Here is a 138,585-nt window from a genome sequence, read left to right as displayed (position 1 = left end):
GGGTCTACCGCGTCCTGAGCTAGGTCCCGCAACGAAACAGTGTCCTCCCGCCCGTCTGGGAACTCCACGTATGCATAATGTGGGTTCGCGTGGAGTAGAGTCACTCGGTCGACCAAGGGGTCGTTCTTTGAGTGCCGGACGTGGCGTCGCAAAAGGACGGGGCCAGGGACGGTGAGCCATGCCGGTACAGTGGTTCCCGATTCGGATTTCCTCGGGAAAAGGGACATCCTTTCGTGGGGGGTGGCATTTGTTGCAGTACATAGGAGGGAGCGGATGGAGTGTAAAGCACTAGTGAGAACCTCCTGCCAGTGAGAGGTGGGGAGACCTTTAGACCGGAGAGCCAGTGTAACCGCTCTCCATATGGTGGCATTCTCCCTCTCGACCTGGCCATTACCGCGTGGGTTATAGCTCGTGGTCCTGCTGCTTGAAGCAATACCACACTCCAGAAGGTACTGTTGCAGCTCTGCACTCATGAATGAGGACCCCCTATCACTGTGGATGGAATTGGGGTACCCGAAGATGGTGAAAATACTGTGAAGGGCCTGTATCACTGAGGTGGCAGTGGTGTCTGGGCAGGCTACATTGAATGGGAAGCGGGAGTACTCGTCGATGGCCGTAAGGATGTAGGTATTACGGTTGGTCGACGGTAGGGGCCCCTTAAAGTCTACGCTAAGACGCTCGAAGGGGCGGGTGGCTTTGATAACGTGGGAGTTATCCGGACGTAAGAAGTGGGGCTTGCATTCAGCGCACACCGAACAGGCTCGGGTCATGGAGCGGATCTCCTCGACTGTAGGGTAAGTTGCGCGCCTTGACAAAGTGAGCAAACCTAGTGACCCCTGGATGACAGAGCGCCTCATGGAGTTTCCGTAGTCTGTCCACGTCCCCCTGGAGAGCGCGTCAGGCGGGTCGTTGAGCTTACCAGGCCGGTACAGGATGTCATAGTTAAAGGTGGAGAGTTCGATTCTCCATCTGGCGATTTTGTCGTTTTTTATCTTACCACGCTGGGTGTTGCTGAACATGAAGGAGACCGCGCGTTGATCAGTCAACAGTGTAAAGCGCCTCCCAGCGAGGTAATGTCTCCAACGACGCACCGCTTCAACTATGGCCTGGGCCTCCTTCTCGATCGAGGAGTGTCTACTCTCCGGACCCTGGAGGGTTCTGGAGAAGAAGGCTACAGGCCGACCGGCCTGGTTCAAGGTGGCTGCCAGGGCAAAGTCGGATGTATCGCTCTCGACTTGAAACGGGACAGACTCATCGATCGCGTGCAGCGTCGCAGCAGCAATGTCAGATTTGATTCGATCGAAAGCCGCTGTGGCTTCGGTCGAGAGGGGAAACGAGGTGGTCTTGATAAGAGGACGCGCCTTGTCGGCGTAGTTTGGAACCCATTGGGTGTAATACGAGAAAAGGCCCAGGCAACGTTTGAGAGCTTTCTGGGTATGTGGGGGGGGGGGGGGGGGGGTAAGTCCATTAGGGGACGCATGCGGTCAGGATCTGGCATGACTATCCCGTTCTCCACCACACAACCTAGAATAGCGAGTCGTGTGGTCCGGAAGACACACTTGTCCAAATTGTAAGTCAGGTTTAGCTGACGGGCAGTTTGAAGAAATTTGTCTAGGTTGGCGTCGTGGTCCTGCACGTCGTGGCCGCAGATGGTGATATTGTCCAGATACGGGAAGGTCGCGGTTAGCCCGTTCTGGTCCACCATCCTGTCCATTTCCCGCTGGAAGACCGCGACACCATTCGTGACCCCGAATGGTACCCTGAGAAATTGATATAGCCGCCCATTCGCTTCAAAGGCCGTGAATGGTCGGTCCTCGCAGCGGATTGGGAGCTGGTGGTAGGCCGAACGTAGGTCAATAGTGGAGAAAATGCGGTACTGGGCGATCTGGTTCACCACATCCGTGATGCGTGGCAGGGGGTACGCATCCAGGAGCGTGAAGCGGTTAATGGTCTGGCTATAGTCGACCACCATCCGTAGTTTTTCCCCATTCTTGACAACCACCACCTGGGCTCTCCAGGGGCTTGAACTGGGTTCGATGATGCCCTCATCCAGCAATCTACGCACCTCACTCCTAATGAATTGCCTGTTTTCGTAACTATATTGCCGACTTTTGGTGGCCACAGGCTTCCAGCCAGGGGTGAGGTTTGCGAAGAGTGCTGGCGGGGCAATCCGGAGTGTGGAAAGGCCGCAGGATTGGCCCCGGGGCATGGGGGCGGGTTGCTCGGGTGCTTCGGGAGTGGGGCGATGGCAGACCGAGAGGGGGGGCGTGGGGTCCCCCAAAGTGTAGGGACACCGTTTGGAACTGACACTGGAAGTCTAATCCCAGCAACACTGGGGCGCACAATTGGGGAAGGACGAATAATTTGAAGTGGGTGACCGTCACGCCCTGTACTTCCAGTGTGGCGATGCAATACCCCTTTATCCCAGTCGAGTGCGACCTCGTCGCTAATGAGATCCTCTGGGTAGTGGGAATAATGTCAAGTCCCCAACGGAGGGCCAGATCTGGCTGGATAAAACTGTTGGTTGACCCAGAGTCAAATAAGCAATTGGTGTAGTGTCCATGCACTTTAATCAGTTCCATTGCTTTAGTGAGGGGATGAGAGCATTGCTGGTTTAATGTTATTGAAGCAGTTGACAGGGGAGTTTTGCGCGACGACGTCACGCAACGGGATGACGTCACGCAACGGGATGATGTCAACGCTCGAGGAGCAGGTTGGAGGACCTCCCGGAAGTGCTGTTGTGGCGGCGTTGGCGGGTGAATAGTAAGTAGTGGGGTTTGTAGTTGCTCGCGATTGGCGGTGGGTAGGTCGTTGGTCGCGGCGGTCGGGCCCTGGTGGTCGTCAGCGATGGACGCTAGGGTGAGCACCTGGTTGGCCGCGGGGGTGGCTGTGGCGGCGGTAGCAGCGGCGGTAGCGTCGGGGGTGTCTGTGGCGGCGGCAGCGGCGGTAGCATCGGCCCCGGGGGTGGCTGTGGCGGAGGCAGCAGCGGCGGTAGCGTCGGCCCTGGGGGTGGCAGTGGCGGCGGCAGCAGCGGCGGTAGCGTCGGCCCCGGGGGTGGCTGTGGCGGCGGCAGCAGCGGCGGTAGTGTCGAGTGTTCCGCATGGGGGCGAGAGGCGGGCCATCACCATGGTTGCGACGGTGGGTTGCCCCTTCCGGGTTCGGCGTCTCCGTGACGTCAGGCGTTGCCGTGCAGGGGAGCCCTCGCTCTCATTGGACGAGAGCTCTGGGGAAGAAGAGTTTGAATGGGATAGCGGCGATTGGGCTTCACACGAGGCACTGTGTTTGCTGGCGGCCATTTTAGACCTACAGACTGCAGCAAAGTGGCCGTTTTTAAGGCACTTCTGGCACCTGGCTTTTCTTGCTGGGCACTGGGACCTGCTGTGCTTGTCCCTCCCACAGAAATAACATTTTGGGTTCGCATGGGGCAGTGTAGCAGCAGCCGACAGGCCGTCAGGGGTAGGGTAGAAGGGCACTCTACTCACATCAGAACGTGGGGTCCAGTCCCTAGAGAGCTCGGTGGACTTTAAGGCTGCATCCTCCATTGTGATCGCAATCCGGGCCACGTCCTCTAGTTTTTCTACCCCTTGTTCGAGCAAGCGTAGCCTCACTTCATTCGATCGGAGCCCGGCCACATAGGCATCCCGGACGAGATCATTTGTGATCTCGGCAGCAGTTTTGTCCACACAGTTACAGTCCTTGCCCAATGCCTTTAATACTTGTAAATATGCCCTGCTGGACTCAACGGGCTGTTGCTTCCTCGACGCAAGCACGAGCCGGGCATAAACTCTGTTCACCGGTTGATCATACAGTCCTTTCAGTACCTTTATGGCTGCGGTGTAGGTGGTCTCATCCTGGATGTTCTCGTAGACTCTCAAGGACACCATAGACAGCAATGCTGTTAGACCCTCCTCTACCTGAATGAATCTCAGGAAGTTTTCAAAGTTCAGCAGCCAGAAGTTAAAGGCTTTGAAGGCTGTAGCTGAGTTAAACGCTCCATCCCTTTCAAAAAAAATTATTTTGCTAATAAAATTGTAGAGCTCGTCGAAAGAACCAAAGACTTGTTGATCCAAACCAAGGCTTTTATTAGCAAAAGACCGGAGCTCTTCACAGGTGGCCGACCAGTCCGGAATGATCCGACCTGGCTAGGGACACAACCCTTTAAGGCCCAGACAATAGGTGTGGCTTAGCTCTCAGCCAATCGCTGTAAGCACAGTCTAGATACAGTAACTATATACACTATGTACATTGGTGATAGACCTGTACTATCACACAAACAACCCAACAAGAAAACCAGAAGAGACAGAGGTAAAGGACACTGATCCTGTAGTGGACTCAGAAGAAGAGGAGGAAGAACACAGAGAAATGGAAGATGAAGGGAAGGGCAAGTACATGGATATTTTTTTAAAGAATATATGGAATCAGTAAAAGAATGGCAGTCACAAGAATTCAGTGAAATAAAAAGAAGAATAAAAAGTGCAGAAGAAAAAGTGAATAGATGAGAGATGATCATGACAGATAAAGGAAAAAGAGTGGACAAGGTGGAAGAACGAGAAACAGCCATAGAAATGGAAGTAGATGACTTAAAAAAGAAATTAGAAGAATCTGATAAAAAAAGTTAAAGAGTCACAGGAGCTGTTAGCTCAGAAGATAGATATAATGGAAAATTATAATAGAAGAAACTATATAAAGATAGTGGGCCTTAAGGAAGATGAAGAAGGCAAAAATAAGAAAGAATTTATAAAAGAATGGATCCCCAGGGTCCTAGGAAGACCAGAATTATAGGAAGAAATGGAAATAGAAAGGGCACACAGAACATTAGCACCTAAACCACAACAAAAACCAAGATCCATTCTAGTAAAATTCCTAAGATATACAACAAGAGAAAATATATTGGAGAAGGCAATGAAAAAAATAAGAAGACAAAAAAACCACTGGAATACCAGGGTCAAAAAAATTTTTTCTATCCAGATATAAGTTTTGAACTCCTGAAGAAGAGAAAGGAGTTCAATGCAGCAAAAATGACCCTATGGAAAAAAGGTTATCTTTGGCTTGGCTTCGCGGACGAAGATTTATGGAGGGGGTAAAAGTCCACGTCAGCTGCAGGCTCGTTTGTGGCTGACAAGTCCGATGCGGGACAGGCAGACATGGATGCAGCGGCTGCAGGGGAAAAATGGTTGGTTGGGGTTGGGTGTTGGGTTTTTCCTCCTTTGCCTTTTGTCAGTGAGGTGGGCTCTGTGGTCTTTTTCAAAGGAGGTTGCTGCCCGCCAAACTGTGAGGTGCCAAGATGCACGGTTTGAGGTGATATCAGTCCACTGGCGGTGGTCAATGTGGCAGGCACCAAGAGATTTCTTTAGGCAGTCCTTGTACCTTTTCTTTGGTGCACCTCTGTCACGGTGGCCAGTGGAGAGCTCGCCATATAACATGATCTTGGGAAGGCGATGGTCCTCCATTCTGGAGATACGACCCACCCAGCGCAGCTGGATCTTCAGCAGCGTGGACTCGATGCTGTCGACCTCTGCCATCTCTAGTACTTCGATGTTAGGGATGAAAGCGCTCCAATGGATGTTGAGGATGGAGCGGAGACAACGCTGGTGGAAGCGTTCTAGGAGCCGTAGGTGATGCCGGTAGAGGACCCATGATTCGGAGCCGAACAGGAGTGTGGGTATGACAACGGCTCTGTATACGCTTATCTTTGTGAGGTTTTTCAGTTGGTTGTTTTTCCAGACTCTGTGTAGTCTTCCAAAGGCGCTATTTGCCTTGGCGAGTCTGTTGTCTATCTCATTGTCGATCCTTGCATCTGATGAAATGGTGCAGCCGAGATAGGTAAACTGGTTGACCGTTTTGAGTTTTGTGTGCCCGATGGAGATGTGGGGGGGCTGGTAGTCATGGTGGGGAGCTGGCTGATGGAGGACCTCAGTTTTCTTCAGGCTGACTTCCAGGCCAAACACTTTGGCAGTTTCCGCAAAGCAGGACGTCAAGCGCTGAAGAGCTGGCTCTGAATGGGCAACTAAAGCGGCATCGTCTGCAAAGAGTAGTTCACGGACAAGTTTCTCTTGTGTCTTGGTGTGAGCTTGCAGGCGCCTCAGATTGAAGAGACTGCCATCCGTGCGGTACCGGATGTAAACAGCGTCTTCATTGTTGGGGTCTTTCATGGCTTGGTTCAGCATCATGCTGAAGAAGATTGAAAAGAGGGTTGGTGCGAGAACACAGCCTTGTTAAAATACCCAGCGGTACTTAAAATAGTTATCCTGGGGCAGCAAGGCAAACTATTCTCAGATCCGGAAAAAGCGCGAAAATTTGCTGACCTACAAAACAGACAGATAGATGAAAAGATGTAACAAGAACAAAAATGACAACAAACTATATATATATATATATATATATTTATAAAAATAGAGTATAAATAAGAATTAAGAAGGGAAAGAAAGGAAGTAAGGAGGGAATTAAGAGAGTGACCTTTGTTATATATGAAGATTCAAACCTTTTCTGGGGGGGGCTGGGTGGGGAAGAATAACAGTCACTGCGAAATCAGTTGACGCTTGCTAGCGGATTCGCAAATCCAAATGGAGATGGGAGATGTGGTTGCCCGACAAAGGACAAAGGGCAACTCAGAAAGGGGAGGGACTATTGGGTTTAAAGGAATTTTAGATATGAGAATAGTGGAAATATTTTATGTTTTAGAAATGTTGTCTTATAATGTGTTCAAAAAAAGAAAGCAGAAATGTATAAGAAGGGAAGGTGGTGATGAGGAAATGGAAAGGAAAGATAAACAAAGTATGAAATGACTATGTTGAACTATATGACTTTAAATATTAATGGAATACATAACCAAATCAAAAGGAAGAAACTGTTAAATTTACTGAAAAAAGAAAAAATTGATAAAGCATTCGTACGTGGAACACAAATTAAAGAGAGATTGGATAGGACATGTAACAGCAGCATCATATAATTCAAAAGCCAGAGGAGTATCTATATTAATCAATAAAAATGTACCAATCAAAATAGAAGAAGAAATAATAGATCCAGCAGGGAGATATGTAATGATAAAATGTCAGATATATTCAGAAGTTTGGAATTTACTCAATGAATACTCGCCTAATGAAGAAGATCAAAAATTTATGCAAGGTATCTTTTTGAAGATAGCAGATACGCAAGGGAACATACTAATAGGAGGGGATTTTAACCTTAATTTGGACTCAAACATGGATAAAACTGGAAAAAAAACTAACAGAAAGAACAAAGTAACCAAATTTATAATTAAATCGATGCAAGAAATGCAACTTTTGGATATATGGAGGAAACAACACCCAAAGTAAAAGGAATATTCATATTATTCGGGTAGACAGAAAACATACTCAAGGATAGACCTATTCCTGTTATCAGCCCACATTCAAGGGAGAGTTAGGAAAACGGAATATAAAGCTAGACTATTATCGGACCACTCACCCCTGTTATTGGCAATAGAGCTAGAGGACATCCCACCAAGAATGCATAGATGGAGATTAAACTCCATGCTACTTAAAAGACAGGATTTTAGAGAATTCATTGAACGACAAATTAAAATGTACTTTGAAATAAATACGGAATCAGTGAAAGATAAGTTTATACTATGGGACGCAATGAAAGCGTTCATCAGAGGGCAAATAAGTTATGTAACTAAGATGAAGAAGGACTACAATCGGGAAACAGAACAAATGGAAAGGGAAATAACAAATATAGAAAAAGAATTAATAATAAAGGAAGATACAACTAAAAGAAGAGAATTGGCAGATAAAAAAATAAAATATGAAACACTACAAACATATAAGGTGGAGAAGAAGATAATGAAGACAAAACAGAAATATTATGAACTGGGGGAAAAAACGCACAAAATTCTAGCATGGCAGTTTAAGACAGAACGAACTAAAAGAATGGTATTGGCATTAAGGAAAAAGGACAAACAAATTACATATAATCCAACGGAGATCAATGAAAACTTAAGGGAATTCTACGAGCAATTATATCAAACTGAAAACGAAGGGAAAGAAGACTAAATAGATGAATTTCTAACTAAAATTGAACTACCGAAATTACAAACAGAGGAGCAAAATAAATTAATAAAACCATTTGAAATAGAAGAATTACAGGAGATATTAAAAAAACTACTGAACAATAAAACACCAGGAGAGGATGGATTCCCAATAGAATTCTATAAAACATTTAAAGACTTATTAATTCCTCCCCTTCTGGAAGTAATCAACCAGATTGATAAAACACAAAGCATGCCAGATTCATGCAAAACAGCAATAATTACAGTAATAACAAAGACAGGGAAAGATCCACTTGCACCAGCGTCGTATAGACCAATATCTTTACTTAATACAGATTATAAGATAATAGCTAAACTATTAGCAAACAGATTGGCCGACTATGTACCAAAAATAGTAAATCTAGACCAAATTGGATTTATTAAAAAAAGACGAACAACGGACAATATCTGTAAATTTATTAACTTAATTCATGCAGTAGAAGGAAATAAAACTCCCAATAGTAGCAGTTGCTTTAGACGCAGAGAAGGCCTTTGACAGAGTAGAATGGAATTATTTATTCAAAGTACTACAAAAATTCAGCCTACCAGAGCAATCTATTAATTGGATTAAAGCATTATATAAGGGGCCATTGGTGAAAGTGACAGTAAATGGATAACTATCAAAACAATTTAACTTAAGCAGATCAACAAGGCAGGGATGTCCACTATCTCCCTCACTGTTCGCGTTAGCTATAGAACCACTAGCAGAACTGATAAGAACAGAAAATAAAATAAAAGGGATAAAAATAAAAGAAAAGGAATATAAAATCAGTCTATTTGCAGATGACATTATAATATACTTAACAGAACCAGAAATATCAATAAAAGAATTACATAAGAAATTGAAGGAATATGGAGCAGTATCGGGGTACAAGATCAACTCAAATAAAAGTGAAGCAATGCCAATGAATAATGTGGATTTCACAAAGTTTAAGAAAGAATCGCCATTTAGATGGCAAACACAAGCAATGCGATATCTAAGTATACAACTAAATAAAAACCTCGGCCATCTATATAAACTCAATTACCATCCATTAATGAAAAAAATTACAAGACGACTTAGAGCATTGGAAAGACTTACCACTAACACTGATAGGAAGGATAAACAGTATTAAAATGAATATTTTTTCAAGGATACAATACCTATTTCAGTCATTACCAATACACCTAACAGAGAAATTCTTCAAGGAGTTAAAGAAAATAATAAGGAAATTCTTATGGAAAGGGGGAAAACTGAGGATAGCACTAGATAAATTAACAGAATGGTACAAACAAGGAGTCTTACAACTACCAAACTTTAAGAATTATTATAGAGCCGCACAATTAAGATACCTATCAGATTTTTATCAAACAAGGGAAAAACCAGATTGGACCAGATTAGAACTAGATAAAATTGGGGAGAAGATACCTGAACATATACTATATAAATGGGATGAAAAATTGGCGCAACATAGGAATTCACCGGTGTTGCATCATCTGCTCAACATTTGGAAGAACATTCATGTAGAAAGGAATAAAACAAATGACCAACTACCAAAACTAATATTGACGCAAAATCAGCAAATCCCTTTCACAATAGATAACCTTTCCTTTAGAGAATGGGAGAGAAAAGGGATCAAAAGAATAGAAAATTGTTTTTCGGGAAATAAATTATTATCCTTTGAACAAATGAAGGATAAATATAATATAACTCACGATACAATGTTTGCATACTACCAACTGAAAACCTACTTGAAGGACAAATTGGGAAACAGTCTGAGGTTACCAGAGGAAGCAATTTTGAATCTGTGATTACAGACACAATGATAAGTAAAAAATTTGTAACAAACATATACATCAAACTGCAAGAAAAGGACAATGAGGAAACAAACGGTAAACCTAAACAAAAATGGGAACAAGATCTAAACATAAAGATAAAGAATGAAACATGGGAGAAGCTATGCTCCGGAACTATGAGAAATACAATAAACACAAGGTTACGCATGATACAATATAACTGGATACACAGGTTATACGTTACACCTCAAAAGTTAAATAAATGGGACCCAACAGTATCAGACAGATGTTTTCGCTGTAAAAAGGAAATGGGAACAACAATTCATGCAATTTGGACATGTGAGAAAGTGGAAAAATTTTGGGAAGATCTCAACCAGATATTAAATAAAATCACAAAAAGCAATATACCAAAAAGCCCAGAGATCTTCCTCCTAATTAATATAAGAAACAAAGAATTTGGACTCGATTTGGATGGAGCACAAAAAAGATTTGTTATGATAGCCCTAGCTGTAGCAAAAAAATGTATTATGTCAACCTGGAAATTAGAAGCCAACTTGAGAATATAACAATGGTACATAGAAATGAATAAATGTATTCCATTAGAAAAAATAACATATAATTTAAGAAATAACATTACAATATTCGAACAAATATGGGAGCCATACATGAAATACATTAGAGAAATCCTACCATGGACTTCCACCACCTAAAATGACAGAAGGAGAAGACAACGAAAAGAACTGACTCAGTATATAAAAGTAAAAGACAAAAATTACTTATTTATTTTTATTAAGTGACAACATTGTTTAACGGGTTTAATGTATCTTATAGATTGAACTTTAAATAAATGGGGAAGGGAGTGAGGGAGGGGGGAAAAGGGGGAGAAAACGACACTATATATTTAAGAGGAAAAATGTCTATGTATCTTGGTCAACATGGTTTATAGTGTGAAAAATAAAAAAAATTAAAAAAAAGAAAATGGATTCAAAGGGAGGAAAGAAATTGGGAATTAGACCAAAGTAAGTGGGTGTTGGGTGGGAATGAGAATGAGTTCAAATTTATTATCATCAAGTTGGGTAAGCAAAACGCAATGAATCAGCGTTCTCCAGTCCTCAGTGCTAAACATACAGTCAGACAACCAGACATTAACACATAAAGACAGACAAGCAATACATATGCAGTACATATATTTTTATTATTTAGACATACTGCATGGCAAGAGGCCATTTTGGCCCAATGACACCAAATTAACCTACAACCCCCCGGTCGGTACATTTCATACAGTGTGAGGAAACCGGAGCCCTGAAAAAAAAACCCATGCAGACATGGGGAGAACGTACAAACTCCTTACAGACAGCTCGGGTATAGAACCCCGTGTAATGTGCGTCGAAGGAACCAAAAGCTTTCCCTACTAGGGTTTTAACCCCTTGCTCAAAAGGATTTTTTAAAGCTGCAAATTACTGGAACTTCAAGGTGATAACAAGCTAGCCAGGAGTAAAATGAAGTAACAGTTATCACTCGATCAAGTATATTTAGGGGAAAAGAAACAGAAACTTGACTGAAATAAGCTGAGTTGGGTGCAGAAGGAAAGCCAAAAACAAAAGAATTATCTGAAGAAGAACAACTCCAGGGTTTCCAATATTTTTTTCTGACACAGAGGTGGAGTCATGTCATCAGTGAGGTTTTTGCATTGTTAAACACCAACCTCGATGTTGGTGATTAAGTAATTCCAATGAATGTTGAGGATGGAGTGGAGACAGCGCTGATGGAAGTGTTCTAGGAGCCGTAGATGGTGCTAGTAGAGGACCCATGATTCGGAGCCGGACTGGAGCGTGGGTATGACAACGGCTCTGTACACACTGATCTTTGTGTGTTTCTTTAGGTGGTTGTTTTTCCAGATTCTTTTGTGTAGTCTTCCAAAGGCGCTATTTGCCTTGGCGAGTCTATGTCTATCTCTTTGTTGATCCTTGCATCAGATGAAATGGTGCAGCCGAGGTAGGTAAACTGGTCGATCGTTTTGAGTTCTGTGTGCCCGATGGAGATGTGGGGGGTGCTGGTGGTCATGGTGGGGAGCTGGCTGATGTAGGACCTCAGTTTTCTTCAGGCTGACTTCCAGGCCAAACATTTTGGCAGTTTTCGCAAAACAGGACGTCATGCACTGGAGAGCTGGTTCTGAATGGGCAACTAAAGCGGCATCGTCTGCAAAGAGTAGTTCACGGACAAGTTGCTCTGTGTCTTGGTGTGAGCTTGCAGACACCTCAGATTGAAGAGACTGCCATCCATGCGGTACTGGATATAAACACCGTCTTCTGTTCGGCTCCGAATCATGGGTCCTCTACCGGCATCACCTACGGCTCCTAGAACGCTTCCATCAGTGCTGTCTCCGCTCCATCCTCAACGTTCATTGGAATTACTTCACCAACTTCAAAGTACTTGAGCTGGCAGAGTCCGAAAGCATCGAATCCACGCTGCTGAAGACCCAACTGCACTGGATGGGTCACGTCTCCAGAATGGAGGACCATCGCCTTCCCAAGATTGTGTTCTATGGCGAGCTCTCCACTGGCCACCGAGACAGAGGTGCACCAAAGAAGAGGTACAAGGACTTAAAGAAATCTCTTGGTGCCTGCCACATTGACCCCCGCCAGTAGGCTGATCTTGCCTCCAACCGTGCATCTCGGCGCCTCACAGTTCGGCGGGCAGCAACCTCCTTTGAAGAAGACCGCAGAGCCCACCTCACTGTCAAAAGACAAAGGAGGAAAAACCCAACACCCAACCAACCAATTTTCCCTTGCAACCGCTGCATCTGTGCCTGCCTGTCCCGCATCGGACTTGTCAGTCACCAACGAGCCTGCAGCAGACGTGGACATACCCCTCCATAAATCTTCACCTGCGAAGCCAAGCCAAAGAAAACACCAACCATAACTCCCTGCAGTGAAAGTGCAGTATTTCCTTAAAATGCATGCTATTTTTCTTCTCCTGTTCAAACTATCAAGCAATATCCAGTGATTTGCAATTCATGGCCTATGATTTCTCCCAAATTTATTTGAAAAAAAAAGTATTCAATGCAAGTATATTTAACTTAGCTAAAGCTAATTCACAGTAAATTGTGGGCCCTTGGATGCAGGGCAGATTATACAAGAAATAGTTATCTGGTTCTAATAATTACCTTTGGTCAGTAGGGAACAATAAACAATTAACAAAATATAATATGCATTTGATGGAATGAACTCTTACCAGCCTAAGTATAGTAGTTCAACAGCATCACTTGGATTGATAATAATGTGCATGATAGTCTGCAGATGCTGTGATTGTAGTGAAAACACAGTAAATGCTGGAGGATGCAGGTCTCACAGCATTCATAGGAGGTAAAGATACATAACTGACATTTTGGGCCTGAGCCCGTGCTCAAGGTCTGAGTAAATGCCTGTCCTAAAAGGCAGGGAGAAGGGGAGAATGGGAGGAAGAGTCGTTCAGACCAACAGACAAATTGAATAAGAGGACAGGAGAGAGGAATTGATTGGGGAAAGGGAAATAAGAGACGGAATGAAAAAGAGAGCAAGCAAGAGCTCGAGAAAAGGAGGCAGAGAGAAAGATGAGGGGCTCATGGAAACCGGAGAAGTCAATGCTCATGCCATTTTGTTGGAAGGTGTCCAGATGAAATACAAGGTGTTGTTCCTCCAATTTATAGTGTAGTTAAATTAGAATTTCCATTTATAACATTCTAAAAACAGAACCACTCTTTAATCATCTGTATTGTTGATCTTTCAATATCAAGAAGAAATTTGACTCATTTAGTATTGTCACTTAAATACATTTCATGGTTTGCCTTTTTTTTAAAAAAAAAACAAATTTTCAAACTGTGTTGTTCCAATTTCTGGCACTAGATTTCTGAAACCAGATCTTGGACAAATGAACATTCATCTCTGCCCCTAGGATGATACACATGACAATAAACTTGAACTAATATTCCCTAAATCTTTTTCTCTTTTTCAAACAAATTGCTTAACTTCTCCAAACTAGTGCAAACCTGTAGTCTTTATATACTTGTGCTATCAGGAGATAAGTTGATTGGAAGATGTGGTCTCCCTGCTCTAGAGATACCAAGGCCATACTTTGTCCCTATTGATTGCTCCAGGTGAAGCCTGGGAGTCTGCTTCAGCCGGAACACTATTTATTGAAACTTAAATGATGTTATGTTCTGAAACATAACTTTAGAAAAGCAAATGAGCAAAGATGACTTTATTTTAACTGAACAATTCAGTTCCCAGTGTCGTTTAGGAGTGACAAAGTTCTCAGAAGGGAGTGAGGAAATACAGGAGGGGAAAGCCCTGCTAGTTTTTTTTAAAATTAATTTTGACATTGTAATCTGCCAGATAGTTTTATTATTGATTGATTTTTTAAAATGTTAAAACCAAGTTTAGATCCTAATTCAGCATTTTTAAAGTCCATGATTTTTGATCACCTACCTCAAAGTGGTGTGGGGTGGGGTGGGGTGGGGAGAGAGGGGACTTTAACAATATGGATATTAGCAGTAAGAAATGTGAAGATGTTACTGTCCAGTTAATCCTGACCTAAAACATTTTAGAAACACAACCGTAACATGAGATCGAAGATCAAAGAAAAGGGGTCTGTGTGGCTACAGAGGCTGCAGGAGCGCTGGAGGGAAATCCACGGACACTCAGCGGGCCCGTTCATGCAGTGAAAAAGCCCGAGTGTAAAGGCAAAGATTCTCCACCCTTACCTCAGGAGACTTGCCTCCATGAATGAGCATGGCCAGCTTCAAGACACCGACTGTAATCCCTCTCCGCTACATGAATGTAATGCCGCTGCAAGCTGCTGGCTAGGGGCAGGCTGATGACACTGTCACCATTCGACTCATTTCCCCTCTCTCTCCCACCCACTCACCCCTCTCCCTCCATGACCCCCTCAGGGCACAGACGGCCGGCGGGAGCCTTCAGGTCAGGGGTGGCTAGTGGGGACTGTCAGGGCAGGGGCCATCTGGGCAGGAGGGGGTCATCTGGGCAGGGGTGGCCGGCAGAAGCCTTCAGGACGAGGAGCCATCAGGGTAGGGTGGCCAGTGGGCCTATCAGGGGGAAGCCGGAGTGGGCTGTTACAGCGCCGCCAGCCGCACTGGCACCTCACCATGCCGCTACGACCTTCGGGGCTACTTTACAGCGGCTCAAAATGGGGCAGAGCAATGGCCATCTTCCCTATACTTAATCCCCCATGCAGCTGGAACTGGGCCACGGCACCAGTTTCCCCGCCTCCACCAGATCCGGAGGGTGTTACAAGGCGCTGACCAACATGAATGCGACACAAGAGCAGCCTTTTAGGGTTGCTCCATGAAAGGTAAGTTTACATTTTTCCCTCCAAGCTTATAGCTGGCCTCCAGGTGGAGGCCTGGCATGAAAGGGCCTAGAGACTGAAGGGACTCTCTGCTTCTCTTTCTCTCATTCTCTCATTGCAACACTAATGCAATTCTTTGCCTTACAGCTGGCAGGGCAATTATGTTCTGTTCTATTACACTGCAATAAAGGAATCCAGGATAGACCAGCACTTCAGAGGTGCAAAAGGAGTGAGTTTTTCAGTTTTAGGGCAATAAAGAGATTTGCTAGACATTGGGGAATATTGATATTAATGCCTAAAATGTACAAGGAAGACTAATGCCCTTGTGAGAGCTTCCAAGAAAATAGTAGACCAGAATACCCTTTAAGCCTAACCGCCATTTACTATCAATATGGCTGATAGCTTCTAATATCAATTCCTCTTTCATTCTGTGGGTCAAGAGCTTTTTGGGGGCACATTAAAGATGGCTTTATTGTCATGTCATAGTTCAGAAAATTTGACATCGCACAAAATTGCAAGTTGCTTGCCGAATGACAAAGAATTGCCATTAGAGTCGCCTGGCAGCCCTTACAGAAAGAGAGAGTCCCTTTGGAGTCACTGAGTTCCGTGGATTCACCTCTGGAGCCTCTGCAGTCGCATCCATCCATTAGCAACCTGAAATTGAGATCCAACCACTACATGATCTGGAAGATTTCAGCCCATGATGCCCTTCGAGAGTCCTCTTGCCCTCAGCACCCTCTTGAATCGCGGCATCAATACCTGGTTCCCTGAGCCAATTGCCAGGAACCTGCAGTGCGTACGGGTCTCCAACCACAAGCCCACAGCCTGCGTAGGCCCCTCAGCCGCTAAGCTTCTTGTTGGTCTACTGCTAAGGTCACCTTCCCTGCAGGCTTGTTTCCTCTGCTTCTCCTTCTCAACAGGTTTCTGGTGCCCTGCACCAGTCCGCTGCTCTTCAGAGTCTGCATCTCTTCGTGCCCTCTGCTAAACACAGGTGCTGCCATCTTGAGCACAGAACTCCACAGTTGCAGGTGTTACAGAGTCCTGTGTTGTGTATTGGCCTATGTGTTGTGTGGTTTTATGTTAAAAAGTGACAGTTTGCCTTAGAGAGCCAAGGTGAAGGTGGACTGCTGAGAGAGTGGGAGACGGACTGAGCATGTGCAGAAAATTTGGTATGATCAAAAAACAAAAATTAGGGACATTAAACCTGGTGACAAAGTATTGGTTTTGTTTCCAATGCAGTCAAATCCTTTGAGAGCTCAGTTTTCAGGACCATATAAGGTAAAATCAAAAATTAACCAGGTCACCTATGTCATTGAGATGCCTGATCGTCGAAGACAGATGCAGGTCTGTCACATGAACATGCTTAAACCTTACTTTGAAAAAATGACTGAGGAGGAGACTAGGATTCCAACCAAAGTCCTAGTTATAGAGGAAAGTAAGGAGGAGATAAGTTTCGTGGGAGGTCATGGAACACAGAAAGTGATAAGCCCCAGGCTGGAAAATTCTATAGTTTTGCAAAACTTAGATACCAAATTAATACATTTGATTATATCAGAAAGGGAAGAAATGAAGATATTACTTATGAAATTTAAGGATATATTCCCAGATATTCCAAGAAGAACTACTGTGGCTTGTCATGATGTGGAGGTCAGTGATGCTAAGCCTATTAAGCAGCATCCTTACCGAGTTAATCAGGAAAAGAGCAGATTGTTGGATCAAGAGGTGGATTATATGCTCAAAAATGACATCATCTGAAAATCAAGTTCAAACTGAAGTTCACCCTGTGTTCTGGTGGCCAAGCCAGATGGCTCAATTAGGTTTTGTACAGATTATCGAAAGGTAAAAATGGTGACAAAGACTGATGTGTTCCCTATTCCCAGAATAGATGATTGTATAGATAAGGTGGGGAAGGATAAGTTTCTTACAAAGATTGATCTCTTAAAAGGATACTGGTGTGTTCCTTTGAAGAGAAAGCCAGGGAGATTTCTGCATTTGTTATACCTTCAGGATTGTATCAGTATAATGTTATGCCTTTTGGGATGAAAAATGCACCTGGCACATTTCAGAGAATGATTAATGCAGTAATTCAGGATTTAGAGCAGACAGGAGCCTATATCGATGATTTAGTAATTAGTACAGATACATGGGAAGAACACATGCTTGAATTAGACCAGTTATTTCAGAGACTGGTGGAAGCAAACCTCACAGTGAATTTGCACAAGAATGAATTTGGAGACGCCCCTGTAATTTATCTGGGTTATGTGGTAGGACAGGGACAGGTGGCACTGGTTGGAGCAAAAGTATTGGCTATCCACAGTAATAAGAAAGCTCTTTGGAGATTTCTAGGTATGATTGGCTATTATTGTTGATTTTGTAAAAACTTTGCAGAAATTGCACTCCCATTAACAAAACTACTTGGAAAGAAAGAAAAATGTATCTGGTCAGATGCATGCCAGGAAACATTTCTGAAGTTAAAGGCTATTTTATGCCATCAGCCTGTACTTGTGTCCCCTAACTTTGAAGAGCCATTCTCTTTAGCCGTGGATGCCTGTGATGAAGCAGTTGGTGCTGTACTGTTACAGAAGAAGGATGGTGATGGAGTAGAACATCCTATTTCATACTTCTCAAAAGAAGTTTAACGATCATCAATGAAATTATTCAACTGTTGAGTTATTAGTGCTTGTTTTAGCGTTGCAACATTTTGATGTGTATATTTGTACTGCTCAAAAACTTTTAATAATATATACTGATCATAATGCATTAGTTTTTCTGTCTAAAATGAAAAATAAGAACAGACAGTTATTGAATTGGAGTTTACTATTACAAGAGTATGATTTAATTATTACACACAAAAAGGGGATTGTTTGTCAAGATGTTAATCTGTGTAGATATGAATCTAATCACATACTTATTGTTAAAAAAATGGAATGTTTATTTTATTTATGTAATACTTCCATTAATTGTTAAAAATTTGTTCTTGTAGTCCAAATATTTTTTAGCAGGGGAGGTGTTACAGAATTCTGTGTTGTGTATTGGCCTATGTGTTGTGTGGTTTTATGTTAAAAAGTTACAGTTTGCCTTAAAGAGCCAAGGTGAAAGTGGACTGCTGAGAGAGTGGGAGACGGACTGGGCATGTGCAGAAAATGATCTAAAAATTTCTGGAGTTGGACGATAAACCACCACTGGGGGTGCTGTGGAGTGGAAGGAGCCCCAGAGCATGAGTCATGGTCTGGAGGACAGTTTAGAATGTTGGGATTTCAAAAAGGATGAACATTCCCAAGGCAGCCAGAAGGATCCAGACCAAGTCAGTGGTTCCTCTCTCTGCAGCAACACAAGACAACTTCGAATTTTGTACTCTCTCTCTCTCTCAAAAGATCTTTTGGCTTCAGTTTACCAAACAAACTGAATTTTGTTTATGACCTTCGCTTTCTTTGGTTGAGATTGGTGTTTGTTTTGTGTCTAAGTTTTTCTGTGGGCTGGTTGGAAATATAATTTAGACTTTAATTCCATATGTTATATTTAGGCTGGGGAATTTATTAGTTTTACACTGTTATAGAGATTTGTATAGTAACTAGTGGGCATTGTTATAAAAGGGGGGGAAGTTTGAAGGTGAATTTTTGTTAAAGTAATTGTTCATCTTTACCCCTGTGTGATATGCCTTCTTTGTGGTTGCTGGTTTGATCTTGTAACACAGGATTTTACTTACAAACATGAAGTCAAAGCGTATATCATCAATCTAATTACAGATTCCCATTTTCATCCTGAATACTTTTCCTGTAAAGGTCAAGGCCAGAACCCATTGAAGTTAAAGAGGATGATCATCTCCCTGATTTTATTTACTATAACAAACATTTGTGTTCTCTTGAGACTGAAAATTGCAATTCCCATTATCTAGCAGTCCTTTACAATACTTAGCTCATTTTCATATTTAGTAATTGAAGTATATAAACACATCTTTTTGACACATTGTGTTGAAAATACAGTCCATTTCACTCTTCTGGCTTGTGTGCTTAAATTTCCAGAACGTTTTGTGGTTTCTTTGTCACTTTTTCATTGTAGTTCAGCATTCAGGTTCATTCTGTTTAAAAATAAGCCCAACATTAGGCCTTGAAGTTCACAAGTATGGCAACAACCGCCCTCTTCTTCCATCCCCCCCAGCCATGAGAGAAAACTACTCAAAATCACATTGATAACATAGTACATTACAGCAAAGTACAGGTCCTTTGGCCAATTATGTTAACCATGAAGTACCTACCCTGACTTGCAAAGGGAGCTGAGACGAGCTCAGCGCTGTCAATCTTTCCTTCTTCATACAAAAGGATCTGATCTAACAGTTTCTTTTTGTGTGGTCCAATCTCAATGCTTGAAGACAAAGCTGTAGCTGTAAGATGGAAACACAAAGAAACTTAGTGCTGCCACAGAATCACTTGTGCCATTAACATAAAAGAGACACTCAAGTTCTCAAGTGCTTTGTTTGATTCATTGGAAACCTCAAATAAATAGAGGACCAAGAGGACACTGCCTCATCAATCTGAGCATTTAATACACCTTGTGTAACAAAATCACAGCTCTAAAAATTTAGGCCAAGAAGTTTATTCCATGTCTTTTGGAGAAATTATCATTTCAAACTTTATCCAACAACTACAAGCTCCCTCCTCAAATTAAGATGGAACATGTTTAGGCTTTCAAACATTAAAGTTTAATACTCAGCCAGTAAATGTTTTAAAATTTATTAATGGTCATCGAAAAACCCATGTTCTTAATCCATGCAGTACAAGGAAATAAGACGCCAACAGTGGCTGTTGCTTTAGACGCAGAGAAAGCCTTTGACAGGGTAGAATGGAATTATTTATTCAAAGTATTACAGAGGTTCAACCTACCAGAGAAATATATTAATTGGATTAAAGCATTATATAAGGGTCCAACGGCGAAGGTGACAGTAAATGGATATATATCGAACCAATTTAAATTAAGCAGGTCAACTAGGCAGGGATGTCCACTATCTCCCTCACTGTTCGCTTTAGCAATAGAACCATTGGCAGAACTGATAAGAACAGAAAATAAAATAAAAGGGATAAAAATAAAAGAGAAGGAATATAAAATCAGTCTATTTGCAGATTACATCATAGTATACTTAACAGAACCAGAAATATCAATAAAAGAATTACATAAGAAATTGAAGGAATATGGAGAAATATCGGGGTACAAGATCAACGCGATGCCAATGAATAATGTGGAATTCACAAAGTTTAAAAAAGAATCACCATTTAAATGGCAAACACAAGCAATCTGATACCTAGGTATTAGACTAGATAATGATCTAGGCCATCTATACAAATTAAATTATCAGCCATTAATGAAGAAATTACAAGATGACTTAGAACATTGGAAAGATTTACCACTAACACTGATAGGAAGGGTAAATTGCATTAAAATGAATATCTTCCCAAGGATACAATACCTATTTCAATTGTTACCAATTCCCTTAACAGAGAAATTCTTCAATGAGCTAAAGAAAATAATAAGGAAATTCTTATGGAAAGGGGGGAAATCGAGGATAGTGTAAGATAAATTAACAGAATGGTACAAACAAGGTGATTTGCAGCTTCCAACCTTTAAGAATTATTATAGAGCAGCACAATTAAGATATCTATCAGATTTTTATCAAACAAGGGAAAAACCAGATTGGACCAAGATAGAACTAGGTAAAATAGGGGAGAAGGTACCAGAACATATACTTTATAAGTGGGATGAAAAACTGGTGCAATATAGTTCACCAGTACTGCACCATCTGCTCAACATTTGGAAGAAGATTCACGTAGAAAGGAAAAAAACATATTACCAAATACCAAAATTATTATTGACGCAAAATCAGCTAATCCCTTTTACAACAGATAACCTTTCCTTTAGAGAATGGGAGAGAAAAGGGATTAAAAGAATAGAAAATTGTTTTTTGGGAAATAATTTATTATCATCTGAACAAATGAAGTACAAATATGGAATAACTCATGGTACAATGTTTGCATACCACCAACTGAATACCTAATTAAAGGACAAATTTGGAAGCAGGCTGAGGTTACCAGAAGGAAGCAGCTTTGAATATGTGATTACAGAAACAACGACAATAAAAAGATTTATAACAAACATATACATCAAGCTGCAAGAGAAAGAAAATGATGAAAGAGCTTTAAACCCAAACAAAAGTGGGAACAAGATCGAAACATAAAGATAAAAAATGAAATATGGGAAAAGCTATGCTTCGTCCGGAACTATGAGAAATATAATAAACATGAGGTTACGCATGATACAATATAATTGGTAACACAGGCTATATATCGTGCCCCAAAAGTTAAATAAATGGGATCCAACATTATCAGATAGATGTTTTCGCTGTAAGAAGGAAACGGGAACAACAGTACATGCGATTTGGGCATGTAAGAAAGTGGAAAAGTTTTGGGAAGATATAAATCAGGTATTAGATAAAACAAAAAGCAACATATCAAAAAATCCAGAGATCTTTCTTCTAAGTAATACAAAAAGTAAAGAATTAGGCCTCAAACTGGATGAAGCGCAAAAACTATTTATTATGATAGCCTTAGCTTAAGCAAAAAAATGTATAATGTCAACTTGGAAATCAGAAGAGAGCCTGAGAATACAGCAATGGTACATAAAAATGAATAAATGTACTCCATTGGAAAAAATAACATATAATTTAAAAAATAAAGTCACATTATTTGAACAAATTTGGGAACCGTACATGGAACATAACAGAGAGGGCCTAACGCAGACCTCCAACCCCTAAAATGATAGAATGAGAAGAAGACGAAATGAACTGACCCAGTGTGTAAAAGTAGATGACACAATTTTCTTGTTTATTTTCATTGTGTGATGACATTGTTTAATGCATTTATTGTATTGTATATGTTGAATGTTTAATGGGTAGAGAGGGGGGTGGGAAGGAGGGAGGGAAGGGAGGGGGGGAAAAGGGGAGAAAATGACACTGTGTATATTCAAGAGGGAAATGTTTGTGTGTATTTTGGTTAATATGGTTCATTGTGAAAAATTTAAAAATTATAAAAAAACACGTTCAGTTACAGAATTAGAGGAATTATTCAAGCTCTTTGCCAGTTGTTGGGCTGTGTGAATGACATACATAACAATTGGCATTTAAATATGCAGGCTGATAATGGTTCTCTGTATCGTTGCAAAGTAGATCTACACTTAAAGACAAAACACTTGCATAAGCACAGTACTGTCTAAATGAAAATATTGGTAAAAAATGATTATAATCAATGGCCCCGGGAGCTGAGAGTCTCCTAAACAGTTTTATAGCTCATTTACAGATGGTATTAAGTGATGAATAGTCACATCACAAATGTGAAAGAGCAGTACTTGCCATTTTGCAACACAAGATTAAACTTCTTTATTTTCCATGGAGCGTTATTTTTTTTTTAATGGCAATTGTCTTGTATCAAACCTAAAGCACTTCAGTGGGCGGTGAAAACTGCACTGTGGATTATTGGTATTCAATTACCCACCCCTGAGAACATCTATCAGGAACACTGTCTGGGCAGGATGAAGCGTATCATCAAGGATGCACCTCATCCAAACTTGGGACTTTTTACTCTTCCCCCATCCGGTAGGTGCTACAGGAGCCTTCGCTTGCGAACCAGCAGCCTTAACAAGAGCTTCATTTCCCGAGGCTGTGACCCTGCTGAACTTTAAAACCCAGCGCTGAGTGGTACTGCACTTACATTGTACTGCCAGTACTTCTATAATTGTTACTTGCTTGTTTTTATTTGCACGTAGTTATTTGTATATAGCACTATTTTTTTAAACTCCTGGTTGGAAGCTAATTTGTTCGTATTTTGGCTTTGTATTTTACTTGGCTCGATAGGCCCTTTCAAGCAAGGAAAATGCCTGATTGTAAAGGCAGAGATTCCGCCCTTACGTCCAGAGACTTACCTTCTTGAAGGCGCCATAGCCGGCTCCAAGGTGCCGACTGCAATCCCTCTTGGGAAGGAGAATCAGTGGAGCGCTGCACTTCACCGCCTCACATGAATGTACAGCTGCTGTACTTAGGGCCGGGCTGATGACACCGTCAGCCCACGACCCATCTCCCCACTCACCTCTCTCCCTCCATGACCCCCTCAAGGCAGGGGCGGTCAGCAGGAGCCAACAGGTCAGGGGTGGCAGGCGGGGTTCATCAAGAGCAGCCAGTGCGGGCTGTGACAGCTCTGTGCGACTCGAAACATGGCAGAGCAATGGCTGTCTTCCCTACCCATAATCCCCATGCAGTTGGAACTGTTCTGAGAAAAACAGAGCGGGTCCAGCTGCGTGGGGAATTATGGGTAGGGAAGACGGCCATTGCTCTGCCGTGTATTTATGACGGTATGGCACCAGTCGCCCCGCCTCTGTCGATGCCGGAGGGAGTTACGAGGCGCCGCTCGACATGAATGCGATGCAGGAGCAGCCTTTACAGGCTGTTCCATGATAGGTAAATTTTATGTTTTCCTTCCGCGCATGTAAGCCGGTCTCCATGAAAGGATCTAATGACAATAAAGTTGAATCTAATCCAGTCTAAATGGAGAATTTTAATGTTTTTTTTTGCCTCAGACCTTCTTCTATTCAGTCACATTTGTGGTTTTAATTTGTTTTCCAATGATCTGTGCTGGTTGGGTAAACTGGGGCCACCAATCTTCAAGAGATCTCATCCAAACGTGAGACCTGCAGGAGGTGAAGGCAGATATTTTACTTTATGTGCATGTACATCTGATTTCAGAAAACGGAATTATACCTGGACTTGTCCCATTGGACACTCCTGGATAGCGATCCACTGAGTGCTCCAGCGCACAAAGTGCACTGATGTTAAAACTCTGGTAAGAAGGACCTCTTGTGGATGACTTTGAGTTTTCAGATCCTGAATTGATTGTTATTCTCTCTTCAGAATTGCAGCAGGAGCTCTGCGAACAGTCTCTGTAGTTGTTTCCAATGTGATTGAAAGAATTTGCTGTCCAGTCTTTTAGAGACAAAGGAAATTCACAAACACTATTTATTGTTGCACTGGAAGGATCCCGTGGATGAGAAACTCTACATGAGGCTCTGGGTCCTGAAGGAGACAATTTTTGAACAAAATGGCAATTGGTCTCGACAAGCTCCTGGTTGAACTTGCAACCATTAGGTTTTGAATGGTCTTCAGTTTTGTGAGAGCAAGGGCTGTAATCACTGCAAATGCCATTTGTCTTTACACAGCATACTTTGCAAGATAATTGGCCAGAGTTATCCAACACAGGATAGGAACATAATATGTCTGACTCATCTGATTCACATGGTATTTTAAGCAATTTTGCATCAGGTAGTTGTTCCGAGTTTCCGGGTAAACCTTTGAAAACAGTTGGAACCGGAGGTTGTAAAGACTTTAAGTCCTTGGGATCCAGGGATGGAGACTGAATCTCTGTATTTTCCTGTGGACTTAAGGCCTGTTGCTTTAGCTTGCACACAGCATCTTCTGTCTCCTCAGGAGTGTTGTGCACATTATGGCATTGAAGGTCAGACTCAAGACTCTCTAGCATTGAGTAAACCTGTAAAATACAGACAGAGCACAATGGTTAGCGCAATTGGTTTGAATCCAGCACTGTCCTTCGCATGGATTTCTCCTTCTTCCAAAAACATATGGGGGCTTGTAGAGTAATTCATGTATCTACCTCATGGGCTGGAAGGGCCTGTTACCGTGCTCTATGTCTCCAATTAAAACTTTAATTACAAAAAAATTAAAATAAAACTTAAAAATGAACTTTCCCTCAAAGCAATGGATATCAATTGAACAACTTCAGACTGCATTCTTGACTTCAGCAGGTAAAGACCAATCTACTTGGAATATTGTATCCAACTTTGGCAAAATCAAGTCAAAGTTCAACAGCACAGAAACAAGCTTTCACCCAACTTGTCCAAGCTAGTCCCACTTGTCTACATTTTCCCCCTATCCATAGAACCATAAAACATTACAGCAGAGAAAACAGGCCCTTCAGCCTTCCAGTCTGTGCCAAACCATTATTGCGCCTAGTCCTACTGACCTGCACCCAGTCCATAATCATCCATCCCTGTCCCATCCATGTATCTGTCCAAATTTTTTTAAGTGTTAAAATTGAAATCGTATTCACCACTTCAGCTTCCAGCTCGTTCCACACCCCCACCACTCTCTGTGTGAAGAAATTCCCCCCCCCCCCGCCCCCCCATGTTCCTCTTGTTATGCGCCTCAACCAGCAGCATAAACAGATGGGTTAAGTTTAACACAAAATTTATTATCAAATTAACAATAATAGAATTACCTAAATAAACTTAACTCCCCCCCCCCCAACATATGCCTTTATTGAAACTTTACATTAACAACAGATATTTATAAGGTGTATGTAGGGGAAAAAACCCCAGATCATTACGATCCAAGCTCAAAATGCCCCAAAAGAAAACTCCCAAAACAAAACCTTAAGTTCGTCAGTGAAAAAGGAGCAGCTCGTAGACAGAGTCTGGTCTCCAGGCTGGGGATTCTTAGTTTGGATGCACACTGGTCTTTTAGTTGCACATGGAGACAGATGGCCGTGATCCCTGTAGACATTCAACTTTCCTGAGTTTCAAATGTGCAACAACCAGCTTTGCTATCTTCACATGGGAATTTTCACCCAGTAACCTCCTAGTCACTACACAAGGTTCATGCCTCCAAAGCCCATTTTAGGGTTAACAAATGACCTTCTGTCACACAAGCCTTCCCCTCTAAACTCCCTGTCTTGGGTCATCAAGTGACTCCTGTCACACAAAGTCCTCCTTTTGGAGGGGGACTAGGGAAGCCACATACACACCCTTTATGGGTATCAGAGAGGTGCAAACTGATGTCAGGACAACAGCACTGGCCCCTACAGACAAAGTAGCTCAGTCTCCTTTCTCCCACTGAAGCTACTGGGTGAGCACACACACACCGACCTACTGTCTGACGGTCCTGACTAACCGACCAACCTGTTCAAAACTCAGCGCGCTGCGCTCTTCAACTGCCCCAGCACATGCCTTCAGCTCTCTCAATTGGTGGAGAGAGGTTGACTACAGCGGGCACGCTCTCTGCAAGCCCACTGACTTCCAGCACTTGGCTCTCACGTTTCTGACAGCTGTCAGTTTTCCCAGTGCTGCTTCAATGCTTCACAGCAGTGCATGATCCTCTCTGTCCCGCCATAGGTTCAGTCCTATCCCTGGTCCAAAAATAAAACTGTCCAGGGTCCACAGCACCTCCTAAACTTCTCCTCTTTCACTTGAATCCATGTCCTCAGGCTTGTATCATACCTAATCTCAGTGGAAAATGCCGAGATGCATTTACCCTCTCTAGACCCAGCATAATTTGGATACCTCCAAAACAGTCAACATTTTTATTTAAATCTTCCATGTCAGCCACCATTAAAGTTGAAAACCTTTTATCTCACAAGGACTCAGTAGGTTTATGAACAAGATCAATGAAATATTACAGAATAATGATCCCATTGCTTTGCTCCGCCCTCTACTGACAGTACTCTATCAGTCGGCACACTGATCCCATTGCCCCGCACTCTCCCGACAGCCCCGTGTTGATCCCCACACTGATCCGACTGTGTTTTGACAATTTATAATTTTTTTGACTTACACAAGGAGCACAACCCCATTGTAAGTTGAAGACTACCTGTATTGCAAAGATTAACATAAACTGTTAGTGTAGTGGTTACCACAACACTATTACGGTGCCAGTGTCCTTGATTTGAATCTGGCACTGTCTTGTAAGGAGTTTATCCGTTCTCCCCATGTCTGTTTCTCCCACTCCTTCAAAATTTTCTGGGCTTGCTGGGTAATTGGTGCATTTGAGTGGCATGAGTTTGAGGGCTAGAAGGGCCTGTTAATGTGCTGTATGTCTAAATTTAAATTTAAAACTTAAAAACATTCAGCCCAATAACATTCAGCTTGACTGTACTTGCTGTCATTTAGAAGAATGAGAGGGGATCTTATAAAAGCATAGATGAAAGGCATGGATAAGATAAAGGTATGCAAGTTGTTTCTATTGGTGGGGGAGACCAGAACTAGGGACATAGCCACAAGATTCAGGGTAGTAAATTTAGGGGAGTGATGAGGAGAAACTGCTTTTCCCACAGGGTGGTGGATCTGTGGAGTTCGCTGCCCATTGAAGGTGACCTCAGTAAATATATTTAAAACAAGGTTGGATAGATTTCTACATAGTCGGGGAATTAAAGGATATGGGGAAAAGGCAGGTAGGTGGAGATGAGCCTATCATCAGATCAGCCATGATCTCATTAACGGCGGAGCAGGTCTGACGGCCTGGATGGCTGACTCCTGCTTCCATTTCTTATGTTCTTATAAACACTTGTTGGTAATTACTTCCCACGCAAGTGGTAGTCATAATTTAATACGATTGTCTGGGCTCTATATTCTTATATTTGTCTTTTCATTCAACAGCTGACATAATGTATTAAATTTTAACATGGATAATGATCAACTCTGGTGCTTTAAACTTGGGACCTTCCATGAATCAAGAGACCAAAGAATGGGATTACAATTCTAACCTCATTTAAATTATTTCTCCCCAACTCCCCCCCCCGCCCCCCCCTGCCCACCCACCCCACCAGAAACGGTCTGTTTCTGCCACATTTGGAAACCTTTCCAAATCGTCAAAGGCTTTTTAAAATTTACCTCTTTCATCTTCGGTCTCTTCTTTTTGATACAAAGACAGGCAATTACAGCAAATCTAACTGCAAGACTGATAGGAAGCAGACCACCTTTTAGATCCAGATGCAGCTGACAAATTTTGTATGCTGTCTTCTCCAGATTTATACTGTTCTTTGTTTGATTTTCTTCTTCCAGTTCTCCCAACATGATATCTTTCTGTTTAACACAAAGATGGTGCAATGGTTCAGCAAATTTATAAACATGTAATTATTAAAAGTTTGTGGTTATTAATACAAGATGTTAAGAATAAATAAAAATCTCTTTATTTCAGAGTTGAACAGATTTAAGGCACATTTGAGTAAGGCAACCTCTAGAACAGGGGTGTCAAACTCAAATTCACGGAGGGCCAAAATTAAAAACTTGGACTAAGTCGAGGGGCGAACTAAATATTTATTGAAAATTTTCAACAACATCTGCATGTTTTCTCTTCTTTCAATATATGTAATGTTAAACTTTTTCTTATTAAAATAAATGTTTAATAATAGTTTTGGATAAACTCTTTCCAAAGCATTAACAAATGAGAAATAAAATATTCAATAAATAATATTTCTCTATAGAGGATTTGTCAAATGTTGCTAGTGTGCTGTCGAATAGTAAAATCTGAGGGCTATTGAGAATGTGGGAGAATAACATGATTCCTGAAACAATCAAATGGGTGACTGATTGTGGGCATGAACTCTAGCAGGGTTATTTATCATGCCCTTTTTCCATTGGTATAGATATCCCTTGATTTACACACTTTTCAAGTTTTATGCCTAATGAGCTTGTATCCAGGTGCAGGACCATTTTTAACCAGGAATATATTTATCACTGTGACATGAAACTATTGGAAGATCGTTTTATCCTGAGATTAAAGTTCATAATCCTTACTCAGGCCTGTGTGCAGGAGGGCGGGGTTTGCGGGCGATCGGGTTGGACAACGACAGTGCGGGGGCATCGGCTATCGCTGCAGGGCGGCATCTCGGCGGATCAGCAGCCCCGTCACCGTGAGTCGCGGGTCGGCCTGCGGCAGGGAGGGGGAGTGGGCAACGGTCCTGGCGAGGTCAGGCTCGAGGCCTCTGGTTCCGGGTGCTGGGAAGCGGCCTTGGCTTCCCCTGACACCAGCCAGGCCCCAAAACCAGAGTCCACGGTGAGACCCTGCAACGTAAACAGAGGAGGTGGGGGCGATTAGCGGGCTGACGCCAATGCATTCTGGGATTTGTAGTATTAGCTGTGCATGTGCTATACTGGCGCGGCGGCCAGCAGGCCACCTCTAATACATTTTTGAAATGATCTTGTGGGCCAAATATAATTTGACCCGTGGGCCAGAGTTTGACATGTGTGCTCTAGAAGAACACCACTTAAATCATGGACATTACGAGTATGATTCAGCGATGTATGAATAATTTCCAGTGGGCCTGCACGATGTATACAAAGGTACTGCTGAATGACTATAGACCAGCCATTCTCAACTTTATTTCAGCTATGGTCCCCTTTGGACTCTGATCAAAGTTTATGACCCCCTTCCCTGTGAAGCAGACAACTTTAGTTGGTTTCCTCCGGACTTCTACTGACTACATAAAAAATATTTTATGATTTCAGTCCGTGGCCTCCTTAAATGTTCTGTGGCTCCCAGGTGGGTGTGTACGGTCTTTTATGAGAATGGGCGTTACTGACAGAAGGAAACAAAAAAGTTTAAGAGACAGATTAAAGCAGCCACTTTCAACAGGGGGGAGCGCAACACATTGAAGTAAAGCCCTTGTTTTCTTTTCACCTCTCTAACTTGATTTTTATTTGTCATTGGTAGAAGTACAGAAGAATCCAAAACTTAACTGCTTCACGGGGAAGGGGGCCCATAAAGTTTGAGCAGAGTCCTGGGGTTGGGGGAAAGCATTAGCCAAAAAAAGCTTGTCAATGTCTTAACACTCAAAAGCTCTGCTGAGACCATCATAGAGGTCAAATGAAGAGGGTAGTCTGTAAACTCATTATCAGCTAATTTGACCAGGTCATACCAGTCTTTTTGTGTTGATTGATCTAATCAATAAACCTAATCAAGACATATATTTTCACATTAGCACGGTTTTAATTCTCCCAGTCAGGTTTCTAGCCGTTGAATAAATACAAAGAGGCCCCTGTAGATGGCAGAGAGGATAAGGAATTACCCCTAGAAAAAGGACAAAATATAGACAAGAGCCCTTTGCTTTGGCCTTTCAAGTGGAAACCTTTGCCTTGAGGGTGGCGGCAGGAGCGGATCTTAACTTGTGGGCTCACCTTTCAGGCTGCTTGCAGCGTTGCTTGGTCCACCTGAAAGGGCCTGTTCAACCAGAGGCGCCTTGGAGCGCCCTCTGGAGACCATGGAGGATGGCCGACTGGAGCCGTAGCTCTGCCCACTGACGTGATGTCAATTGAAGTGCGTCGAAGCAGAAGAGCACAGGATTATGGCGGACCCAGAGCAGGCAAGAGAAATACATATCACATTCAGTGTTCAGTCTGAGATACACCAAATCCTCGGTAAGGCCATTAATGTCGCTTTAATGTCGCTTAGCACCTTTCACTCCGTGCTGGAACTCATAGAACCTCACATAAGGCCTCAGACAACAAACTGGCAGCAGCCATTGGAACCTGGACTGGGATTCGCTGATTATCGATCCATCAATACCATCTTTGGAATAGATGTCAGCACTTTGTGTATGGTGGTGCAGCTGGTGACTGGCGCTTTGAGGAAGGTCCTTGGTAAGCATTTCATCTCCCTGCCAAGAGGAACACGTCTCCAGGAGACAATTGATGGCTTTGCGGAAAGGGGCTACCCAATGTCTGCTGGTGCCATTAATGGGTCACATATCTCCATTATTGTGCCCATCATGGACACTGCGGCCTACTAAAATTACAAAAGGTGGCATTCAGTTGTTGGCCACAAGTTCTGGTGAGTTTAAGCCACGGATGTTTGTCACCTCACATGTCTCCATGTCAATAATTACTCTGTTTTCCATGTTACAGCTTCACAGATGTGTTTTAGGGTTGGCCTGGCTGCACACATGATACACGAGTGCTTTCCAACTCTCTCCCGTACAGAAAGGCAGAAGACCAGGCCGGATACCTCTTCCCACATGTGACATGACGTGGACCCTTCAAAGCTCCTCGTGCTGATGTTATTCTCGCTTCTAATGTCAACAGGCAAGTGGTTGTTGTATTTTTAGGCCACAATGGTGAGCAGTGATCCAAAGGAACACTGGAAGGTCCCACGACGCACAGGCCTGCAGCGTGGAGACCAGTGTGGACCCAGATTGGTGAACTAGCTACATATCTGCATTCTTGTGAACACAGGTGTCCTCAGATGTGAATGGAGTGGAGGTCCCAGTGCATCTTGTGGGCTTGCGGTGTACCCCCTCAGAACCTGGCTGATGAAGGGGGTTCACACAGCACGGAGTACTGGATCCAGAGCAGCGAAGATGTAACAAAGCCCCGAGTTCCGCAAGGATAGTGGTGGAACATGCATTTGGTTATCTAACAGGCTGTCCAAGCGTCTTGATATTTCTGCTGCTTTTGTTCCAGATGTTGTGTTTGCCTGTTGTGTTCTGCACAATATATGTGAGCTTAACAAGGATAACTTTTTGCCAGAGTGGACGTTTGTTCAAACAGATCCCCCTGCACCCAATAGCCAAGATTGCAATGATCAGCAGGGCCCATGGACTGCGATTATGCCCATCATGTATGGGGGAGGGGGGGTCTCAGGGGTTGCCGCTGTCACTGGGGTATGTCCCTCCCACCCACCTGCTCCCACATCCACCACCTGCTCCCACCACCACCCCCACTCCCTCAAATGCTGTGACACGAGCCTGCTGTCTGGCGCTTTATCTGTTGCTGTAATCTCGAGAAGGAAACAGTGTGATTGGAATGAAACGCAAGAGACTTTTCGGCCTGTTGGAACTTTAGACACTTGTTTGGTTTCATAAATATTCAAGGTAGATATTAATGTGACATAACAATTCAACCTATTCCACTAACTCACTCTAAACCACTGAATGGACCAAACACAGTGCAAATCCATTCAATGCACAAAACCACTGAATGGATACAAACCCAGTTCACAAAACTAACACCACAACCCAGCCCCGCAATATCGCACTGGTGAGTGCGTTAATCCTTTAAACAGTGCACAGCACGTTGCGCAAATCAGTGTTTCATTCCAAGAATGACGAACATTAATAACAAAGTGGCGAGTGAGTTGGGCAGCATTAACGTTACTCCCTCCCGTGGTGATGTCAGACACACACATCATTCCAGAATTGAGAGGAATGAGGTGGAGGGGGTGGGGAGGGAAGAACTGGTAATTGACCCTGCCATCTCACTCCTCTCCCTGTTTTCCTGGGGCTCCTTAGCTGGGTCACTACTTGGGCTTCACTATGGATGTGACCACGTGCTGAAAGTGCACTGGCCAGGCCTTCAAATGTAGGACCATCCCTCACTGTCCCAGTGAGCTCCCTTTCCTGGGCTTCTAGAGACAAATGGTCAAGAAACCATCTGGTCTCTGCATCTCCCCAATTTGAACCCATAATGTCCACTGATAATGTAAGCCTCAAATCTACTGCAAAATGAGACCGTACCTGCAATGCCCTGCATGCACATTAACGGGTGTATCAAAATTCGTGCTAATGCATCTGATGTCGTCATCAACGTATCCTTAAGCAGCCACTTACAGCCTGGCTGCATTTAGATGCATTGGGGGAGCTCGGCTCTCTGCCGATCATCCCTCCCAGAGGAGGGTTGGTGTCAGCGCCTCGGAGGTGCTCTCAGAGCATTCAGGTGAGTACGTCGTTGGCCGCATGGGGGAAGATTATGCGGCTTTACACAGGGGTGTTCAGGCCACCTGAAAGGGCCTTATGAAATGGAAATCAGAAGAATTGCTGCTTAATACAGTAAATGTTCATATTGGAGATAGAATAATGAACATCAACTGATTGTAAATGACTTAGGATACAGGCCCATGAAAGGATGTAGCGTACAAGTTAAGGGTTTTATGTTGGAAGCATCATGGTCCCAACCATCTGGAATGTGCCTCATAAATGAACCAAAAAATAAGTTGGAAAGGACAAGCTGGTGATCTCCCAAAACCTGAACGCGAATGGGCTTTACCCAGCTTTCCTACATGCTCACTTGAAGTCAAACAACCGCACAGGCAAAGAAAAAATAGTGATTAATGCGAGGAATCAAACTGCCCTCAAATTAGATACAAAGCGATTAGTTTTGTTGGATAGAATCATAATAAAATAAGAACTGAAAGCCCAAGTGAAGTCATCTTGCTTGCTGTTGGACAAAGCTGATACCTAAAGGTGTGCACCTCATGAACTGTCTTTTTTTGTTCAATGTCAGGAATGTATATTAACAGGGCAGTAAACTACAGTTGTAAATATTCTGTCAATGCTGATGCAATAAAATACTAAGATTCAATTTATTGTCATGTAATAAAAAGTGTCATATTACATGTAAGGCAGACAGATCAGCAGAAATTCCCTCAAGTGCCTCTTCCATTCAGAGAAAGAGAAGCAAAAGAGGGTCCCCTCAGAGTCACCGAGTGTCCGTGGATTGGCCTCCAGTGCCCCTGAGGCCCCACAGAGTCCAGTTTAAACCACTGGCAACCCGAGCTCCAGATCCAAACCTCCATCGTGATCAGGAACCTTTCAGAGCCTTTGGCTCCCCATCGTATCCCAGTTCCGATACCTGTACCCTCCAGCCAGTTTCGAGACAGTCTCCAGCATTCCGCAGCCCAACGTGAGATTCCCGACAGCAGACCTTCAGCAACTCATATCCTCCATGGGCTCCTTGCCTCGAGTTGCCAGCAGCCTGTCCCATGCATGTGACTTTCAGCCTCTGAGCCCTCACTGGTCCACTGCCTTGGTCACCATCCTGTGGGTCGTCTCCTCTACTTCTCCTTCTCAAACTAGGGGTGGGTGGTCTCCCTGTTTTCTGGTGCCCTGCACCAGTCCTCCTCTCCCCTAGAGTCTGCTGCCGATCAAAGGCACTGCCATCTTGGGCGGAGACCCCACGGTCATGGCATTTTAACTAAGATTACCTTTGGCTCCTTTAACAGGTTGTTCAAAGCTGTGTGAAACTGACTGGGCGGTTGGACATCCTCGCTCTCTGTGGTCCGCACCAGCGACAGTGTAAATCATACCGGACATCCACTCTACTGCACGTCCAACCACAGGGACTGCTGCATTCAGGTACTTGCAGTCTAAAAAGGCGCCTAGTGTGGACGACCACACAGGCAGTAATTATGCTGTTTTTTTCCACGATTTTCCTGACACTAGTTTTAAAAAACATAATTTTAGATCTTATAGTAAATTATTAAGTGTTTTCTTACCAGAAATGCTGGTTGTCTGCTTTCATCCATTGCTTTCATACCAGTCATAATTTCACCAAGAACCTGAAATAAAATTAAAATTGTGAGCTTTCCTATACATTTTTTAATGCTTTCAGAATTAAAGACAAAGCAGATAGATAAAGGAATTGTGATTTTAATAATATGGTACATTGGATTATATTTTGTAATAAAAAATGGGGGAAAGGACTGGCATTTAGGGCAGCAGTTAGTGTAATGGTTAGAGCCAGCGACCTGGGTTCGAATCTGGCGCTCTCTGTAAGGAGTTTGTACGTTCTTCTCATGACGTGTGTGGGTTTTCCCCTGGGTACTCCTTCCACCCTCCAAAATGTATGGGGTTGGAGGTTAATTTGGGTGTAATTAGGCGGTATGGTTTAAATGAGGGGACTCAGCTTCTACCGTGCTGTAAATAAAATTTAAATTTAAAATATTGTGAGCGGAGGCTCATAATCTCATCAAATGATTACACGTGGGGTTGTGTCAGTGAATTCTTTTTGGGAAGGAAAGTCCTCTTCATCGGGTTCTCATTAGGAGCTGGTGAGTGGAATGAGCTGGCAATTAGAAGTTGAGGAAGAGGGCATTAATGGAAGAAAACCTTTACACTTACTGTCGTGGAATAGTTCAATTTCACTGCCCCTGTACTTTTTAATCATTTAGCAATGTGTGGTCAGGATAGGATCAGGTTTATTATTGTTTTTCAGCAGTATGGTGTAGAATAAGATGTCAAATTACTATAAAATTACAATTATATAAATACAACATTTAAAAAAATAAATAACTAGTGCAAAAAAGAGAACAAATGAGGTCCATTATTTCATTGTCTGAACAGAAATCTGATGGCGAGGGAAAGAAGCTGTTTTTTGTAATGTTGAGTGTGCATCTTCAGGCTCCCCTCCTCCTTCCTGACGGTAGCAGTGAGAAGAGGGCATGGCCTGGGGGCGGGGGGGGAGGTACTTGAGGGTCCTTGATCTGCTTTCTTGGGCCACTGCCTCTTTCAGATGTCCTTAATGGCCATGATGGCGGTGGCTGTTTCAAACTCTCTGTTCTTGTCCTGCGCATTGGCACCGCCATAACAGTGATGCAACTGGTCAGAATTCCCTTCACGGTGATTCACGGCAATTCACAATACATCATGGTTTCACAGAATGTTTATATTGACCATCATGCAGCAATCCTATAAGTTTTCAAACTGCAGCGCAAAAACTCACAACAGATCTGCAGGATGCAATCATATGCTGTTCTCAATAGGGCCCATGGTCCCCTGGGGGCCACAACACATTCAAATAAAAGCTTGTTTTCTTTTCACCTCACATAACATAAAAACTTTATGTTTTTTAAGTCGTTGGTAGGATGGAAGAATCCAAAACTTGACTGTTTCGCAGGGCAGGGCGCCCATAAACTTGGAGTAGTGTTCTTGGTGGGGGGGGGGTCATAGCCATAAAAAGGTCGAGAATGGCTGCGAGAGTTTCATCTGAAAAACATGACGGTTGTAATGGCATCACTGCTGCTGGCCCCGGGATAATGGAGACACAGCGCTGCTCCGAAGGGTTCCACTGCCCAGCCCTAATGTCGGCTGCTCCGTACAGGCTTGAACTGGCTTATTAAAGGAGCTGACTGTGTTTTATTTTAAAATTCTGCATCTGTGGGATCTTTGGCCAAGATGGAGGGGCCCACGCCTGGTAACGGCCACGTGGGGTTGAAGACTCTGTGTGAGCATTGCACCAGCACAGGGTGCTAGAAATGGGGAGAAACTCTCCCTGTTGAGAAGGAGAAGCAAAGGAGAAGACCCTACAGAAGACAGAAGACCCGTGAGGTGCTAAGCAGCTGAGGGACTCACACGGGCTGTAGGCGACTTGCAGTTGTGGGACCCGCATGGGCTGCCGGAGACAAGCTCATGGGAATCAGGAATTGGAACGGGGATTCGAGGGTGCAGAGGGGAAGAAGGGCTCCCGAAGGGTCTCGGGCGCTGAAGGCTTCTTGATCGTGTCAGAGGCTTGAATCAGGTTTAATTGCTAATGAATTGAGCAGGAGTCTGTGTGGTTGCAGAAGCCGTGGGAGTGTTGAAGGGACCATGGACACCCAGAGACTGAAGGGACTCTCTTTTGCTTCTCTTTCTCTTCACTGTAAGGGGCGCCGGGCGACTCTCACAGTGAGTCTTTGTCTGCCCTACAGAAGTTTCGTGTAACATTACGATCTGTTCTTTCATATGACAATAAAGGAATCCTGAATCTCTGTTGAATTAAAATTCTAGAAATACTCAACTGGTAAAACACCAAAGAGGCTGAGTGTTTGCAGCATTTTCTGCTTTTGTTTCAGAATCCCAGCATCTTCAGACTTTTCAATTTTAATTTATTGTGAATTAGTTGGTTTGCTCTTTTATTTCTTTCGCTGTTTTTTTCTAACACGTCAAATTCAAAAAGATGCTCAAAGGTAGTCACATTATTCAGAATGAGACCTCAGCCAAGACTACCTAAGATTACATTAATTTAATAATCGAATATATCATACTTGTGAATCTTGTGGGGGCGGAGGGGCGTCATCTCCTGCACCTGGTTCTCCCATTGTGGCCTTCTTTACCTCGAAGAGACTGGATGCAGACTGGGAGATTGTTTTGCCCAGTACTCTGTTTGCAGCATCGGGAATCTCCCAGTGGCCAACCATTTTCGATTCCACGCCCCCCTCCTGCGCTGACATGCATTAATACTGACTTCTCCAGTTTTCGTTGGGCCACTCCCGTCTCCTTCTCTTCCTCATCCCTCTGTCTCCTCGCCTTCAGATCTCCACCCCCTTCCCTCTTCATTCAGAGAGCTCCCCCCATCACGTCAGCTTTTTTTCTCTTCTGCCCTCTTCCCTGTAGCTCTGTGCTCCTCCCACTGTCCCTGCTCTCCCCATTTAATTCAGGTCTTTGCTCATACCTTGATGAAAGGCCGAGGGCCGAAACGATGGCTCCGCACCTTTATCTTTGCTACATACAGAATGTTATGTGACCTGCTGAGTTTCTCCAGTATTTTGGTGTCAACTATAACCACTGCATCTGCAGACTTTCTTGTTTAAGATACAGGAAACACTTACTATTCCAAAACTAAATGTGTCAACTTTTTCAGACAGCCATCTGTGTCGTACAAACTCATCTGGTAGGTAGGCGAGGGGTCCCTGTAAGGTTTTGGTCATTAGTGTGGTATGGCTGTTGAGCTGATCAGCATCTGTGCTGAGAGGTCCAATCTTCACCAGCCCAAAGTCTCCTAATTTTGGTGTAAAATATTCATCCAGCAGAATATTTGAACTGAAAGAATAAGATATTTTAAAATACATTAAATTAGTTTAATCAGAGCTTCAAACTTGCAGTAAATATGTTTATATTCCTGAGATTTTTTCATATTTCACAACTACAATAGCCATTAAATATTGAACATCATTAAAAGTCTTCTGCAAACTTTCTAGTGCATAATGAAAATTAACAAGTAGGTTTTTTTTTTTAATTTTGGAAATCTCATTTCTGGGTTCAAAATTCCATAAATCTGGATGTGTGACATAAAGATCACATTATCTTGATTTCAAGAGCATCATTTTCAACCTAAAGTCTGCACATTTGCTGAGATACTGCACATTTCAGCACGGTATGCAGTGCCCTCCAAATGCAGCCATTCAAACATGGCCATGCGGGCTACAGCACATTTAAGTAGAAATTCAAGATCCCTTTATTAACCTTTTTTTAAATTTTTCATGTAATTTTACATGAAACTGCTTTTAGTCTGCCGTAAGGTTCACAATCACCAGAAATTGTCTGGCGCCCCTTACAGTCAGAGAAAGAGAAGCAAAACAGTGTCCTCTCAGAGTCACCGAGTATCCATGGATTCGCCTCCAGCGCTCCCGCGGCCTCCGCAGCCACTCAGACTTCGGTTCAAACCATCGGCAACCCAAGCTCCAGACCCGAACCCCGACAGGATCAGGAAGTCTTCAGCGCTCTTGCCACCCTCACACATCCTGGTTCCGATACCTGGCACCTGTACAGCCAGATTCCAGCATTCTGCACCCTGGTGTGAGTCCTTTGACCGCAGTCAGCAGTACCTGTAGCCTGTGCATGTTCCTCGCCTCGAGTCACCAACAGTCTGCTGCCTGTGTGTTTTTTTTTTAGCTGCAGAGCCCCTCACTGGTCTGTTGTCATGGCCACTGACCTGCAGAATTGTTTCCTCTGCTTTTCCTTCTCAATTGGAGGGCGTTCTCCACATTCTCTGGTGCCTTGTGCCAGTCCTCTGGAGTCTGCAAGGCTATGGCTAAACACGGTGGCTGCCACCTTGGACCCAGACACCACAGTTGTAGGATGTTAAAATTTAAATGAGTTGTATGGAGCAACTGGCATTTGGACTAGGTGGTAGAATCCTGCGGTGGAGTTCCAAGTTTCCTTTTCCCGCTCTCCATGGGTCAGTGCTGCGAAAAGCTTTGTTTTCTTTTCACCTCATGTAACATAAATATTTTTTATATTTTTTATGTAGTCAGTAGGAGAGAAATACAGAAGAAACCAAACCTTGACTGCTTCACAGGGAAGGGGGAGCAGAGTCTGAAGGAGGCCATAGTCAAAGAAAAATGGTTGGCCCAGAGACTGGGATTTGGACATTGCAAATCCATCAGTCAGCTGGATACTTTATTCCTAAAGCAGTTACATTTCTTCAAGTAATGCAAAATTGGTGGTAAAAGAAGACTAGGGAGCGGGGCAGGGGGTGAGGTGTCTACATGAAGCAGATTTGGGGATACAATGGTGGCATTTCCACCCTTGCAATTGCCAGGCAGATAGGTCATTCATTCAGCCAGTGTGAACATTAAGCAGAAATGAGAAGGACGAACAAATTGACCACAGCATTGTGGCCCAGGGAGCCACTCAAGTTTGGGAATCAAGGATAATAAATGTTGTTTTCTTCAAGTGACAGATTGTCAAGTCAAGTTTATTGTCATCTGAATGCACGGGTACAACCCAACTAAACAGCGTTCTCGGGTCCTTGGTGCAAAACACGCAGGCACACAACCAGACATAACACACATATAGACAAACAACACCTATACAGGACAACTATTTCATCGATCTATAAATACATATTGTTTCGCTACCCATGGGAAGAAGCTGTTCCTCAGCCTAGTCATGATTGCTCTGGTACTCCTTTATCTCTTTCCCAGTGGAAGATGCTGTGTATGGGGTGGAAGGGGTTCTCAAATGATTTTTCATGCCCTCTTCGAACAACAATTCCGGCAGATCATGTCAAGGGGTGGGGGTGGGGAGGAAAGGGAAACCCCAATGATCCTCTCAGCCACTCTTATGGTCCTGTGGATTGACCTCCAGTCCATTTCTCTCCGGCAACTGTACCCCATTGTGATGCAGCCGGCCAGGGCACTCTCGATGGAGCTGGTAGCCCTGCCCCCTTCAGTCTTCTCAGAAGTGCAGTCACTGTTGTGCCTTCCTGACAAGTGGGAGGATGTTGTGTATCCATGTAGGACCATCTCCTTCATCTTGTCCACGTTGAGACTCAGGTTGTAGACTCTGCTTCAATTTACTTGGCACTGGTACCAGCATTGGGAAAAGAGTGAAGTTTTCCAGTGGGACAAGCTTGACTTGAATCAGGATGGAATCAAGCTCTGAACAAATAAGATAATCAAGGTCGAAGATATAACTTTAAACTAAATAGGAGGGGAATTTAGAAAGTCAAAGTGAAAGAAAGCACAAGAGCAAGGAAAAAAAAACTAGTACCACAAAACTGAAAGGTTGGTGGTATTTGGAACAGAATAGGACAGGTAGAAATGATTCAACCATTACAGAGTCAAGAACGCTGAGTGATCAAGATTGGGAATTAAGTGTTTTGGATAGTATTAGAAGAGATCAGCAAAATGGAAAATGAAGAGGAATAGCCTGCATTTGAAAAAAAAAGCAGTGGAGAGAAAGGATGTCAGCAAGTAAAGTCAAGTAGAAGCAATTAGGAAAGGAAGGGATTGATGGAAAATTCCACACAAATAGCAGTGGTAATTTAGAGCTTAGTCCAAATCGTGGGGACTGAAAAATAATGAGTTTGTTAAAGTTTTCTTGATCGGTGTCGATAAACCAATAAGGGAACAGGCGATGGACAGATCCAGAAAAGTTCAATTAATTAACGCATAGGACTTCTGGGAAAACAATCAGAATGTGATAGAATTTGATTTTAATATTATGAGTGATTTGATTCAATCTGAAACTAAAAACAAAACTACAATGTTAAGAGGTTAGGAAATCAGATTAAAAGCTTTGAAAATGCGCTGATATCCAACTAAGCAGTAACCAGCATAACACTGGTATGTATTCTGCACTGCATCTTCCAATCCCATGATTTTCTCAACAATGCACACCCAGAGAACATTGTAGCACAGAAATAGGCTATTTGGCCCTTCTAGCCCGTGCCAAACTATTATTCTGCTAGTCCCATTGACCTGCACTCAGTCTATAGCCCTGCATATCCCTCCATCCATGTACTGGTCCAAATTTTTCTTAAATTTTAAAATTGAACTTACATTCACCAGATGACAGCTTTTCCACACACCCACCACTCTCTGTGTGAAGAATGTCCCCCTAATGTTCCCCCTAAACTTTTCCCTTTTCACCCTTAACCCATGTCCTCCAGTTTGCATCTCACCTAACCTCAGTGGAAAAATTCAACCTCCATTTATTTTGTCTATACCCTTCATAATTTTAAATACCTTTATCAAATCTCCCTTTATTCTTCTGTGCTCCAGGGAATAAAGACCAAACTTGTTTTTCCCTGTAATTCAGTTCTTCAAGTCAGGGTAACATCCTAGTAAATTTTCTCTGCACTCTTTCAACATTATTGATGTCTTTCCTATAGTTAGGTGACCAAAACTGTACACAAATACTCTAAATTTGTCCTCACCAAAGTCTTTCACAACTTTCCCATAACATTACCAACTCCTATACTCAATGCTTTGATTTATGAAGACCAGTATGCCAAAAGCTCTTTTTACAACCCTATCTGCCTGTAACACCACTTTTAGGAAATAATGAATTTGTATTCCCAGATCCCTCTGTTCTACCACACTTTCAGTGCCCGACCATTTACCATGTACGTCCTTTCTCAGTTTGTCCTTCCAAAATGCAACACCTCACACTTGTCTGGATTAAGTTCCATCTGCCATTTTTCAGGACATTTTCCCAGCAGGTCCAGATCCTTGTGTAGGCTTTGAAAGCTTTGGTCGCTGTCTACAACACCTCCAAATCTTGTGTCATCTGCAACTTGCTGATCTAATTGCCACATTATCATGCACATCATTGATATAGATGACAAACAACAGTGGTCCCAGCATCAATTCCTGAAGCACACCACAAGTCACAGGCCTCCTGCCTGAGAAGCAATCATCCATCACCACTCTCTGGTTTCTCCCATAGAGCCAATGTTGAATCCAGTTTACTACCTCACCATGAATACTGAGCACCTGAACCTTCCTGACTAACCTTCCAATTGGGGCCTTGTCAAAGTCAAACTATACCTCAAAATTTCACCTTTGATGGTCTTCCTCTTACCGAACACATCCTTGTCAGAAAACAACGTTCAAATCCATGCATTCTAGATCCTTTCTCATTTCCTCAAAATTGGCCTTTCTCTAGTTTAGAATCTCAACCCGAGCCCAGACTGATCCTTCTATAAAATTAACTTGAAACTAATGGTATTCTGATCACTGGACCCAAAATGTTCCCCTTCACATACTTCTATCACCTCTCCCGTCTCATTCCCTAAATGGAGATCCAGTATTCCACCTCTCAAGTTGGTATCTCTATATATTGATTTCGAAAATTTTCCCAAATGCATTTGACAAACTTCAAGCCATTCAACCTTTTTACAGTATGGGAGTCTCAGTCAATACTTGGAATGTTAAAATCTCCTACTATCACAACTTTATATTTCTTGCAGATGTCTGCTATCTCTTTACAGATTTTCTCCTCCAATTCTCGTTGACTATTGGGCAGTCTATAATACAACCCCATGAGTGTGGTCATTCCTTTCCCGTTCCTCAGCTCCACCCAAAGTCTCAGTAGACAAGCCCTCTGGTCTGTCCTGCCTCAACTCAGTGTGATATTTGCCCTGATGAGCAATGCCACTCCTACCCATTTCATCCCCTCACTCTATTGCATCTGAAACAATGGAAGCTCAGATTATTGAGCCCCTCCTGCAACCAAGTTTCACTAATGGCCACAATGTCATAATTCCACGTGGCAATCCACACTTTAAGCTCGTCTGCCTTTCTTATAATACTTTTTGCATTGAAATAGATACACCTTAGAACATTGCCACCACCTACAACCCTTTGATTTCTGATATTAAGGGCAATTTTCCTCCTCCACTCCCCCTTCTACTCTGGTTCTAATCCCCCTCAAAATCTAGTTGGAACTCCCTCAGAGCAGCTCTAGCAAACCTTCCTGCAAAGAAATTAGTCCCGGTCCAATTCAGATGCAAACTGTTCTGTCAGAATAGGTCCCACCTTCCTTTGTAGAGAGCCCAATGATCCAGAAACCTGAAGCCCTCCCTTCTACACCATCTCTTTAACAGGCTCCCATTCAGCTATGTCCTTTTATGCCAGGACTTGAGACCAATCCCTCCACGTTCCAACCTGCTGCGGTGGGAACATGAGTGATGAGAAGCCAACGTGTACAACTGCTCCTCCACCTGCTTGCTGCCATGCCCAGAACTTGTGTCCTGGTGTTAAAGCCTGTCTTCTCACCTGCATACTGCCATGCCCATGAACACAGCACAGAAAAATTGCCTCATGGGTGGGACCCAAGCAGCAGGCTGAGGGGGGCTTAGGGATAGGTAGGCTGGGGTAAGGGAAGTAGCCACTCAGTACTAGTCTGCCCTAGTCCTAACAATCTCTCTCATCTCCTTGATCTGGAGGTGAAGGAAGCTGCCAACTCCCTCCTCTCCCCATCAATCTAATTGATTACAGAACTCTCCAGCCCTGATGTTGTTTTAGAGAAATCTCCATTATTTTACAAATGGTCAAGAACAATAAAACTTGGACGCACTGCACTGTGAACCTTGACTGATTTTACGACACACGGATGGTTTCGGCCCAAACTCAGAGGATCAAAAGTTTGCAGATGACACAAAGATTGGATGTGCCCTGAATAGCAAGGACGGCTTTCAAAGCTTGCAGAGGGATCTGAACCAGCTGGGAAAATGGGCTGCAAAATGGCAGATGGAATTTAATGCAGACAAGTGTGTGGTGTTGCATTTAGGAAGGATAAACCAAGGTAGGACATACACGATGAATGGTAGGGCTCTGAGTGATCTGGAAATACTGATACATAATTCCCCGAAAGTGGCATCAGAGGCAGATAGAGTTGTAAAGAGAGGTTTTGGCATATAAGCCTTCATAAATCAAAATATTAAGTATAGAAGCTGGGATGTTACAGTAAAGTTATACAAAACATTGGTGAGGCCAAATTTGGAGCATTGTGTGTGGTTTTGTTCACCGAACTACAGGAGAGATATCAATAAATTTGAAAGAGCGGAGAGAAAATTTACTAGGATATGGCCGGGACGAGGAACTGAGTCACAGGGAAAGGTTAAATAGGTAAGGACTTTATCCTCTAGAGCGTAGAAGAATGAGGGGAGATTTGATAGAGGTATTTAAAATTATGACGAGTATAAATAGAGTAAATAGTTTGAAACATATCACGGGTGTAGGTTAATTCGGTGTAAATTGGCAACACGGACTTGTGGGCCGAAATGGCCTATATGAATGTATGTAGACTTTTTCCACTGAGGGTAGGTGAGATAAAAACCAGAGGACACGGGTTAAGGGTGAAAGGGGAGAAATTTGGGGGGGAACATTAGGGAGAATTTCTGCACACAGAGGGTGGTGAGAGTATGGAATAAGCTGCCAGCTGAAGTGGTGAATGTGGGCTCAATTTTTTACATTAAATAAAAAATTGGGTAGGTATATGAATGGGAGAGGTTTGGAAGGATATGGACTGGGTGCAGATCATGAGAGTAGGTAGAATAATAGTCTGGCACAGACTAGAAGGGCCAAAGGGCCTGTTTTCTGTGTTGTAATGTTTTATGGTGGTAACTCTTCACATTCACAAAGATTTCTGAAACCGCAATCTGTATGTTCATCCATGATTCATGGTGATAAATGTGCTACATGGCAGCGATGACACTTTCTAATCTGTTGTCAAATATTAGGATCTGAGTGGAGCACTCAGCTGCGCTATGTTTAATGTTACTAGCACGGGAAGTCTGCCCTTTACTTTTTCCATTAGGTAAAGGTTTGGTTAACCAAGTTCAGGGAGAATAACAGATTTACCTTTTGATATTTCCATGTATTAGAGGCACCTCACACTGATGCAAGTATTGAATTGCCCTTGCTGTTCCAACTGCAATTTTCAAACGGGTTTTCCATAAAATCGCATCCACAGGATTCTGAAACAGAGGAGATGTTAGCTTGGAAATTTAATTTAAAGTGGAAAATGATGATCGGAGACATGCTTCACTGGCCATTCCTGGGCAACACACCCCGGTGCCAAGTCGTAAGTTTATTTTATCACAAAATACCAAGTACCTCTAACATTCATAGAGTGGTGTGAAGAGAACAATGTGTAGAGTATAAAATTATAATGGAAAGAAAGATCAATTAGCACCTAGTAAGGGCTGCATGATAGCAGAGGGCTTCATTCAAGAGCCCACGGGGCGTGGGGTAGAAACTGCCTTTAAGCCCATTGGTCATGGTTTCACACACTAAAGCTGGTGTCATATCCCATCATCCATTCACTCAGCTGATGATGTCTTCAACGTACCTGGCATTCATTAATTACTGTCAAAACTTGGATCAATAAGGTCATGAGTTTTAATTTGATTCTTTAGAAAATAAAATGACATTTTAATTAAAAAAAAACAATATTAGAGTTTCAGAATAGTAACAGGCCATTCTGGCCCTCCAGCCCCTGCTGCCCAATTACATCCGTGTAAATGATTAGTCGACTAAACCCAAACATCTTTGGAATGTGGGAGAAAACCAGATCATCTAGAGAAATCTCAGGTGCAAATGGGGAGAATGTGCAAGAGCCTGACAGACACCAATTTATCCCTGTACCATGAATAAATCAGCTGTCATTTCCCCATAGGGGAGCGCATTTCAAAGCTTATTTTTTTCATCTAACAATATGCTCAGGGCAACTTGGATTCATTAATATTCTACCAAAATAAAAATATTTTTCTCTGCAAATAGTTGCCAAGACTCTGAAGCATTGCTCATTTGCAATCTAGATGAAAATCCAAATGAACATTGAGGATGTTCTTTCTGGGAGGTGATTGTTGTCAGAAGGAATTATTGTTCAGTCACTGGCAATATTCCATTTTATTCATTTTCATGAAAAAAAAAGCAGCTGCTCACCTTGCACTGAAGCTTGTTCTCAAGGGAACCATTGGACATAAAGTGATAAATGAGGCAGTAAGAATAATTTTCAGCGCAGTAGCCTTCCAGAGCCATAATGTTAGGGTGTCGATATCTGAGGAACAAAAGGAAAAATCAAGTTTAAATACGTTAATATTTGTACCACTGCAGAAGCAAATTACACTCTCCACATCTGTGCAAAGTACTTTCTACATGGAACATATAATTTTGAGTAGTTGAAAAAAAGTTGAAGAATAGTTTCAACTAAGGAAGGTTCTTGGATTGGAAAATAGCAAACACAACTCCTTTTTCAAAAAGGGTTAAGAAACAAAAAGCATTTATTCAAAGTACTTGAAAATGTTATACTGGGACAAACATTTATTAATTGGATTAAAGCCCTGTATATAATGGACCAAAAACTCTTCTTCTTTGGCTTGGCTTCGCGGACGAAGATTTATGGAGGGGGTAAAAAGTCCACGTCAGCTGCAGGCTCGTTTGTGGCTGACAAGTCCGATGTGGGACAGGCAGACACGGTTGCAGCGGTTGCAGGGGAAAATTGGTTGGTTGGGGTTGGGTGTTGGGTTTTTCCTCCTTTGCCTTTTGTCAGTGAGGTGGGCTCTGCGGTCTTCTTCAAAGGAGGTTGCTGCCCGCCAAACTGTGAGGCGCCAAGATGCACGGTTTGAGGCGTTATCAGCCCACTGGCGGTGGTCAATGTGGCAGGCACCAAGAGATTTCTTTAGGCAGTCCTTGTACCTTTTCTTTGGTGCACCTCTGTCACGGTGGCCAGTGGAGAGCTCGCCATATAGGTGGTAACAAATGGACAAATCTCTGACTTTTTTCAATTAACTAGATCTAGAAAACAAAGGTGTCCACTGTCGCCAGCCTTATTTATTTTAGCAATAGAACCATTGGTAGAAATGATGAGATCTGATCTTGATATTAAAGGCTTTAGAGTTGGTAGAGAGGAACACAAGATTAGTCTATTTGCAGATGATATTATTTGTCAGAACCGGAAAGTTCGTTACGTAAATTATATTAAAAGAATATGGAATAGTACTTGGATACAAAGTAAATTGTGATAAAAGTGATATTATGCTGCTTACTGTGGGTGATTTATACACAGTGTAAAAGGGATACTTAATTTAAATGGCCACTCAATGGAATAAAATACTTTGGGATACAGATAGACAATAATTTAAAAAATTAAATTGAATTATAACCCCTTGCTTAATAAAATTGATGAAGATTTTTTTTTAATGGATGAACTTACCTATAACTATTGGGAAGAGTTAATTGTATAAAAATGAATATTTTTCCTAGGTTTCAATATCTTTTGCATACATTATCTATATTTATTACATAGAGATATTTTTTCAAGAACTAAATAAATATGTAAGAAAGTTTCTTTGGAAGGGCAAAATGTCATCTCATTAAAAAAATTAACTTGTAAATTTGAATTGGGAGGTTTACAACTTCCAAATTTAAAAAAATATTATAAAGCAGCACAAATGAGGTTTCTCTCTTCCTTCTTTGAAGAGGCAGAGAAGCCAGTGTGGATTAAGATAGAAATAGATAAAATAGGAGAAACAATGCCTGAAGATTTTATATATAAATGGAGTGAGGTTAATAAATTGGAGACAGAGATACTCCATTGTTGAAACATTTAATATACAGAATATGGTAAATGTTGAAACAGGAATGAGGAATTATGAGATACCTAAAATGCCATTGACTCAAAATAGATTTATTCTTTTTACAATGAACAATCGACTTTTTAATACTTGGTCAAGGAAGGGAGTTAGGAGAATAGTGGATTGGTTTTAAGGGAGAAGCTTAATGTCATTTGATCAATTGAAAAATAAATATGGGGTACAAAATAATACAATATTTTGTTATTATCAAATAAAGGCGCATTTGCGGGATAAATTGGGTCCAACAATTTTATTACCTGAAAGGAGTGAAATAGAAAGTTTGATTTGTAATAAATTATTAAGAAGTTTATTTCAGCTATTTATGCATTATTGCAAAAGGCGGTACAAAAACAACAAATCCACAGATCTAGACAAAGGTGGGAAACTGATTTAAATGTTAGTATTGGGGAGAAAAATTGGTTGAAATTGTGTCATGACGGCATGACAAATTGGTTCAATATAACTTATTACATCAATTATATTTTACCCCTCAGAAATTAAATAGACTGAAATCATATTTATCAAATAAATGTTTGAGGTGTAATCAAGACTTACACTCCACATGGCCATGTTTGAAATCGAGACCTTTTTGAACGGAATTAGGACGGGTTACCAAAGTTCAATTTCCTCAAGATCCAATGCTTTTCTTATTGCATTAGCAGTTGCAAGAAAATATATAGCAGTGACACGGAAAATGGATTTGTATTTGGGAATGGACAGATGGCATGCTGAAATATATAGTTGCATACCTCTTGAGAAAATTACATATAATCTAAGATGATATTTTCTTTAAAAATTTGGTGCCCATATTTACATATTATAGGTATTACATTATGAAAACTATCCCCTAAACCTCAAGAATCTTATCAATTCCTTGGAATTAATATATGTTCAATATTGTAAAGAAAAAAATTGATTGAATGTATTAACTTTAGTAACCAGATGCGTTTCATTTTTTTCCTTTTTCTCATATTTTTCTTTTTTTTCTCCTTTTTGGGGCTATTATGTTTTGGGGAGGGGAGGGAGGGGTTGGGGGATATAATACTTATGCATTACTGATTTGAGATGTATCAGGGATATTTTCTGTATCTAGATATTAATGCATGTATGAAAATTTAAATAAAATATTCAAGAAAAAGCAGAAAAGGTAAGGTTATAGGGAAAATATTACAAGTTATATTGAAGACAAAACAGCAGGGGTACTTCAAAAATACAAGATACAATTGTGTGCTTTTAAATTTAATTTACACATACAGCATAGTGCAGGCCCTTCTGGTCCAGCAACACATGCCACCCAAATACCCCAATTAACCTACAACCTCTGTACATTTTCTGAATGGAAAACCATGTTTGACCAATTTATTGGTGCACTAGTACGGTCCTTTGAAGAAGACCGCAGAGCCCACCTCACTGACAAAAGACAAAGGAGGAAAAACCCTACACCCCAACCCCAACCAATCAATTTTCCCCTGCAACCGTGTCTGCCTGTCCCGCATCTTTCCACAAACGAGCCTGCAGCTGACGTGGACATTTACCCCTCCATAAATCTTCGTCCGCGAAGCCAAGCCAAAGAAAAGAGTATTAAGTACAGTGGAAAAAATGGATTAACTGATTTCCAAAACACATTTGACCAAGGTCGTCGTGAAGGTGCAGGGGTTAATAGAGAGCAGTAGAGATAAGATTATTGGGTTGATAGGGAACAGAATGTTTTCTTTCTGGTTGGTAAGATGCAGCAAATGCCACATATCTTGTTGGAGCCTCAACCTATTTCAATTTACAGTAAATCATTTGAACAGAGGAATAAGTGCATCACAGCTTGGTAACTCTGTGTGGAGAGCCCTGCAAAAGGTAGTGGATACAGCCGAGGACATCACAGACAAAAGTCTCCCCACCGTCAAGAACTCTACATAGAACACTGCCATTGGAGAGCAACAGCCATCATCAAGGATCCACCCCAACCAGGACACGCTCCATTCTTGCTGCTGCCATCAGGAAAGAGGTATCGGTGCCACAAGACTCGCCCCACCGGGTTCAGGAACAGCTGCTCCCCCTCCACCATCAGACTCCTCCACAACAAACTCAATCAGGGACTCATTTAAGGACTCATTCTTTTCATTTACTATTGAATATTTTTTATGTATTGCCCTGTCAGTTTGTTTACATTTCTTTCTTTGTTAATATTTCTCTTTTTTGTAAACATATTTTCTTGAGTACAGTTTTGGGACCACCAATAAGTGGTCATTCTGCCTCACCTGCGGATTGTATGTGATGTCATGTATGTGTTCTGTCAATAAATCTGAACAAAGGTGTGGTTGTTAAATTTGCTGACAAAGATAGGTAAGAAAGCAGATTCTGAAGAGAACAGAAGGAGATTAAAAAGGACGTAGGTACGTAAGTGGGTAAAGATGCAGTAAATGGAGAAAAACATGGGAAATGCCACATTTTTCATTTTGTCAGGAAAAATAAAACAAAACGTTTTTATCTAAAATGGTGAGAGAATGCAGAGCTCCAGGAGATTTTGGTTATCCGACTGCCTGATTCATAAAAGACCAGGACATGAATATAGAAAGCAAATAGGAAACTTGCAGAATTTTATTTGATTTGAATTGATTTAAAAAGAAGATAATTCTCAATATGAAACTTTGCAGGAAAAACACCGAGTGCAGTATTGGTCTTATTTATTAATGTAAATACATTGGAAGCCAGAGAAAATTTACCAGATATATCAGTAACAGTTAGATTGTCTTAAGCAGAAAAAGTCGGGCAGCCTCCATGGAGGGAGAGGCGTTGATGGAAATGTACAAGTTACTGAGGAGTGTGGATGTGGAGAATATAAGACCATAAGATATAGGACCAGAAGTTGGCCATTCAGCCATTTAGTCCTCTCCATCATTCCATCAGGAATTGATCCATTCTCCCACTCAGCCCCACTCCCCTGCCTTCTCCTCATAGGACTTGATACCCTGACTATTCAGATACCTATAATTCTTGCCTTAAACACACCCAGCGACCTGGCCTCCACAGCTGCCCATGGTAGCAAATTCCAGAGGATCACTACTCTCTGGCTAAAGAAATTCCTCTGCATCTCTGTTTTTAATAGGTGCCCTTCAATCCTCATGTTGTGTCTTCTTGCCCGAGCATACCCTATCATGGGACTCAACTTTGCCACATCTACCCTGACCAGACCTTTCCACATTCAAAATGCTTCCAGGAGTTCCCCCTTGTTCTTCTGAACTCAAAGGAGTACCGTCCAAGGCAAATATTCTTCACGTGCTCATCCCTTCATTCCAAGAATCGTTCTTGGAAATCTTGTCTAACCCCTCTCCAAAACATCCTTTCTTAAACAAGAAGCCCAAAACTGTATCCCATACTCGAAATGGGGCCTCACCAGTGCCTCAACATCATTCCAAGAATCATTCTTGGAAATCTTGTCTGACCCCTCTCCAAAACATCCTTTCTTAAACAAGGAGCCCAAAACTGTATCCCATACTCGAAATGGGGCCTCACCAGTGCCTCAACATCATTCCAAGAATCGTTCTTGGAAATCTTGTCTGACCCCTCTCCAAAACATCCTTTCTTAAACAAGGAGCCCAAAAATGTATCCCATACTCAAAATGGGGTCTCACTAGTGCCTCAACATCATTCCAAGAATCATTCTTGGAAATCTTGTCTGACCCCTCTCCAAAACATCCTTTCTTAAACAAGGAGCCCAAAACTGTATCCCATACTCGAAATGGGGCCTCACCAGTGCCTCAACATCATTCCAAGAATCGTTCTTGGAAATCTTGTCTGACCCCTCTCCAAAACATCCTTTCTTAAACAAGGAGCCCAAAAATGTATCCCATACTCGAAATGGGGTCTCACTAGTGCCTCAACATCATTCCAAGAATCATTCTTGGAAATCTTGTCTGACCCCTCTCCAAAACATCCTTTCTTAAACAAGGAGCCCAAAAATGTATCCCATACTCGAAATGGGGCCTCACCAGTGCCTCAACATCCCTGCTCTTATATTCTGTTCCTCTGGATATGAACGCCAACATTGCATTCGCCTTCTGCATCTGACTCAACCTGGAGGTATCTTGCACGAGGACTCCCAAGTCCCGTTGTATTTCTGAAATGTGAATTTTCTCCCCGTAAAAATATAGTCTTCCCTTTTAATCCTTCTATGACCATACACTTTCCAACAATGTTATATCATTGAGTAAGAAGCTAGAGCTGAGTGTTACTATTTAAAGGTTAGTGTCACCTCAATGACTTCTCGCTTGGTCCTCACTTTTTAGCAAAGGCATAAAAGCAACTGGACTTCCCGAGAAGACTGGCCACCAGCCACCATCCTGTCAACTTTCTACAGGAGCTCTATCAAGAGTGGGCTGGCTGGTTGCATTGCAGTGTGGTACGGTCACCGTGTATAGAATTGTACTCAAGATCAATCCACAGAAGAGTGATGAGAGTATCACTCCACCCCCCCCCCACCCCGCCCCATTGACATGAACTACCGAGATCGTTGACTGAAGAGGGAGTGTAAAATCATTGAGGACCCCCGACCACCCTGCAAACAGCATCTTCCATCTGACTCCAGTCCGGAAAGAGATGGAGGAGTATCAGAGCCAGCACCAGGCTGAGGAACGGCTTCTTCCCACGGGCAGTGAGAACGTTGAACCACCAAAGGAACTGCTCGCATGAACCGATCAAGACACTCATATTTATGAAGCAATATTTATTTATTTGTATTTATGAATACTAGTCTGCATTATGTATTGACCGTTATGCGTCTGCATTTTTTGCACCGTGGGCCTGAGAACGCTCTTTTGTTGGGTTGTGCTTATTGTAAGGTAAAACATCATGAGATGGGAATGTGTAAGGAGTTACCCTGTACAGGGCTGTAACAAGATGTGAATGCATCCTTGTACTTACAAGATAAGAGAGACATTGATGGATTGAGAGGCAGGGAAAGGATAGCAACAGTTTTAGTCATTGGACAAGTAATGATATGATGATGTTCTAAGCATGTATCCAAGGGTATAAAAAATCACCATTTTGCTGATAACGGCAGAATGCATTCTCCGACTAACATGGTTAGTTGCAAGTGTTACAATCCGGTAATAAAGAACAAAGAACCCTGATTTCGACTCAGTCTGGTGTTTGTCTCACTCATTCATGAACAAAGCAGACCTAACATTATGCAATCAGATGACAGTAAACTTGACTTGCTTAAGGTAGTGAGCTTCTGAAACTCTCTGCATCATAGGATGGTGGAAGCAGAATGGTGAAAACTGTCAAGGTTTTCAATGGGCACGAGGAAAACTGAGAGTAGGGGAGTGGATGTATGGAAGGAAGAGCAGCAGAAATGGCCTCCTGTGGTCCTCCAATAATTCACCTCCATTTTTAAACAGAAAATTGGTAATATTAAAAAAAACCCACAATAAAACAAAAGGCAAAGCAATTGTTATTTAAAATTGTCAAATGCCTGATGGAACGAATGCTGCAGCACATTGCAAAGCTTGCCTATGCTTCTATGGATGTGACATGGGGGGGGGGGGGTCCAAATCTTGGTGAATTAGGGGCCCATTTTTCACTCGATGACTATACCTTATCCATGCCAACCAGCAGTCCTCATCTATACTAATCTGCACGTACAATGGGATGGATGCTAGAATAAGATTCCAGCATCTGAAGTCTTTATGATCCCCAAACCCACTGTTCCCTTTGAAGGCCAAGCAAATCAGGGAGGCGCCAAACTTCCACTAAGATTATGGACTTAGAGCTGGAGCTCGGGTTGTTGATGGATTGAACAGAGGTCTGTGTGACTGCATAGGCTCTGGGAGCACTGGAGGTGAATCCATGGGCACTCAGGGACTCTGAAGAGACTTGTTTGCTTCTCTTTCTCTCTTCCTGTTAGGAGCACTGGGCAACACTAATGGTAACTCTTTGTCTGTCTTATGTCAGGCAGAAGGCAAATTTCATGTAACTTTATTCCCCTACATCACTACACCCCATTTCAATTCGGTGGAACCCAAGCACGGGGTGAGACACCAGATCATTATGGAGGGCCCTCACCTCACGCCAGGGCATGGCGTCTCCCCTCTGAGAAACTCAACCTGACTAGAGAAGAGTTACAAAAGATGGAGGAACTCGGCATTGGGCGGCACTCCGATAGCCCATGGGCCTCCCCCCACCATATGATACCGAAAGCAGCGGGAGGTTGGAGACCGTGCAGAGACTACCACTGCTTAAATGAGTCCACCTCGCCTGACAGGTATCCCGTGTCCCATATCCAGGACTTCACCGCTAATCTGCAAGGGGCACAGATATTCTCTCAGGTGGACCCCATCAGGGGTTATCATTAGATCCCAGTTCACCCTGATGACATTCCCAAAACTGCCATCATAACCCCCTTTGGACTGCTCAAATTCCTCCGCATGTCATTTGGGCTGAATAACGCAGCTCAGACTTTCCAGAGTGGGCCGGGATCTGCACTTCGCCTTCCTCTATCTACCTCGATGACATTTTAATAACCAGACACACCTGTACCAAGCATGCTGCTCTCTTAAGACTATTGTTCTCCAGGCTAAATGAGTTTGGTTTAACCTTCAATCTGGCCAAATACCAGTTTGGCCGAGAGATGATTGATTTCCTGGGCCATCGCATTGACCAACGTGGGGCCAGGCTGTTACCCACCAAAGTGGATGCTATTTGTTCCTTCCCCAGACCAAGAGTTTGCAGGTTTGGTAAATTTTTATCATCCCTTCATATCTGCAGCGGCCCCGCATCACGAGTCCACTACTTCCCCTCATGGCAGGGCCCAGTAAAGACATTCAATGGACACAGGAGGCAACCAAGATTTTCCAGGCAACCAAAGATGCCCTGGAAAAAGCCACCCTCCTTGTGCATCCCAGGACAGACATCCCGACCACCCTCACGGTAGATGCCTCTAGCACAGAGGTCGGGGGTGTACTTGAACAACTGGTTAACAGACAGTGGCAGCCGCTGCCCTTTTTCAGTAAACACCTCAAGCCGAGAGCTCAACTATAGGGCCTTTGATAGGGAGCTGTTAGCGCTATACCTGGCAAATTCAGCATTTCCGTTATTTCCTGGAGGGCAGGAAGTTCAAAATCTACACAGACCACAGGCCACTCACTTTTGCTTTGGTGTCAGCCAGGCAACAGCAGCACCTTCCTACATATCTAAATTTTCGACAGATATTGAACATATTGCTGGCAAGTCTAATGTGGTAGCCGAAGCCCTATCCCGACTGGCCATCCTAGCAGTCCACGACCCTGCCCTGGGTATCGACTATGCGGCCCTGGCAGATGCACAGTAAGCAGAACCTGACGTACTGGCGTACTGGACAGCACTTACCAGCCTGCAACTGGAGGACATCCAGATCACCCAGGTAACCGCACGCTGCTCAACTGGTAAACCGCGCCCTATCATTTCGGACGCATGGAGAGGAGAGTTTTCGGTGCGGTCCACAATTTGGCTCACCCCGCTATCAGGACTATAGTTAGAATGGTGGCCAACAAGTATGTCTGTTAAGAAGTCATCCAGTGGACCAAAACATACTCAGACAGGCATCCAAGGTCCAGACCCACATTATCTCGACTGCGCGAGCACCTGGGATCACTGGCCCCAGTTAAGCCCAGAGTTCACGGGCAAGCCAACACCTTTGTCCCAAAGAACTTTGCAGACAGTCACTACATTTTCGTCTGACGTGGGGTCCACTGGCCACCCCTTCAACAGCCTTATGAAGGGCCGTACCATGTCGTCAGACACAACGGCTCCACCTGTGAGTTGGACATTGGTGGCAGGAAGGAGACCTTTACACTCGACTGGCTGAGTCCCGCCCACTTGAACGTTAACCAGCCAGTTACTTAACCGACCCCACGGTACAGGGGATGGCTGCCAAAAGACAGTGTCCCGATCTCCAGTTCTGGGGGGTGGGGGGGGGAAGGGTCATATAGCGTCCCGCGGCCCATTCTTCAGGCCAACACAGCAAACAGCCGTCAAACACGACAATCAGGCAGACAGCACGTGGGATGAGATGCCTACTCCCATAGGCCACAGGAATAACAGTCGAATCAGCCAATCGCAGTCAGCAGATCGCAGGGGGGACCAATCCAGGCCCGTGTATCCTGGACCAATCAACAGCTGACCTCGCTCAAGCCACACCCCAGTAGTGACACGGCTGGCTGCCTATAAAAGGCAGAGCCGCAGCCCATTAAAGTCAGTGAGCCTTCTTTCTACCGAGCTATAACAATAGCAACCCTGCTACATGACAATAAAAGCAACCTTGAACCAGAGTCCATCCATGGTTGGACAGTATTTAAAATTTATTCTCCATTTTCCTTTTTGGCTAACTCATTATCATTGGAACAAGGTAGCTCAAGTGTGTTCACCCCCCATGTTAATAATTAAATGAAAATTGATCAACTGTAACTGAAATATTGATAAAGCCTGGGGTTAATCAAGAAAGTCTGCAGATGCTGGTCCTGATGCAATATACAAATGTGCTGGAGAAACTCAGCAGGTCTCACAGCATCCTGACAAAGGGCCCAGGCCTGAAATGTTGGTCACCCTTCACTTCCAATGGACGCTGTGTGACCTGCTGAGTTTCTCCAGCACGTTTATTGAAATAACCTGAAACTTTTTACATATCTGAAGCCTGATATCATGGTACCACTGTGACACATGTTGGCAACAACTTTAAGGGCAATCTGACCAAAAGATTTTCTCCACATAAAGGTACATTAAGTGGTATAAATCTATAGCAGTGAAAAGTGGAGACATCCACTTCCAATACTGTTATTTCATTTAGGCCAGGGACACCCTCCAACTCTCCCTGAATTTTTCTGGGGTTATTGTGATCCCAAAGCATAACAAATCTTCACAGGCAAGGTGATTAAAATCAGGGAGTCGATGTAAGTGAATTAAGGCCACACACCATATATTGAATTTTTAGTGTAAAATTTAGATTATTACACATAGACTAGTTTTGACCACAGTAAGTATCTGCATCGTTCAGGGTATCAGAAGCTCGGATAGGTAGGTAGGACCAGGTGGTAAGTCTGTGGTCAGGGCGTTGGGAGCTCGGATGGGCAGGTGAGCGGCCAGCCCCCACCAGATAGTGTCCACATCGGGGCATCAGGAGCTAGGATGGGTAGATGGGTGGCAAGTCAGTGTTCGAGGTGTTGAGAGTTCAGGTGGGCAGGTGCCCCGGTTGGGGCATTGGGAGCTCCAGTGGGTGGGCAGCCTTGGTCTAGATGAGAGTTCATAGCCAGGGTGTTGGTAGCTCAGATGGTCAGAACCAAAAATATGGAGGGGTCAACTTTTACATGGTATTGACTGTTACATGCATATAAATGGTATTATAAGGCAGACAAAGATTCACCATTAGCATTGCCTGGCACCCCTAACAGTCAGAGAAAGAGAAGCAAAAGAGAGTCTCTCCAGCGTCATTGAGTGTCCATGAATTCACCTCCAGTGTTCCTGCAGCCATACAGACTCTAGTTCCAACCACCAGATCCAAACCTCCAACAGGATGAGGGAGCCCTCCTTGTCCTCAGCATCCTCTCAAATCCCAGTTCCGATACCTGGTTCTCATGTGCCTGTCTCCAGTAACCTGCAGACTGGTGTGTGTCGTTTGACCTCAAGTCACCAGCAGCCCAGGGTCTGTGTGAGTTCCTCACCCGCAAGTTGCCACCATGTCAATGTCATTTTCTCACTATAAGTTCATTGGAGGACACCTTAACATCTTGGTACGCAGCAATAATGTACTTACTTGTAGAGGCTCTCAACCTCCCTGCAAAAATATTCTCGTGTGATTTTCACGTTGATGTCCAACTGTTCAAGAGAAAAACAACACCAACTTAGCAACAGGAACGCACGCACGCACGCACGCACGCACGCACGCACGCACGCACGCACGCACGCACGCACGCACGCACGCACGCACGCACGCACGCACGCACGCACGCACGCACGCACGCACGCACGCACGCACGCACGCACGCACAGACACACACCACGGACTTACCACACCCACACACACCAATGTTTACAAAACAGAAGCATCTATATACAATATAGAGGCCATGAGTTAAGGTTAAGGGGGCAACACTTTAGGAGAAATATTAGAGGTGGCTTTTTCACTCAGTGAGTGGTGGCAGAATGGAATGAACTTCCGCGTGAAATAGTTGCGTCAGGGTCCCTCTGTCATTTAAGAGAAGGTTGGATGTGTACATGGAGGTGAGGGGGTTGGAGGGTTATTGGCGGAGAGTGGGAGGTTTGAGCTAGTGGAGTTGTTCTAGTGAACCGGTGCGGACTCGAAAGGCTGACATGGCCTGTTTCTGCTCCATAAATGGTTATATGGTTATATGAGCTAACTTTGTTTCAGGCAGGAGAACGAGAGCGCTGCTTTCAGAGTAACTGTGCTTCCTAACAACCCAGACCCTGTCCTTCTCCTAAGCTGGCTTCCCAATTCCTTCTCCAATGTGTTTTCTGGAATTCTGGTTTATAAGCCCAGCAGCTACCTCTCATTGCTCAAATCCCACTCCAATCTATCAAGTACATGCACACCCAGCTTGGACCATGTGAGAAACAGAAGGAGCCTTTGCTAGTGAGGTCCAGTGATTAAAATCTGACATGATTGTCCACTTTGATGCCTGTTAAGACAATACCACCCCTCCTGAAAATTGAATAAAAAATTGGGCAGCAACTCGGGTTCAAATCTGGCACTGTCTAAGGAGTTTGTACGTTCTCCTCGTCGCTGTGTGGGTTTTCCCTGGGTGCTCCGGTTTCCTCCCACTCTCCAAAACATTCGGCTGTTGTAGGTTAATTATATGTAATGAATACCATAGGCTTGTGAGCCAGAAGGGCCTGTTACTGTGCTCTATACCCAATTTATATAAAACAATTATAATTTAAAAATTTTTAATTTAAAACCAATCTTTATTCCTCGAGCAGCAAATAGCTGGTAATTATCTTGTAAAAATGTCCACATTTCTCAAGCATTGCAATAAAAATTCCTACAACTACTACATCCTTATAATATGAATTATAACAATACATTGTAAAGATGCAGATAGCAAAAGACAAACTTCATCATGGTAAGCTGAATAGTCACTTGGAGCCGTGTCTCCCCACACCAGGAAGACTTACCTTATTTAGTAGTTTCACCGCGTAATCTGTATTGAACCGGTTGGCTCTGTAGACGTGGCCAAAGGCACCTTGGCCAATCTTGTATCTTTCATTGAAGTTGTCAGTGGCTTTTTTCAAGTCCAGCAAAGACCACAAGCTGCTGAGTATCTCAGGAGGTTGATCGGTTTCCTGGTATGACCTGTTGCCAGTGTTATCCTGAACAAAGCAAACAAATCATACGGTCTCGTATAGATGTGGATGAGGGTATATGCACATGCTACGTGCAAACATGTTGTAGTGTAATGCATGAATAGAAACTAAGCATCTTTCACAGGTGTCACTGTGTCTCCTACATGGAAAAAGTGAAACATGAAAGTCTGCAGAGGCCATGATATTAATAAAAACACAGAAATGCAGGAGGAACTTGGCCGGTCTCACAGCATCCATAAGAACTAAAAATAAATAAACAATATTTTGGGCCTGAGCCCTTCAAGGACATCATGTCATCCTCCTGTATGAGATAAAATGTCAGCAAGAGGGAAGAAGAGAATAGTTGCACTAAATAAGGAAGTTAAAAGAAATATCAAGTTCACAACTACAGATCAGTTAACGCAGCGAAATCCCTGTCACCTGGAATTCAAACAACCAGCAAAAAAAATTGTGTAAAATAAATAGGGAAAAAAATATGAAAGGTTAAAATTGGCCTCCCCTAGCAAGTATTTTGCCAATCATGCAACATGCAGTCTCAAGCAACCAGTAAATTCATTTATTCGGCATCTACCAATCCCACAGGTTCCGGATACCAGAGGTTTTACTGTAATTATCAGTTAACTGAGCTGGCGTTGGGCACTCCTGCTAAGTCTTGGAATCTGTATCTATATCTATGGGTCTATATCTATGAATTAAATCTATATAAATTACCCTGAGGAGTTTAAATCAAACCTACATTCACCACCTCTGCTGGCAGATCATTTTACACTCTTGCCACCATATGAATGATAAGGTTCTCCTTATACATTCCATCTCTCACCCTTAATCCGTGTGCTCTAATTCTTGTCTCAGCCAGCCTCAGTGGAAAAGCTTATTTGCATGAATCTTATCTATACCCCTTTTAATTCTTTTAAACTGCAGGATAGAATGCTAGTGATAATCTTGACCACTAGAGGAGGTGGAGATGAATAGTTGCAGCTAGTAGTTGATTCAAAATGGATGCCTCAATGAGGTTGTGAGAGCTTTAGAAACATCACATGGTACCAGGTGTGGAAAAAACACCAGGAGTGTGCAGAGTGAGAATCAATCAATAGCAGCAGAAAATATAGAGAGTGTAAAGATTCCTGATGCTGTAAATTGGACTGAAAATTACCATGAATGGAAGTTGTTCAAACAGCAATTTATGCTGTACCTGCAAGCCATTGGATGATAGCAAACCTGATGCATGGAAAATTGCACTACTACTTACTGTGGTGGGACCTCAAGCACTAGAGGTTTTTCAACACATTTGTTTTTACCAAGGCAGCTGACCAGAACAAATTTGACAAGGCTATTGAGATGTTTGATGAACATTGCTCACCAAAGAAAAATGAAATGTTCGAGAGATAAGTTTTTCACTTGCGCACGCAGCTGCAGGGAGAGAGATTTAAGATACGTTTTTTAATAAATGGACTCGAAATTAAAAGCAAGGACATGAAATTTTGGACTACTGCAAGATTCAATGATCTGTGATCACATTGTGTTTGGGATTATTGATAAGAAAGTTAGAGAAAGGTTGCTGCGAGAGACAGAGCTTACCTTAGTTGGAGCTGTGAAGATATGCCATGCCAGTGAATTAGCATTGTAGCATGTGAAAAAGTTTGGTCATAGAGCAAAAGACAGTGAAAATGAAGGCATAGTTGTAGTCACAGTGTCTGGAGAGACACATAAACAAAAAGGAGATATAGGAAACAACAAAAAGGTGGAGAGACATTCAATTATAAACAATGTGGGACTCGATGTACACCAAAACAGTGCCCACCTATGGAAAAATCTGTAATAAGAGCAAAGGGCAGAATCATTATGCAAAGTAATGTTTTTCCAAAGAGAAACAAAACAGAAGTGAAAGAATGCACGTTGTACACACTATAGAAGAAACTGGTCTCAGTGATGCACTCTTTGTTGGTATGGTAGTACAGAAAGAAAATAAACCAACAGACACTGAACAGCCAAGCATGAACAGAGTCAATCTGGATAAGTGGACTGTGTCATTACATACAAATGGAACAAATATTCCTTTCAAACTGAACACAGGGACAAAAGTCAATTTGATCTGTGAATGTGACATCAGGGTAATGAAGATAAAGCCATACATCCATGCAAATCCTGTGCAGCTCAAAGCCTACAATGGACAGAGCAGCAACACGGAAGGTTGAAATTTAAAGATAAAGTGTACCACCTCAGGTTCGCAGTTGTCCCAGATGGATATGATTCACTGCTTGGTGACAAAGTATGTGAAAATTTAAGCCAAATCAAAGGCGTGCACCCATTAGCAGTGTCAATGCTTGGAACAGCATATAGGAAATACTAGATCAATTTCCCAACATCTTCAAGGAGTTTGGAGTTCTATCATTCACCTACAAGGTAAAGTTAAAGGAGGACATACAGCCCCCAGTGGATTCCAGCACCACTGAAAGAAAAGCTCAAGCAGGAACTTGGCCGAATGATGGCACTTGGGGGGGGGGGGGGGTGGTCATAAAGACAGTGGAGGAGTCCACAGAGTGGGTGAATTCAATGGTGTGTATTAAAAAGAAGAAAGGTGACCTACGCCTGTGCATGGACCCAAAGACTTGAATGCCAATATGAAGAGGAAACATTATTAGATTCCAACCAGGGATGAAATTACAAGTGAGATGGCTATTGCTTCTGGAAAATAAAACTGTATGAAGACAGCACAAAATACTATACATTTCATACACTGTTTGGCTGATACTCCTGTCGTAGGATGACCTTTGGAATTTCTTCAGCTCTGGAAGTGTTTCACAGGACAATGGAGCACATCATAGAAAAAAATGTCAGTTTGGTGTGAAGGAAATCACTTTTCCGGGAGATAAACTGTCAGCGGCAGGTGTGGAGCCAGGCAAGAGCAACGTGAAAGCAATTTTAGAGATGCCCAGACCCACTGACAATAGCTCTCTGTGTGGAGAGGGATGGGGGTGGAGAGTTGGAGGAAAGGAAGAAGACAGGAGAGGGCCTTAACAGAAACCAGAGAAGGTGATGTTAGTTCCATCTGGTTGGAGAGGGCCCAGACGGAATATTAGCCACTGCTCCTCCAATCTACAGGTGCCCTTAGTTTGGCCGTGGCTTGCTTGAGTGACTTGCAGAATTTCTCCAGCAATTTTGTGTAAACTACAATCACAGTGTCTGCAGACTCAATTGTTTAAATATTTCATCTCCCATCAGTGAAAGACAAAGCCTTGCACTGTAGTACAATATACTTTGGTTTGTGCGACACTACACACTTTTGTTTTATTGTAACACTATTTTGATTCTTGTTCTACTGGTTACACAGAGGTTGATCTGCCTGGATAGTACACAAAAGAATAATTTTTACTGTATTCTTGCTGCAGATTACAATAACCAAACAAGCAATTTTTGCCTACACATTTCAAATTGAACAAATTCTTGATATTAAATACTAAAATATTATCAACCTCCTTTTCCAAATGTCCTTAAATTTAAATTTTGAATGAACCATTTCTGGGAATATGATGACAGACCTAAGATAACCCATTTCCTTAATGAGTGAAACAGGAAAGTCTACAGATGCTGTGATTGCAGTAAAACACAAATAATGCTGGAGGAGCTCAGCAAGTCTGCAGTGTCCATAGAAGGTAAAGGTACAGTTCATAACCAACGTTACGGACTCCACTGTAAAATCTTTTTGAGGGACGTCTCCCCTGAAGAAGTTCTCCACTCTTTGAAGGGAGATGCCCCCCTGCACTCCCTCCTGCTCCCAAGCTCTGTTAACCCCTGCTCCTTCCCTATCTTGCTGCCCCCCCGCATTCCCTGCTGCTCCCAAGCTCTAACCCCTGCTCCTCCCCATCTTGCTGCCCCCTACACTCCTTGCTGCTCCCAAGCTGTTTACCCCCCTGCTCCTCTCCTGTCTTGCAGCTCCCCCCCTGCACTCCCTGCTGCTCCCAAGCTCTGTTGCTCCCAAGCTCTGTTGCCCCCTGTTCCTCCCCATCTTGCTGCCCCCAATGCACTCCCTGCTGCTCCCAAGCTGTTACCCCTGCTCCTCCCCTGTCTTGCTGCCCACCACCCCCCCCCCCACCCCCAAACTCCCTGCTGCTCCCAAGCTCTGTTAAACCCCTGCTCCTCCACTGTCCTTTCTTCCCATCATTTTTATTCAGGCTTCTTGCTCGCACCTTAAAGATGGGCTCAGGCCCAAAACGTTACCTCCCAGGGATCCTGAGAGACATGCCGAGTTCTTTCAATATTCCTGTGCCTTTTTATTGTTTCCTAGTTGATCTACTTTTGGGCCAAGGCTATGATGAAGTCTGGTCTATCAGTTAGCAGGTTATTGATGAATATATGCTACGTTAGAGCACGATTGTTGATGCACGATTGTTGACTCTGGGTAAACTGAAGACATTTGTCCTGTTCTCTTTGAGGACAGGATGTATTTGGGCATTATACCAAGTTCGGTGGGAGTTTTGGGACAGCACAATAAGCGTAGCGGTTAGCACAAAGGTATTTCAGCTCCAGTGACCTTGCTTCGAATCAGGTTGTAGTGAACTGGGATTCACTAGAAGTGTGCTGTATTGACAACTGTCCCTCCTCCCGGCTCCTCCCCTGGGGGCCCGGATATAACCCTGGTTTCCCTCCTAAACCCAGAACCCCTCTGAAGCCTGTTCATGAACCCTACCTGTGTTGTAAGCTAATAAAAGCATTAGTCCTCCCTCCAGTTGAGTGTGATCTTTTATCTATGCCACAATTTTATTAGTTTACAAACACAAGGATGGAGGCCTTACTCAAGCCCAGTATGCTGTGGAAAAGGAGACTCAGGCCATTGTAGAAGTCGTAAAGCACTGGAAGCACTACCTGGCTGGTAGAAGATTTACATTCATCATGGACCAGTGCTCTGTCGCATTCATGCTCAGCAACGCCAAGAGGGGCAAAATCAAGAATGACAAAATTGCTAGGTGAAGGATCGAACTCTCCACCTACAGTTTTGACATCGCCTACCAGCCAGGGGCCCTTTACAGCCCTCCAGATGCCTTGTCCAGGGGATGCTGTGCCTCCGCACACACAAATCAACTGCGGACCATACACAATGAGCTCTGCCATCCAGGGATCACCCGCATGGTTCATTTTGTCAAGTCCCACAATTTGCCCTACTCAATAGAAGACGTCAGGGAAATGACCAGGACATGCCAGATCTGCGCTGATTGCAAGCCACACTTTTTTCACCCCACAAAAGTGCACCTGATTAAATTATCCAGGCCCTTCAAATAACTCAGCGTCAATTTTAAGGGACCTCTTCCCTCCACGAAAGGAAACACCTACTTTCTCTCGATCATCGACGAGTACTCCCACTTCCCATTCACCATCCCTTGCCCAGACACAGAAGGCCCTAGATTCTATTTTCACCCTGTTCAGGTATCCCGGCTATATTCATAGCAAATGGGGTTCAGTCTTCATGAGTGACGAGCTGCGTCAGTACCTGGTGGTGAGGGGCATTGCGTCCAGCAGAACTACCAGTTATAATCCCCAGGGGAACAGGCAGGTTGAAAAAGAGAACGCCATGATCTGGAAGGCTGTCAAACTTGCCCTGAAGCAAAAGTGCCTTCCAGACTCACGCTGGCAAGATGTCCTTCCCATCGCGCTCCACTCAATTCAGTCACTACTCTGCACTGTGACCAATGCTACTCCTCATGAGCTCATTCACATTCGACAGAATGTCGGCAACAGGGACTACACTCCCAGCCTGGCTCATTAGTCCTGGTCCGGTCCTTCTCAAGAAGCATGTGGGGAGAAGCAAGACCCACCCCCTGGTGGAGAGGGTGAAACTGCTCCATGTCAACCCCATGTATGCCTACGTGGAAATCCTGGATGGCAGGGAGACACTGTCTCCATCAGGGACCCGGCACCCACTGGGATCGAGGATCCATTGCCTCAGATGCCCCATGAAGTACCGAGCTTTTTCTCCCCACTCCCGTTCAGGGCCTCAGGGAACCCAGTTCAGGAGGAGAGCCCCAGCCCACTACCCTTCCATCAAAGGGGGACCAGGAGACTCAAGGAGCCAAAGGTCCCCCGGTGCTAAGGCGCTCCACCAGGATCTCCAGACCCCTCTGGACCACTTGAATCTGTAAATAGTATTGTAAATATTTCTCATCTATGTCTATTCCCGGCTTCTGATCCTTGTTCTCTTCATCCACAGACCCTTAATTCTGAAGGAAGGGGTGAATGTAATGAACTGGGATTCACTAGAAGTGTCCTGTACTGACGACTGGTCCCACCTCCCAGCTCCTCCCCTGTGGGCCCGTATATAACCCTGTTTTCCTGCCTAAACCCACAACCCCTCTAAAGCCTGTTCATGAATCCTACCTGTGTTTTAAGCTAATAAAAGCATTTGTTCTCCCTCCAATCGAGTGTGAGCTTTTATTTCCGCCACACAGGTGCTTTCTGTAAGGAGTTTGTATGTTCTCCCCATATCTGTGTGGGTTTTCCCCAGGTCTTCTGATGTCCTACCATGCTCTAAAAACGTACGGGGTTGTAGGTTAATTAGGTGTAATGGGGTGGCACTAGTTTAAATGGCTGGAATTGGCTTCTAACGTTGTAAATAACATTTTTAATTCAGATTTTCCTCACGACAGGGAAAGATGTCATTCAAGTTTTGCAAATGTACTGGAAAAACTCAGAAGGAGAAGTGACTATCATGTCTTCTCACATATTCTGTGTTGCACCCAGTGTTTTATAGATGAACACTCCAGCCAGCTGAAGGAAGTAAATGTCCATGATAGGATATAATACTCAACAAATGGGCTGCTTTGTCCATGATGGGCAGAGCTTCTTGAGTAATTGGAACTCTACTGATCCAGTACATTGGAGAATATTCCTTCACAGTGCTGTCTTGTGCCATATAGTATTGAGAAGATTGGAGGTGAATCAGTTGTTAAAGAATGTCCAAATGTTTTCTTCTTTGGCTTGGCTTCGTGGATGAAGATTTACGGAGGGGTAATGTCCACGTCAGCTGCAGGCTCGTTTGTGGCTGACAAGTCCGATGCGGGACAGGCAGACATGGATGCAGCAGTTGCAGGGGAAAATTGGTTGGTTGGGGTTGGGTGTTGGGTTTTTCCTCCTTTGTCTTTTGTCAGTGAAGTGGGCTCTGCGGTCTTCTTCAAAGGAGGTTGCTGCCCGCCGAACTGTGAGGCGCCAAGATGCACGGTTTGAGGCGATATCAGTCCACTGGCAGTGGTCAATGTGGCAGGCACCAAGAGATTTCTTTAGGCAGTCCTTGTACCTCTTCTTTAGTGCACCTCTGTCATGGTGGCCAGTGAAGAGCTTGCCATATAACACGATCTTGGGAAGGTGATGGACCTCCATTCTGGAGACATGACTTACCCAGCGCAGTTGGATCTTCAGCAGCGTGGATTCGATGCTGTCGGCCTCTGCCATCTTGAGTACTTCGATGTTAGGGATGAAGCCGCTCCAATGAATGTTGAGGATGGAGCGGAGTCAACGCTGGTGGAAGCGTTCTAGGAGCCGTAGGTGATGAAGGTAGAGGACTCATGATTCGGAGCCGAACAGGAGTGTGGGTACGACAACAGCTCTGTATACGCTAATCTTTGTGAGGTTTTTCAGTTGGTTGTTTTTCCAGACTCTTTTGTGTAGTCTTCCAAAGGCGCTATTTGCCTTGGCGAGTCTGTTGTCTATCTCGTTGTCGATCCTTGCATCCGATGAAATGGTGCAGCCGAGATAGGTAAACTGGTTGACCGTTTTGAGTTTTGTGTGCCCGATGGAGATGTGGGGGGGCTGGTAGTCATGGTGGGGAGCTGGCTGATGGAGGACCTCAGTTTACTTCAGGCTGACTTCCAGGACAAACATTTTGGCAGTTTCCGCAAAACAGGACGGCAAGCGCTGAAGAGCTGGCTCTGAATGGGCAACTAAAGCGGCATCGTCTGCAAAGAGTAGTTCACGGACAAGTTGCTCTTGTGTCTTGTGAGCTTGCAGGCACCTCAGATTGAAGAGACTGCCATCCGTACGGTACCGGATGTAAACAGCGTCTTCATTGTTGAGGTCTTTCATGGCTTGGTTCAGCATCATGCTGAAGAAGATTGAAAAGAGGGTTGGTGCGAGAACGCAGCATTGCTTCACGCCATTGTTAATGGAGAAGGGTTCAGAGAGCTCATTGCTGTATCTGACCCGACCTTGTTGGTTTTCGTGCAGTTGGATAATCATGTTGAGGAACTTTGGGGGGCATCCGATGCGCTCTAGTATTTGCCAAAGCCCTTTCCTGCTCACGGTGTCGAAGGCTTTGGTGAGGTCAACAAAGGTGATGTAGAGTCCTTTGTTTTGTTCTCTGCACTTTTCTTGGAGCTGTCTGAGGGCAAAGACCATGTCAGTAGTTCCTCTGTTTGCGCGAAAGCCGCACTGTGATTCTGGGAGAATATTCTCGGCGACACTAGGTATTATTCTATTTAGGAGAATCCTAGCGAAGATTTTGCCTGCAATGGAGAGCAGCGTGATTCCCCTGTAGTTTGAGCAGTCTGATTTCTCGCTTTTGTTTTTGTACAGGGTGATGATGATGGCATCACGAAGGTCCTGAGGCAGCTTTCCTTGGTTCCAGCAGCGCTTGAAAAACTCATGCAGTTTGGCATGCAGAGTTTTGCCACCAGCCTTCCAGGTCTCTGGGGGGATTCCATCCATACCTGTTGCTTTGCCACTTTTCAGTTGTTCAATTGCCTTATATGTCTCTTCCCGGGTGAGGACCTCATCCTTAGGGGCTGTTGAGGGAGATGGAGCAGGGCGGATTCTTGGACTGAGCGGTTGGCACTGAAAAGAGATTGGAAGTGTTCTGACCATCGGTTGAGGATGGAGATCTTGTCGCTGAGGAGGACTTTGCCGTCTGAGCTGCGCAGCGGGCTTTGGACTTGGGGTGAGGGGCCGTACACAGCCTTTAGAGCCTCGTAAAAACCCCTGAAGTCGCCAGTGTCCGCGCTGAGCTGGGTTCGTTTGGCGAGGCTAGTCCACCACTCATTTTGGATCTCCCAGAGTTTGCGCTGAAGATGGCTGCATGCGCGACGGAAGTCTTGTTTCTTCTCTGGCCAGGACGGCTTTGCAAGGTGAGCCTGGTGGGCAGCTCGCTTCTTTGCCAGCAGCTCCTGTATTTCCTGGTTGTTTTCGTCGAACCAGTCCTTGTTTTTCCTGGAGGAGAAGCCCAGTACCTCTTCAGTGGATTGCAGTATGGTAGTCTTCAGCTGATCCCAGAGGGTTTCAGGGGACGAATCTGTGAGGCGGATTGCATCCTCGAGCTTTGCTTTGAGGTTTGCCTGGAAGTTTCCTCTCACTTCGTCTGACTGCAGGTTTCCAACATTGAACCTCGTTCTGGGGGCTTTACTGTTCCTGGACTTTGGCTTGAAGTGAAGGTTGAGCTTGCAGCGAACCAGCCGGTGGTCAGTGTGGCATTCCGTGCTGGGCATGACCCTGGTGTGGAGCACATCTCGTTTGTCTCTTTCTCGCACCAGGACGTAGTCCAGGAGGTGCCAGTGTTTGGATCGGGGATGCATCCAGGTACACACATTAGTTATAAGATCTTAGATATAGGAGTGGAAACAGGCCATTCATCCCATCTAGTTCTCTCCATCATGAGCTGATCCATTCTCCCACTCAGCCCCATTCCCTTACCTTCTCCCCATAACCCTCGATACCCCAACTATTCAGATACCTATCAATCACTGCCTCAAATATATCTAATGACTTGGCCTCCACAGCCACCCCTGGTAGCAAATTCCAGAAGTTCCACTCCCTGGCTAAAGAAGTCCTGCTACATCTCTGTTTTAAATGGGTGCCCTTCAATCCTGAAGTTGTGCCCTCTTGTCTTAGACTCCCCTACCTTGGGAAACAACTTTGTCACATCAACTCAGTCCAGATCTTTCAACATTTGAAATGCTTCCATGAGGTTCCCCTTCATCCTCTGAACTCCATGGGGAACAGTCTAAGAGCCGTCAAACATTCCTCATACGCTAATCCCTTCATTCCAGGACTCATTCTTGTGAACCTTCTCTGAACCCTCTCCAATGGCAGCACCTCCTTTCTTAAATAAGGAGCCCAAAACTGTACACAGTTACATTTCTGGCAACTAACTGTGTCGGAGTGCTGTTGGTAGAGGATTTGACAATGTTAATGTTGTTGGATATTAATGAAAAGTGCATTACCTCACCCCTATTGGAGCTAGCCTTGTCAGGCATACATTACTTGCCTCTCAAATTCTTGCATATCCTTGTCCAGGACTTACTGTGTTGTGGTGATGAATTTCCTCATGATCCAAGACATTGCAATGGAATCAAACATTAGTCAACATCCCACGTTATGATCTTACAATGGAGAAAGAGTCTTTGGTGAGCCAGGCAAAGAAATACAGTGAAAGATCTCTTGCAGTGATACCATGGGACGGCGATGATCAACCTTCAACAATCACAACCTTTGTAGTGGAGTCCACTAGGACAATTGGGTTTGTTCTTTGTTTGGACTCCTGCCTGTGCAAAGCTTTTTGCTGACCTGTTTAACACAGGGTCTTTGACATCAGACTGGTCAAGTGTTGCCTCGATATCCAGAAAATCTATGGGGTGTGAGTTTAATAATCACTACAATTTTGGGAAAAAAAGTAACTCCTCTCACTCAAATGCTATAGCGCACACTGAATTATGTCTGATCTTACCACCCCTGATGATGGGACATCAAGTTTGTCACGGTTTTGCTTGGAGTTTAAATAATCAGGAGGAATTGATGGTCCAGGTAATGGATCAAGCTTGTGTACTGGAGATTAAAAAAATAAATGTCAGAATGGAAAAAAGCACACACGAGGTTGAGCTAATTTTTAAAGCTATTCTGCAAAACTCCACATCAGTAAGAGATAGCTTCACCAAATAATAAAACATTTTAAATATAACAGCCTATTTAAAATTGTTCCTGATGTGTCTTAGTACTTGAATATCTTTGCTGCAATGGAAATCATTAAGGCAAATATACTGTAAGTTCCTGTAATAAGATGGTCAAGAAGCAAAGCATGATGGTCAGTTAAGTTACAAACAATTCTAACACAAAGAGTGTATGCTGAAAGAAAATCATGTTTAAACCTTGCAAGAAGCGAAAGTTAGGGCACTAAGTTAGCCTGTGGCACTTTGAAGTCTGGAATAAAATGGCTGCAACAGGATATAGACAGGATGGAAAAGTGGCAGATGGAGTTCAATCTAGATAATTTTGAAAGGTCAAACTTGAAGGCAGAAAAATGGTTAATGGTCGAATACTTTACTATGTGGAAGAACAAAGGGACCTTGGGGTCCAAATTCACGCATCTCTCCAGGTCTCTGTGCAGGTTGATAGGATAGTTAAGAAGGCCTACAGTAGGCTGGGCTTCATTAATTGAGGGATTGAGTTCAGGAGTCATGAGGTAATGTTGCAGCTCTACAAATCTCTGGAGAGACGACACAGAGCCTTGTGTTCCGTTCTGGTCACCTCATTACAGGAAGGATGTGGAAGCTACGGAAAGGGTGCAGGGGAGATTTACCAGGATGTTGCCTGGATTGCAAAATACGTCTTGAGGCAGGGTTAGCAGCTCTGGGACTTTTCTCTTTGGATTGAAGAAGGATGAGAGGAGACTTAATAGAGGTCTACAAATTCTTAGAGGCACAGAAAGAATAGGCAGTGGGCACCCTTGTCCCCTGGGTGGGAGTAGCAAACACCAGAGGTGATCTGTACAAAGTGAAGGGAGAAAGGTTCAGGGGAGATATCTGGGCAAGCTTTTTAATCAGTGAGTTGTGGGTGCCTGGAATGCATTGGCAGGGGTGGTGGTGGAGGCTGGAACAATAGATGCATTTAACTCAGGCTCATGAATGAAAGAAAAAAATCAAAGGTTATGAAGTAGGAAGGGTTTCTGGTTTATTTTGGTAGGTATGCATAGGGGAGCACAAAATCGTAGGCCAAAGTGCCCGTCCCCGATTATAATGTTTTATGTCTATGTCCATTAGATCTTCCAAGAATGTGCAAAGTGTAGTATTTAAAATCAGAGGTCACTATTCAGAGACTTGTTGGTCATTTGTTAAACGATAAATTTAACAGAGAAAAGAGGTAAAGCACCAAAGTGTCATGCGCTAACATTTCTGACACAATTTTGTGCAATTGGTACAGTGCAACTCCAAAGCAATAGGTCCATCCATGATAAAGTAATCAAGCATTTTAGCTCTCGTTAACAAGGAGAAACTCAGACAGCATCACTGGAGAGAAATGATCAGTCGATCTTTCGGGTCAGGGTTAAAGTAGGAAGGGAGGGCAAGACTAAAAAAAAAATTAGCTCAATCTGCAGAAAAATGATGCAAGCAAAACATGAAAGACAAAATTTAATTTTGAAAGAAACAAGGGCAAGATAGCTCTGGAAACTGGTAGGAACACCAAAGCAAAGAGAAAGCATTTCCTTTTATTCATTCAAGGGATGTGGGCTTTCACATATGATTCCGCATCTCTAACTGCCCTTGAGAAGGTGGTGTTGAGCTCCCTTTCGGGAATCACTGCAGTCCTTGAAGTGCAGCCATATGTATAATCAATCAAAGAGCAAGCATTCAATGCTTTGCTGAAGGGTCTGTGATAGTTCATTGTTAAATACTAGGCAACTTTCTGAATACACCAGTTGTAATCAATATACCTGTACCCAAAATGATTTGTTGTAGTCTTTAACAAGTCTCTTAAATTTGAATCAATTAAATGTAAATTGGCAAATATATGGGTAATGTTATGGGGCCAAATTGTGAACTGATTGATTGGCCATTTCCTTTTTTTTTTCTTATTTCTTGATAAAATTAGACAAATTTGGGTGTTGCCTGTGTGTCATTACAACCTGGTCAGTGAAAGCACAAAGGCTCAGAAGGATATGGGCCAAACATAGGCAAATGGGACAAGCCTAGAATGCCAACTTGGTTAGCATGGCTGAGATGGGCTGAAGGGCCTGTGCGACTCCATGACTCGAATATTGTTATATTTTTGCCCAAATTGTTCAGTGGGAGACAGAACTAAAAATGCCTGACGTGAATGAAAGATGTCACTTTGTGAAAGTGAGAGAACTGTACATGGGGTTGCAGTGAATTCCGCACAAATACTCTCCTACACCTGTTCCTCGAATGAATGCCTGGGAAGGTTCATTACCATTGATTTCCGAATCCACGTTGTCCATACAATCCACCAATGGACCAGAGGAAACTGCAGGCAGAAGCACCTCAGGAGGATTTTGCAGAGGTATGTGGGAGGGAGCAGGGTGAATAATAAAATAACCTTCAGGCTTCCCTGGAAGATAAAGCGTTATTATTAAACAAGCTTAAAATCCCTGAGTTGTTTTTAATGCTAGGACTCTTACCATCCAGGCACCAATGCACACTAGCCTTCCTGTTTGGAAGGAAACCAGGAATCTGAAGCTGCTGGGATCAAGTGCTGAATCCCCTCTCATCTCCCAGGAACCTTCACCACCCTTCCCTTTGATATATTTATCATTTTCAGTTCATTTACTTTCATAAGCTTTCTTTTCTTTCTTGTTTGCTTAATGTTTTCCCAACCCTCCAGGTTCCTGCTACTCTTGGAAACTGGCATGCAGGAGTTGAGAATTTCATCCCTCCCTTTTCATTCACAGTTACTCAAGGCTGGCTCTCCCTACCCCTGTTGTCTTTGATTTTAACTGGAATGGGTTTTGGCTGAGTACTATGAAAAGTCACTTTGAAAGTCTTCCACAGTTCCTCAACTGTCCCACCACAAAGCTTGTGCTCCCAGTCCACACCAGTCACCTCCTCCCTTAGCCTGTCAAAGTCTCCCTCCATCAGGCAAGACACTGGCTTTAGATCATATTGTTGCAACCTCCAATCAAAGGGGAAAAAGATCAACCCGAGAGCATCCTGATCTCCCGGTGGTAATCCATTTAAATTCCCTGCCTCATTCCCACACTGATATGTCTGGCCATGGCCTCATGCATTGCCCAACTCAGACAGTTGGAGGAACCACACCCATATTCCATTTGGGCACCCTCCTACTAGATGGCATTAACATCGACCTCTCCAGTTTCTGTGAGCCTCCCCTCCCCATCTCTTTCTTTTCCTATCCCCATGTCATCTTTTGCTCCCCACCACCTGTCTCTCTCTCCCCCCCCCCCCAACTTTCCCTACCCCTTTGTCTTCTTTTCTCCAGCTCTGGATTCACCAAGCTACCCTTCACCCGATTAATTCTCAGATTTTTTACTCTTGACCTCTTAACCGTCTGCCTATGGCCACTTGATTGTTGGCCTGTTCTCCTACTCTGTCCCTTCTTCCCTCCTCCCCCCAATTGTTGGCCTGTTCTCCTACCCTGTCCCTTCTTCCCTCCTCCACCCGATTGTTGGCCTGTTCTCCTACCCTGCCCCTTCTTCCTTCCTCCTCCTCCCCGATTGTTGGCCTGTTCTCCTACCCTGTCCCTTTTTCCCTCCTCCCCTTGCCTTTTTATTCAGGTGTCTGTTTATATTTTGCTTCTTGTTCACTCCTTGGGGATGGGCTCAGGCCCCAAATGTTGGTTCTGTACTTTTGCCTCCTATGGATGCTGCCAGACCTGCTGTGTTTCTATGTGCTGAGAAAGGTGTCGAAGCTGAGCATAGCCACACAAAGACAGGTTGTGTTTAGGGCCCCCACAGTAATTGGTAGGAACCAATGTTATAACCTCAACATTCTCACTCTAGGCAGATACATAAATAACAATTAATGTCATGTTAGTATTTAATAGCAATTCAATGACATGATGAAAATGTTGAGTTGAACGTTCTGTATTAGATATTGTTAATAAAGGCCTATAGAATGATACAAATCTGGTCCTTGCTTAAGGCATATTAATTTTATTAACAGAAGAAGCCACCTCTACTGACCAGTGGGATAAGTTGCACCATCTGTTAGACCAGTAGGGTAGAGCCAATCTATAGTCAGCAGAATACATTACCTCACTACAGATACATTTAAATTTATTCGAATTTCTTTTACTGTCATGTGATACAAGAGAAAATAATAGTACTCATTTCCTCTATTCTGCCACAAGGCAAACAGAGTATCGTCTGGTGCAGTCCCTTCAGGGTTAGTGACCGTGGATTCACTTCCAGCACTTCGCAGTCTCTGCAGCCGCACAGGCCCCTGCTCTATCTGTTCGCAACCAGAGCTCCAGATACAAACCTCTGACATGATCAGGAATTAATAGAGTGGTATATGGGCAGCAACCTCCTTTGAAGAAGACCGCAGAGCTCAACTCACTGACAAAAGACAAAGGAGGAAAAACCCAACCCCAACCCACCAATTTTCCCCTGCAACTGTGTCTGCCTGTCCCGCATCGGACTTGTCAGCCACAAACGAGCCTGCAGCTGACGTGGACATCACCCCTCCATAAATCTTCGTCCGCGAAGCCAAGCCAAAGAAAGATATGAGCCCTTTATAAATATACCTTTACCCTCAGCCCAGTCATGAAATGAATTGGTAAAAAAGAGCTTTTTGTTAAGTTTCCAAATGGAGGATCTCTCTTTTGCGGAATTAAACAAACTTGCTGCGTCCCATTCTCCTCTCGTCGCTACAATGAGCTTTTTACACTTCCTCATTTGTAGTTAACACCGCTCTGAACTCAAAATTCAACAACAAACCTGAATCCACGGATTAAAAGCCAGCCACTCTCCGACCATTTCTCAGGAAGAAACAGGTTTGGGTTTCCTGCAGCTCAATACATGTTCATTGGATTATTTTGAGACAGGGTGAACTGACAACTCCAATGTGAATAAAGTTTCATTTTTTAAAGGTTAACATTGAACTGCGATTGTGACAGAGAAGATGACAGCTGAGAGGGAACTTCCTCCGTTTGGAGACGGGGATCTGCAGGGAGAGGGAGAGGACCCGGAGTTTAGGGAGCTGGAGGGTAGCGAGGACCTCTTCGTCAGCACCTTAGGTACCTTGGAGTCTAGACCTTCTTCACCTGATCCTGCTGGTCTTCCAGCTGAAGCTACAAGTGTTAAGTCTAATGGTCCCAAGTCTGAGGTTTTACTGGATGACCATGAAGACCAATTTGGTGATGCCACAGGAGGAGTGTCACTTGATCTCCTACTTTCTCCAGAACCTGCTGTTATGCCTGTATCTCCGAAGCTCGTTGCACCCCAAGCTGAGCTAAAAATGTCAAATCCAAAAATATTTGAACGAACCAAGAAGAAGCTCGAGGAAGAAGCAAACGGAGATGTGTTTGATTCTGGAAAAGTTGGTGATGGTGTGAATGCCTACGTGGCTGACAGAATGTCAACAAAGACTACTTTATCTGTGTTCAACAGCAAAGACTTCACAGTCAAAAGGAGATTTAGTGACTTTCTGGGTCCACATAGCAAATTGGCTTCAAAATATGTAAGTGTACCTCCTGCACCAGAAAAAAAAGAGTCTTGTGGTCACATTCTTTGAAAACTTTTAACTGTCACTCCCACAGGGCCCAGTCGACTGATACCAATTCTGCATGGACTTTGAACGACCTGTTGAGGGAGCCAACAGTGGTTTTATCTGAAATCCCGTGACCGTGGGTCTGCGTCCAAGATGGCAGCACCTATTAATCGGCAGCAGCCACGAGGGGTTGCAGACTCCATGGAAGTGGAGGACTGGAGCAGAGCACCAGATGACGGGAAGATCATCCCTGGTCTGAGAGGGAGAAGCAGAGAAGACGACCCGCAGGGATGGTGACCGTGGCTGCGGACCAGTGAGGGGGCTCTGCAGCTGAGGGATCGTGCATGTGGCGGGCTGCTGGCAACTCGAGGCGAGAAACCTGTGGAAGCTGTGGGCTGCTGGAGACCGCTGTTGGGAGACTTGCGCCAGGCTGCGGGCTGCTGGAGACCGGCTCGAACTGGCTGGAGGTGGTACCAGGTATTGGAACTGGGATGCGAGGAGGTGCCGAAGGCACTGGATGGTCTGTGTCGGAGGTTTGGGTCTGAAGCTCGGGCCGCCTATGGTTTGGACTGGACTTTGTGTGGCTGCGGGAGAGCTGGAGGTGAATCTCCAGACACTCAGTGACTCTGGGGGGGGGGGGGTGTTGGGGGGAGAGACTCTCTTTTGCTTCTCTCTCTCTGGCTGCGAGGCAATTTGGCAATTCCTGCTGGTGGCAACTCTGTCTGCCTTGCATCAGGCAAAGAGAAATTTTATATCATATAACACTGTTTTATTTCTATGAGAATAAATTGAATCTTGAACATGCTTGGATCTTGTATATTTCTCAGTCTGAATTTAGCAGGAAAGTCTGTAGATGCTGGGGTTGAGTGCAGTATACCAAATGTGCTAGAGAAACACAGCAGGTCACGCAGAATCCACAGGATGTAAAGGGTAGCCAACGTTTCAGGCCTGGCCTCTTCATAAGCTCTTTCTGTAATGGTACATTACAGCACAATACAGGTCCTTTGGCTCACAACATTGTACCAACCCATAAAAATCTACTCCAAAAACAAAACCTTCCCTACCTTATAACTCTCTATTTTTTCTTCATCCATGCGCCTGAGTGTTTTCAATGTCCCTATTGTACCAGCCTCTGCCACCACTCCTGGTAACTCTGGCACCAACCACAAGGTCCATCCTACCAAAGGTAGGATCTCTGGTAAGCTTGCCCAAGATCACCCAATTAATCCGTAGAACATTACAGCACAGAAAAAGTCCCTTCGACCCTTCGAGTCTGTGCCAAACTATTATTCTTCCTCGTCCCACTAACCATTCTAATTAAATCAAGGAGAGAGTTTGCAAATTCCACTCCAAACTGTGCTCTAGGCTAATCTGGAAAATTCCAACCTCTCATTGCTCCTGGAACCCATGACGTAACAGCACTGTAGGAGATCCTACATCACGCAGGTGGCAAGCTTTGGTGGATCACAGTGACTGCCTCGGGGAAGAGCATGGGCAATTGCTGGTCTTGTCGGTGCTACTTCTTGTAAAAAGAATTTCGAAACACTGGAGGCATGTGAGACTTTGGATGTTGGAAAATGGAGCAAAAAAAAAAAAAACCCACAAATTGCTGGAGAAACTCAGTTGGTCAGGCAGCATCTGTAGAGGGAGAGGGATGGGCAATGCCTTGGGGAAGCACCCTTCATCAGGACTGATAGTGTAAGGTGGCGGGGTAATAGAGAGAGGGGTGAGACGGGAGCTGGCAAGTGATAGCTGGATCCAAGTGAGGAAGGTTTGATGGTCAGATGAGGGAGAGAAGTGTGGCGATAGACATGAAGCTGAGTGGCGTTAAGTGGGAACAACAAGGGGCTGCTTCATATGGAATAGGATGGGAGGTTTTGACCTCCCCCTGGACAGATGCAGAGGACAGATGAGTTGGTGAGTGAATGGGGAGGGGAGTTAAAATGGCTTTCTACAGAGGCCACAAGATGGCCATTTCGGTGGCTACTGCAAATGGTTGCCCAGTTCGTGCATGTGATCACTGCACTAGAAAAGGCCAAATAGAATGCAGCAGCTGAGGATGGAGGCAAGTGAAACTATGCCTCACCCTGGAGAGCGGTGAGGAAAGAAGCCTGTTGTTTCCCTCTGCTCTTTCCCCACTGAACTTACCTCTCCATACCCCGACTCTATCTTGTTCTCCCCTTTATCTAATCCCTTCCCACATCCATCCAGAATACTTCGCAAGCTCTTCACCTTCCAGTTCCTTGGCCTCCGCAGGCTCTCCTTTACCAGAAAGGCATTGTTCTACCACATGGCGGCAACCTCATGGTATCTTTCACCAACACTCTTCTCTGACTGAAAGAACAGGTTCTTACCGAAAACAAGATCTATTTTGATTGCCCTCACCTTCTGCAACTCAAAGGTGTTGGCATTTGCATGGACCTGAGCTATGCCTGTTTTTTCATTGGTCTCTCTTCTACACCTACGACAACTAGTGCAGTGAGAAATGCTCCTGATGACGTCTGTGAGTGGAACCACAGGTATGAGGGCACCAACTGCCACTACATGCTGAGGTTCTACCTGTCCCAGGTGTTGTGAAGGATAGGCCTATCCCTGCTACTGCGCAACATCCCAGTTGGCTGGACAGTGCTGCTCTACTAATTTTTTTTAAAATGTAATTGTTTGCATAATTACAGGAAAAAATGAATAGAACATTAATCAAATATCCATAGCCAATTATACAAAAAAAGTACTTATATATTTTCTCCCCATCCCCCCACCCAAAATTAAGAGAAGAAACACCTGCTATTTAATATACAATAATATTAGCATCGACAATCATTAATTGTCTTAAAAATTACTAATTAAGAGGAGTGGATAAGATAGAGGTGGATGGAAAATTATCCATAAACTCCATATATGGTTTCCAAATACCATAAAAATTTTCAACTCAATTCCTTAAACTCTACATAATTTTTTCCAAAGGTCTAAAATTTTGCATCTCGTTATACCATCGACTTAATAACACTTCTCCATCATCTTTCCATGATATCGCTGTACATTTCTTCACAGTTGCTTCACAATACTTAAAAACTTTTCTTGGTATTTGTCCAATTTCAATTTTATATCCTTTTCATAAATATCCCCAAGTAAAAATATTCTTGGATCCTTTGTTATCTTTATCTTCATAATTTGCTGTAAAAATAAACTCAGTTCATTCCAAAACCTTTCCACTTTTTCACAAGACCACACTGAATGTAAAAAAAGTCCCTATTTCTTTCACACATCGAAAACACTCATTTGAATAATTGGAATTAAGTCAATTTAACTTATGTGGAGTATAATAAAATAATGAAGAAAATGATATTGAACCATTTGATATCTAACATTTACTGTATTCGTAACACTGTCATAACATAATTTTGACCAAATCTCCTCCTGATTTTGAAAATTTAAATCTTTCTCCCATCGGATTTTTGATTTATATAAATCTTTTTTTCTTTACAGTCTCTTATAATTTTATATACATATTAGTAATAAATTTCTTAACAACAAATATATCTGTTATTATATCTTCAAATTGACTGTTTTGGGAGTCTCAAATCTGCTCCCAGTCTCTTTTTCAAATACATTTTTTATTGATACTATGCAAAAATTATATTATGTATATTGTAAATATCTATTATAAATATCTTTTAATTGATCAAAAGTTAAGGAAAAAGATCCTAAGAAACAATCTTTTATTCTCTGTATACTTTTACTATACCAATCATCAATTAAAGAAGTTGATTATGTTTTAACAACATTTTTGGTAATTGATCATTTTTAATATGAATTCTATTCTATGTGTTTAAAATATGTTTCAATATGGAAAAATCATTAGTTCCTTTAAACGACTCACGATTCCATTTATACAAAATTAACTCTGGAATAGTTTCACAAATTTTATTCTCTTCTATTTGAATCCAAGCTGGTTTTTTATCCCATTGATAACTGGAGGACAAAAACCTCAATTGAGCTGCTTTAAAATAATTCTTATTTGATAGTCTTAGTCCACCCTGATCAAATTTCCACATTAATTTTTCTAAACAAATTCTTGACATCTTACCTCTCCAAACAATTTCACATATTATTTTATTTAAGTTTCAAAAGAAAAATTCTGGTACTTGAATAGACAATGATCGAAGCAAATATTGTATTTTTGGAAAAATATTCATTTTAATACAATTCACTCATCCTATTAATGTTATTGGAACATCTTTCCATCTTTTCAAATCCTCTTCCAATTTTTTTTACAATGGCAAATAATTTAGTTTAAACAAAGTACTTATATTTCTACTAATTTTAATTCCTAAGTATTTAATTTCTTCATGTTGCCATTTAAATTTTGTCCATCTTTTACATTGAGAGTAATCCATATCCATTACTTCACTTTTATCAACATTCACTTTATAACTCAATACTCACTCATACTCTTTTAATTTCTTATTCAACTTATTTAAAGATATTTCGGGTCTTGTTAAATATATAACATCATCAGCAAATAAACTAATTTTATGTTCTTTATTACCTACTTCAAATCCTTTAATTTTATTGTCAGTTCTAATTACTTTTGCCAATAGTTCAATCACTAATGTAAACAAAAAGGGTGATAATGGACAACCTTGCCTAGAAAGACCTTTAGAGCAAAAAGGGTTCCACTCTACCTATCTTTCATGGAAAAATTCTTCCAGGACAACACCTTCGACCACAGGGCCATTAGGCAGTGGTCAGAACGGAATGTCCTGCAGAAATAGAGAGAGGAGGACATGATGGATCCGATGGGATGGTTCGTGGATCAGACTGTCCAGGTCATCTGGCAGAATGCCTCATCACCAGGGCTCACTAACAAGCACCAGGATTTGGCCTGGCTGGCAGTGAGAGGATCCCATCCAGTGAGATCCTTCCCATACGACCGGAACATCACCCTCCGCGCAAGCTGTCCTTGGGATGGCTGCGGTGGAGTGGAGACCGTTGCCCACCTTTGTTAAATGAAGATTTGCAAGGAGGGTGTGGAGAGGGATGCAGGGAGCTGTCACGGTTCATCCCCAGCGACAGAGGACTCCTTGACTTATGGACTGATCCCAGGGACCCACTCTGAATCTGACATCCAGAACTGCTGGAAGACCATCAACTCGGTAAAGGACACCCTTGGTCAGCCTGAAACCTGGTGGTCTTTCAGCACATGGAGATGTCAGTCTGGGAATGCTGCCGCCTGACACATTCCAGACCGCAGGACTACATGCTGAGGGATGCGCTGAGGCTTGGTGCGGCCAATGCGAGGGCACTATGGGGAAGGAGTACAGTTTAGAGCTCCCCCCCATTACTGGACTCTTAGGGGCTGACACTGAGGGGAAGCTCCTTAAACCAACAAAAAGTTGTGGGGGGGGGTGGAAAGAAACAACAAGGTGCCATGGGGTGGTGTCTGAGTATCAAGGCAACAACATTAAAGATAGAAGGTGCATTAATGAGATGACTGACAAAATGTAAAAAGTTACTGAACAGCTTCTCCTGTACTGGAAATAACTTCCTCAATATGAGATAACTGACACTAAGTAAAAGTTTGTAAACATGTTACTCAATAGGATTGAAATTAAGAATGTAAAGTGTGGAACAGCTTTTTGACCTTGCATTGTACATAATTTATTGCGAATAAAGTTTATTTTTGGAAAAATAAATGGTACCAACAATGTTTCCCTTTTCTGTTTGGATACACGATCAGTTTGGAGACTGACCGGTATATGTGGGCATTTTATGTCCACATTAGGAGCCAGGGTAAACCAGAAGAAGGGTGAGGCAATGCTCTTCAGGACTGGTCGACCATCCCCTTCACAGTCAGATCAGACTCCCTGAAAGTGCTGGGAATCTGTTTTAGAGGAGCTGAGGCATGCAACAAGAATTGGTCAGAGCGGATCGCAGAGATCAACCAAAAACTGGGTCTGTGGGAATAGCGCTCCTTCTCAATAATGGGTCATAAGATGTGAGGTGCTCTTGGTACTGCTGTACGTGGCGCAGGTGTGGCCCATTCCCTGCACCTCACCCTGGCTGTTACCAGAGCAGTTTTCCGATTCAATTGGAGGTCCAAAATGGATAGGGTCTGAAGGAGCACCAAACAATGGGGGAAAGGGCGTATCCACTGTGGCCCTCACACTGATGACCACCTTCATGTGTGGCTGCCAGGTTCCACGTGGAACCAAAGTACAAAAGCACCAAGTGTTGTTATCTACTTTTCCCAAGTGTTTCTAAGGATAGGCCTGGTCCCATTATTGCATAATGTCCCAGGCAGCTGGACTTTGCCACATCACCTATCCTTCATGGAAAAGTTTTTTTTCCAGAAAAACACCTTTGACCACAAGCCCATCAGGCAGTGGTCAGCATGGAACCTCCTGCAGAAATTGAGAGATGAGGACTTGATGGATCAGATGGGATAGTTCCTTGAGCAGACCAACCAGGTCATCTGGCGGAATGCCTCATCACCAAAGTATGACAGAATGTTTTGTTTTACATTGTATATAGATATGATTTTGGGAGATAAAGTGTGGCAAGTTTTTTTTAGGTCACATAGAAACTCTTCAGAACAGATCTTATTTAAAATACTGGAGTTCTGCTCAAGTCACAGTCTGTCTGAGTGGAGGTTCTAAGAGAGTCATGTGGTTTTGCAAGCAGAGAGAGAGAGAGAGAGAGAGAGAGAGAGAGAGAGAGAGAGAGAGAGAGAGAGAGAGAGAGAGAGAGAAGGGGACAAACTGGAAAGTTTGTGGAAAAAAAAACATTTTGAAGACGGATTGTGAGTGCTTAGTTCAGCCTGGTCAAAACCCTCGTGGTTCATGCAAGAGGAGAGGACTGGCTGCCTAATGTTTCACTTGAAATAAGAGTTACGGAAAGGATTCTGTGGTAGCCTGAAAGAAAGAAGTTATCTTCTGGAGAACCCTGATGGGGCAAGTTTCTTCAGCAAGACACTGACATGGCTGATTAAAAGGGATCAGTCTGAGAAATGACAAGAACCTTCCTGAGCAGTAACCATTTACCTTTCAAGCACCAAAGCCTGGTGAACTTCATAAATATTTTAAATTCTGTTCACAGTATAAGAATTGCCTGCAACCAGTGAACTTGGAGGAATGAGAAGTGAGATTGGACTGAGAAATAAATAACTTTTCTGAACTTACACATACATTACATACACATGCACTTAGAATTAGAAGGGGGTTAAGTTAGCTTAGTTAAGTTAATAGTAATTAGTTAAACTTTGATCCTGTTTTCATATTTAAAGATAATTAAAAACAACTTTTGTTTAAATAACCATTTGTCTTGGTGAATATTTATTGCTGCTGAGTCCTCTGGGCAGGTGGTACATCAGAAATATAATCCACAACGCACATGGTCCTCGAGATAACTGCAGTGGGGTGGATACGGTCACCCACCTCTTTGCTGAATGTAGATTTTCAAAGAGTGTCTAGAGATGGATGGAAGGGTCCTTGTCACGGTTCATCCCCAGCAGGACTGTGACAGAGGACTCTCTGATCCACAGACTATTTCTGGACACACACACACACAAAGTCAGACACCCATAGCTGCTGGAAGAACATCAACTTTGGTCTGCCTGAAACCTGTCTGGGAACGCTGCTGACACACACATTCCAAGCTGCAGATATATGCGCTGAGTTACGAACTGAGGTTTCGTGCAGCCAACATGAGGGCACTATGGGGAAGGACACAGTCAACAATCCTTCCATTACCTGGTATTGAGGGACTAAGATTTAATTCCCTCAACAATGAGGGTGGAGGATGGGGGGGGGGGGGGGAAGGGTGGTGGAAGTGAAAAACAATAAGGTGCCATAGTCGTGGTAATGGTGTAAATCAGTGGTTCTCAACCTTTTTCTTGCCACTCACATACCACTTTAAGTAATGCCTTAGGTGCTCTGTGATTAAGGGATTAGTTAAGGTGGTATGTGGTTAGAAGTAAAAAGTTTAAAAACCACTATTTTAATCGTACCTAATTGACTCATTATGTGCATGGATTCACAGCTCCAAAGGAAATGAGCCAATGACAATTTTTTTCAAGCAAAATATTTCAGTAACAATTGGGTCTAGAGCAGTGATTCTCAACCCTCCCTTCCCACCCACATCCCAACTTAAGCAATCCCTTACTAATCACAGAACACCGATGGCATAGGGATGACTTAAAGTGGGATGTGAGTGAAAAGAAAAAGGTTGTGAACCACTGGTGTAAATAGAGAACGAATGTAACAATGTACATTGATGAGAATATATAGATATGACTGACATTATAGGTGTAAAAAGACTGAATGATTTTCTTTTGTTTTGTAAATAATTTTTTTGGGAATATATTTTTGGTTAAATAAAAAAAAACCTCCTGGCTCTGCCCACAACTCTCTTTTTGGTTTCTTCAATGTAAGGTGCATTTTGTGAATGCTGAATGCAGTGTACCGTTTAGAACATTTGCAGTATAACTCCAATTATCTGAAATCAGATTCTCCAAATCTTCATTTATCCAAAATTCTTTTGGAGCTGAAACTGATGTCACAGGTTGAAAAAAAATTCATCCGACATGAAATTAGAATGACGATTGTCCTTGTTCTAGGTAACTCCCTCCCCTCTCTCTTTCCATTTCTTCTTTGCCTTCCCCTATCGACTTTTCTCTCCAAATCGCCCTCTCAAACTGCATGCCACTGACTTTGACTCCCAGTCGCAAGCATTCCTGGCATTATCAAGGAGAGCAGCCTCCCAGGCAGGAGCGTGACCTCGGCCTCAGTGCCGTTCCCTCCCCTTCCCTCCCTCTCTCCCCACTGGACGCCAATGCCAACTCTGAATCCTTCCCTCAGCCTCTTCCCCTCGGTGTGCGTGTGAGCTAGGCCTAGGGGAGGATTCAGAGTTGGGACTCCGGCATCAGGAGCTCCGGTGACTGGGGAGACAGGAGCCTGCCGACTTGCCAGTGAGAGTTCCACCAGCCCGGGAAGGCTCCCCGGGGATCAGCAGCAGGAGTGGGTTCATGTTGGGGATCGGCAGTGGCGGTTGGGTGGTCTCGGTGATTGGTGGCGGCCAGCATCTTTTTGGTGAGAAATGAACATTATTCTAATACTTTAAAAACCTTCCCTTGTTGTTTAAACATTGCTACAAGTGATTTGCTGTTGCTACTGGGCTGTTCTTTTTAAAAAAAATGACCAGTTCTCCAAAAATCACGTTTATCTGTCATAGGCCTGGTCCTACCATTTCGGATAATCGGAGTTGTACTGCAATTGGAAGATTAAGAAAGCATCAGACACAGAAAGGCCAAAACACCTATTGGACAATTAGTAAATACTTGTTAACTCTACCCAATTAAAGCAGAGCATTAATTTGATATGGTTGGTTCAGTGAGTTATGCATACAATAAGTTCAGGCCAAATGTCATTGGAACTTACACAACACAGGATACTTGAGAAACAGATGGGACAAGATAAACTATCGCCCAGAAGTAAAATACTTTCCTGCACATTAATTTGTCACTGAGCTCATTGACACCTGATGTCGCAACATCCAAAGGAAGAGAATTAATAAATGAAAGGGGAGAAACAGGAGAACAGATTGTGAGGAACTGGCAAAAACTGCCTTCCCCTCAAACACTGTAATTTGTTAGAAGTAGCTTGAGAGGTAGTAAAACATATTTTAATGTCTCAGCCTATTTTAAAATGCTCCTAAAGTAATTTTCTCTTTTAATATAATTGTTTCAATGGAGCAGAATTGCCATGATTGTTGAGGCAAACACAACCAGTGCATTATAATTTAGCCAAACAGCAAAGCATGAGCTCAATTCAGTTCAAAATAAACTGCAAAGAGTTTGAATTATATTTATAAAATGCGGCTGTGAAAATCAGGGAACTAATTTAGGCTGTGGGATTGGGTGGAGATAGCCAGGCTGAGACAGAATGAAATAACCACACTAGTTCTACCAAGGGCCTTATGAGAGAAATAAAAGTTACAACAAATGGGAAGGACGTACATGTGTTTGTGCAGATATGTCTCAAATGCATCAATAGTCATCCATGTTAGCATAAGGCAACATTTGTGGAGGAGATGGAGAGAGGAAAGATTTCATTGAATCTGTTGGTTCATAGTTAAACAGCGAAAAGAGACTGATGGCTCCTTGGGTTATTGAAGAACCCAAAGCAAGGAAAGCAGAGAGAGGCGAGCATAAATGGTCACCAGAAGAACTGTGGCCTCTTATAACAAACCTGTTAAGTACAAATGATCTCTAAAGAGAATGCGATTTAAAAATTGATCACTTTATTGAATCCGACTAACATTTTGTCAACTTCGGTTGGCCCAGCAGCAGGAGGCCCAACAGATGAGTTGCCCAGAAGAAGAGGACCAACAGCAAGAAGCCAAGCAAGAAGAAGCCCAGCAAAGTGAGGCAAGCAACTCAACAAGAAAGTCAGAAAAGACACAGATACAAGGAAGAGAAGTAGAAGACACAAACACAGGTGCAGACACAGAAGAAGAGGAAGAAGAAGACCAAGCTCTGCACAAAGAAATAGAAGGTAAAATAGGTGGACAGAATATAGATAAAAAAATTTTCAAGAATAAATGAGAGCATTAAAAGAATGGTTGACATTAGAATTTAGTGAAATGAAAAGAAAAATTAATATAGAGCTGGTCATGACAGAAATAGGGAAAAGATTAGAAAATGTGGAAGAATGAGAAACTTAAGAAAAAGGACAAACAAATTACATATAATGCAATGGAGATTAATGAGAACTTTTAAAGAATTTTATGAACAATTATACCAAACTGAGAACGAGGGGAAGATGATAAAATAGAAGAGTTTTTAGCTAAACTGCCGAAATTGCAAGAAGAGGAACAAAACAAACTGATAAAACCATTTGAAATAGAGGAAGTACAGGATATATTAAAAAAGTTGCCGAACAATAAAACGCCTGGAGAGGATGGATTTCCAATAGAATTTTATAAAACATTTAAAGAGTTATTAATTCCTCCTCTCCTGGAAGTAATGAACCAGATAGAAGAAACACAAAACTTGCCAGATTCATGTAAGACAGCAATAATTACAGTAATACCAAAGACGGGGAAGAATCCATTAACACCAGCATCATATAGACCAATATCTCTACTTAATTCAGATTGTAACATAATAGCAAAATTATTAGCATACAGATTGGCCGACTGTGAACCAAAAATAGTAAAACTAGATAAAACTGGATTTATTAAGAAAAAACGAACAGCAGATAATGTCTGTAAATTTATTAATCTAATTCATGCAGTTCAAGGAAATAAGAAGGCAACAGTGGCTGTAGCTTTAGACACAGAAAAAGCCTTTGACAGAGTGGAATGGAATTATTTATTCAAAGTATTACAGAGATTCAATCTACCAGAAAAATATATTAATTGGATTAAAGCATTATATAATAGACTGTTGGTGAAGGTAACAGTAAATGGATATGTATCGAACCAATTTAAATTAAGTAGGTCAATGAGGCAGGGATGTCCACTATCTCCCTCACTGTTCGCTTTAGATAAGAACAGAAAATAAAACAAAAGGGATAAAAATAAAGGAGAAGGAGTATAAAATCAGTTTATTTGCAGATGACATCATAGTATACTTAACAAAACCAGAAATATCAATAAAAGAACTACATAAGAAATTGAAGAAATATGGAGAAATATTGGGATACAAGATGAACGCAAATAAAAGTGAAGTGATGCCAATAAGTAATGCGGATTATACAGAATTTTAAAAAGAATCACCATTTAAATGGCAAACACAAACAATCCGATTCCTAGGTATTAGATTAGATAATAAATTATCAACCACTAAATTACAAATTAAATTATCAACCACTAATAAAGAAATAGCAGGAAGACTTAGAACATTGGAAAGAATTACCGCTAACATTGAAAGGGAGGGTAAATTGCATTAAAATGAATGTCTTCCCAAGGATACAATACTTATTTCAATCATTACCAATTCCCTTAACAGAGAAATTCTTTAATGAACTAAAGAGAACAATAAGGAAATTTTTATGGAAAGGGGGGAAACCGAGGATAGCGTTAGATAAATTAACAGAGATATACAATCAAGGTTGTTTGCAGTTACCAAACTCTAAAAATTATTATAGAGCAGCACAATTAAGGTATTTATCAGATTTTTATCAAACAAGGGAAAAACTAGACTGGACTAAGATAGAACTAGATAAAATAGGGGAGAAGGTACCAGAACATATACTTTATAAGTGGGATGAAAAACTGGTGCAATATAGAAGTGCACCAGTACTGCACCATCTGCTCAACATTTGGAAGAAGATTGACATAGAAAGGAATAAAACAAATTACCAACTACCAAAATTATTTGATCCAGTGTGTAAAAGTAGATGACACATTTTTCTGGTTTATTTTTTATTGTGTAATGACATTGTTTAATGGGTTTATTGTATATGTTGAATATTTATTGGTTTTGGAGGAGGGTGGGAAGGGGGAAGGGAGGGTGGGGGGGAAGAAAGGGAGAAAATGCCACTGTGTATATTTAAGAGGGAAATGTTTATATGTATTTTGATTGATATGGTTCACAGTGTGAAAAATAAATTTTTTTAAAAAAACTTCGGTTGGCCAAGAGTTGTTAAGAGTGATAAGAGGTCTGTTAATCGGTCAAGAAAATGCTCATCTGTGATGTGTAATTTTCGAATTGGATGATACATTGAATATGTAGCCATGCTTAGGGGATAATAATCACTTTGTCCACTGCAACATTAAGTCGCCTCCAAGTTCTGTAATCCAGATTACTTCTTTTTGTGCCCGTATAAACTGGTGAACAAGGAGCTGGCGTCTACTCTAATCACTGCAGGTGAGGAGTGACATGAACTTCACCCGAGGCAGCAGAGTGGCATAGTTTTGCGGAGCTCGGACCTCACAGTTCCAGTGACCCAGATTCAACCTTGACATTTGGAGCTGTCTGTGGAGTTTCAATTTTCTCACAATGACCGACATGGGTTTCCCTTGAGTGCTCCACTTTCCTTTTACATCCCAAGCCGTTTTGCATTGCAGATGATTTTCCCCCAGTGTAGTGGTTAGCGCAACGTTATGACAACACCAGCAACTCAGCTTCGCTGTCTACAAGGAGTTCGTATGTTCTCCCCGTGTCCGTGTGGATTTCTTCAGGGTGCCTCAGTTTCCTCCCACCCTTCAAAACTTACAGGGGTTGTAGGTTGATGGTTTATTTGGGCAGCATGGTGCCATGGGCTGGAAGGGTCTAAATTCCTAATCACACTTTCTTTCCACCCATTCATAAAAGATGATTTCTTGCATTGCAATATTCCCTTTAAGATTATTCCCTGCACTTTTGACTGTGTTATTAGAACTTTATTCTTGCACTAGCTTCTGTTCTATGTCGAGCTCAACTTACTGGATGACACACAGAACAAAGTTTTTCCACTGTCGTTTTTTTTCACGGAGCAAATAATCCCTTCAATTAATCAATTCAGCTCTCTAACTTGTGTACTGTGTGGAAGCCAAACTCACACCTACATCTTGAAAGCAAAATCCATGCAAAATATTCCTATCTATAATGGAGCACACTTACATGACAGAATAATCCATGTAGCTCGGTATAGCTGTAACTCATTCAGGATGTCCAGAAGTTGTTGGACGGTGGCTTGTTTCATTCCCCAGGCCCACATCAGCTCTCGTGTTTTACTGTTATGCTTTTGGCCAAAAGATTCAATGTTCCTTAGTTCAGTCTGATTGTTTATGATACGAGAGCCTGCAAGAACAATTTCAAATTGTTAGTATAGCATACTATACCACATAGTATAAATCAGCCATTCTCAACCTATTTTTAGCAATGCGCCCGCCCCCCCACCCCACCTTAAGACTCTGCTCAAAGTTTATGGTCAGCTATACTTTACCACACTACCTCATCGAAACGTTGGTCCAGACAAACAACTCCTGAGGCAGTGGTCAGCACGGAACGTCCTGCAGACACTGAGAGATGAGGACTCGAAGTATAGGGTGGGATTTGTTCCCAGAGTAGACCATGCAGATCATCTGGTGGAATGCCTCAACACTAGTACTCACAACCAAGCACCAGGACTTGGCCTGACTGGTGGTGAGAGGAGCCCTCCCAGGTAGATCCTCCTGTTCAATCAGAACATCACAAACAACACATGCTGTCCTCGAGATGGCTATGGTGGAATGGAGACAGCCACCCATCTCTTTGCAGAATGCAGATTGGCTCAGAATGTGTAGAGAAGGATGTAGGGGACCTTAGCATTAAAAAAAGGCAAACATTTAGCTTTCTGGCCCATGACCCTGTGCCACAGAAATACCCTAATCAACCTACCACCCTCCATATATCTTGAAGGGCGGGAAGTAACTGGAGCTCCCGAAGGAAACCGACGCAGTCATGGGGAGAATGTAAAAACTCCTACCAGCAGTGCCTGATTCAAACTGGGGTCACTGGCACTGTAATAGCGTGTTGCTAACTGCAAAGCTAACCATGCCGACCTTGTCATGGCTCATCCCCAGCAGCCATGTGACAGAGGACTCTTTGATTTATCAGCTGTTCCCAGGGATGCGCACAGAGACAAGACAATGGAAGCAGCTATAATCGTGCCTTTTAAAAGGATGGTTAGCTAGACCCTTTTTTATTTACATAGCTGCAGCATGACGTCCTTTCCTCTGTACTCCGTGTCCCAATCAATGAATTAAGGACGCCACTCTCTGCCTTCACCACCCTATCTACTTGCAATAGCCACATTCAGGGAGTTATGGACTTGGGTTTCCAGATTTTTTTAAAATTTAACCAAAAATAGACTTTATTCACAATATTCACAGCCTGTTTACCATATTGACGAAAAGATAACCTTTCAAAGTCTCTTCCCAGGCTTTGTTTCATATACATATATTTCCATTACTGTACACTGTTAAAATCATTTCTATTTACAACATTGCCACCACTGTGGCATCTTGTTGTTATTCCCCATCTTGGTTGCTTGAGGGACTCCCCTTGGTCTTAGGGGTGGCTCAGTTGGTGTAGCGGTCAGCACCTGCAATCAGGACTGGGGTTCAAATCCCTCGCTGTCTGTGAGGAGTTTGTACGTTCTCCCCATGTCTGTGGGTTTTCCCCAGGGGCTCCAGTTTCCTCCCACCATTTGAAATGTACTGGGGGGTGTTGGTAATTGGGTGTCTTGGGTTCGTGAGCCAAAATGGCCTGTTTACCGTGCTGCATGTCTAATTCTTTTTTCAAAATTAAAAATTTAATATAGACAGGGAATGGTTCAGGTACAAGAAAAGAAACTTCACTCAATTTGGCATTGAGTTTAGCACAGACATCTTGTTCTTGTGCAGTACAGTTCTACATTCAGCTATGTTCCACAGAAAAATCAAAAGAGACCATTGTTAATTGTCCACATTGTGAGGGCAAGTGGTAGAATCTAGCAGGAATTGATGGGAACGAAGGGAGAATAAAATGTGATGAATGAACTGTGTGCGCGCTTGATAGGCAGTTAGTAAAACACGGAAGCCTGCAGACACCATGGTTGAAGTGAAAACACAACGCTGGAGAAACTCAGCAGGTCAAATAATGTTCTTTAGATAGCAAAGATAAAGATACATCACCAACATTTTGGGCTTGAGCCCTTCATCAAGACAAAATGTAGGCAGTGATCTGAACAAAAAAAAAGCTTGATGGCTAGTGTGTATTTGGTGGGCTTAAGGACCTGTGTCTGTGTTATACTGTACATCAGAGCAGCTCAGGCTGGATCCAAGACTCTTCAAACTGAAGCATTAACTTTGCTGGCCAGGGATGTGCAGCATTTTCTGACTTTATTTCATAATTCCATAAATAAGCTTGATATTAACACAATGCTATTACAATGCAATGACCTGGATTCACATCTGGTTCTGTCTGTAAGGAGTTTGTACATTTCCCACATTTCTGTGTGGGTTTCTCCAGGGGGCTTTGGTTTCCTCCCACCCTCCAAAAGTATATGGGTTTGCAGGTTAATTGGTGTATTTAGATGACACAGGCTCATGGGCTGGAAGGACCTGTTACTATGCTGTACCTCTAAATTAAAATTAAATAAATTAGCCTGATTCCACAAATGCATCAACTTTACAATAAATCCTTGGGGTCAGGGGCTCCCACTGGGGCTACTCTCTGGGAGAGAATGAGAAACATCTGAGAAGACAAAAGCAAATGTAACCTGCTGGGTCAAAAACATTCATTGAATTCTTTTTTAAATTTTTTTTATTTTTCACACTGACTAAAATACACACAAACATTTCCCTCTTGAATATACACAGTGTCATTTTCTCCCCTTTTCCCCCCTCACTTCCCTCCCTCCTTCACCCCCCCCTCCCCATCCACTCAACGTTCAACATATATGATACATTAAACCCATTAAACAATGTCATCACACAATGAAAATAAACAAGAAATTTGTGTCTTCTACTTTTACACACTGGGTCAGTTCATTTCGTCTTCTTCTCCTTCTGTCATTTTAGGGGGTGGAGGTCCGCGGTAGGACTTCTCTGTTGTGTCCCATGTACGGTTCCCAAATTTGTACGAATACTGTGATGTTATTTCTTAAATTATATGTTATTTTTTCCAATGGAATACATTTATTCAATGCTGTATTCTCAGGCTCTCTTCTAATTTCCAGGTTGACAGAATATATTTTTTTGCTACAGCTAAGGCTACCATAATAAATCTTTTTTGTGCTCCATCCAAATCGAGTCCATGTTCTTTACTTCTTATATTACTTAGAAGAAAGATCTCTGGATTTTTTGGTATGTTGCTTTTTGCGATTTTATTTAATACCTGATTTAGATCTTCCCAAAACTTTTTCACTTTCTCACATGCCCAAATTGCATGTACTGTTGTTCCCGTTTCGTTCTTACAGTGAAAACATCTGTCTGATACGGTTGGATCCCATTTATTTAACTTTTGGGGCGTGGTGTATAGCTTGTGTAATTCTTGATGCGATGTGTCAACATTTCCTTCCCTCACCCTGACAGATTCCACCTGACACACTGCATGTTCTGTTCTATATTTGCAAAACACATCATAGAGGAACTGCACCCAAGTCTGTGTGCATCCAATGATCCTCTAAAAGCATTCAGACTTCAGTTTTGACAAATCCCCCAGATGTTTCAGCAAAGTGCAAGTACTAGAATAAAAACCAATGCTAAAACTATGGGTTATAGCAAAGGATTATTGGTGAGGATATTTGGTGGTTAGGTATACCAGATCAAAGACATGCTCTATCTAAGCATTCTAATTACAAGAAGGGAAGTATTCATTGAAGAAGTCTGTTTGTTTATGCATGGAAACAATATTAGAAAAGTTGCATTTTAAGTAAAATTCAGCAATTGTTCCCTCACCAGGCAATAGATTGCCTTTTACACGATTTACAATTGAATTCTAGGTGAATGACTGGTGGAACTAACCACCACATTACACTGCTGTCATACAAGGAAGGACAGCAGACAAGTAAGCAGGTTACAGAAGCTTACAACAAATTTAAATGTCAAGAGATTTTTGTTTGACTGAGCCACTTCCTGTGAAACTCGAGCACTGAACCCACAAGATTTTCAGAATCTTCATAGCGAGAATCCTTCAGAACATGAGAAATTCAGTCTCCTTGACATGCCTCAGCATTTTGACAGAGAAAGCTGCCCATTATCTTTTCTTTGCAACATTCATCCCTTTGTATTTATACAATTTCCTTTCAAAAATTACTATTAAATCTGTTACCGCCAACATTTCAGGCAACCTAATTGTAAGAATTTTAAAGGTGAGCAGAGTAAGAGAGGGGGTTTCTGGGAGAGAGGGGGTTTCTGGGAGAGAGGGGGTTTCTGGGAGAGAGGGGGTTTCTGGGAGAGAGGGGGTTTCTGGGAGAGAGGGGGTTTCTGGGAGAGAGGGGGTTTCTGGGAGAGAGGGGGTTTCTGGGAGAGAGGGGGTTTCTGGGAGAGAGGGGGTTTCTGGGAGAGAGGGGGTTTCTGGGAGAGAGGGGGTTTCTGGGAGAGAGGGGGTTTCTGGGAGAGAGGGGGTTTCTGGGAGAGAGGGGGTTTCTGGGAGAGAGGGGGTTTCTGGGAGAGAGGGGGTTTCTGGGAGAGAGGGGGTTTCTGGGAGAGAGGGGGTTTCTGGGAGAGAGGGGGTTTCTGGGAGAGAGGGGGTTTCTGGGAGAGAGGGGGTTTCTGGGAGAGAGGGGGTTTCTGGGAGAGAGGGGGTTTCTGGGAGAGAGGGGGTTTCTGGGAGAGAGGGGGTTTCTGGGAGAGAGGGGGTTTCTGGGAGAGAGGGGGTTTCTGGGAGAGAGGGGGTTTCTGGGAGAGAGGGGGTTTCTGGGAGAGAGGGGGTTTCTGGGAGAGAGGGGGTTTCTGGGAGAGAGGGGGTTTCTGGAGAGAGGGGGTTTCTGGGAGAGAGGGGGTTTCTGGGAGAGAGGGGGTTTCTGGGAGAGAGGGGGTTTCTGGGAGAGAGGGGGTTTCTGGGAGAGAGGGGGTTTCTGGGAGAGAGGGGGTTTCTGGGAGAGAGGGGGTTTCTGGGAGAGAGGGGGTTTCTGGGAGAGAGGGGGTTTCTGGGAGAGAGGGGGTTTCTGGGAGAGAGGGGGTTTCTGGGAGAGAGGGGGTTTCTGGGAGAGAGGGGGTTTCTGGGAGAGAGGGGGTTTCTGGGAGAGAGGGGGTTTCTGGGAGAGAGGGGGTTTCTGGGAGAGAGGGGGTTTCTGGGAGAGAGGGGGTTTCTGGGAGAGAGGGGGTTTCTGGGAGAGAGGGGGTTTCTGGGAGAGAGGGGGTTTCTGGGAGAGAGGGGGTTTCTGGGAGAGAGGGGGTTTCTGGGAGAGAGGGGGTTTCTGGGAGAGAGGGGGTTTCTGGGAGAGAGGGGGTTTCTGGGAAGGAGGATTCTGAAAGAGGGGTACCCTGGGGTACCGAGGGGAAAGATGGCTTTCAGGCGAGGGACATCCTGGGGAAAGAGGGCTTCTGGGAGAGGCACACATGGGGAGAGGGACACCCTAGGGAGAGAGGGTTCCTGGGAGAGGCACTCCCTGGGGTGAGGTGTTCCCAGAGAGGGGCACTCTGGGGAGAGAGGGCTTCTGGGAGAGGCACACCCTGGAGAGAGAGAGAGGGCTTCTGGGGACAGAGGTGTTCCCAGAGAGGGGCACCCTGGGGAGAGAGGGCTTCCAGGAGAGGGGTACCCTGGGGAAAGAGGGCTTCTGGGCAAGGCACACCTGGGAAGAGGGACACCCTTTGGAGAGGTGTTCCCAGAGATCTTCAGCTGCCATATTATCCTGGGTAGCCCAACTATACCAGTGCGCAAGGAAGTCGTCTTCAGTCCTGAGGAACTATCCACATACATGGAAAAGACCCTTCAGTACAGGTGTTCTGGTAATACCTCCACCTCTATCCAAGCAATCTGTGCATACAGCAATTCACAGTCCCCACAAGCAGTTCCCTGCCACCTGTCAAAGGTGCAGAGTAATAATTCCCCTGGTGACATAGCCCACTCCCAAGCTTTCAAGATTCTTTTATTGACATATAATTAAACAGATGTAACAATACATGAAATTTCCTTTCACCTGCCATGAGGCAGATATAGATTCTCCATCAACAGAAATTGCCTGGCACCCCTTACAGTCAGTCAGAAAGAAACAAAAGAGTGTCCCTTCAGAGCCTCCAACACTCCTGCAGCCTTCACACAGACTTCAGTCCAAACCATCGGCAACCTCAACTCCAAATCCAAACCTCCAATACGACCAGGAAGCCTTCAGCGCCCTTGGCACCCTCTAGCATCCTGGTTCCAATACCTGGTACCTCTTCAGCCACTCTCGAGCAGTCTGCAGCCTGGTGTGAGTCCTCTGACTGCAGTCGCCAGCAGCCCACAGCCTGTAGGCCAGAACTGGGGTGGAGGCCAAGTGGGCCAGTCAGCATGGGTCTATGATTTTGAGGGGGCCTACTCCCCCTGGTAGAGGCAAAGGGAGGAGCCTTTACAATATCAATATTCTTTACCAAGGGAAAGTCAAAAGGGGATTCTTTAGCACAAAAATTAATAATTTAAAGATTAATACAGATAAAATAAAGATAAAGGAATTCAGATAACTGAAGCCAACTTATGTCCCAAATTTATTATATGTATCTTGTTGTGGTGGCCACACACACACAAATAAAAATATATTTTCCCACTCTTCTCATGACTGCTGCAATGCTCACCGTGCACGTGCATTGCATGGGATCGAGTGATCGTATCTGCCTTGCTATCGAGCAGTAACTCAACAGTGCCTGTCTTCCACCATCAGTTTATTTGTGCTCGTATATTTCTTGTGCTGTGTGAATGGCTTATAAATAGATATCGTTGTTGAGCCTGCACAGCTCTCACACACGCACTCACAGCACAACATATCTCTCTATTAAATTTCAGGAAATTGGCTTTGACAGAAATCACTTTGAGTAGTCAGGCCTGTGAATAGTTTCACAGGTTTTAAATTAATTATTTCATTATTAGCTTTGTGGTTTAGTGTGGTCTTGGGCATTTTATACACTATTTTTTGTTAACTGTTAATGCAAAATACTTTTTATGCTAATGTATTTTATGTTATGTTAAATATAAAAGAGCTGCAAAGTTGTGAAAATCTTCTAGGTCAGTAATTTTGCTACCACATACTGACCAATAGATTTTACAATATTGGTAGCAGTATTTTATTTTTAACTAATGTTAAACAAGTAAAGGAACAAAACAAAATTGCACACTTCCATTCATTCTTGTTTTATTGGTTAATATCAAAATATTACTACCAATATTATATAATCTATTGGTCAGTGGGTGGAAGCAAAATTACTGACCTCGAAGATTTTCATGAAAGAATAATGAAAGTGGTGATGCAAAGAGAAAGCGGGTCAGCCTGCAAGAAGCTGTCAAAAGGTCCAAAGCAATGACTGACCTCCCAGCTGGACATCAACATCGATGCGAGTCAGAGAACAAGCACGTTGGTCTTGATAACCAGACTGTTGGAGCAGGATCAGCTGCAGAGACAGATCATACTCCCAAAGAAAGTGATGAGAAACTGATAGAGCAAACAGTGGAACCACAATTGCCAACTGAAGCTGGAAAGGCATCAACATCACAAATCGACATTGGACCTATTGATGAGGAATACAATTGGCACTGGATCATTTTGAAAAGTTCAGGACTTTGAAGCGCCAACTGCTGCCCCAAGGATAAGGATAATCATGCATTTCCAACTCGCCTTGTTACAAGATCAAACCAGCAACCACAAAGAAGGCATATCACACAGGGGTAAAGATGAACGATCACGTTATTAACAAAAATTCACCTTCAAACTTTAATTCAAAATTCCCCCTTTTATAACAATGCCCATTGGTTAATATGCAAATCCCTATAACAGTGTAAAACTAATAAATTCCCCAGACTAAGTACAACATATGGAATTAAAGTTTAAATTATATTAACAACCAGCCCACAGAAAAACTTAAGACACAAAACCAACACAAAACTTCGATCTCAACCAAAGCAAAGATCATAAACAAAATTCGGTTTGTTTGGTAAACTGAAGTCAAAAGATCTTTGAGAGAGAGAGGGAGCACAAAATTCGAAGTCGTCTTGTGTTGCTGCAGAGAGAGGAACCACTGGCTTGGTCTAGATCTTTCTGGCTGCCTTCGGAATGTTCATCCCTTTTTGAAATCCCAACATTCTAAACTGTCCTCCAGACCATGACTCGTGCTCTGGGCCTTCTTCCACTCCACAGCACCCCCAGTGGTGGTTTATTGTCCAAGTCCAGAAAATTCTAGATCATCTTCTGCACATGCCCAGTCCGTCTCCCACTCTCTCAGCAGTCCACCTTCACCTTGGCTCTCCAAGGCAAACTGTCACTTTTTAAACATAAAACTATACTACACAGAACTCTGTAACACACTGACAATGGAGAGAAATATAATTGAGACTGGCTGTGTTGGAGTCAACTGAAACAATCTCTGTATTGTGCAACTTGTTTTTTGTTACCAAGGGGGAATGTCTCTTCTAATGTGAGTGTATTAACCAGTTGTCCAGGATGGAGCGTTGAAAAGGATTGCATTCCATGTCATGAAAATTCTAAGTTACACAAGGAAAATGAAATTGGATGGAAAGAAGCAAGTAAAGCAACAATGAGCGGTGCTTTAACTTCAACTGACAATTATATTGCTGACCAGCTCAAGGCTGAAATTAATAAATGGAAGAGAATTCTTCATCGCATTCTGATATCATCCTATTTTTGTCAGAGAGGGGGGCTCGCTCTCTGAACTAAATGGCGATAGCCATAATGTAAATTTTTGGGGTATTGTTGAGTTTCTGAGTATTAGCCGAACATGTTACCATGTTACACATGTACGGAATGCACAGTAGAATGAAACACGGCTCCAAGTAGCCGACCTATCAAATAAAATACCAATTTATTGTTCTCCCAAAGAATAGCTATCATTCATCATCAGGTATGTGAAGAGGGAAGATACCAGTTTTTCAAATGAATTTCATGAATTTTCCAAAAGGTCGGGTGAAGAAATTGCCGGGAAAATCTTAAGATCACAAAATTGCAAGTCTCAATCCGAACTTGGGTCAAGCATATGACAATGGCCCCAATAGAGCAGGAATGTACAGTGGTGCGCAGGCCATCTTAAAGAATGAGAACTGCATTTTCTCCATTTGTGCAAATCATCTTTTGAATCTTGTTGGTACGGATTGTGCTGAAGCCTGCAGTGAAGCTATAAAATCTTTGGAATCTTACAGAAAATGTTCAGTGTCTTCAGTTCAAGTCCCAGGGATGGGAGGTACTGAGAGAATGCCTTCCTGTCTTACTGTGTAAAATATCAAGGATAAGGTGGTCACTGTGTAAGACCAATTGCACGGCATTTGGATAGTGTTAGAAATGCAGTGGCAGAGCAGAGTGAAGTTACTAATTTGATAGCAGAGTGCAAGTCTGATCTTCAGGGTATCAAAAAAAAACTTGGATACCTTTGAATGTGTACTGATGTCAGCCATCTGGATTAAAGTCCTCACAATGAGGACTCGTGAAGCCACATTAGATGTGGAAAGGGACAACAGTGATCAACTACGGGCAGATATCCTGAAACGGAGAGAGAAATGGAATGATATACTTGAAGAAGCGCAGCATATGTCAATCAAAATTGGTGTGGCAGATAGTTTTGCTACTCGCAGGGGGTACCCAACTCAAAAGGATGCCGAAAATTACTTAAGGGTGAATGTGTTCTTCAACACATTGTTATCAATGGCCTTACATGTCGCTTTTCTGCAGTCAGGGACATTTGTGGACTTGTTAATTTTTTTTTGTCCCACTTTAAGCAGTTAGATGAGAATGAGTTGCTACAAAAAGCTAATCAGTTTCAGCTGTGATACCAAAATTATGTTTCAAGTGACATTCGGAGTGAAGAACTTCTTCTTAAAAGAATTTTTGATGTTAAATTCAAACTCGATGTTGTGTTCCTGAAGAAAATCAATGATCAAATATTGTACTTGAGATTGGGTAAAGTTTTCCCAAATGTTCTCATCATGTTGCACATTTTTCTGTCATTACCAGCAAGAGAGGCCTCCTAATGAGAGGAGCTTCAGTGTCCCAAAACAAATTAATTCATACTTTTAATCCTGTTACGAGCCCAGAGGACCCCAAAACCCAGCACCAATAGATATTCACCAAGACAAATGGTTACTTAAACAAAAGTTGCTTTTAATTATCTTTAAACATGAAAACAGAATTAAACTTTAACTTATCTATTATTAACTTAACTGAACTCAACTTAATCCCCTTCTAATTTTAAGCACACGTGTGTTTAATGTGTGTGTGTGTGTGTGTGTGTGTGTGTGTGTGTGTGTGTGTGTGTGTATATAAGTTCAGAAAGGTTCTTTGGTTCACAGTCCAATCTCACTTCTCATTCTTCCAACTTCACTGGTTGCTGGCAATTCTTATACAGAATTTAACGCATATAAAGTTCACCAGGCTTTGGTGCTCGAAAGGTAAATGGTTACCTCTCAGAAAGGTTCTTGTTGGTTTTCAGAGAGAGATGTGTTGTTCCAGGACATCCACAACTGAGGTACATCCATCAGTCACCTCAGTGACTTGCTGAGGAAACTTGCCCCATCAGGGTTCTCCAAATGACAACCTCTTTCTTTCAGGTCACCACAGAGTTCCTTTCTGTTTCACTTATTCCAAGGGCTGTGACTAGGCTGTCTTCCAAAAGTTTGCCAGCTTGTCCAGTTCCAGTCCCAACAACTTCTGATGGCTGACACTGTCAAGTGCTCTCTGTGTGTGTCTCTCTCTCTCTACTCTCACTGAGACTGAGAGAAAGCCTGATTGACTCTCTCTGCTTATAAAACCACATGATCCTCTTACAACAGCAAGTCTCCTGCAGACAATATGTGGAACCAGCATTCTCTTTCATCTGTTGCTTTTGGGTAAACAAGAATCCATTAGTGACGTCTCTGGATCATTCTTCAAAGCTCTTGCAAAAAGGTATGAGAAGCCATTATGTCTCCAGTATTTCAAATAAGATCTGTTTTAAAGTGTTTAAATGTGACCTACTCTCACAAACCCCTGCCAATCTCCCAAAAACATTTCTATATACTCTGACACAGTGCACAATGATGCAAAAATGTTTGAATGGATAAGCAATTTTGACAAGGCGAAGTTGCTTGATTTTCTTGTGTAATTGATGAACTTACCTAAAGAAAAGCACGTAAAGTATTTCTGAATGTGAAGAAGTGATGACCATTTCTGATCCGAAATTCCAAATACAGAATAAACATGAATGTACTGTGTATTTACTGCTTCTAATTACAGTCCTGAACTCTATTACCTTATATGCATTTTGAATAAAATTGCTCGCCATTACCTTTTTAATAAATCATCCTAGTTCCTTCATTTTGTTATTTGTAAGTACATCATGTACATTACGTATATACCCATACATAAATCGTATGTATTTAGCACTGATTACAAAAATACTTAATGATCAGTTTGCAATGGAGCCTACATTCTCCATCTGGCCTGGGCCTATTACCAACTTTGCATGGGTCTGACAGCCTGTGTGGGTTCCTCGCTTCCAGTCACCAAAAAAATCTGCTGCCTGGGTATTCTTCAGCCACTGAGCCCTGAACTGGTCTGTCACTGTTGTCATTGTCCCCTAGAGTCGTCTCCTCTGCTTCTCCTTCTCAAATGGTAGGGGGGGGGGGGGGGGTGTTGTGTATTCTAGGTATACAAAGACACTGGCACACGGGGACATGACGCTACATTCATTCTTCATTTACTAAACTTAAAATGGTTCCCTGCATCATACAATATGTGATGGCATCATACATGATGACATCATATGTGATGACATCATATGCATGCAGGTGTATATTGAGAACAGTCTTCTCCACGACCCCCCCCCCCCCACAAAAAAAGCTTCATGAAAATAACACACAGGCACCACTTATACTAACTATGATAACTACGTGGAACCCATCGACTAATGGCGTGAATCGCCATTACACGACAACACAAGTGTTAAGCAGCCAAGTCACTGTTACCTAGTCTCTTAGGCGTTCTGAGAAGGCCTTCCCTCCCCGATCTTCTTGGTGAGGTAGAATCCGCTAGGAGACAGTGACTTCTCCAGATTCTCTGCCTTTTTGGGCAGTACCTCCTCCTCGGTTGGTGATAAGGACTGTGAACTTTGTCTTTGGGGAGCTCCATTTGGGCATTTGTGCTGGGCGGGACGTGGTGCCGGGCTGCTCTGCCATGCAGGATGTAGTGCCGGGCTGCTTGGCTGGACAGTTGGGGGATTATGTAACAGGAGCCCACAATGGAAACTCATCGTGGCCACTGATTCATCCACTGCTCTCCACAGCTCTTGATGTGCTGTTTCTATATTTTAGTTCCCACCAGTGTGGAATAAGAACAGGGACTAGATTTTTTAGAATCACGCCTCTGATGCACGGCTTCCTATTGTCCTGGTGCTTGTTCTCCTACTTCCAGACATCTGGTAGGTTTACTTGGAGATGTGGATTGTTCAATACGAAGGCCAGTGTTCAGGTGTGCCTTGGAAGGTCTTGTCCTTAATTTCTGCCCAAACATCAATTCTGCTGATGTTCATTTGGTGGTAGAGTGTGGCATGTTTCTCTATGTTATTAGAAAATCTGTGATGCTATGGGGGGGGTGGGGGTTCCTCATTTTCTGCTGTGACAAAGGAGCTGTCAAATTCCTTTCACTGTTATCTGCAGCATCAAACTTTGGAAGTACCCAGCAAACTCCAGTAAAGGCCTCCCACAAGTACCCCCACCCCGCCCCACCCCCACGCTTTGCCCAACACTCAACACCCTCTCCCTGAAGGGTGGGCTTTATCAGCAGACCACGGGGCAGCCTCCCACCGCCGTATGACTAATGTTGCTGCTTCCATTGAAATGTGGACACAACGAGGCTGAACCAGCCACTCTCACAGAGAAAAAGGAAAAAAAATAGGTCACTGTCCTGTTGAAATGCGTCACGACCAAGATATTGTGATAAAAGAAGTCGATGACTGGTAGGGGTATTTCCTTCCTGCATCCTGTTACCCAATGACTTCATATTTGTCACAAACATGTGATACGAGTTGAGCATCAATCAGATACATTTCCTCTGACACCCAGAAGGTTGAGTGAGTGGAGGCTGCGTTAAAATCCTCCCATTAAATAAGGGTGACAGGTCGGGCAAGACAGTGAAATGGTTAACGTGTCAGTTCGCACAGACCAGGGGGGAGGGGGAAGAGGGGGGAGGGGGAAGAGGGGGGAGGGGGAAGAGGGGGGAGGGGGAAGAGGGGGGAGGGGAAGAGGGGGGAGGGGAAGAGGGGGGAGGGGGAAGAGGGGGGAGGGGGAAGAGGGGGGAGGGGGAAGAGGGGGGAGGGGGAAGAGGGGGGAGGGGGAAGAGGGGGGAGGGGGAAGAGGGGGAGGGGGAAGAGGGGGGAGGGGGAAGAGGGGGGAGGGGGAAGAGGGGGAGGGGGAAGAGGGGGAGGGGGAAGAGGGGGGAGGGGGGAAGAGGGGGAGGGGGAAGAGGGGGGAGGGGGAAGAGGGGGGAGGGGGAAGAGGGGGGAGGGGGAAGAGGGGGGAGGGGGAAGAGGGGGGAGGGGGAAGAGGGGGGAGGGGGAAGAGGGGGGGAGGGGGAAGAGGGGGGAGGGGGAAGAGGGGGGAGGGGGAAGAGGGGGGAGGGGGAAGAGGGGGGAGGGGGAAGAGGGGGGAGGGGGAAGAGGGGGGAGGGGGAAGAGGGGGGAGGGGGAAGAGGGGGGAGGGGGAAGAGGGGGGGAGGGGGAAGAGGGGGGAGGGGGAAGAGGGGGGAGGGGGAAGAGGGGGGGAGGGGGAAGAGGGGGGAGGGGGAAGAGGGGGGAGGGGGAAGAGGGGGGAGGGGGAAGAGGGGGGAGGGGGAAGAGGGGGAGGGGGGAAGAGGGGGGAGGGGGAAGAGGGGGGAGGGGGAAGAGGGGGGAGGGGGGGGAAGAGGGGGGAGGGGGAAGAGGGGGGAGGGGGAAGAGGGGGGAGGGGGAAGAGGGGGGAGGGGGAAGAGGGGGGAGGGGGAAGAGGGGGGAGGGGGGAAGAGGGGGGAGGGGGAAGAGGGGGGGAGGGGGAAGAGGGGGGGAGGGGGGAAGAGGGGGGGAGGGGGGGAAGGGGGGCTCTCCTTCCACAGAAGCTGCAGGACCTGTTGAGGGTTTCGCCTTTCTTTTTTAAATCCACTGCATTTGAGGGCAGCCATCCTCCACCTTTCGGGCGCTGGTCCCTTGAAGCCTGGCGAAAAGGTGAGGGTCCCGGTGAAGGAAACGAGGCATCGACTTCAACGGGGCCGGTAGTCGCCCCCCCCTCCACGGACAGAGTTTCCGACACGACCTGAACCAGGTGACGTCACTCTCCTCCCCCCACCCACACCTCGATCCTACTTGCAACATGAAGTCAGCTCAACATCAAGGGCTCCCGTCCCGCTGGACACAGCCCTTGCCCCACTTCTCCTTTCGGCTCCGTCCAGCTTCAAACTTATTACTTTCTGGGGGATCGGCTCTTTAAAATGTAATTATACTTATTTATTCGTTCAAAAAACAATTAATATGACAGCAATTAAACATGAGTAATATCTACTTATAAGAATTTGAGTGCATTCGCAAACGGTACAGGATACACGGCAATAACCCCCCCCCCACCCACCCACCCCTCCGCCGGTCCCACCGATCTTCAAAGGTCAACGACTCACCGAACTGGTGCCAGAGTCCAGGCGGCAAAGTATCCATCACCAAGTAGAACTCCTCCATAATCTGGGCTGGGATGTCATAGACAAAGCAGGGCGCCGTGGTGGCGTTTCCCTGCTGCTGCCTTGGCCCCCTTCCGAATAACGCCATCGCGCTGGCCCAGCTTCATGCAGACTTTCGAAGTGGAAGATCCTCGGCCGATTCCTTCCCCTTTTATCGTGTGTCACGCAGAGGAAACTGTTATTTCCCCGCTCCTGGCGAGAGCCAGCCCCCTCGTTCCGCACCGACACACCCACCAGCGAACGGGTCCGCCGACCGGCACTGAGAGGACCGCGGGACACTTGTCCCAGGGCTCCGAGCTTCACCGCTGGTCCCGGGCCGTGCGAACATCTTGGGGCCTGGCGAAGACTTCAGGGCAGAGTCAAAACGGAGGGTGCTGAAGATTTAAAACACCAATCCCTGGAACGGTGGGAACTCTCAAGTCAGTCAGCATCCAAGGAGAAAGAGTCATGGAAACAGGCCCTTCACCCCCATCATCAACAGGCTTGGTCTTTTCCCCACTGGAGGGTTGGAGATTGAGGAGTGGCCTCATGGAAGATCAGAAGGGGGGGGGGGGAGAAAAAGTCAGGGTTTTTTTTGTCCCCAGAGTCCAGGGCATAGATTCAAGGTGAGAGGGAAAGATTGACTGGGATGTTGCCAGGACTTGAGGGACTGTGATGGTACAGATTCGATCTCCAATGTGTATATGTACAGGATGACTGTGATTGGCTGAGAGTGTATCCACACCTACTGGCAGGTCTTAAAGGGTTGCTCCTAGCCAGACCAGATCATTCTGGACTGGTCAATCCACATGTGATATGCTCCAGACTTTTAGTTAATAAAAGCCTCGGTTTGGATCAACAAGTCTTTGGTTCTTTCAACACGCACTACAGGAACTTGGCGCCTCACAGTTCGGCGGGCAGCAACCTCCTTTGAAGAAGACCGCAGAGCCCACCTCACTGACAAAAGACAAAAGAGGAAACACCCAACCCCAACCAACCAATTTTCCCCTGCAACCGTGTCTGCCTGTCCCGCATCGGACTTGTCAGCCACAAACGAGCCTGCAGCTGGCGTGGACATTTACCCCTCCATAAATCTTCGTCTGCGAAGCCAAGCCAAAGAGAAGAGACAGGAACTGAGTTACAAGGAAAGGTTCGATTGGTTAGGACTTCATAACCTGGAGTGCAGACAAATGAGGGGAGATTTGATCAAGGTATTTAAAATTATGAGGGGGGTTAGACAGGCTTTTTTTCCACTGAGGGCAGGTGAGATACAAACCAGAAGACATGGGTTAAGAGTGAAAGGGGAAAGGTTTAGGGGGAACACGAGGAGGGGCTTCTTCACACAGAGAGCGGTGGGGCTGTGGAACCAGCTGCCAGCTGAAGTGGTGAAGGTGGGCTCAATTTTCACATTTAAGAAGAATATGGACAAGTACATGGATGGGAGGGGCATGCAGGGATATGGACTGGGGACAGTTCAGTGGGACTAATCAGAATAATTGTTTGGCTCAGACTGGAAGAGCTGGAGGGCCTGTTTTTCTGTGCTGTAAATTTTGATTATAGGTTGTAGGTGTGTGGAATCAGTGGCCGAAGGAAATGATAGAGGCAGGCACATTCAAAAAACATTTCAGCAGTGGTTTTCAAACTGCCCCCCTAAACCCACATTCCATCTTAAGCAATCCTTATGCCATAAGTGCTCTGTGATTAGCATTGCTTAAGGTGGGATGCGAGTGGGAAAGGAAGGTTGAAAACCACTGCTCTAGACCCAATTGTGACTGAAATATTTTGCTTGAGAAAAATTGTCATTAGCCCATACATAACGAGTCAATTAGATACGATTAAAACTTATCTTTTTCCACTCACATACCACCTTAATTAATCCCTTACTAATCACAGAGCATTTATGGTATTAGGGATTACTTAAGGTGGGAATGTGGATTTAGGGGGGCAGTTTGAAAATCACACGGGTTTAGCTCATGTAGACAACTTAGACAAACAGTTTCCACTGTGAATAATTCTGTGACTATCTTTATTAATCCCAATGACTATCTTTATTAATCCCAATGACCTGGACGTGGCCCATACCCTTGTGTGGCTTATTGATTAAGTTCTTTTCATCCAGACTCCTCTCAAATGACGTGCATTTTTGTCTCTGCCACCCGTTCAAGACTATGTGTTCTAATTTCAGTGTTGCTTTGGGGGAGCAGATTATTCCTCAGCCCCTTTCTCAACCTATCAGCCCTCTGCCTTAGTTTTCGACACCTCTCCTGTGGGAAATAATTCCTACTCTTACCCTACCTACACCCCATGATTCTGTGTATGCCTGTCAGGTCTCCCCATAATCTCTGCTGTTCCAAGGAAAACAAATCCAGTGTTTCAGGCATTTTCAGTTGTTATTCCAGACTTGGATTCAACATCGTGAAGAAAACCCGTCAGCACCTCACCTTCCTTAGGAGTTTGCAGAGGTTTGGTATGACATCAGAAACCTTGGCAAATTTCTACTGATGTGCAGCGTTAAGTGTGATGACTAGCTGCATCGTGGGCTGGTATGGGGACACCAATAACTTTGAGTGGAAAACCCTGCAAAAGGAGGGGACAGAGCCCAGTACATCACTGTTCTGTATGTGAAACCAGTTCAATGGGTTCCCAAGGATAACAAGTCTGAACACAGCTGAATGAACAGTAGTTTTTATATGCACATGTAGGGGAATTGCAACAGAGTAAAAGACACACAAACACACTCTCACCAGATTAAATGATACACTCGAACAACTCATGAAAAGAAGGCTTTATCAAATTACAACACATGATACCCGCCATCCCTTGATATCCATGGCAGGCACGTCTTGCCAACGATTATGCAGTGTTGCTCATGGTTCCCAACCTGGAATGGAACTTGGGTTCATCCCAGAAGAGAAAGAGGACATGGTTCATGTGTGGTGTGCTTTATAGTGCCATCAGCTGGAGAGTCTGGTTTAGGTATGGATGAGGCAATTAAAGGGGCCAGTGACCAGGTGTGTGCTGAATTGTGGGCAGGGCTTGACCTTGATTGGCAGGAGAGGTGACTTCCGATCAGATTCCAGATGGAGGGGTCACATGACCTTCCATTGTCCAGACCACAATCTACCCCTCAGAAGTCACGACACTTGCCAATCATTATATACATCAATACAGACTAAGAGCCTTCTGGATAAATTTATAAATATAACATAAAAGACATAATCCCACCATTACGAGAGTGACAGTGATGACCCAGTGAATGGTAATAGCCATAATAGCAGGGGCAGCCGCAGCAAAGATGGCGTGTGGGACCTTCTCTTCCGGTCCAGACCAGAAGAGCACGTGCGCGCTTGCGTCAGCATGACGTAAGCTCTGCAACGCGAGGGGCGGGCCAGCCACAGCCTTAAAGGCTGCACCACGGAATTCAAAGCAAAGCAGTTGTGTTACTCAGCCTGTTGTCTCAGTCTTTTTGCTGCACTCGTGCACAGCAATCTTTCAGAACTGGTCCCTTGCTTTTTCAATTTTGCACACTGACTCTCGGATATGCTCAACCAGATGAGACATATTCCCTGATTTGTCAAGAATGTAAGTGCAGCACTCTTTACCAATCACTCCACAGCGACCAACCTCAGCGGTGAGTAGGTAGTCCACGGCCATCTGTGAGGTAACCATGCAGACGTCCATCATCTCTGCTGCCACACGAGAAAGAGCATCCTTTGTCTGTGTCTAGGTCTCAGACATTTTGACCTCCTGTTTGGCGTCCACAATTTGGCACCAGACATTTTTGCGCCCAGTTTAGCGTTGGACATTTTGGTGCTAACGGTTAGGTGGATTTCCTTCAATTTATTCACTTATTATACAAATCATCACTTAGGTTCATGGGATTTATGACGTGATCATCAAGATTTAAGTGATTATAGAGTGATATGTAAAATCAGGTGCTCTTTAAGTTGATGGACTTATTTGTGTTTGAGTCATCCACTTCATGGTATCTTTGATGTCTTGGATCATCAGGATTTAAAAAAATATTTAGTGCGCTATTTCTCCCGACAATGGCTGGCGTTTTCAACACAAAAAAACCAAAGAGAAATTCGCCCCGATAGCTATCTTTATATTTTTGACAAGTGCAGTAAGACAGATGATTTGATTGTGTTTTGGTGGTGTGAAAATAAGAATACATGCAAAGGATGAATCCCTACAAAAAATGGTGATTTGTGGAATCAATTAGCCCAACCACGATTCTTCTGCTGTATCAGTTGAAGTGGCACAGGTTAAAACCAACGTGAAACACCAGTCTCAAGAAACTTTAGAGGCTACTTCTGTGATCCTTAATCAACATTTGGCAGATGTGTCGCAGGCCATTCCAAGAAGCCATTCCGAACCCTTATTCCTTTAAAAGGACAATAAGAAGGGAACACAATAAAATGTATCAGGCACCTCCCAATTCAACAAATTTGCTGGACCGAGAAATTCCAGATAGTTTTAAGATCTACAAGACTTGCCATGGAAGTGAACCATTTCTATTTGGAGAGAGTGAGTCTGAAATCAGGATTTTGATTTTTGGTCGGAATAAGTTGTGTGAAGAAATCCTTGCCGATTCTGATGTCTGGTATGCCGAAGGAACCTTTAATCTGGCCCCACCATTGTTTTCACAAGTATATGTAATACTGTCCACCCTACTGGAGTTCACCCGATTATTTATGCACAGCTTCCTAACAAACAAAGGACAACATTTATCAGGCTGTTTGAACTTGTAAGAGCTATCTCGCTACAAAAATCATAAGGCTTCTTCAGGCGCATTCTCCTCTAAGAAAGCACAACGCTGGCCACCTGAAGGACACAGCTGCACCGGATGCGCCTCTGAGCACACTCCAGCTCCTGCCCTGTGTCAGCTGTGCTCCCGCCCACTGATGTGATGTCATTTTGAGCGTGACAAGAAGGAATATGGGTCAATGGCCGACCCTGTGAAGGCAAGAGACATAATAATGATGATTTCAGCCTTTGAGTGTTCAGAATGAGATACGGCAGATCCTTGGTAAGGCTATTTGTGCTGTTGAACATGCGTTTGGCCGTCTAAAAGGCCGCTGGCGGTGTCTGTCCAAGCTTCTAGATATCTCTACCGCCTTAGTCCCAGATGTTATGTTTGCCTGTTGTATACTGCACAATATATGTGAGATTAACAAGGAAGACTTCCCTTCAGAGTGGACATTGGTTGAAGCAGATGGTCCTGCACCCAATAGCGCAGATTGTCTTGATCATCAGACCCATGGGCTCCAGGCCATCCGTTCTGCCATTATGTCCATCCTATGAGAGTATGTCCCTGCTACCCAGCTCCCCATTTTCCACAACTTGTTCCCCCCCTCCCCCACCCCAACCCAATGCGGCGACATGAGCCTGCTGCCTGGCATGTTATGTGCTCTCACAAAGAAACGGGTGCATATAAATGAAACATGAGACTTGTGTGGTTGTCAAAATTTGAATAAAATTTAATAAAAGACGTTCTTTGAGAAATCACACTTCTTCATAAATATCTGAGGTAGATATCTCTTTGGCTTGGCTTCGCGGACGAAGATTTATGGAGGGGGTAAAAGTCCACGTCAGCTGCAGGCTCGTTTGTGGCTGACAAGTCCGATGCGGGACAGGCAGACACGGTTGCAGCGGCTGCAGGGGAAAATTGGTTGGGGTTGGATGTTGGGTTTTTCCTCCTTTGCCTTTTGTCAGTGAGGTGGGCTCTGCGGTCTTCTTCAAAGGAGGTTGCTGCCCGCCAAACTGTGAGGCGCCAAGATGCACGGTTTGAGGCGATATCAGCCCACTGGCGGTGGTCAATGTGGCAGGCACCAAGAGATTTCTTTAGGCAGTCCTTGTACCTTTTCTTTGGTGCACCTCTGTCACGGTGGCCAGTGGAGAGCTCGCCATATAACACGATCTTGGGAAGGCGATGGTCCTCCATTCTGGAGACGTGACCCACCCAGTGCAGCTGGATCTTCAGCAGCGTGGACTCGATGCTGTCGACCTCTGCCATCTCGAGTACTTCGACGTTAGGGATGAAAGCGCTCCAATGGATGTTGAGGATGGAGCGGAGACAACGCTGGTGGAAGCGTTCTAGGAGCCGTAGGTGATGCCGGTAGAGGACCCATGATTCGGAGCCGAACAGGAGTGTGGGTATGACAACGGCTCTGTATACGCTTATCTTTGTGAGGTTTTTCAGTTGGTTGTTTTTCCAGACTCTTTTGTGTAGTCTTCCAAAGGCGCTATTTGCCTTGGCGAGTCTGTTGTCTATCTCATTGTCGATCCTTGCGTCTGATGAAATGGTGCAGCCGAGATAGGTAAACTGGTTGACCGTTTTGAGTTTTGTGTGCCCGATGAAGATGTGGGGGGGCTGGTAGTCATGGTGGGGAGCTGGCTGATGGAGGACCTCAGTTTTCTTCAGGCTGACTTCCAGGCCAAACATTTTGGCAGTTTCCGCAAAGCAGGACGTCAAGCGCTGAAGAGCTGGCTCTGAATGGGCAACTAAAGCGGCATCGTCTGCAAAGAGTAGTTCACGGACAAGTTTCTCTTGTGTCTTGGTGTGAGCTTGCAGGCGCCTCAGATTGAAGAGACTGCCATCCGTGCGGTACCGGATGTAAACAGCGTCTTCATTGTTGGGGTCTTTCATGGCTTGGTTCAGCATCATGCTGAAGAAGATTGAAAAGAGGGTTGGTGCGAGAACACAGCCTTGCTTCACGCCATTGTTAATGGAGAAGGGTTCAGAGAGCTCATTGCTGTATCTGACCCGACCTTGTTGGTTTTCGTGCAGTTGGATAATCATGTTGAGGAACTTTGGGGGACATCCGATGCGCTCTAGTATTTGCCAAAGCCCTTTCCTGCTCACGGTGTCGAAGGCTTTGGTGAGGTCAACAAAGGTGATGTAGAGTCCTTTGTTTTGTTCTCTGCACTTTTCTTGGAGCTGTCTGAGGGCACTTCTTCATAAATATCTGAGGTAGATATCACAACATAAACATTTCACATCATTCTTAAACTTGAAGGAAACCATGGAATGGACAAATAACAGTGCAAATCCACTCCACACTTGAACACAGTAGAACAAACACTAAAACAGTAAACACAACAAACATAATCACCCGGCACAATAGGAACGAGTTGGATGGGGTGGGGGGGGGGGGGGAAATGAGGAACCTGTCCCGGACCCCAGCATCTCAGTCATGCCCAAGTGTCCACTACTGTGATGCACTGGTGTGGAATGAAATGGCATGCTGGATGGAGGGGCCCGGTACATGGGATGAGGCTGACCATATGACTGTGGGAATGGAGATGGGGAAGCCTCCATTCGTGTGACCAATCTGTTGAAGATGACTGACTGCCTGTCCATTGTGGTACTCAGTCCCTGCAGGGAAGCTGCAAAATAAGACACCGACTGGGCATGCTTTTCCACTTCGGAGTGGCAAGCTTTAGGTCGGCGAGCATGACTCTCTCATGATCCAGCGCCTCCTCAGCACACTGATTGTCTTTCTCACTGTCCTCCCTGTCAAGTGCCAACATCATCACCTGCAGCTCCTTGGTCAGTTGCTGGCGCTTGTGTCTGGGGCCAGAGGCTATGGGTGGAAACAGGAAAAGTGCATCAGCATTGGACTTAGGTGCTTCTCCATAAACACAACCTCAAATGCTACTGTACCTGTGTTCTCTGTTGAGTGCCGCCACGCCACTTCCAGGGACAGTGACCTCTGCGCTGCTTCTCTCGGGGGCATCCAAATCTGTGGCTGCCGGGTCCTCGGCGGTGGCCTCCTCCTCCTGGACCGGCATGTCTCCTCCATTGCCGCTGGGTGAACCCTAAGATCCTTCTTAGCGCTGGATACATTCAAGGGAGTAGCTGAGCAGCTAGCCCCCCCAGAGAGGGTGGCACTGGTCAAAGTACTGCCACTCCTTGCACCCATTGCCGCTCCTCCTGTTGTGGTCCAGGACTGCGTGTAATTTCTTCCTCATGCTCTTCAGCTTCGTGACCACTTGGTTTTTACTGTGCGTTGTGCCCTTGTGCTGCGAGCACTCCAGACAACTTCTCAAAAGTGGGACCATCCCTCACTGTCCCAGTGAGTACCCTTTCCTGGGATTCCTGAGAAGCAGTCTTACTTCTTCATCAGATCAGTTACAAGCCTTTTTTGGAGCCATTGTTCAAATGCACTGTTTTTCTGCACTAGCCTGCTTGCACAATTTGCTTCAAGATTCGTGCCAGGCGTCTCAGACTGACGACGTCACTACCCCGTCAGAAGCCTGCCCCTTTGACAGCCACTTTCAGCCAGCTGCATTCAGATGGGCTGGAGGGGCCACTGTGCTGCGCTGATTATCCCTCTCGGAGGAGGGTTACCAAGCTCGCCTTGCAGGCGCCTCCTGTACATTCACGTGGCCTCCCCACAGCCGCATATTGCCAAAATATGTGGCTTTACAAGTGGGGCAATTGGCCACCTGAAAGTGCCTACAGTGTGTGACTTGGAGCAAGCTGCCATATTAGCAATGAGAAGCTTTCTCAGGGGAAGAATTAAAAGGCTGAGCCATAATGTTCATAAGCATTTAAAAGTAATCAACACTATAATTACAATGCAGACTTTGCCCTCAAAACTAAAATGATCCTCTCTTAGTTTTGTGCCAGTGAACGAGATTGAAACTTGCGGAGGCAGCTCACAGGCGGCATCATGCACCATCCAATCATTTGGAAGGTCATTGATGGCGGAAGGAAAGTTCAAGTGGAAGAGATGCTTATTATGAACAAATTACAGCGAAAGATGAATAAAAATTTCCATGCGGAGGAAAGAATCCTGAAGACAGTGTCTTCATATGGAAAGATCCTTGAGAGTATTTACCAAAGCTGTGCCCATAATTTTGACTGAACAGATTAATTTTTTCAATAAAGGATTTTTAATCAATGCTTGTAAATAAAATTAATAATTTTATATTCATTGTTTTGGTTGGTGCCAAAACGTCCAAGGGCTTTAAATCTTGGTTTTTATGCTAAAATGTCCAGCACTAAAATATCCGGCACCAAACTGCAGATGGCAAAATGTCCAATTCCGTCTGTTTCTACTTTTCTTTCGACCCGTTTTGACAGCTCCATTTTGATCCCACTGTACCAACCCTTCTGTTTTGTCCCGTTTCAATCCCTGTCTCTTCCCCCTCTGCATTGACCCATCTGTTTCTACCTCTCTTTTGACCCGTTTTGAGAGCTGTTTCGACCCCATTTTACCAACCCCTCTGTTTCTGTCTCTCTTCACCGGTCTGTATCAACCCTTGTTTTGACAGCTGTTTCAACTGCACTGTACCCATCCCTCTGTTTCGACCCCTTGTTTTGAACTATTTCTAGCTCTGTCTTAATCCTTGTTTCGACCTTGTCTGTTTCTACCAATCTTGACCCGTTTCAATCCATTTCTTCCCCCTCTGTACCGACCCTTCTGTTTCTACCGCCCCTCTGTATCAACCTCCGTTTCAATCCTTATTTCTTTCCCCTCTGTATCGACCCTTATTTCCATCCATTCCTACCCTTTTTTACCAGTTTTGACAGTCCGTGTCAACCCCACTATACCAACCCCTCTGTTGTGACAGCTCCATTTTAATCCGTTTCGACCCTATGTTTCTACCCGTCTCTCTTGACTCCTCTGTATCAATCCCTGTTTTGATTCCTGATTCTACCCGTCTTGACCTGTTTTGACCACTCTGAACCAACCTGTTCCAATACCTTTGTTTCTATCCGATTCTACCTGTTTCGACCTCGTGTTTCCATTACTGTCTTGACTCCTCTGTATCGACCTGTTTCAACCCCTTTGTGTCTACCCCTCTGCATCAACCCCTCTGTTTTGATCCCACTGTTCCATCCCTGCTATTTTGACCCCTCAGTTTTTATCCTCTGTGAGTGAGCTGGCAGACTGAGGGAGAGGGCGGTATGAGAAAGCAGTGCAAAATGAGGGAGGGCGGAATGAGGGAGTGGGGAGGGATTTATTTCAACAATAAACATTTGACAGATTGTGATATTTGTTTAAGAAGATCATTGTATTTAAAGCTCTGACAGCTGTGAATCGCCACTCTGCAGTCAGCTGGGCTGTCAGAGCACTGAACGTAATACGGCACTCACAATGTCACCACTGGAGGTAGAATTCCCGGAAATTAACGGTGTGCTGTGAAATGTTGCCGGTTTCAGCCTGGCCTGCAATTTTTCCTGTTCCCTGGGCAGGTCGACAGTGAGGAAAGGGTGAGGTGGTTGGGGGCTGGAGTGGAGCAGAAACACTGTCAGGAGGGAGAGAGCAGGATGCTCCAAATGTGGCCCCAGCTGGATTGAATGGCCTTGTGTTTTACAGAAATACAAAGGGATGAGCCAGCTTTCAAACACAGCTGCTTTATTTGATATAGATCCAGGACATGAAATTCAATTCCTGTCATTGGGTGCATTGTTAGCGAAACACTATAATAGCATTAACGACTCAGGTTCGACCGCAGTCCTGCCAGTAAGGTGTCTGTACTGTACATTCCCCCTGTGATTGGTAGGTCAATTGGGCAGCAAGTGTTTCAGGGACCGGAGAGCCTTCAACTGTGGTGAATTGTTAATTTAAAAAAATATATAACTGGAGTTACTAAAATTGACGAAGAACATCCATTTCACCGCCACTTTCTACCACCTTAAAAAAGTATCCGACCACCCCCCCCCCCAACCAACCCCAGCTGAAACACTCCCTTTATCCACTTCCCCATGGAGAAGATTCACCAGTGTGAGATCACACCCCACCAGATTGAAGGACAATTTATTTCCCATGTTATCAGACACTGAATGATCTTCGTCTCTGCACCTTTGCACATGTGACAATAAACTTGAACCTGAAAGCAAATTGACAACAATACCAAGACCCATTCTGATTTGTTGCCTCAATAACCACAAAACTCTAGCCCCTCCTGGGTAATTGAGCGAGTTACGTTTAAATATTCCACATTTTGGAAATGTTATGTATGGGCCTGTTGGCGTTTCAGCAGGTCAGAGGACTGGATGAACCTCTTCCCGCACTCGAGCTGGTGAACGGCCTCTCCCTGGAATGGACCCGCTGGTGGGTCAGCAGGTGGGACGACTGGGTGAACCCTTTGCCACACTCGGAGCAGGTGAAAGGCCTCTCCCCGGAGTGGACCCGTTGGTGGGTTAGCAGCGTGGAGGACTGGCTGAAACCCTTCCCGCACTCAGAGCAGGTGAATGGCCTCTCCCCGGTGTGGATCCGCTGGTGGGTCAGCAGGTGGGACGACTGGGTGAAGCCCTTGCCGCACTCAGAACAGGTGAATGGCCTCTCCCCGGAGTGGACCCGCTGGTGAGTCAGCAGGGTGGAGGACTGGGTGAAGCCCTTCCCGCATTCGGGGCAGGTGAATGGCTTCTCCCCAGAGTGGAGCTTCTGGTGGGTCAGCAGGTGGGACAACTGGGTGAAGCTCTTCCTGCACTTGGGGCAGGTGAATGGATTTTCCCGAGTGTGGACCCGCTGGTGGATCCGAAGGCTGGAGGACTGGGCGAAGCCTTTTCCGCACTCAGGGCAGACGAACGGCTTGTCACTGTTGTGAATCTTCTGGTGGGTAACCAAACTTGATTGACATCTGAAGCCCTTGCCACACTCAGGGCAGGTGAAAGGCCTCTCGCTGGTGTGGACACGTCGGTGTATCTCAAGCTGGGACAAACTGGCGAAGGCCTTCTTGCACTCCGGACAGACGAATGGTTTTTCCCCGGTGTGGACCCGCTGGTGGGTCAGCAGGTTGGAGGAATGTGTGAAGCCCTTGCCGCAATTGGGACAGATGAATGGCCTCTCACCGGTATGGATACGCCGGTGTATCTCTAGCTTAGACAAACTAGTGAAGGCCTTCTTGCATTCAGGGCAGACAAATGGTTTTTCCCCGGTGTGGACCTTCTGGTGGCTCAGCAGGTTGGAGGAATGGGTGAAACTCTTGCCACACTCGGGGCAGACGAATGGCCTCTCCCCAGTGTGGACCCGCCGGTGCTTTTCAAGCTGGGACAAAGTGGTGAAGGCCTTCTTGCATTCAGTGCAGGTGAATGGCTTTTCCCCGGTGTGGACCCGCCGGTGGGTCAGCAGGTTGGACGACTCAGTGAAGCCCTTGCCGCACTCAGGACAGGTGAAAGGCTTCTCCCCGGTGTGGACACGCTGGTGCCTCCGCAGGCTGGACGATTCGGAGAAGTCCTTGCCACACTGGGGGCAGGTGAAGGGCCTCTCCCCGGTGTGGACCCGCCGGTGGTTCTGCAGGGTAGAATTCTGGGTGAAGCCCTTTCCACACTCGGAGCAGGTGAAGGGTCTCTCGCCGGTGTGGACCCGTCTGTGCCTCAGCAGGTCGGAGGTGTGGGTGAAGCCCTTGCCACACTGCGGGCAGGCAAACGGTTTTTCCCCAGTGTGGACCCTCTGGTGCCTCAGCAGGTTGGAGATGTGGGTGAAGCCCTTGCCGCATTGGTGGCAGGTGAAGGGCCTTTCCCCAGTGTGGACCCGCTGGTGGGTCAGCAGGTGGGACAACTTGGTGAACCCCTTGCTGCACTCGGGGCAGGTGAAGGGCCTCTCCCCGGTGTGGACCCGCCGGTGGTTCTGCAGGGTAGAGTTCTGGGTGAAGCCCTTTCCACACTCGGAGCAGGTGAAGGGTCTCTCGCCGGTGTGGACCCGTCTGTGCCTCAGCAGGTCGGAGGTGTGGGTGAAGCCCTTGCCACACTGCGGGCAGGCAAACGGTTTTTCCCCGGTGTGGACCCTCTGGTGCCTCAGCAGGTTGGAGATGTGGGTGAAGCCCTTGCCGCATTGGTGGCAGGTGAAGGGCCTTTCCCCAGTGTGGACCCGCTGGTGGGTCAGCAGGTGGGACAACTTGGTGAACCCCTTGCTGCACTCGGGGCAGGTGAACGACTTCTCCCCAGTGTGCACCCGCTGGTGTTTCATTAATTCACTCGACTTTTTAAAGTTCTTCCTGCAGACGGAACACTGGAACGGGTTCATCGCTGTGGGGATGAGAGGGAGTGACCAGGGGACAAATCAATGCAGTCGTACCCCGGGGCCCACGAGAGAGTGCGACCAGGCGATAAATCAATGCAGTCCTGCCCTGAGGCACACAAGGGTGTTCAGCCCGATGAAAGCTCCCGGAGAACTGGGCGGCGGGTTAAGTCAACACCGAGGCCGGGACTAGAGCCCGGGGACCCAAGAAGGAGCGTCCTAATAGCAGGCGATGCAAAACCCAGGAAAGAGAGCTGCGCATGCGTATCATGGAGCCAGGCCTCCGGCGCATGCGCACCACCGAGTCCAGCTTTCCCACCGTGATGCGTGCCGCGCACCGTCCCTCTGCGCATGCGTGCCACGGAACCAGGGCTGTCCCTGCCGCGGAGGCAGTCAGTTTGAGCGCTGAATTGTTGGAAAAGGCTGCTGCCAGACCCACGGGATCGGGGCTAGGGGCCTCTCCCCACCCAGCAGGACGGGAGGGATGGGATGGGGGCCTCTCCCCACCCAGCAGGACGGGAGGGAGGGGATGGGGGCCTCTCCCCACCCAGCAGGACGGGAGGGAGGTGATGGGGGCCTCTCCCCACCCTGCAGGATGGGATGGAGGCGATGGGGGCCTCTCCCCACCCAGCAGGAAGGGAGAGAGGGGATGGGGGCCTCTCCCCACCCAGGTGAGGGGATGGGGATGGGGGTCTCTCCCCACCCAGCAGGACGGGATGGAGGGGATGGGGGCCTCTTCCCACCTAGCAGGACGGGAGGGAGGTGCTGGAGGCCTCTCCCCACCTAGCAGGACGGGAGGGAGGTGCTGGAGGCCTCTCCCCACCCAGCAGGACGGGAGGGAGGGGCTGGGGGCCTCTCCCCACCCGGCAGGACGGGAGGGAGGGGATGGGGGCCTCTTCCCACCTAGCAGGACGGGAGGGAGGTGCTGGGGTTCTCTCCCCACCCAGCAGGACGGGAGGGGGGATGGGAGCCTCTCTCCACCCAGCAGGACGGGAGGGAGGGACTGGAGGCCTCTCCCCACCCAGCAGGATGGGAGGGATGGGATGGGGGCCTCTCCCCACCCAGCAGGACGGGAGGGAGGGGATGGGGGCCTCTCCCCACCCAGCAGGACGGGAGGGAGGTTGATGGGGGCCTCTCCCCACCCTGCAGGATGGGATGGAGGCGATGGGGGCCTCTCCCCACCCAGCAGGAAGGGAGAGAGGGGATGGGGGCCTCTCCCCACCCAGGTGAGGGGATGGGGATGGGGGTCTCTCCCCACCCAGCAGGACGGGATGGAGGGGATGGGGGCCTCTTCCCACCTAGCAGGACGGGAGGGAGGTGCTGGAGGCCTCTCCCCACCTAGCAGGACGGGAGGGAGGTGCTGGAGGCCTCTCCCCACCCAGCAGGACGGGAGGGAGGGGCTGGGGGCCTCTCCCCACCCGGCAGGACGGGAGGTAGGGGCTTTGGGCCTCTCCCCACCCAGCAGGATGGGATGGAGGGGATGGCAGCCTCTATCCACCCAGCAGGACGGGAGGTAGGGGATGGGAGCCTCTCCCCAACCAGCAGGACGGGAGGTAGGGGATGGGAGCCTCTCCCCAACCAGCAGGACGGGAGGGAGGGGATTGGGGCCTCTCCCCACCCAGCAGGACGGGATGGAGGTGATGGGGGCCTCTTCCCACCCAGGTGAGGGAATGGGGATTGGGGGTCTCTCCCAACCCAGCAGGACGGGATGGAGGGGATGGGGGCCTCTGCCCACCCAGCAGGACGGAAGGGAGGATATGGGTTCCTCTCCCCACCCAGCAGGACGGGAGGGAGGGGATGGGGCCCTCTCCCCACCCAGCAGGATGGTAGGGAGGGAATGGGGGCCTCTCCACACCCAGCAGGATGGAAGGGAGGTGCTGGAGCCCTCTCCCCACCCAGCAGGATGGGAGGGAGGGGATGGGAGCCTCTCCCCACCCAGCAGGACGGGAGGGTGCGGCTGGGGGTCTCTCCCCACCCAGCAGGACGGGAGGGAGGGGATGGGGGCCACTCCCCACCCAGCAGGATGGGAGGGAGGGGCTGGGCGCCTCTCCCCACCCAACAGGACCGGAGGGAGGGGATGGGAGCCTCTCCCCACCCAGCAGGATGGAGGGAGGGACTGGAGGCCTCTCCTCACCCAGCAGAACGGGAGGGAGTGGATGGGGGACTCTCCCCACCCAGCAGGACGGGAGGAAGGGGATGGGGGCCTCTCCCCAACCCGCAAGATGGGAGGGAGAGGATGGGGGCTCCTCCCCACCTCCCAGGACGTGATGTAGGGGATGCGGGCCTCTCCCCACCCAGCAGGACGGGACGGAGGGGATGGGGGCCTCTCCCCACCCAGTAGGTCGGGAGTGAGGTGATGGGGGCCTCTCCCCACCCAGTAGGACGTGAGGGAGAGGATGGGGACCTCTCCCAACCCAGAAGGATGGGAGGGAGGGGCTGGGGGCCTCTCACCATTCTGCAGGATGATATGGGGACCTCCCCACTCAGGTGAGGGGATGGGGATGCGGGTCTCTCTTCACCCAGTAGGATGGGAGGGAGGGGATGGTGGGCCTCTCCCCAGCCAGTAGGACGGGAGGGAGGGGATGGGGTCCTCTCCGCGCCCAGCAGGACGGTGGCCTCTCCCCACCCCGCAGGACGGGGGCCTCTCCCCGCCCCGCAGGACGGGGGCCTCTCCCCGCCCCGCAGGACGGGGGCCTCTCCCCGCCCCGCAGGACGGGGGCCTCTCCCCGCCCCGCAGGACCGAGCGTAAAGAGCAGCGGTAGACAATGAACCAGACACTGTTAAAACACAATTTCATTTCTATCTCTTAAACTATCTTTTCACTCAATCTATCGCCAGCTATGCACAGCTGAATAGTGTATGATTGTGTGAGTGATATACACGAACTATTACAGTCCAGGCCAAAATCCAGAGTTACTTCAAATTCAATCTATTAAATTCAGTGTTGAAGCCCAGGCCTTTGAAATTTGATGCCCAGAATTAATGATGAACTGATGGGAAAACGAGTTGTGGCCTGCTACAGACTCACGAATTCTCCTTGCGTTGCCTTTGAAGAAATGTCCATCCACATGAGCTGAGGTCCTCACACTCCTGGTCCTTTTGAAGGCGAGACTCGAACTGGGCAGCCTCCATAAAGCTTCAAAGACCCTGGCACTGGTCTCTCCAAATGACCTTCACTGTTAGTCAAACTCAAAATGAAGCATTTTGCTTCCCAAAAGACTCTCCCGACACAGGTCAATCCACCGAAAAGGCTGAGTCAGGCTTTGCTCTGAATTCCTCAGAAATGGCTGGCCACAAGAGCTGCTTCAAAAAGCTGCTTTCTCTTCAGCAATCAGCATGATTCTCCCTTGCAAAATTACAATGTCATTCCAAAGGCATCGAATCTGGAACAGACCGTGACAAGCCTTCCCTCAGTTCTTCCAATGTATCGAATTGTCGCTGGGCTGTGACCATTCAGTTCCTCCTGTGTATACTATCCCTTCAGTGCTAATTCCACTTTACTAAAATGGGAGCTTGTAATAGATGAATCACGGGATCAGTGGAAAATTAGCTGTATGGATAAAAAATGGTGGCTCACAAGAGAAAGCAGAAAGTAGTCGTGGAAGGAAAGTATTCTGCTTGGAAGTCAGCGCCGCAGGGATCTGTTCTGGGACCCCAGCTTTTTGTTATTCTTATAAATGATGGGTCAGTCAGTTTGTGGATGGCACGAAGGGTGGAGAAGTTGTGGATGGAGCTGAAGATTGTTAAAGGTTACAAGATGATATAAATAGGATGCAGAGTTGGGCAGATAAGTGTGAGGTGATGCGTTTTGGAAGGACTAACCAGAAGGCTGAGGACAGGGTCAATGGTTGGTTACTTAAAAGTGTGGATGAACCATGGGACTTTGGGGTGCAAATCCATACATCCCTCAAGGTCGTTGTACAGGTCGATAGGATAGTTAACAAGGCCTATGGGATGCCGGGATTCATTGATTGGGGATTGAGTGCAGGAGTAGATAGGTCATGTTACAACTCTATAAATCTCTGATAAGATCAAGGGTATTGTGTTCAGTTCTTGTCACCATGTTACAGGAAGGATGTGGAAGTTGTGGAGAGGGGGTAGAGGAGATTTACCAGGATGTTGCGTGGACTGGGAAACAAGTCTTATGAGGCAAGGTTAGCAGAGCTAGGATTTTCCTCTTTTGTGCGTAGAAGGATGAGAGGAGACTGGATGGAGGTCTACAAGATTGAGAGGCATGGATAAGATGGACAGCCAGCACATGTTTCTCAGGGCAGGATCAGTAAACAAGAAGGCATATGTACAAAGTTGAGGGAGGGAAGTTTAGGGGAGACATCAGGGATGAGTTTTTTTACACAGAGAGTTGTGGGTGCCTGGATGCCTTGCCAGGGATGGTGGTGGAGACTGAAACATTAGGGCAGTTTAGACAGGCACATGGATGAAAGGAAAATAGAGAGTTACGAGGTCGGGAGGGTTTCATACTTTTCTTTTGGAAGGAATATATGGGTCAGCACCACATCAAGGGCTGAAGGGCCTTTACTGTGCTATATTCTAATTTAAACTGGTAAATGATAAACTTTTAGTAAATGTATACTGCACTTGTCAGAATCAGGATTTATTGTCATGAACAAGTTATGAAATTCGGTCTTTTGCAGCTGCATCGTGCAAACGTTCATATAATAACCATCTCACAACATTATATATTAAAAAAAATAGGGCATGAAAAGCAAGGCAATGTCTTTGGTTTATTGATCATTCAGGAATCTGATGGCGGAGGGATGAAGCTGTCCTTGTGCCACTGAGTGCTCGTCTTTAGGTTCCTGTACCTTCTCCCCGATGGTAGCAAAGTGAAGAGGGCATGGCCTGGGTGGTGGAGGTCTTTGAGGATATAAGCTGATTTTTTTTTAAGACACCGCCTTATGTGGATCTCCGATGGTGTGAAGTCTGGTGCCTGTGATGTTGAGGGCGAGTTAACAACTCTCTGGAGTTGATTCTTGACCTGAGAGTTGGGCGCCTCCATACCAGGCAGTGATGCACCAGCCAGAAGGCTCTCCACGGTACACCTGTGGAAGTTTATGTCTTGGGTGACCTAATGAATTTCCTCAGACACCTCTCAAAGTATAGCTGCTAGCGAGCCTTCTTTGTAATTGCATCAACATGGTGGCTCCAGGACAGATCCTCGGAGATGTTGAGACCCAGGAATTTGAAGTTCTTGACCCTCTCCACTGCCGAGCCCTCGGCGAGGACTGGGTCATGTTCCCCTGATTTCCTCTTGAAGGCCGCAATCATCTCCTGGCTTTTGCTGACGTTGAGCGCAAGGTGGTTGTGGTTCCATCATTCAACGAGCTGATCTATCTACCGCCTTTACGCTTCCTTGTTCCTGTTTATTAATTTGCCAACAACATTGTAGGGAACAGGAGATAATGTAAACAAAAATAAAAAGATTGAATTCAACTGCATAAAACTCTAAATGTGCAAATAAAGAAAACACCAATAACTGTGCAAAAGTCACGTAACCAGCAACTGGAGGAAGGATGTGGTTGAAATGACTCGTGTGGCTCGTCTGATGTCATTCTGTTATGCAGAGAATGATGCTGGCTCTGGGGTGCAGGAGTATGGTACTGTCGTAAGGGAGGTTGTGCAGTGCAGCGGGAGCAAGGTGCTCTCGTGCAGATGATATGAGAGCAATCATTTCCTGCATGAGTGAGGGCTGGTTCTGTATTTCATGTTGGAAGTCTTTAAATATATGGCCAAACCCTTCTAACAAGTCATGTCTATTGGCCTCCTGTGCTGTGATCCATGCATTGCTCCTCATGGGCACTCTACACCTCTTACCAAAGATGCTTCCTCTCCACATCGTCTCAGACTAGAGGCAGTAACATGTTCTTCATCTCATGGGTCACCATCTGGGCTTTGGTAGGTCTTTTTTTCTTTGGCGGCTGGCATTCTAGAGGCTGCTCTTTTTTTTTGACCTGGAAACATTCACTTTTATTGTAATTATCCAACAGCAGTAACATGAGGCTAGAGACTGCTCTTTATGGGCAGACACACTTACAAAGCACATGACAAAAAAAAAATAGGTGGTGAAAAGAAATGTTTTTAACTGGTTGATTGTGAGGTGCAGATTCTGCATTGCTGGCCATTATATCCACGCCGCTCGGGACCCCGGCATCAGGACTGCTGCTGGAGGGGGGAGATGCAGCTGGAACAATATCAGGGGAAGATGGATCCTCCATGTTGCTCAGAAGAGCATCTAGGTGTGCTGAGTGACTTGTGCCCCAGATGGAATAGCACAGATCAAAATATGGCCAGTCCAAATCCCCTCTAGCACTCCTGCCATTGTGGTCGTTTACCTGGTGGTATTTCTTACACATGCTTTCCAGCTGATCACCTGGATCTTATCCTGAACAAAGTCCCAGTCTCTGTTTTGGAGCAGTCCTCTCCAATATTGGGCGATCCTTTACTGTTCCCGTAATGGGGTGGTTAATTTCATCCTTGGAGGGTAAGGAGCTCACAGATCTCTCTATCCCCCCTCAATTCGCAGGCATTGTGACCGTTAGATGTGGACTCCTGTTGCTTTAAAATGTTCAAATTGCACGCTGAAGCACACGTGACGTGCCATCAAAACATATTCCTTACCGAGTTGGTCCAGGAATTGCAGAATCGCCTTTTACGCAGCCGGCATTTCGCAACTGTTACTAGCTCTGCTGCCAGAAAAAAGCCGGAACTGGAATGGACCCCCGCCCGCCCATTCCGTTTCATTGCTTTTGACACAGCAATGCTTTGCTTTAAAAAGGAGAAAATGTTCTAGAGTGAAATGGCTGTGTATAAAGCACGATAATTTGTGGGGAGCAGAATGTTGAATTATCTGGGTGGAGATCAGGAATAAGGTCACGACAGCAAGAGCAGTTGCAAGATGGCAGCGCTGAGGGAGCTGCTCTAGTGGCAGCTCTGCTGCTGGTGTGGACCTGCAGGGAGCAAGGGAGCAGAGATGCAGTGGGGCCTCGGTGCCCAGTTCACTGCCGTCGGCTCTGCACAGGCTTGGAATGGCCTACTGAGGGAGCCAACAATGGTTTTATTTGAAATCCCTTGACCATGGGTCTGCGCCCAAGATCGTGGAGCTGATACGAGCCCAAAGGACCCCAAAACCCAGCAGCAATAGATATTCACCACGACAAATGGTTATTTAAGCAAAAGTTATTTTTAATTAACTCTAAACATGAAAATAGAATCAAACCTTTCTTATCTCTATACTTAACTAACCCAAATTAACCCCCTTCTAATTGTAAGTGCATGTCTATGATATGTGTAAATTTAAGAATGGTTCATAGTCCAATCTCACTTCTCATTCCTCCAAGTTCACTGGTTACAGGCAATTCTTATACTGAGCACAGAATTTAACATGCATAAAGTTCACCAGGCTTTGGTGCTCGAAAGGGAAATGTTTACCACTCAGGAAGGTTCTTGTAGGGTTTGCAGAGAGAGGTGTTGTTCCAGAATTTCCACAAATGAGGTACCACCATTAGTCACCTCATTGTCTTGCTGATGAAACTTGCCCCATCAGGGTTCTCCAGATGGTGACCTCTTTCTTTCAGGCTATCAAAGAGTTCCTTTCTGTTTACTTATTCCAAGAGAAACATCAGACGGATAGCACTTCCAGCCATCCGCCTCTCTGGAGCTTTTCTGTTTCCAAACAGGTTTTCCTGGCTTGCACTGTTCAGCTGTCACACACACTAGACATACACACACTAGCTGAGAGAGCTTCTTGAACTTGTCTTCTCTCTCTCTCTCTCTCTCTCTCTCTCTCCCTCTCTCCCTCTCTCCCCCTCCCCCTCCCTCCCTCCCTCCCACTGCCAACTGCCAGGAAGCTCATGTGACTCTCTCACTTGCAATAAACCCCACCTTCTTCAGCAAACAACAGGAGTTCTCCTCTCTTGGTCAAGCTGTTGTCTCAGATAAACAAAACCCAGGAGTGAGCTTTCTGTGAGCAGGACATGTTACTGCCTCTAGACAGCCAGTTTGTCTCCTCCAAAACAATGGCTATTCATTTCAATTAACACCTACTTGTGAAATGTGCATAAAATTCTCAATGAGTTTTTGCAATTTTCCTGAATATGAATTCTTCAGTCTTTCAAATGAGATCTGTTTTAAATTGTGTGAATGTATATAACCAATTCTAATTTTACCAAATTCCTCCCAATATTTATACATTACAGAGCATATTAATCGGCAGCAGGCCATGAGGGGCTGCAGAATTTGGGGAAGTTGAGAACTGGAGCAGGGCATTAGACAACGGGTAGATCACCCCTCCTTCAATGTCTGAGAGGGAGAAGCAGAGGAGACAACCGGGTCCTCACATGTTTGGTTTGGTGACCACGGTAGCGGACCAATGAGGGGGCTCTGCGGCTGAGGGACCAGTGTATGTGGCGGGCTGCAGAACACTGCAATTCGGAGACTCGGCTGTGGACTGCTGGAGACAGGACTGAACTGGCTGGAGGGGTGATGGGTATCAGAACCGGGATTCGAGGATGTCAAGGACACTGAATGATTTCTGATTGTGTTGGAGGTTCGGATCTGGAGCTTGGGTTTTGGGATGGTTTGGACTGGACTCTGTGGTTCTGCGGAAGCGCTGGAGGCAAATCTATGGAAACTTGGTAACTCTGGGGGTGGTGGGGGGAATTATCTTTTACTTCTCTTGTCTGACTGTAAGAGGCGCTTTGGCAATTTTTGCCGGTGGCGAATCTGTCTATTACGATAACAATAAATTGAATCTTGCGACATCACAGACACCAGTCTTCACTCCATTGAGCATATCTAAATGAGGTGGTCTTCAGAAAGCAGCCTCTTATCTTCAAAGACCCCCACCACCCAGGCCATGTCCTCTTCACTCTACTACCATCAGGAAAAGGTACAGGAGTCTAAAGACGAGCACTCAGCGGCACAAGGACAGCTTCTTCCCCGCTGCCATCGGATTCCTGAATAATCAATGAACCAGACATAACCTTACTTTTTGTGCAATAATTTTTAAATTTTTTAAATAATATTTATTAGATGGTTATAATATGAATACATTATGACGTTGCTGCAAAACACTGAATTTCATAACTTGTTCCTAACAATAAATTCTGATTCTGAAGCAACCTCCCTGGACCTGGTGCTACTGTATGTATACTGTTTTTGTAGTTTGTGGTCTTGGAGAAACATCTCTTTTATTTACTGTGGAACCACTTTGCAGGATAGACAAATAAAGTTGAACTTGTGTTTCTCACTGTTGGTTCTCAGCACCACCTGCTGGCCGCCTTTTGTATGTGCAGTTTAGCTCAGTTGTGATCACGTGTTAGGACAGCCATTGGAACACCTCGGTGCTATGTGTCTAAGGAAGGATTTGCTTGTAAGTTCATACATTTTGTTATGTATATATTTAACCACATTAATATGCATAAGTGGTGTTAGTTTATATTAATTATAGCTGATCATCTGTGTAATTATGGCAGCATTTGTTATTTGTTTTGTATGAGTCACATGTTTCAACCTGGGAGCAGAGCTTCATTGATTTATTTTTTCTAAAATATTTTTAATAATTTGATAGAGAAATATATATCTATATATATATATAGATATATATTGTTTAGATATTATGCAGTACAGAATATGTAAATTATATTTTTGTGGCGGCGCACATCCTCATGGCGAACCGGCCCCGCTTGTATCGCCACGAGGCGGGGCAACCATGGGGAAATCGCGTCGTCAGAGGTTTCTCTCTGACTTCAGCATCCCTTCCAGCGCACACCCTGGGCAGCGATTATGCTGTCACAATGCACCAGGTGACTGAGCTCGTGCTGCCCTTAAAGAGGCGCGCTGAATTGGAATAAAACCTGTCGTTAACGACCCTCAACATGGTGGCTGTGTTTCTTCCACTGCTCACACCCCCACATTTTGTCATATAATTCTCAAAAAAATTGAAAAATCCTTGAGAATTTCACCTCATATTCTAATACTGAGATATACATTGTTATAATCTTAATCGACCAATCTTCAGTTGTTTAAAAAAAAAGAAAAAAAATTAAAAAATACCCCCTCGCCCCGTACTAATCTAACCCCTCCCCACACAATCACCAGAAAATAATTGAGTATTGGCTCTTGAACATTGGATAGAAAACCCCCCGCAGCTTCCCTGCCTAAGGAATCACATTATGATAATAGTCCATGAATGGGCTCCATATCTTGTCAAATTCAACCTTGATCTCTAATATTAGATCTAATTTTCTCCAAACTCAAGCAAGACACAACATCCTGTAACTATTGCATACGAGTTGGTGATACACTGTCTTTCCATCTGATCAAAATTGCTTGTCTGGCCATTAATGAAATAAAAGCTACTCTTTTTTGAACTTCATTGATTTACATTACAGTTTTCAATTAAAATTCTTCAAGATTCAATTCGTTGCAATAAAAAAGGTGTCATAGTACACAAAATTGGTGTAAGGCTGACAGATTTGCCACCAGCAGAAATTGCCTAAAGCGCATCGTACAGTCAGAGAAATAGAAGCCAAAGAAAGTCCCTCGCAGAGTCACTGAGTGTCCATGGATTTGCCTCCAACTTTTCCACAGCCACACAGAGTCCAGTCTAAGCCATCGGCAACCCGAGCTCCAGATCCAACCCTCCGATACAATTAACCTTTCAGTGCCCTCGGCACCCTCTCACATCCTAATTTTGATTCCTAGTACACTTTCAGCCAGTTTCGAGCCAGTCTCCAGTAGTCCACAGCCCAGCGCAAATCTGCCAACAGCAGTATCCACAGGTTCCTCGCTTCGAGTCACCAACAGCCTGCCACAGAGCCCCCTCACTGGTCCGCTGCCATGGTCACCGTCCCATCTCCTCCTCCTCAGATGGGTGTTGATCTTCCGGCCCTCTGGTGCCCTGCCCCCCAGTCCTCTGCTTCCCCGGAGTCTGCAGCCCCTCGTGGCTGCTACTGATTAATAGGCACCGCCATCTTGGGCGCAGACCCTGTGGTCATGGTGGTTGCAAATAAAAACTTTAATGGGCCATTCAAAGCCTGTGCGGAGCTGTCGGCAATCGAACAGGTGGTTGGACCCCGCGGGAGTGCTGTGTCTCTGCTCCTCGCTCTCCCCGGGTCCACACCAGTGGCAGCACTGCTGCTGCAGTGGCTCTGGCAGTGCTGCCATTTCACTGATTCAGAACAGGGATTTACAGTAAAAAAAAATGAACTTTACTCTCACCTCATTTCTGGATAATTATTCTGTCTAATGTTCACTGTCTGTGTAAGGTGTGTGGGTAAAACACACACTAGACAGAATAAATGGGGGACAAAAAAATTACTGGTGGGAGTTGTTCACAGTCACCAAATTGAGAAAATAGATTTTAGAATATAATGAAAATGTAAGTTTAAAATGGTGACTGATAGGGAAATGGGGAGTCTGCATTTTTAGGCTACATTCCTTGTTAATCACCTTGGAAGCTGATAAGAAGCTCCTTATCTAGTGGAGTGGTGTGAGACGAATTGATGAATTCTGAGAGAATTTTAAGGAATGTGTACTTATGAGGAGCAGTCCCTTTGAATGTTCCAGAAACTAAACTATAAATTGTGATTTTTGTAAGCCCTTTATAGTAAGTTAGCAGCTCGTGGCTGTGTTTTCTTGCTGTAACAGACTTCTCACATTTTGCAAAGTCATTAGAACTTTGTTTATGCAGCTGCATTTGTATTTGTTTTGGAGCAACTTCTGGTTCACCTTCAACACTTGGCATAGTCGGCAGGATCCCAAGATAAGAATCACGGAACAAGTTTTGGCTGAATCAGTGGTTGGTGTCAGAGAAATGGGGAGATAGAACCCCCAAGGTAAATTTACCTTGATCACTCACTATTGATCCCCTGATGGGACAGCCCCTTGCCCGAGGTTGACTGGAATGTTTGATGGGATCTACAAAAAGACCTGCAGGAAGGAAAACGGATTGCATGAGGTTAGTGTATTTTCATTTCAAATTATTTGGAGCTAGAAATGGCTTCAGTAGGGTAAAGTTTCCTTGGTTTTGCTAACATTGAGTGCAAGGATGGTGTCATTATACTTTTCAACAAGCTGATCGATGATCGATCTCCCTCCTGGACGCTTCTTCATTGCCCTTTGTGATTCTGTCAACAACTGTGGTGTCTTCCGCAAATTTGTAGATGGCATTGGAATTGTGCCTGGCCACACAATTGTGGGTGCATAATGAGTAGAGCAGTGGGCTAAGCACTTAATAATTGAATTGTCCGATCTCCACGATGTCCTCGTGGTTTCCCTGCTGTATTTCTGCTCCACCTGCCGCTTTCCTTCCTTTGACAGTTTCTTTTTTTTGAATATTTTATTTATATTTTCACATAAGCTTTTACAATCATATACAGCGTCCTGCCAACAATGGCAGTTCACAGTTCCATATACATACGTTCATTTTCTTTATGACTATATATACAAGCCCATGTCTCAACCAAACCCCCTCCCCCCACATGTAAAACGAGACAATTTACTCAGATTAACAGCAACAAAACATTAGCATTAAGAAAATAAATAGGAAAATAAATAATAAATAAAGGGCAGGGATTGTCACAGCTCAATGAGTGGCCTCTGGGCAGAAGCTCATTCTTGACTTTCCTTGATCAGTATCAGTGCGGGGGAGAGGAAGCTATACCATGGAACGGGGAAAGCAATCACTGCCGTGTGCCTATGTAGTGCATGTATGGCTGCCAGATCTTACGAAAGCCACTGTATTTGTTTCTCAGGTTATAAGTTATTTTCTCCAGGGGAACACAGCTTTGCATTTCCTTGTTCCATCATTCGATACTAACACTAGAGTTGGACTTCCAAGTCACCGCAATGCACTTCCTGGCCACTGCCAATATGATTAACACAAATTGGATATGAAATTTGGACAGCTTCATTGTAAGCCTTATGTCCATTATATTTCCCTGCAGGAACAACTCTGGGTCCTGTGGGAATCGTTTGCCTACAATTTTCTCCACGATTTGGCTTAGATCTACCCAAAAGGGCCTCACCTGCAAGGTTGTGTGTACAAATGTCTCAGTTTCAACACTACACTTAAAGCATTGATCCAAGAGTTCTGGTTTTAATCTGTTAATTTTCTGCAGCGTTATATCCACATCTCCATCGGGCACACAAAACTCAAAACGGTCAACCAGTTTACCTATCTCGGCTGCACCATTTCATCAGATGCAAGGATCGACAATGAGATAGACAACAGACTCGCCAAGGCAAATAGCGCCTTTGGAAGACTACACAAAAGAGTCTGGAAAAACAACCAACTGAAAAACCTCACAAAGATAAGCGTATACAGAGCCGTTGTCATACCCACACTCCTGTTCGGCTCCGAATCATGGGTCCTCTACCGGCACTACCTACGGCTCCTAGAACGCTTCCACCAGCGTTGTCTCCGCTCCATCCTCAACATCCATTGGAGCGCTTACATCCCTAACGTCGAAGTACTCGAGATGGCAGAGGTCGACAGCATCGAGTCCACGCTGCTGAAGATCCAGCTGCGCTGGATGGGTCACGTCTCCAGAATGGAGGACCATCGCCTTCCCAAGATCGTGTTATATGGCGAGCTCTCCACTGGCCACCGTGACAGAGGTGCACCAAAGAAAAGGTACAAGGACTGCCTAAAGAAATCTCTTGGTGCCTGCCACATTGACCACCGCCAGTGGGCTGATATCGCCTCAAACCGTGCATCTTGGCGCCTCACAGTTTGGCGGGCAGCAACCTCCTTTGAAGAAGACCGCAGAGCCTACCTCACTGACAAAAGGCAGAGGAGGAAAAACCCAACCCCAACCCACCAATTTTCCCCTGCAACCGCTGCAATCGTGTCTGCCTGTCCCGCATCGGACTTGTCAGCCACAAACGAGCCTGCAGCTGACGTGGACTTTTTACCCCCTCCATAAATCTTCGTCCGCGAAGCCAAGCCAAAGAAGATATACAACTGGTGCAAAAAGTTCTATTGAACCAGCCTGTACCTTGCGCTGATGACCGTGGTCATGCTTTCCCAGCACAAGTCAGACCAGCATCTTTCATCAGTTGTAATGCCCAAGTCCGACTCCTATCTTTCTCTCGATCTATGAAGGCCTGGTTTGGGTCCCTCTGAATGGAACAGGTAAATCATTGCTGAAATAAATTTCTTGCCAATCCCCCTTTGAATCAGTGCCTCAATGTTACTGCATCAAGGTAGGGCCATTCTTGGACCTAATGCATCCCAAAGAAAAGACCTAATTTGAAGATAGCAGTGCAATGTTTTATTCAGTAAAGCATATTTATTTTTAATCTGCTCAAACGACATTAGTTTCCCTTGTTCGTAACAGTCCTCTATACATCTGACGCCATTATGACGCCAGATGTCCAGAATCTTGTTACCCACTGTCAATGGTATTAATTTATTAGGAGTTAGGGATGTTTTTGGTGACAGGTCCACTTTAGCCTTCAAATACTGCTTAATTTTGGTCCAGATATTAATGACTTGTTTTAGTATGGGGCTGCTTTTCTTCCCTGCCAACAATTTGATGTCCCATTTATAAATAAAATCCTCTGCTATGTTCTCGCCCACCAAGTGCAGATCAATTTGTGCCCAGGATGCTACATCGCCTCCCTGAAAGAGAGAGGCGATGTATCTCGATTGAGCTGCCCAATAATATTTTTTTAAGTCTGGCAATCTCAATCTGCCCTGACTATAGTCCTATGTTATTTTTTCCATAATGACCCTTGATACCTTACCCTTGAAACCTTCTAACCATATGTAGCAGCTGTATAAAAAAATCCCGGGGCAACAGCACTGGCAATGTTTGGAAAAGATACTGGAATCTTGGCAATACATTCATTTTGATGCAATTAACCATGCCCACCAGTGCGATAGGCAGGGCATCCACCTCTTTATGTCCTCCTCGACTCTTCCCAGCAATAATTTATGAGGTCAAGACAAAAGTATTATGAGTTTTGGGAGAGAGCATGTAAGGTACTCACTTGGCAGTTGAGGGCAGAACAAGCCTCTAGAACACACATGTCAAACTCTGGCCCGCGGGCCAAATTAATTATAATTATATTTGGCCCGCAAGATCATTTCAAAAATGTATTAGAGGTGGCCCGCCCTGCAGCGAGAGCCGATGCTGTTTTTTGGTAATGTCACCCCCACCATCCTCTTCCTTCATTGCACATCCTTCCCCATTGTAACACGAGAAATTGTAACACAATGTCATCAGCCAGCAAGCCGGTTGGAAGGCTTCTCGCACAACCAGTCACTTCTCCCACCTGTCGAGCGGTGCGGCGGATGGGCGAGCGCCTGTGATTTCCTGTCGGCGCGACAGGCATGGCAGGCTGTGCACGACCCCCAGGCAGCGTGAGCCCTGCGCGACTGGCACCGGACGGCCCTTCCACAGCGCGAGCGCACTTCTCCCGGTCGCCACTGCCTTCAGCGCTTGCACCCGCGCGGACCCCAGGGACGGCTGGTTCAGCCCTGCACGTGAAGAGAGAGATGGTGGCTGTCCGCAAAGGCTGATCGGCAGCGCGCTGGGCCTGAGTGGGTGGGTAAGCAGGGGTGGGCAGAGGGTGTAGGTGAGGAGTAATGGGCAGGGGAAGTTATGGTGGTGCGAGGGGCAGTTAGAGGGAGGGATGAGTAGAAGGAGGGGTGGATAGGGAAGAGGTAAAAGGGGAGGGGCAGGGCAAGTAGGGGAGGGGTGATTAGAGGGAGAGAGACAGGTAGAGGGAGGAACAGGTTGAGGGGAGAGGCAGTAGAGGGGCATGTATAGGATAGGGTGGGGAGAGGCAGAGCGAGTGGGGTGAGGGGTGAGTAGAGGTTGGGTAAAGGACTGGTCAGGTAGAGGGATGGTGGTTCGAGGGTGAATAGAGGCCTAGAGCCTGAGGAGTGAGCAGGAAATGCTGAGTCCTGATGCAGGCCAAAATGGACACAGCCTGTGAATGCTGACTACATCTCCACAGGGACCAAATAGGTTTCCCTCAGGTCAAGCAAAGGGTGAACTTGAGCTACCTACTCCTCACCTGTAACATTATCCTCCTAAAGTTATATCCTAAAGTTTAACATTACATATGTTGAAAGAAGAGAAAACATGCAGATGTTGTTGAAAATTTTCAATAAATATTTAGTTCGGCCCTCGACTTAGTCCAAGTTTTGAATTTTGGCCCTCCGTGAATTTGAGTTTGACACCCCTGCTCTAGAACAATTAACACAATATGAACTGGGAATGGCCAGCTTCTAAATGGGCTGAAGCCAGAAAAAAATCTAGAGTAGGAGACATGCTGTTTTGAGTAGAATGAGTAGTCCCTCTCCCTTGGATGCTTTCTATGCCACAGATCTATTAAATTCAACTCTCTCATAGAGTCATTGGTGCTTTTCACTCCTCTGGTCCTAGTTATACATTTTGCGGACTTATCCAACACGTAAATTAAAGTTGACCCATTAAAATATTTTCACTTCCCTCCGCCAAATGTAGGGAAATGTCCTGTATAAATTTTCATCATCAAAATTGAGGGCGTAGACATTGACTAGGGTCCAGGACTCCGAATATATCTGACAGTGCACCATTAGGAATCTACCCATTTTGTCTGCAGTCATCCTCTGCACCTGCACTGGAACACTTTTCCCTACTAAAAGTGCCATTCCCCTTGACCTGACCCACCCAACCCCTTTTTAACTTTTGATGCATCTCTTGAAGGAAGGCCAGGTCTACCCCCATTTTTTAAATGTGTGCCAAGACCCTTTTCCGTTTCACTAGATTGTTTAAGCTGTTGACATTAAAAGAGACAAACTTTACACTGTTAGCCATTATCCCCAGGTTCCTCTCCAGATATTTACCCTCTCACTAACACCCCCCATGCACCCCCAATCTCTTACTATCCACCCTTTGCTCCGCTCCATTCAAGCTGCGAGAATAAGCAAATGAAAAACAAGGGGGGGTGGGGGGAATCAAGGACAAGGACAACAACTCAAATAACTTACGAAAACAACATAAAACAAAACACAAAAAAATTTACAATCATACTTCCCCTTAACCCCTTATTACCCTCCCAGTGTAACCTCTGCCCCATCCTCCCCTCTATTTTGTTGACAACGTCCTTCAATGGTCAACATTCCCCTGCAACAACAGGTTGTGTCACCAGCACCCATCTACTCCTTTCTCCATTTCCCGAGCTCCCTAGGAAAAATTGTACTTACAACTTTTTATCTATTTGGCCTAACCTCTTTCTTAAAACCTGTATTTTAACAATTTAAATACCAAAAAATCATTATATCATTATAGTCCAAAACATATCAATACCCCCCTGTGGGTTAAGTTTGCAATGTAATAAAACCACCACAGGTGGATCTCCAGTCAGACTTTACTTCTCATTTGCGCTCCCCAATGTGGACAAACCCTTCAGCGAATTCCCGCACTTTTTCTGAATCTGTGATGAATTTTCTTTCTCCTCCTGGCTGCGATACTTTCAGGGTGGCTGGATGTCTCAGTACACATTCATACCCCTTTCGCTTAATCCGCCTCTTCGCTGGCTCGAATGCTTTTCTGGCCTTCAGAAGTGCTGCACTAATATCCAGATAAAAATATTATTTCCTTCTATCTCTAGGGGGGAACCCTTTTCTTTTTGCACCCATCGCTGCCGCTCCTAATACTTTTTCTCTGTCCTGAAAAGGTAACAGCCTTACCAGGACAGAACGCGGTCTCTGTCCGGGACCAGGTCTAGGGAAAAGGAATCTATGTGCTCTTTCCACCTCGATCTTTTCTCCCAAGATCTCCTTGCCGAACACATCAGGGATCCAGGTCTGAAAAAAGCATACTGGATTCTGCCTTTCCACCCCTTCCCTTAGCTCCACTATCTTAATATTATTCCATCTGATGTAATTCTCAAGGGCATCCAGTTTTCTCCAGATATTCTCCCTTTCATTCAGCATTTCCACTTTATTGCCCACATTGTGTATAACATCCTTATTTTTACCAAGCCTTTCCTTCACTTCAGCCACCCTACCCATTAGCCCAGATAGGGGGCTCTGGACCTTGTCCAGCTTTTCTCCCATATCTTGGGGTCTTTTATCAACAGCTTGGAAGAGCCTGCCTTCCATCTGTCCCAGCTTGTCAATTACATCTTGCAGGGAGGCCTCTGAGCCCCCCTGCTTAATTTCCTTGACATAACTTTTTTTTTACATCCCACAGCCCTACAGAACCTTCCTTCACTGCTGGACTTGTCCTCTTCTGAGCTCCTGGACCCATCACTGCTGCTGCCGGTATTTGCTGCTGCTTCTGGTCCACTTCTGGACCTATTGGCTGCTCCACTCACTGTTGGGACGCCTGGCGCACCGCGCGACTCAGCTCCAGACCCGCTGTTGCGGCAGAGGTAAGCACAAACCTCTGGCATTGACACCAGTTCTCTGCAGTTTCTTGCTCGCCTGGGCCAGTCTGTCTCCCTGCGGTTTTCAGCGCCACTGCCCCGTGACCATTGCTGACGGCGACTTCTTCCCAGGCCTCGTATACACCACGAGCGCGCCTGATCTGGCGTTCCCGCTGCCGGACGGGGGCTCCAAGCTTCTCCCCATCTCCAGGATCTTCAGGGAATTTTTCATTATATACTTGCCGGGCATTAATTCCATTTTCGCCCGAGTCCCATTCTCCCCGTTTAGTGGGCCTCTCATTTAAAAATTGCAGCTCCCTCTTCGGGCCCTGGGATGGCCCTGCCATTTTCTTCGCCAGGAGGCATTCCAGACTTGATCTCTCGCCTCGGTGGAGACTCCTTCACGTTCTTGTTTATGAGTTTACTTTTTTTTGTCATAATGTATTCTAAATTTCTTCCCACGTCCTTTCTTGGTATTTTGGATATCCAGTTGAAGTTTTAACCCTGTTTATTCTTGAAAATCCTGGGAGCTGTCGGATTCCATCTCCTCTTACTCTCCCCACATCACGTGACCCTCTTTGACAGTTTCTCGATCTCTTGGTTCCCTTCAGTTTCCACTGTTCCTTCCCAGAGGGAGAGAGACAGTAAAACTTCCCTTAGCTGTTTCCTCCTGTGTGACTGACTTAACCCTTTATGTGGATTGCAGCTCTTTTATTGATGATACTGGTCAGCTACGATTTGTCTGTGCTGTTGTTTCTGATTCTGAATGTCCTGAACATGCTTTTTTCTCTTCACCCTTATCTGCTCCAAAAGTTGAACTTTTTACATTCACCTGTGCGTGCATTTTAAGTGCTTGGTTATTCTCTTAATATCCAAACTGATACTCCTATTAATAACACCACTTTTGTCAAAATTTGTTAAAAGCTCTGCAGCTCCCTACCAAACTGGCTGAGAATAGGTTTATTGCACATACAGTGCCCCTTTGCAAAGACATTAAAAGCTTGTTGATGCAGCTGTATTTGTTTTGCAGCAACCTCAGGTCCACCCTCAACAAAACTGGAGCAGAAACAGTGGTCGAGGTGTTTTAAAGGACATTCAGGCAGCTACTTGCTGTTGGGTTTGAGTGAGGCCGAAATCTTCTGGCTGCAGACATTTTTATTCAATGTCCGTCAAGGTACAGATCAGACAGGGTCCATCTGTACCAGCCACCCCGGCAAGCACAAAGGACCCAGGGGATCTGAGGCAGTTTAGATGAAAAATATGATGAACAGGTGCAGTGAGCCGACTGGGGATTGTACAAACACACGGCGAGCTGGAGCTGCAGGAGGGGCAGGGGGAGCACCACAGGCTAACTGGTAAGAGGTCCCGGGGAATACAAGTGGGAGGCGAGAAGAGAAGAGAAAGAAACTGAGGAGTGACAGGGGAGAGGACAAAGGGTTGCTCTCTGACAGTAGAAGGCAAGGAAGGGACTGGGGAGCTGCAGGGAAGGAGACAGAAAGATGAGGGGATGAGAGACTCTGAAGGGGAGGGTTAAGAGGATTGGGAATTAAATATCCAAGGATGTCAGGTATTAAGAAAGAACAGGCAGAAAGGTAAGGCAGGTGGGGTAGCGCTCTTAGATAAGGATGAGATCAGGGCAATAGTGAGAGATGATGTAAGATCTGAGGTGCAAAATGTTGAGTCCATTTGGGTTGAGATTAGGAACAATAAAGGGTACTGAAAGAAATGGCAGAATTTGGTGATAATATTGCAAAATTCTCTGGATTCTGGGCAGGTTCCAGTGGATTGGAAGATGGCTAATGTTACGCCACTGTTCAAAAAAGGATGTTGTCAAAAGGCAGGGAATTATAGGTCAGTTAATTTAACATGGTGGTTTTCAAACTGTGCCCCTAAACTCACATCCCACCTTAAGCAATCCCTATGCCATAAGTGCTCTGTGATTAGTGAGGGATTGCTTAAGGTGGGATGTGGGTGGAAAGGTTGAGAACCACTGCTTGAGACCCAATTGTGACTGAAATATTTTGCTTGACAAAATCTATCACTGGCCCATTTCCTTTGGAGTTCTGATACCGTGCACATAATAAGTTGATTAAAACAGTGGTTTTCAAACTTTTTTCTTCACACTCACATTTAAGCAATCCCTTACGAATCACAGGGTACCCATGGCATAGGGAATACCTTAGGTGAAATGTGAGTTTAAAAGGACAGTTTGAAAATCACCAGTGGTTGGGAAAATGCTTGAAGATATCTTCAAAGAAGAAATATCGAGGCATCTGGAGTTAATAGATCCATCAAGTGGAAGCAGCAGGCATGGATTCAGTGAAGGCAGGTCCTGTTTGATCATTTTACTGGAGTTCTTTGAGGATATAACGAGCATGGTAGATACAGGGGAGCAGATGGACATTTTTTACCTGGGTTTTCAGAAGGCGTTTGATAAGGTGCCGTATAAAAGACTATAAAGTACACTATGACACGTTGAGTTTCTATAGCATTGTGTTATTACTGAGCAATTAGACCATGGATTTATCCCTTGGGTAAACAAGACAGGCAATATTTCAGGTCAGGATCCTTTCCTGAAACTGAGCCTTTTGTCAGTAGAGCTGAAAATCAGACAGACGCCTGAATGTAAAAAAGAGCGGTGGAGGAGGGGGAGCACAGGTTAACGAGTAAGAGGTAAGAGGTGGATACAGGAGGGGGGTGGGAGAAGAGACTGAGAAGTGATGGGGAGAGAGGGCAGAGATCAAAGGAGAGCTGTCCGATAGGAGGAGGCAGGAAAGAGGGTGGGAGCTGGAGGAAAGGAGACGGAGGGTTAGGGAAAGAGGAGACCAGCAGAGAGGGTTCATGGAAATTGGAGGCCAAGTTCAATGCTGTCTAGTTAGAGTGCTGAGACGGAATATTAGTTTCTCCAATTTGTGGGCATCCTTGGTTTGGCTGTGCATGAGGCCACTGACAGACATGTCGGTGTGGGAATGGTGTGTGGTATTAAAGCCACAGTTGCAGCCTGGGATTGACATGGGGACCCAATTCTGCTGCTTTCTCTGGCAACTGATGCAGATATAGTTGTGTGCATGCCATGATGCTGAACTCTTCTCCCGTCCCCTCTGTCTCTGTACCCACTTCTACAATCAGGATTCTCCACCCCTGTGGCAGACCCTTTCTTCCTCCTCCTGGACACCTGGTTCCGGTCTTCTGCCTGTTCTGGACCTTTCTATTCCCAACTGGTGCGGAGATATCAGCCATCTAGACTTCATCACAGCCCTACTCATTCCAATCTCATCCTCTCAGAACACCTGGCCTTCCACTAATTCCAACCTAACCATCAAACCTGCAGACAAGAGTGGTGCTGTCATGGTCTGGCACACTGACCTCTATCTGGCTGAAGCCAGATGACAACTCTCAGATATCTCCTCTTACCCTTCCAACAGGACCCCATCAAAACACATCAAACCACTGTATCACGCACCATCTCTGGTCACCTACCTAACATGGCCTCGATCCTCATTGTTTCCCAAACCCACACTGTCTACTTTATACCCAAGATCCATAAACCCAATTGTCCCAGCAGACAGATTGTTTCTGCCTGCACCTGCCCCACCGAATTGGTCTCCGCTTACCTCGACTCAGTTTGTCACCTGATCCAGTCCCTCCCCCCTACATCTGTGATTCTTCTCATGCCCTCCATCACTTCAACAACTTCCAGTTTCCTGAACTCGTCTCATCTTTAC

At 44.8% G+C, this 138,585-nt stretch overlaps 2 protein-coding genes across 5 annotated transcripts; both read right to left on the bottom strand.

Moving 5' to 3' along the window:
• Nucleotides 1–18,989: 18,989 nt before the first annotated feature.
• On the bottom strand, nt 18,990–104,024 carry LOC138764241 (interleukin-1 receptor-associated kinase 1-like). 4 transcript variants are annotated; one of them, XM_069939887.1, is made up of 14 exons: nt 103,458–104,023; nt 88,799–88,978; nt 71,936–72,073; nt 69,459–69,556; nt 58,568–58,762; nt 57,189–57,250; nt 45,720–45,834; nt 44,634–44,749; nt 37,371–37,581; nt 34,281–34,343; nt 27,905–28,096; nt 23,988–24,771; nt 19,446–19,571; nt 18,990–19,268 (listed from the first exon to the last, which is right to left on the bottom strand). In XM_069939887.1, the coding sequence occupies exons 1-14, from the start codon at nt 103,600–103,602 to the stop codon at nt 19,264–19,266; spliced, it is 2,430 nt and encodes an 809-aa protein (XP_069795988.1). In that variant the 5' UTR covers nt 103,603–104,023; the 3' UTR covers nt 18,990–19,263. The 4 variants fall into 4 exon arrangements, with proteins under 4 accessions (XP_069795988.1, XP_069795990.1, XP_069795991.1 ...); XM_069939889.1 differs by lacking the exon at nt 103,458–104,023 and adding an exon at nt 98,213–98,234; XM_069939890.1 differs by lacking the exon at nt 23,988–24,771 and having other exon boundaries at nt 27,991–28,096; nt 103,458–104,024.
• A 9,825-nt stretch (nt 104,025–113,849) lies between these two features.
• Nucleotides 113,850–116,738, bottom strand: LOC138764240 (zinc finger protein 850-like). The gene is given in 2 exon segments (XM_069939884.1): nt 113,850–114,526; nt 114,529–116,738. Coding segments are annotated over 2 exon segments (2,013 nt in total). The 5' UTR covers nt 116,480–116,738; the 3' UTR covers nt 113,850–114,464.
• Between the last annotated feature and the right edge of the window lie 21,847 nt (nt 116,739–138,585).

Source organism: Narcine bancroftii, chromosome 5 (assembly GCF_036971445.1).
Source record: "Narcine bancroftii isolate sNarBan1 chromosome 5, sNarBan1.hap1, whole genome shotgun sequence".
Classification (NCBI taxonomy): domain Eukaryota; kingdom Metazoa; phylum Chordata; class Chondrichthyes; order Torpediniformes; family Narcinidae; genus Narcine; species Narcine bancroftii.
This window is presented reverse-complemented; position numbering and strand designations above follow the sequence as displayed.

Coding starts and splice junctions, on each gene's coding strand:
- LOC138764241 (XM_069939887.1), bottom strand. CDS start 103,602: ATGGCGTTATTCGGAAGGGGGCCAAGGCAGCAGCAGGGAAACGCCACC. Junction 58,763..69,458: donor ATGTCCCATCATCAGGGGTG/GTAAGATCAGAC, acceptor TGCTTTGTTCAG/GATAACACTGGCAACAGGTC. Junction 19,572..23,987: donor GTCCAATGGGACAAGTCCAG/GTATAATTCCGT, acceptor TCCATCTTACAG/CTACAGCTTTGTCTTCAAGC.